This window comes from Electrophorus electricus, chromosome 9, assembly GCF_013358815.1.
Source record: "Electrophorus electricus isolate fEleEle1 chromosome 9, fEleEle1.pri, whole genome shotgun sequence".
NCBI classification, from domain to species: Eukaryota; Metazoa; Chordata; class Actinopteri; order Gymnotiformes; family Gymnotidae; genus Electrophorus; species Electrophorus electricus.
The window spans coordinates 6,589,848-6,734,026 of record NC_049543.1 but is presented as its reverse complement, the minus strand read 5'-3'; the positions used below and the strand labels follow the sequence as shown (position 1 = coordinate 6,734,026).

At 42.0% G+C, this 144,179-nt stretch overlaps 5 protein-coding genes across 23 annotated transcripts; 4 read left to right on the top strand and 1 right to left on the bottom strand.

Moving 5' to 3' along the window:
* Window positions 1-5,280: 5,280 nt before the first annotated feature.
* Window positions 5,281-6,782, top strand: LOC113572950 (natterin-3-like). The gene is made up of 2 exons (XM_027002928.2): window positions 5,281-5,392; window positions 5,692-6,782. The coding sequence occupies exons 1-2, from the start codon at window positions 5,281-5,283 to the stop codon at window positions 6,780-6,782; spliced, it is 1,203 nt and encodes a 400-aa protein (XP_026858729.2).
* Window positions 6,783-9,136: 2,354 nt separating this feature from the next.
* Window positions 9,137-10,681, top strand: LOC113572946 (natterin-3-like). Its single transcript, XM_027002920.2, has 2 exons — window positions 9,137-9,230; window positions 9,508-10,681. The coding sequence occupies exons 1-2, from the start codon at window positions 9,137-9,139 to the stop codon at window positions 10,587-10,589; spliced, it is 1,176 nt and encodes a 391-aa protein (XP_026858721.2). The 3' UTR covers window positions 10,590-10,681.
* Window positions 10,682-34,849: 24,168 nt separating this feature from the next.
* Window positions 34,850-68,056, top strand: notch1b (notch receptor 1b). Its single transcript, XM_027002822.2, has 34 exons — window positions 34,850-35,103; window positions 36,135-36,207; window positions 44,470-44,732; window positions 44,848-45,186; window positions 46,905-47,027; window positions 47,329-47,562; window positions 47,797-47,952; window positions 48,122-48,307; window positions 48,599-48,712; window positions 50,331-50,444; window positions 50,714-50,947; window positions 51,145-51,255; window positions 52,059-52,251; window positions 52,513-52,658; window positions 52,744-52,857; window positions 53,613-53,732; window positions 53,985-54,137; window positions 54,245-54,473; window positions 55,005-55,206; window positions 55,614-55,767; window positions 55,854-56,038; window positions 56,500-56,632; window positions 57,027-57,284; window positions 57,496-57,608; window positions 57,939-58,510; window positions 58,971-59,351; window positions 59,466-59,614; window positions 60,792-61,005; window positions 61,326-61,413; window positions 61,852-62,008; window positions 63,331-63,629; window positions 64,093-64,240; window positions 64,361-64,458; window positions 65,023-68,056. Exons 1-34 carry the CDS (start codon window positions 35,046-35,048, stop codon window positions 66,364-66,366), a joined length of 7,455 nt encoding a protein of 2,484 aa, XP_026858623.2. The 5' UTR covers window positions 34,850-35,045; the 3' UTR covers window positions 66,367-68,056.
* Window positions 68,057-71,803: 3,747 nt separating this feature from the next.
* Window positions 71,804-90,465, top strand: camsap1b (calmodulin regulated spectrin-associated protein 1b). 9 transcript variants are annotated; one of them, XM_035529925.1, is made up of 19 exons: window positions 71,804-72,012; window positions 72,894-73,060; window positions 75,571-75,833; window positions 78,779-78,940; window positions 80,270-80,350; window positions 81,212-81,271; window positions 81,958-82,099; window positions 82,505-82,644; window positions 82,734-82,830; window positions 83,062-83,230; window positions 83,536-83,627; window positions 83,847-83,925; window positions 84,051-86,307; window positions 86,394-86,530; window positions 87,384-87,610; window positions 87,804-87,906; window positions 88,036-88,145; window positions 88,375-88,493; window positions 88,701-90,465. In XM_035529925.1, the coding sequence occupies exons 2-19, from the start codon at window positions 72,904-72,906 to the stop codon at window positions 88,995-88,997; spliced, it is 4,692 nt and encodes a 1,563-aa protein (XP_035385818.1). In that variant the 5' UTR covers window positions 71,804-72,012; window positions 72,894-72,903; the 3' UTR covers window positions 88,998-90,465. The 9 variants fall into 9 exon arrangements, with proteins under 9 accessions (XP_035385818.1, XP_026858666.2, XP_035385817.1 ...); XM_027002865.2 differs by lacking the exon at window positions 81,212-81,271 and adding an exon at window positions 80,723-80,755; XM_035529924.1 differs by having other exon boundaries at window positions 71,930-72,012; window positions 83,062-83,197; window positions 83,539-83,627.
* Window positions 90,466-94,881: 4,416 nt separating this feature from the next.
* Window positions 94,882-143,899, bottom strand: si:dkey-21e5.1 (potassium channel subfamily T member 1). Of its 11 annotated transcripts, XM_035530186.1 has the most exons (35): window positions 143,456-143,899; window positions 141,980-142,025; window positions 141,371-141,526; window positions 117,911-117,990; window positions 116,756-116,861; window positions 116,252-116,332; window positions 116,019-116,067; window positions 115,798-115,857; window positions 115,340-115,414; window positions 114,650-114,733; window positions 113,911-114,005; window positions 113,391-113,571; window positions 113,066-113,230; window positions 112,604-112,740; window positions 110,205-110,268; window positions 109,854-109,962; window positions 109,459-109,567; window positions 108,497-108,646; window positions 107,956-108,191; window positions 107,144-107,164; window positions 106,191-106,404; window positions 104,815-104,920; window positions 104,567-104,739; window positions 104,107-104,178; window positions 103,845-103,979; window positions 103,529-103,640; window positions 103,043-103,144; window positions 102,612-102,695; window positions 102,219-102,347; window positions 101,162-101,459; window positions 100,029-100,091; window positions 99,016-99,045; window positions 98,324-98,335; window positions 97,758-97,842; window positions 94,882-97,415 (listed from the first exon to the last, which is right to left on the bottom strand). In XM_035530186.1, the coding sequence occupies exons 1-35, from the start codon at window positions 143,484-143,486 to the stop codon at window positions 97,298-97,300; spliced, it is 3,768 nt and encodes a 1,255-aa protein (XP_035386079.1). In that variant the 5' UTR covers window positions 143,487-143,899; the 3' UTR covers window positions 94,882-97,297. The 11 variants fall into 11 exon arrangements, with proteins under 11 accessions (XP_035386079.1, XP_035386080.1, XP_026858708.2 ...); XM_035530187.1 differs by lacking the exon at window positions 99,016-99,045; XM_027002907.2 differs by lacking the exon at window positions 107,144-107,164.
* Window positions 143,900-144,179: the final 280 nt, after the last annotated feature.

Genomic DNA, 144,179 nt, shown 5'->3' with positions numbered 1-144,179 from the left:
TTTTACTACTTGAATTATTCAGCTCTAAAATTTTAAAGGAAGCTGTGATTCCAGTGTATTGCACAGACTCGGCCCTGAAATATTCATGCAAGGAGATGCAGTGTATGGTGTGGTTGTCTGCCCCGCACCATTTCCCCTTTCTTGTGCTGTCTAGCGCGGCTTTCCAAATCCGCAAGAACCGTTTCAATGTTTGCGGGTCTCAATGCTGAAATCAAGGCATGAATTCCTGGACTGACAGACATATGCTAATAGACGATAATGTTCTTCGAACATCCCTTGCATGCATTCTCATAAATCTATCCTGTGATATTGTTCCTTATTTACTATATTTGCTTACATGTGTAACTGAGGTCGTGTGTTTGATTGCCAGGAAGCACCAAAACTCATGTACGCAAGCTGCTTGGGATGAGAGCATCTGCCCAATGCTGTAAACATGTTTTCTACATATTATTTTTTTTTCAGTCCACTACTTGCTTATTTGCTTTATATCAGCATATTTCAGTTTTGATGTAAATTGATTCTCAGTTAATATAATTTAATTAACATCGTTTTTAAATAGTTTTCATATAAAGCATTATCCTGATTTATGGAACAATGAGTGGTTAAATATTTTAGATGCAGGGACTTTGTACAGTGAGAGACTGAGATGGCAGCATATGACCACTGTACTGCACATACAGTATTTGATCACAGCCCACTTTATAGGTGGCATTTTTCCCACTATATAGGTGCTTTTACTCATTTGTAAAAGTAAAGGTGTAGTGCAGAAAGATTTATTAAAAGGGCTTATTAATAATTACTAATTATTAGGCTATTTAGCTTAGTAAAATAGATTGTTCTGAGGTGCAGTCATCAATCTTTGAATTTTTATATCATGATTTATTTCAGATTATAAATGAGGAGACCAATGGTTGGTCAGTTGTACATTACATTCCAATTCCCATAACATGATTATTGCTAAAGATTGTAAGTTTTGTAAAACTCAGAACATCTATCTCTGAATATCTAAATGTTCTGCGGTTTTTTCTTATCACCAAAAAAGCCTTTAATTTGGCATGAGAACTGTCTCTTTTCATTTTTCAGACAAGTAAGCTCTTCTCTTGCCAACATAATTTAGCATCTTAACAAACCAGTGTGTAGCAGTGTTTTGAATCACATGACTGTGACAAACATGCATAGCATGTCACAAATTCAAAGCGACTTCTTCACGCTTTTAAGCTTCTGTATTACTCCTAAAGCACTGAGAGGGTACAAGGGTTTTGGCTTCAGCTTATTGTGCAGTGACTGTGGCATTTGTCACAATTTTGTCTAATTAAGCTTGGACAAATGAGCTGGAGACTGGCTACAGGCATGGCTGCTCCTGAAGGACTTGTACTGTAGTCACCAGAGAATGTGAACTGAGGCTGGATGTTGAAGATGTGTGGTTGTGAGTTTTTGCTTCTAATAGCATTACATGTGTATAAAGTGTATAAAGAGTAACTATACACTGCATCCTGGGTATAGTACATTTCCTTCTTTCTCTTATGAACCTCATTCAGAATAACCTTACCATTTATGGTTAGATCAGAACATTTCCTGAAATCACATGATTTTTTCCATGTTTTTTTTCCTAATATTGGATGTTATGTCTCACCCTGGCCTCACCCAGTTTCACGGTTTTAGAGGAGAGAGTGAGCTTCCATGGAATGAGCCTCCACCCACAGTGGAAGTAATGTGTACTGACCTCAGGGGGTTTTCTCAACATTCTCAAACTCTCATTCTCTATATCTCTGATTGTCTACAAGCACAGTGGCAGTCGTAGTCATCATCTCCATATCCCACATATGGGTTTAGCATATATGTGTTTTTTATCTTCTATTTCTGTAAACTATATAAGTGGCAATCAGAGAATAAAATAGAAAAGAAATTAGGAAATAATAATGTCAGGTAATGGTGTTAGAGTCTGTGCCTATTAGGACAGGCCTAGGACCTGTGTCTTTGGCCTCTGTTAGGATACTTCGATCAGCCACCTAACAAGCTCATTAAACCATATAAAAGACAGGACCTCGTCATACGAACTAGAATTCTAATTACTAGAGTGTCTCGGTGCTATTTAGATCTACTCTGTACACAAATTGATCCATTACATAGCTATGAATTACTTATAGTGAAGGAGCTTAAGTGATTTGTCAAAAGGAGTTTAAAGGATTATTCCTTTAACATGCTGTGTAAAGGTTGAAGAGAATGTGTGTGCATTGCTGAAACCAAAGTTTGTTAAATTTAGAGAGATCTACTGTTTGAAGGATGTTTCAAGGAATACATCAGCTAAATATAATACATAGGAAAAATGAGATTAAACTGCCATTGGCATTAGCATCCCAATTCAGAAATATTGGGTGCTCTGACCAGTTCCACAAACCCTATATATATTTGAAGGACTTACATTTCACACAAAGCTGCATGAATTCAGCTGAGCCCCAGCGTTGGTGCATTAGCCTAAACACTGATGACACTGAGGTATCTTGAGAATGGATTAGTAAGGCAGATACTCTGCGCACCTATTCCATTATTTCACATGAATGAAACTTTACTAGGGTATTTCATCTCAGGAAAAGGAGAGGACTAGGAGAGAAGGCCATCTTTTATTTATCACTTTAGTGGTTGTAGAAAGTCCAGAGTCCTTGTAGAGAAAACACAGTCCATTGCAGTCTGAAGATGCCCCCCCCCCCACCACACACACCACCCTACACATATCTCCTGACTTCGCTAAATCAAATATGAATACTTCTTTAACAGAGACACAAACAAACCACTGGGCAGTGGTAGCTCATTGGTTAAGTTACTTGACTTGTAATAGAATGGTAGCGGGTTCAAGCTTAACATCAAGTTGCTGCTGTTGGGCCCCTGGTCAAGAACCTTAATGCTCAAGTTGTACTCAGTCCTAAGTGTAAGTTGCTTTGGGTAAAAGTGTCAGATAAATGTAAGGCATGTGTCTGGTGGTCTCACTGAAGAATCTTTGGATATAAGGCTGATATATCATTTGCAGTGGGGTAAATTAGTGCACAGGAATGCTTTTTTTTTTTGTTCATTTGACTCTGTTGTCTGACCCGTTGGATTTGAAATGGAGCAATGGCTAAGTTGAAGGGCAAAAGCATACATTTTAATTGGAAAGTATTTACATGTGTTTTGGAGGAACCACATAAGAAACACATAGTCCCCCCATTTCAGGAAACAGGTTAGTTGTTAGGCAGCTGACTTACAGCTCCCTTGTTCTAATTCTCCCAGGCTGAAGCTAGCTGAGCATGCATGTCACTTGTTGAAGCCCACTCTGAAGAGGAAAACCCACAAAGTTCCAAGGAAGTGTAGTGGTAGCTTAGTGGTTAAGGTACTTTACTTCTAATTGGAAAGTTGTGGGTTCAAGCCCACCACTGCCAAGTTGCCCCTGAGCAAGGCCCTTAACCCTCAATTGCTCAAGTTGTAGTTAGTCATAGTTGTAAGTGGCTTTGGATGAAAGTGTCACCTAAATGCTGTAAATGAAGATGGCTACATTGTGAGGCTCAGCAGGGACCATAGTGTAACCTTAAGCAGAGAGCATATTGTACCATGCACCTGCTAATTCCCATCAAATACTAAATTTCAAATTTGTTCAATTACATTAAGTCCCATGAAATGAGGAGAATACAAAATGTAATGAATGTAAAAAGGTCTTGTGATTGTTCCATGGTATACCCAATACAGACGCAATTACTCTCAAATTCTCCACTTTAATTACAGCTGTGGTAATTCAGGTCAAATGTGCAGGAATACAGAGACGAAAGTGCAAGTGGCATAGTCTATGTACTGAAAGATTCACCGTAGGGATATTTATACCATCTAAGAAAGGTAATTAATCTTATTTTTTATTGTATGTTTGTTTAAATTTGGGAAATCAGTTATTTCATTAAACAAGTTTTTTTTTTTGTTGCCATTATACCATTCTATATGCAGATTATATTCACTGATCTCTAAATGACATCTATGCAAAGATTAACACAGTGATAATGAATGTTAATCAAATGCAGTCACTAAATGTCTGTACATTTGTATATTGTGATTCAACAAGACTAACTTTCATTTCAGTTATCTAGGCATGAGAACATATGAGCAACCTTTGCATGTTCAGCATCTGCATGTTGAAAAATACATTTGACTTCAGCTTTAGAGCAGTTTGTTATGACTTCATGACAGAAGCAACATATTGGCATAAGTGCCATTCTGTATCTCTCGATGCCCCCTGCTGTTGCAGAGCACACTTTTACATGTTGCTGGGTAAGTAAAGAACACAGCAGTCCTGAGGACTGCAATTATTTGACATTTACTACAAAGTGTTGCTGCCAGAACACAGAATTTGAAGACTCCTCAAACCCCACAAAACTTTGTCATCACTTTGTGATCAGTCCAATATGTTTCCTTTATTTAAGAGTTGGAAATTAATTTTCCCTGGTAACAGAAATGTTTTAATGTTACCTACATATTATTATTATTATTATTATTATTATTATTATTATTGTTATATGTAATCTTTCCTATATCAAAGGAAGATATCAGAGGTAAGAGATTAGTTCTGTAATGCCTTATCCAAATAATGTTTACAATCTTTAATCTTATCTTGACAGAAATAAAACAAACAGCCTGTCAGCAGTGTCCCCGCTGAACATAGAAAGCTGCTGCTAAATAACAGAGCATAGTCTAAAAGGCCATGAAGAAAGTGATTGCATTCCCCAGTCCCAGGTGCCACTGTTACCACCGTTTTTAACAAGAATGTTACAGAAGAACTTATATGATGATTGCTAATCTGGGTTCTTTTTAACAGTACATCTTTATAGAACAATGGTTTTATGGTATTGTATTTAACAAATTTGGTTTTCAACAACATTTCTAATGTGACAATCTATTTGGATATATATATATTAATTCTATAGAATTGTAATTATTAGCTCCGGTATGACCGTGAGTCCTGATAGGTGATAACATGAGAGTGAGGTTTGGGATTTATGGCTTGTGAGGCTATAAATGAGATATATAAGCCTGAGCAGACAGAAGGATCTGCACAGAGGGGTTGGACTACAAAGGTATGTGCACTCTTTCATTAAAAATCCTGAATGTGAAGTATAAACATAGGTACTTTAAAAAAAATAAAGTATTCCATATCAGCAATGTCAGCCGTAAAGACAAATTCTATCTCAAGCCTTTCCATATACAAGGCTGAATAATTTCAGTTTGCTGCTAATTCTACAAAATCATGAAACATGTCTTTTGCAGATGAAGTTGTCCGCTGTCATTGCCCTTCTTCAGCTGGGAGCTTTCTGTGCCCTGGCTACTGAGAAAATCCCAAGCAACCTCAAAGAGATAGTGGAACAAAGCTCAGGGAAATGTAAGGTATTTAATACTTAATTTATATCAATAATACATTTATTTTTGAAGTGATTGTTTATGCAATCACTGTAGTCTTCCCTGGGAAATTTAGAACTTTTTCTGTTATGTTCTTGTTGACATTTTGGGACAATTTTATTTATTTACAATTTTCTTGTGTCCGTCATTGTAAATTTTTAGCTATAATTTGCAACCAATGAGTATTGAGTTGATCAGCTACATCAAAACAGACTCAAGCCATTAGATTTCATTCTTACAGTATTTTATAAAGATGTTTTGCTATCCCTTTGTTTGATACAGCCTCGCTTCTGAACCCTCTCCTGGAAGATAAAGTCCCACCTCTCTCTGATAATGTGGCAGTCACTGGCCCACTAACACCTCCAGACCTTGAGGAATCAGTGAACTTTTCAAATTTGTTTGGTGACAACATCAATCTAAACTGGACCACATGGGAGGGATCTCTTCCCAATGGTGCAGTTGGTATCTACAATGGGTACACCAAGCGTTCAGATTACATCTGCAAGTACAACTGCGAAGCAGGTTTCTATACACCCAGCAAAGGTCCATATTGCAATTACCCTTATGGTAACAGTGAATACCATGCTCCTGAGTTTGAGGTCTTAGTCAATGTAGACAACTTTGAGTTTGTGGAATGGATAAGTGGGTCATATGGTTCAGTGCCCAGCCATGCTATTAGAACTTGTGCTGGTGTTGGGATCTTTGTAGGCAAGAACAAGTATGGGCTTGGTAAGGTTGTACCTCAGTTTGAAGCCTTCTTCCTGCCATGGGAGGGTGATGAATACTGGTACAAGAAGTATGAAGTATTGGCCATCAACCAGGATGCCTACACCCAGCACATCTCCCACGTGGAGTACGGAATCGATGAAGTCGAACTCTTCCACTACCCACCAGAGACCATGAGGATCTCCAGTGTCACCAACAATGACTGCCAGACTGTGACCAAGACAGTGACCATTTCCAAGACCACGGAGGTGGGGAGAACTTGGAACATCGGCCGCTCCACTATGCTCGGTGTTACAGGGGGCATCACGGCCAAGATCCCTATGATTGGCAGTGCTGGAGTGGAATTCACTTTAGAGAAGACCCTGCAGTTCAATCGTGGCACCACTGTAGTGGAGGCTCTCAGCCACGAGGTGTCAGTGCAGCTGACTGTGCCGCCCAACCACTCCTGCACTGCCCGCATGGAGGGCCGCAAGATCACCGCCGACATCCCCTTCAAGGCAAGGCTCAGCCGAACATATGCAAACGGAGAGACCCAGTGGACATCCATCAATGGCATCTATGATGGTGTGCAGATTGGAGAGGTCAGAGCAGTAGTGGACCGCTGTGAGCCTATTCCAGATGCCAAACCATGTCCATCAGTGGCATAGGCAGACACAAACAGAGTGAAGTCTATACCAAGTTATGCAAATAAGAAATGACCATCTTACACATAACCATCAATGTAACTGCAAGTAATTTCAATTATTACAAAATGTTATTTTGGAAAACCCTTCTAAAAAGGGAATTGCTGGCTATCTTTTTAAGTGTTCAAAAAATAAAGCATCGAGAAATATGAAACCTTGACCATGGACTCTTTATGCTGTACAATAAATGTTAGTATTTTAACAATAAAAGAATAATGAAAAAAACTCAGTGTGGACAAATTGAATACTTTGTATATAAACTCACTGGACACCATACTTTACTTTAATAGTTGTTTCTGTTGTTTATTTGAGCTAAGAGGAGTTAAAAGTAATTATCTGAACTTTATAGGTATACAAACACAGACTGTAGCCCAATTAATGGCACACACAATATATTAGCAACCCTCTAGCCCATTAATTATTGGTCATTTTCTCACCACTGGATCACTGTCAATTATGTTAGTGGTCTTTTCAACAAAGAAATAACACAGACATGATAGGGGTATGCATGGTGTTGTAGCTGCACATATCAGTGGCACTGCTGAGCCAAGAGTGTTGTGACAAAAATATCCAACCTACAGTGGTCCTGGGCTCATAAAGATGAACTAGAAAATGCAGCAAAACTGATGCATGGGCTCAGAGGTGCTACAGTCGTTTACTGTACATAAAGGATGTACCTACAAGTATTTCTAAGAAAGGCATTGCTGTTTGATTCCTAAATTATAATAGATGCATTCTTGTTCATCAAAAATCATAAGCAAATTACAAAATAACCATACACACAAAAGTGATTTTTCTAATATCTAGGACATGCAAACACAAAAATATTTATTATGACAATATCTGTTAGCAATTCTTCAATCTACATCTGAGTGCAATCATCTCTATTACCTGAGCAGAATCATATAGTTAAAAGAATGCTAAATTTCTTCACATATGACCCATATTATCACTACTGACCCTCCTATAAAGAACAGTATATCATCACATCTAAGTCATAAAAGGTCTGATAATTGCACTCCCAAGGGTACTCTTCAATAGTGTCTCTAATGACCTTGACCCTGAACACCCATCTATCGATTTTTATTAGAGATCCATCAGCTATTTTTCCTGATAAACAATCATTCCTGAGAAGGTCAAAAATCCAATAGCTTAACTTGTCACGCAAGCGTGTTCTAAAACATCAAGGAGATCCCGGTTATCTTGACAAAAGAAGATACTTTTGTCACTGAATTCAATGGCAAATAATGTAGCTTCAGTTCTCAAACCTTCAATCTTTTTACCTACTATATGGTAAGATTGAATTATAGATGATGAATTACAAATTAATTATTTATCAGATGCCTCTAATAGAAAAATTTGGTTTCTTTAACAACACAAAAAGAGTGATATTTGTAAAGCGTCCTTGAGTTTGAGAAAGGCACTATATAAATGCAACTAATAATAATAATAATAATAATAATAATAATAATAATAATAATAATAATAATAATAATAATATCTTCTTTATATCAATCTTTTACTTGGCCACTCTTTACAATAGCTTCATGTGGTATGTACATCTTTGGTGCTACTTTATGGAACACTTTCCTAAAACCAACTTCCACTGTTCTAATCCCAGTTTACTCCATTCCCAAACAAATTCTGAATAAAAACAAGTTTTATTCAGTGGCTGTGCACTGGCAGTGTGGGTATTGTTTTCACCTATGCTGAGGTCACCAGTGCTGGTTTATTGGGGGCAGTTATAAGAGCTTAAGAGCACTTTGGCACTCGCACTCATCAGCATTTGAAAAGACACCTGACAAGGTAAAAGACTCTAGTATTGCTCCAATACAGTAATGTTTTAGTCTAAAAATATTGTTTTATCTTAAATAGTGATAAAAATGTATTAATATTACTGCAAATAACATCTGGACCATGAAATAATTATAATTAATAATTTATTTCTGATCATGTAATGCTATATGAAATACATGTTAAATGCACAAACACATGTATTTAGAATATTATTATTATTAATATGAATTAATATTATTATTAATGTTAATATATTATTGTTCAAGCACATTTCCATCATAGCATTTTTTATTTGGATAGAAAAAACGTTTTCATTTTAAACAGAACATAATTTCATGATCAAAACATGATCAAAATGTAATTAAATGTTTTGCTCGTAATGACTAAACTAAACTAGAATACTGGTTGTATTTGTTAGCAGAGGTTTTATTTTAATAAAATATGATTTATTTAATGCCAGCAATTTAATAAAAATATAATAACTTTCCATTTCCATGGTCTACATTTTGCTTTCCCACCAGATGAGGGCAGCACTTCCCTTGGTGTTAGTGGTACTGCAACTGTGTTTGCCACCACTGTTTTCTGCCCCCACCAGAGACCTCAAGGCAGTGAACAGTGAGTTTCATTTCCATTCCCTTTATTTATGATTTGCATTACTTACATGATATTTGGAATCTCAGTGCATTCACCTGTGACTAACGTGGAACTAAGACTGAAAAACAACAAAATACAGAGGCAAACCCAGTTATCCAGTGTCAGACAATACACCACAGGTTACCTATTGTTAAATTACCAGCAGATAAAAACACTTACAATATACACCAGTTTCGTTACAAACACTGAATAATTAGACCATCTAAATAATTTGCCTACACTTATCTTGTTGATTTAGAGATCCAACTAAACCCTGCCCTGGAAGATATGGTCCCACCTCTTGATGCTTTGACCTTGGTGGCCCATTGTAGCACTCCTCCTGAGTTAACCTCTGAGAAGGAGGAGGAGTGGAGCATGTTTGAAGAGAATATCAGCCTCAAATGGGTTAGCTGGAATGACTCCCTCCCCAACGGCGCCCTAAGCATCTACAACGGTTACACAGGACGCACAGACTATGTGTGCAAAGTCAGCTGCGAGGCTGGATTCTACACCCCAAGCAAAGGCCCATATTGCTATTACCCTTATGCAAATGCTGAGTACTCTGCCCCTAAGTTTGAGGTCTTGGTCAATGAGGACCACTTTGAGTTTTTGGAGTGGAGATCAGGCTCCTATGGTTCTGTGCCGATGGATTCGGTGAAGACCTGCACAAAGCTGGACATCTACGTTGGAAAGAATAAATATGGATTAGGCAAGGTTGTTGTTCAGCATGAGGCCTTCTTCCTGCCTTGGGAGGGTGAGGAGTACTGGTACAAGAAGTATGATGTCCTGACCATTAACAGGGACAAGTACAGCCAGCACATCTCCCATGTGGAGTACGCCATTGACCAGATCGAGCTGTTCCATCACCCTCCTGAGACCATCCAAACGGCCAAGGCCACTAATTATGAGTGTTCCAGCATTGAAAAGACAGTCCTTTTGGAGAAGAGCAGCACTGTGGAAAATTTCTGGGACATTGGCAGAGTAACTCGCAATGGCTCCACCTCCATCATGACTGGGAAAATCCCAATCATCAACCCGGACAATGTGGACTTCACCAAGGAACTGACTGTGAGCTTCTCAGAGGGGACAAAGATGACTGAAACCATCACCCACTCCATGTCTGTGCAGGTCCTCGTCCCTCCAAACCACTCATGCTCAGTAAGGATGGACGCTAAAAGGACGACTGCTGATATTCCATTCACGGCACGCCTGAGTCGCACGTACAGCAACGGAGAAACCCACTGGACCACCATCACTGGGACATATGATGGTGTGAAGATTGGGGAGATCAACGCGGTGGTGGAGCGCTGCAAGCCCATCCCTGATGCACCTCCCTGTTGAATGATTGAATCCAGCTCCACACTACACGTTGGCCTTACTTATCATTCAAGATCACATGTACTCACTGGCATGGCAGTGAGTCACCTGTTTTAATGTTTTTTCACCATCAATAAACTGTCTGTGCAATTTAAGTTTACTTTTTTTTGTAACTTGATTACAAATATATATTTTAAATGAGTGTACTTTTATGAAACCAACTGATGCATCAAATATATACATCGCAGTAAATATATCTTATGGATTATTAACTGTGCGGTCAAAATGAGATCTTCAAACGTGCTAGAACAGTAGCGCAACGTTTAGATGCAGCGTTTACACGCCAGATGCAGTTACAAGTTTTCCGCACTAAGGATTTCCCTCAAAATGAGAAGGCCTATTCCAAGCTGAATACCAGGAAAAGAAATCTCTATCATTTAGGAAGAATTTGCGAATATTGCCTACACTCAAGCTATATATCTGCAGACTTCAAGTCACCTCAGGGGTAAAAAATGAATCTTCATTATTTAGTATTCACTATTATTTTTAGTCTGTACATAGACGAACAAATTTCGGACATGCGCAAAAAACACATTTCTTTCCACTTGTCCTATCACCCAAATACGCCCCTGGACAAACATCGTACGTCGAACTGCTGTGTGCCAATGGAAAATTAAAATCATTACTTCAGAATTTACAGCCTACATGGGCGAAATACATGAACCACAAATGCAAATCTTTAAAATTTGGTTTGAGACGCGCAGAATTCACTTTTTCTCGCTGACATTTACTGTCATCTTATTCCGTTTCTGACATTTAAACTGACTTTGTGAAAAGGAGACGCTACGCAGCCTACAGTAAACTCACGAGTACGAAGCACTATTCATGTTAACAACCAGGAGATGTAGATGATATGGTCATATTTGTGAACGCAGCTTACTGAACCGACACTGACAACAGAAACACTGAGTGATTGTTCCCTAGAAAAAGTCACGGTTACACGGTATTTTCATATACTTAATTACCTTCCGTGTTTATAGTATTCGTCTGATAAAGGCGCTAACAATGAATGGATATTTCATGGACATTTCCCAGTTTACCCATATTTTTTTCCCTTCAGGCAGCGTGTTAAAACGAGTTCCAGTTTGCACTATATTTTGCCAGGTGCTACAGCCGCCTGTCAGCTATAAGTTGAATTGTTTATATTTTCCAGTGACAGGTGCTGTGTTCAGTGAGATAGTCTTGTGCATAAGGGCCCATATTTATACTGTAAGGCACCAAGTGCATAGATCTATTTCTATCTAACAGTCAATCAGTTGCATAATCAGACAGCTCAACCCTGCATGCAAACCCATGCAAACTAGCACCAGACACCAACTGCCCAAAAACTGTCTATCAGAGTAAACACGTAATTCAACGTGACCAGCTTTTCCCTGGCAGCACAGGCAAGATCTTAGTCTCCAGTAAGAACCTGTATTATTCTGGAGACTCATTGGGTTGTGGTGTTTGAATCTCCAGGGTTTGTTTGGCCGTTTTGGGGTGTAAATATTGAAGGAATCAATGGCCTGTCTTGGACTTAGTTACCATGTCTCCTTCCCCCTGTTCTCAGTAGCTCAGTGTATTCATCGTCAGAATGGGCAGTCCCAAACAGCCATCGGTACATATAACTTCAGAGATGCATATTCATGGCATATCAACACAAAGACCAATGTAAATATGATCATAGTCCTATAGTCCAGCTAGTGGGTTAGAGAAAGACAAAGTCCTTCATTAAACTTTCCCATTATACAGCCTTTACTGTACTCTCTCTCTCTCTCTCTCTCTCTCTCTCTCTCTCTCTCTCTCACTTTCTCTCTGAGTGAGAGAATTGATCCACTGTTATAAGAAGAGGTCTAATGAGGATAAGGAACATCTTCATAAAGAATCCTAATCCCCCCTCTAATCCTTCATTACAGCCCGGGTTCCATTCACTACTCCTGCCTCCATCATAACAGCTCCCTCTCTATATCCCTCACCATTGTACTTCCACTTAAGTATGTCTCACTGCAGACCAGACTATTTCTGTCTCTGTCAAATGACACTCGTAGTTGATCTGCTCATTAGGCTTTGGGCCAAGATGGGGTTTTAGGATGAAATATATTTCTTTTATCTGCCACATGATATTAGATGGTTACAATAGAATATAAGACATATGTTTAATGAACCGAGGCCGACTTTGAGTGGACCATGTGATAGTGGGCGGAGAAGATATTTAGAAGCTGCCGGGGTGAGAGAACTGTGCTTTTGTTGCAAGGTAAGAGCAATGAGTGCTCCATCTAAGATGCTTACAGCATGCATCATCTATATAATTTATTTATTAGAACATAGAGTAATGGGCAAAAACTGATGATGGTTGTACCTCTGAGAGTTTTTACGTTTATGTCTAGGTGTTAACCCTGGTATTGATTTGGTTAATGTACATATACAGTAATGATACTTTAAACCTATTTTTAAACCTTTTAAAAATTTATGTGAGGTTCCAAATGTGTACATTTCTAAGTTATCTTTAGAAAGCGTTTCCACTTTATTTTTAAATATTTATTGTAAATGAATAATGCTAAAATTATTTCAAGTAAAAAATCTCCATTGCCATTTTTGAATAAACTACACAAGAACCATACTGAAACAATCTGCATTCATTAAACCTTGTTTTTAGCCACTAGTTCAACACTTCTGAAAGTGGAATAAACACACACACACACACACACACAACACACACACACACACACACCACACACACACGCACACACACACACACACACACACACACACACACACAAACATCAATACAGTCTAATGAGAGGTTAATGTTGGCTCGCATATATAAAGGGAAAACCATTTCCTGGAGATATGCCATGGAGTGAACAATGTGTGTAGAAGCTAATTAGGCTTGTGTAGGTGAATAGAGGTGATGTGGTAGATCTGAGCAGATAAAAATCTGCTTCATGTTATCTCTAAGCCCAAAACAAAAGGAGTAAAGGAAAGAGAAGGGGAAGAGAAGGGGAAAAGCCCTCCACCCACCGGAACCCCACTGGAACCCTACTAAAAGGAGACACCCCCCCACCCACCAAAGATAAGAATGATGGATACCGCAATGCTTTTTACTCTAGAAGAAGATTTCTCCAATGTGCATATCTAAACACATTCACTCTTACTACAGTGTACTGCTGTTAGACCAAATGTTAGGCTTTTTCCTGCTGACAAATGCAAATTAAATAGTTATACTACTTAGGTCATAGTTGAGGAGGATGTTGAGTCAATAGGGTCTCTTGATGAACATTGCTAACAATAAATACAGTAAGTGACTCTCTGTCTACAGTCCGTACTATTTAGATTTTTACATGCCTTGCTAAGTTCACACCCAAAGGATGGTGAAGTAGAGATAATAATTAAATCAGCTAGGCCTGTGTCTGAATCAGAAAGAAATCATCTGACAGCAATCTACTGGCATGTGCAAACAGCTCACTGGCTAATCCAGTATGAGTGTGCCATTGTCTCAGGAGAGGGGAGAGACCAAAAATATATATATATATATAAATAACACATAAAAATAATACAGTTCACAAGATCAAACCTCTTTAAGAAGAAAAAATAAAACATTCATGAGTAAATTTTAAATATTGTAGTATACAGTCAGACTACAATAATATTGCCAACACGCCACGACAGAAAAGGTCAGAGATAAAGGTTTAATCTGGAGACCTGGTGCCCTTAGTGTTAACACATTTAGCCAGGTGTGTCACCGTGGGGGGAAGTACCACCATGCGCTCTCCCCCGTGTCTCGCTTTGCAAATGTTTGCCCTGTGTAAAGAGAAGAGCAGGTGCGCACCATCCTCCTCTGGAGTTATTTGTGTAGAGTCTGGGAGGGGGGTGACGGGTAAGAGGCTTAACAGCAATCAGCTTCTGCGTGTGCCTGCAGTAGCCAGACTGCTCCCTAATCAAACACCCTGGCGCCTCGGACAGACAGCAGGTGGGCGTTAGCGCCCGGGGCAGAGTGCTCACGAAGAGCCATAGCTCAGTTCAGCAAACCCTTTTCCCCTGTCTGGAACAGGCCGGCAGGCGATCCTTAATAGTTGGCTGGTGAGGCTGACGGCCTTTGTAACTAATTTTGCAAATGCTTCAGAAAGTTACATCTGATTTAGCATTGTTGGATGTGGGGATTTATAAGGTGAGAGCCAAGTCAGTTAGTAGAGTCACCTGTTACCGGGGCACCTGTTACCAGAGGTGGTTAATGAGATGTTGATAAACGGTTATGCAATATAGTTCGTGGAGTTATTCTTTATTGTCGTGTATTCACATTCGGTTGAATCAATTCTCATGTTGATGAAGATATCATGGGGTAAAAAGGGGGCAGAGGTCAAATGACTTTAAAGCCTTTGGTGTAGAGAGTAGCATTTCATTTACTTCATTGTCAAGACTGTTGACACCAGTATCTCAAGGCGCTAACAAATATGAAGAATGATTATTAAAATAATGCAGCAGATATTAGTGAGATTTTAATGAAGTGTCAAATGTGATAATTTGTGCATGGTCTGAGCATGTAAGAAAGTCATACTAGGACCATACTGCAGTCAAGATGTGTTTTACTGCATTTGTGCATTTATTATAGATATATGGACAATATGTAGTTTATACAATATCAATTTAGTGTATGTATATAATTAAAGTTCATACTGTTTACATTTTTTTTTTCTGAGACGTGTATTCTTTATGGATACTTGTTCTGGTATTCTTTTTCATGCCTAGTGCTATGTGTGTGTGTGCGCGTGTATGTGTGCGCGCGCGCGTGTGTGTGTGTGTGTGTGTGTGTGTGTGTGTGTGTGTGTGTGTGTGTGTGTGTGTGTGTGTGTATTTTAATTATTTTAATCTAGGGTGACCTCCTGTGACCCTAATCCACGTGTCTTGCATGTGAGACCAGGTCTCTCAGGCAACCTAATAATCAGAGTCTCACAATGAGCTCCTGATGAGAAACAGTGGACTGTAGCTCACTCTCCCAGCAGGAAAATGCTTGATTAATAAAATTGCTTTGATCACAGGAGTAAGCCTTGGAACTGTCTGCTGGCTCGGAAATTTCAAGTGGATTTTACATCAAACTCATTTGCCTTGAACACCTTGCCTCACTTATTGGATGGCCCCCTCTTTTGTTTTATCTGTGTGGTTTTATCTATCTCCCAGCCACGTTCCGCCTCATTCTGGAAAAATCACTGAGTCAGAAAGACAAGCCCTTTAAGCATGGATAAGAGAGACACTCCAGAGAATAGCAACTTTGCCTAGGATTTCCTTTATCCTACGTGACTATGAGAGATAATTATGAGTGTGAAACACTCTGTGTGTATGTGTGTGTGTCTGCATGACTGCTTCTCCACTAGGGAGCAGTGTTGCAGTGACTGTTCCACCCCATAACTACGGCAGCTCTTCTCCACAGGAAACCACTGAGGTCTTCAAATCATCAGAAACCTGCTCATAACTCATCCTTTGTCGCTTAAGTGAGATCCACACAGACAATAGTGCAGACTGCATTGCAGAAGAGTGAACAAGAGCCTATTGCCTTTGGCCTGCCAGCAGGGCTGGGTTAAGGAAACCCAATATCAGGAGGGAACTGAAAGGAGGCAGGCATTCTAGAGAGTCTTTGTCCCTCACTTTCTGGGATCTGCCATCCAAAGCAATTATATACCTGACTTTTGTTTCTGGTGGTATTGATGTCTTGTTGTGCAGTCCAGAGTGATACCTGGAGATACTTCCTATTGTTATACTGGTGTTTCAGGAGTTGGTCTCCCTCTGGGACATGCAAAAATAGAGCTGTTGCCCACCCAGTAAACTACAAAGCTTTAGAACATTGCCCTAAACTTGATTTGTTTATACGGCCCATGCTTTTGGAAACAAAGACTTTGTCCTTTGAAGCTGTAATGTCATTCCTTTTGTTATGTAGCACAATGTTAATTTGTATAAAATTGAAATGCCAGTGGTATAACATGAAGAGGGGAAACTGCACCCAAAGGAAAATGATAAACCCCAAACTGCTTTAAGATGAGTTCTGGAAAAGAAGGACCACATTTTGTGTTACCATTGATTGCAGTGTATCCAGTATGATTCCAAATGTGAATGAAGGTGTTTTTTGGTTTATTAAGCCCATAAGGAAAAAAAAAAGATCCGACATAGTTATTCATTAGAGTGAATAACCTGCCCAAAATGTACATTGGTAAGTAGCAGAAACACATAATTTCACATGTAATCTCCCCTATAATGCAGCGTCGTTCGATGCCCATTGACAGCCACTCACAGATCGGCTCAGTGCAGGACCCCGTCGGGTGTGTCTGCCATCGCGCAGGCACGCCTCTTTCCAGGGCCTCTTTAAGAGTGTGTTTGAAGTTAAAGGCCTGTTCCGTACAGCTGCCACATGCTGACATCATCTTGGAAAATCCTGTCTCGTTCTGTCCCTCCCTCTTTCTCTTTCTTTGTAACTTCTAAGGAGTTGCAGTAATAATGTGTGAATTGCATTATCACTGTTTTGATTCTCCATCATCAATTGGACATGTTTGCATGCAACTTAAATTGTCTTCACCATTTTAAGAGAAGTTATTCTCTTATAGAAGTTCGTCACTGCTACAAGTCTCCTTCCCTTGTCTCTCTCTCTCTCTCTGTGTCTCTTGTTTTTCCTCTTCCTATATTTTCTTGCACTCTCTCTTTCCATGTGCCTGTAGCAACTATTTCTCATGTTTCTTTAAATCTAGATTTACATCTAGACATACAAATCTAGACATAAAAATAATTGTCATGTCTGGCAGTTATGTTCTGGTGTCTTTCGTGCAGAAATAAGCAAAACCTGCAGATCTAAACATGACCACAGTTGAGTTTATGTTCTGATGCTGTGTCAAGAACATCTCATATTTCTGAAAACAAGTAAAAAGTGCCTGAATTTCCACTTTTTTAGTGTAATTATCAAAAACTAGTGTGCTTAGTGTTGATGCTTTGGCTCCCAGGACTCAAAATGCCCAGAGGGGAAAAAAACTGAAAATGTTTCTCACAACAGCAGTGGTTTGTTGTCAAGAGGAAACTCTTGATACTTTTAACCTGAACTTTTGACCTTAGATTTGGTGGTCAAAATAGACCATGTTTATTCAATAAATTCCCGGAATTGTGTGGTCTTGTATACAAACCAAAGGCTCCTATTTTGCCCTGGTGGACGATCAGATGAGCTTTTTGCGAGCATGTAAATGTACCACTGCTCCCAGTTTCTTGGTCCTCTGCAACTTATGGATTAGAGTGTTTCCCTCTTGGTTCCCACATCGACTACCAGGATAGCGGCCCAGACGTCACATCTGCCACGGCTCCTCCCCAGAGGACTCTGGGGCATGGGAACCTGCCTCCTTCCTCAGGCCTGGGACACGGCCCTCTGCCAACGCTCACTTACAAGTTCTCTCGCTCTCACTCTTCCTACATTTCTATCATTCTCCTGCCACCCTCTCACTCATTTTTCACCTTCCCATGCTCTGTCTACCCTCACTCACTGTGTCACTCACTGTGACTCACAATATGCCCAGATCCTTTTCTCTCTGACTTTCTCATATTTGTCTTTCTTCTCATGCCACCCTTCCTTCCTAGCTCTCTCTCTCTCTCTCTCTCTCTCTCTCTCTCTCTCTCTCTCTCTCTCCCCCTCTCACTTCCATTTCTCTTTCCCACTGTCCCATAATAGCTGTTACATAAACATCTATTTGGCCTGTGAAGTTTTCATGGCTGTTGTGAACACAAGTGGGTTCCTTTCCATGAGTTTCCATTAAAAGATCCTCACTGTCAAAAGGACATTGATTTGCAGGTCATTCAACCTCCCATTGTTTAACCACACTGACATGACATCCAGACACATCTGATGTTTTGCCTGACCTCTGCAGGAAAACAAAGGGCTTCAACACTAGAACAGTGCCATCTGTGCTGCTTAGAAGGTGCTGAACTTAAAATAGCCTCCTCAATACTGACATTGCACTTAACTTTCACACCCTTTATGCAACAAGATTACAGCCTCCCTAAAACCGCTCCTGCAGGGGTGTGGCAAATTGCAACACCGAACATAGCATGCTGAAACATTGCAACCCCCAACAGCTCCATGAGAAGCCCAGACATAAGTTATGAGAATCCTTCTGTTGTGCTACGATGGTGAAAGTGAAGAAGAGGTTCACTCTAGAAGAGGTTCACTCTAGATTAAATATGTTGTAGCAATTGCAAATCACTGTTTAAGCTTCCAAACACTGCTTAGTCCAAATACATTTCACACTCATGCACAAGCACACGCACATGCACACGCACACACACACACACACACACACACACACACACACACACACACACACACACACATACACACACACATACACGCACATATATACACACATATACACACACATACACACGCTGGTAAAGCATTCTCTGTTACTCTGTTGCAACAGCCCTGACTAAGCTTGACCTTATCCTTCCCCAACAGCCTTCACAGTCACTTTATCATAACAACCTCCTTTTTTACTAATATGGTGGAATTGGGTTTTTTTCTGCAAACCAAGAGTCACTGTTGCAGCAGAGAAATCACTATACAATTACACACTGGGTATTGGATTTGACATTGAAAACTCCTGCTAATACTTAAATTGGTTAATTAACATTTGCCATTTGTCAAAATGGGACCAAAGGCATTCTGAATACTGAAACTCAGCAAATTCGCTGAAACTCAAAGGCCTCTGAAGAGCAGTAAATATTTATGAGATGGTCACCGGAGCATGATTCTGTTCTGAGGAGCGCACGAACAACAGCAAGGTCATCTCTGGAGCGTTCATATTCCACATTTTTATGAGTGAAAGGCGATTCCGCACAGCTGACACAGCAGACTGAAACAGTATAACATATGAGAAATTAACAGGGGACAGATGACGGACATTTGCCACAACTTGGGTTTCACAAACAAACGTGAAATGGGGGTGGTGGGATTGCAGTGCACTTTTGGAATATGGTTTTTTTTTTTGGAGGGGCTGCACATTGCTTTTACCATTTCCCTTGAGTCTGGGAGCACTGCAGTTTGTCTTGCACCACATGGCAGCCTCTTATCATATGATTCTACATGCCTGGTATTTTCTTTATTTGTGTGCCTGAAAGCGTGGGCAGATGTCTTTGGGAAAAGGAAAGTGTTTGTCATCTATTTATGCACTTGCTCTGTCTGTTCTCCTTTCGCTGAGTGAATGGGTCAAAGCACTGCCAAAGACCACGTGCTGACATCCTGTTGGAGAGGTGCGCTCAATTGATGGAAAACATCAGTCTTCGGTCTTCAATTCCGATGGAAATGTGCAAGCTTCCGGCTTATCACTAAGTGCCTGCATTTGGGGAACAGCAGAATACTGGGAAAGAGAGTCAGCAGAGAGAAAATTATTAATGCGTTAACAAAGGCAGATTTACAAAGGCGCACAGAGATTAGTCCCTTTACAGCAACAATACAAGACAGGGTATTGAATATCAGGGACCACAAACCTTTGAGGAACAATGACAAAATATCCCAAAGTGATATGATGTGAACAAATAACAGTAAACAAAGTGCATACTCACCTTCTGTACTGAGCACCTCACTGACAAAATAGATCAAGTCCCCTTTGGTGTTTAGACATTTCTTGTTTCTCCACATGCCTTCATAAGTCTGCAGCTGCCTTTCGTGTATGATCTGCTAATGACTGAACGCAAACTGCTGAGTACGTACAGCAGCACAGCATCTGACCTGATTGCTACTCAAACTTATTGTGGCAAATTAATCCAAGATTTCCTTCTAGCCTACCAACCATGAAACAAAACAAAACCTACAAAAGTAATTTCACCCACAGTGAAATATGTAAATTAATTTAAATATATAATTTATATAAGCCCACAGTGACCTGTAAACAATGCTGTGTATTAACGAATGTAAAAAAACATTTTTTAATGTAAATGTAAAAAATAATTACCTCGATCACTTTTTTTCTACTAAGTCTCTCATCTACACAGTTCTACACATCTAAAACATTGCTACAATGTTTGCATCATGGCCATCTTGCCATTGCAACATTTAAAACAGTTACTTATCACAGTGGTGGCACAACACTTGTTTGTTACACTTTGGGTCTTTCCAAAATGAGGAGGAAAAGTGATATGTCATACTTCTTCTAAAAAAGAAAGACAACTGTGCAGGAAATCAGATCAAGCCAGATCATTCAGGTTGGCGAAGAGCCGAGGAAAATGCATATGGAGAACGGTCAGTTGGAGAAACTGGTTCAGACAGTGAGAACAAAATAGAGACAGATGAAGATCCTGAGAGTGAGTCTGAGGCTATGGATGAAGGTGAGGTTGAGGGTGAGGATGAGGGTGAGGATGAGGGTGAGGTTGAAATCAACCCAAGTTGCAGAGAAAGTGGGTGCTTTTAAGTAATAAAATCAATCATCCATGCAATATTTTGATATGTATATAAGATTGAAGATTCATGCTAGGAGTTGTGGTTTACTTTGCTAGAGATTTTTGTGGTATTATCCAAATTGATTTTTAAATAATATTGTGGTTGTTGTACTCCAGATATAAGCAAATGATGATGACCCAGCACAGCCAATTTTGAATATGTATGCAAAACCTCTAATAGCAGACAGGAGGAGGGGTTTCCACCCCTGGTCTGAATATTAAGACATACATACATACATACATATGTGTGTGTGTGTGTGTGTGTGTGTGTGTGTGTGTGTGTGTGTGCACCTTTACTCTGTTATATTCGTCAACGTTCCTCCCGTTTTAAATAAAATAAATAAATAAATAAAATAATAACAATTATATATATATATATATATATATATATATATATATATATATATATATATATATATATATATATATATATATATATATATATGTACTTGTCGCCACAACCTGTCAAGTCTGGGAGGGTTGGTGAAATCCTTAAAGATGATCACTGAGTGTCACCGATTTACTCCTGTAAATTATTCAGATGGACAGTAGACAGACATAATGAACAGCGAACAGGCACATTTTCCGTTGAGGGACTCAAATGACATTTATGAAAAGTAGCCCGCAATATATAGTTTTCTTTAAGGCTCACATATCTGTGTGTAAATTCAGTGCTCTCTCATAGTGTGCATTATTAATCTGAAAGAATGATATTCTAAGAAAAAAAATGGCTAACTACCTACGTAGCTACAAGCAGCAGAAAAATAAATGAAGCAGCTCAGCTAAGCTCATGGCGTTCAGGAATGCATGACCCATACTGGGGCATATTTTCAAGATTCTAAAGGTTTCAAAGTTATAAAATTAAGATTTGTTATTGATTTTATATATTATTTGTTTGACCACATGCAGGCGCAGTTGTTAGCTAGGCAACCTAGGATATCCAACTAGCCAGCCGGTCTGACTTGTTACCTAATTGCAAGGTAAATATAATGAATAGTAAAATATGGAGTAAGTGACCTTAGGCAAGAGCTCAGAATATTCCCACAAATTGTACTAACCACAAAGTGATCACCAAATCCAATGTGATGCTTGTGATTTATATGCAGAATATTTAGCTGATAAGAAAAACCTCATGTAGTTTATACATAACACATGAACTAAGTAGCACAGAGACCCAGAACAAAGGAAAAACTGCTGTTTATGAAGTATTTTTGCACACTGAATCCAAATATGTTTTCAGAATTACTTATTGTAAAATTCACTTAAAAATCATGCCCGAGAGAAGCATCTTTAAAACAGATTTGAATTCAGCATAAAAAGAACTATGAGGACCACATATTTTAGTTTGTGGAAAAACACACACACACACACACACACACACACACACACACACACACACACACACACACACACACACACACACACACACACAGATTGTTGCTTGGTGTTATTAAATGTGGTCCAGTGAAGTAACTCGTGACTTGAGTAATCTTTTTAACAGATACTTTCTTACATTTACTTAGGTAATAATTTAAATGACTACTTTTACTTCTACTTGAGTAATTATAATTTTTAAAGTACTTTTACTTGAATACAGTTCTTGACTACTCACCACTGTATATACATATATGTGTGTGAATGTGTGTGTATGTACAGTGATGGCTGCTGCTCTGTCCTGGCCTGAACCTGCTCCCCTTCCCTGCACCCAGTGCAGTCTCCACAGGGGGCTGTGGTTTCTGATAGAGAGTATTGTGTGTGCAAATGAACTGCCTTTCTCATCAGTATGTGAATGATTTGATTGTAAAAGCTGATTTCTTTCTGTAAAGCTGCCTTGGGTTGAGAATGGCGCTATATAAATGTGATTAAATAATAATAAAAATATTAATGATAATAATAGGAAGTTTTTAAAAAATTATGCAGCACTCTTAACTACCCTAAACATTGAACACACATGGTTTAAAGAAAATAAACCATACAGATTATACACGAAAGGCAGCTGCAGACTTATGAAGGCATGTGGAGAAACAAGAAATGTCTAAACACCAAAGGGGACTTGATCTATTTTGTCAGTGAGATACTCAAAACAGAAGGTGAGTATGTGCTTTGTTTACTGTTATTTGTTCAATCAAAACAATAAGTTCTACTACTTCCTGCTACACAGAAGGGACACAATGGGTGTACAAATTCAGATAATTCAAGGAACTTCATAGCAATTCTAAAAACAATTGCAAATCATGACAAAACAGGGAAGATTTGTGATTTCCATTCCATTGTTGACCTTAATGCAAAATAAATATGCAAAGTAATTCAGTATGAGGTTTTGAGTTGCTTAGCAGGCATGGTTAGAAGAAGTAAAAGAGAGTGAGCTCCTTAACATCATGGCCAATGAGAGCAAACATGTTAAGAAAGAACAGATATCTTCAGTACTCAGGTACTTTTTCAAGGAGCTGTCCATGAATATCTCCTCCATTTTGAAGCTGTGTAGATGCAGCAAAGCCTACTAGCATAATTATACACATTTTAGAAAGTGACGATCTTGAATACAAAGTCAGCCTAGTAGGCCAAGCTTATGACTGTCCTCAGACGTCTGGGCAAGCACAAGGTCTGCACCAATAGAGTTACAGATCATTGTTTATCCTACGACATTGTTTATCCTACGACAATTGGAGAAACAAAACTTCTGTTCGCTATGCTACAGTCTCTGAAACTTCTCCAAGGCTTTTGATTTAGTTGAAAACTTAGCAACAGACTTTCAATGACTACAGGCATGAGTCCTTTTTTGATAACCTATGGAATGATGTTTTCATTACTCCTAGCGATGTGGTGCTTCAGAACAAAAATAAAAGCTAAACTCAACTCAAGGGATGCTCTGTGCTCAGTACAGTAGGTCAGAAAATGTTAGAACTAGATTAACATAATTTTCCTACAGCCTTTTTCTACCTTGTTTTAGATCAGATGTTCATTGATCTTAACAAGTGGATCTCCAACAGAAACTGTGACATAATGAATAGCATCCAAACTCGAAACCCCAAAAGTAATTCATTTCTCAAGGAAGATGCTCTGTTTTCATTTGCTGAAATGTAAAGTCAAATTGAGGGCTTAGGACATTAATTCCATCAGTTCAGGAAAATTTTACAAAGGTAATTACCGAATGGTATGCAAAGACCTTCTAGTGTTGCAGAGCTAGCAATCATTCATTGAGATTTATAAAGAAGTTTTTTTGAACTCTTTAAAGTGTTCATAGTAGCTGTTTCAATTCTAGTTAGTACTGCTACCTGTGAATTTTTCTGCATTAAAGCTGAGGTCCACTATGATACTAAACAATTTAGGTATAGTATTACATCAAGAACCGCAAAGTCCTTGAACTTGGCCAAATTTGTTCATCTGTTTGCAAGAAAGCATAAATAACACAGAATCTAGTTGATGTAACAGAAAGATGGACTAAATAAATAACACTGTCAAACAGAGCTGAGGCCTTGGGTAGTGATGATGGTGTTAATTTGTTTGCATTAAACATGAGAAAATGTAGAATACCAAATATAGTGAAAATGTAACTGAAAATCGCATAAACAAAATGCTGTATGATATCAAACATTGACATTTCCCTCTTAAAACCCCCACCCCCTTTCAGGAAAGCCTCGGGGAGGTTGAACAGTTTAATCCCAGCTAAGGCTCACAAACCCCCTACTATTGCATGTGCTTGCATTGCATGAGATTCTCAAGTGACAGGAGTCCATTTATACCACAAACAAGAGTTTTATGTGAGTCTGTTAAAAGTCTGTTGTGTTACGACGACAACAACAACCATTAACCAACGACCACAACAACCATTCAAATGAAGAGTATCCCAGGCTTTCTGTCTGTTTATAGTCAACAGACCTGGGAGGCTAGTTATCATTTTTCCACCTCAACGTCTTTGTTCCCAGGCGCACTGACAAATTGTGGCTGCTAAAGCAGCAGGAACGAACTGTGAATGGCGATATCTTGTTGGCTAAGCGCAGGGTTCACTGCCTCCAAGGGAGGAGGGTTTGCGGCGATGGGATGAGAGCAGGTGACAGGTGAACGGAAACCTGAGGACTTCTCACGATCATGCGCAGCACACACACAAACACACCTCACATGTACGCAGATCGTGCAGTCAGCACTTCATTCGGTGGGAAAAAGGTGAGGAGATCTCGCAAAAATACGGGCGGATTTCAGGCTGCAGGACCTGTGCTCAGCACATTCTTGTCTGTGTCCAACTGCTTTTTTGCATAACTGCTTTGTTTGTTTTTTAAGGCCAAGAGTGTCCCGGCACCCCACTGATAGAGTAGTGTCCCATGTCTTAGTGGAGTGAACATTTGGCTGTTTCCTGTAGCTTGTGTGTGTGTGTGTGTGTGTGTGTGTGTGTGTGTGTGTGTGTGTGTGTGTGTGAGCGGGGGGGTCAGGGGGGTGAGACATCACACATTGTCCTGTCTGAGGAATTGTGGTGTTTATGTATCACCAGGAGATGTCAAACTGGGAAGGCTTTTTTTAAAACTCTGCAGAGCACTGTGTTGATTTGTCACAAGGAAGTGCTGGATTATGAAGAGCACCTGGGTAATGTTTTTATTGTTTGGAATGAAAAGCTCAGGTGAAGATTTAAGCAATTATGATAGAGTAGGGAACATAAATAAGCTGTTTGTGTTTTTTCTCACTCTTTAACTCCCACCCACTTTCCCTATTGTCGATTTTTCCTTTGTGATCTCCTATCCAACTGTGATTTCCTCAGCCAAATATCACACTTCCCAGCAAAACATGAAAGGGTTTGAGCCAGGGTGACACCTAAAAATCGTCATTGTTTGGCCAGTGTCACCACAGACATTTGAGGAGCGTGTGAACATCATGCATTTGAGGCCTATGAGAAGCATATGAGAGGTACTAGCTCGCGTGCAGTGAAGTTATGTAAATTACATCGCAAAGATGTGATCAAATGGTTAAATGAACTCTGAAGTGTATGAGTGCGCTGTACACGTTGGCTTCACCCATACAATCAATCAGGAAGGAGGCAGTGCGAGCAGACCCTGCACTGCTGGCAATCATAGGACTGTGGCCATGGAAATAAACGCCATGGCTTCCTGTAGACTCAAAGTCTGCTGGTTGGACACCAAAAGCTCATGCAATGCCTTTATGCATTAGGGAAATAAGCTCTAATGCAGTACGGGTCCTAGTCTTTCACAGGCACTGATGGAACTTGGGTCTTCAAGGAGGTACTGAATCAATGTTCTACAAACAGGAGTATTGTTATATAAAAAATATCTAAAGCTTATTGCTGTTTATAGGGAGACAATTATTTTACTCATATGTTACATGTACAGAAGCATTGATATATGTGTAATTGACAAAAATACATGCAGACACACACACACAGAACACAAACACACACACACACACACAGAAACACACACACACACACACACACACACACACAGCAGTGAAGATAATGATGAAAACAGAAGCCCAAGTTGGTAAGAGGGATAGGCTGGATGGCAATTTTGTGTGTGTGTATATATATATATATATATATATATATATATATATATATATATATATATATATATATATATATATATATATATATATATGCATCTTTTACCCAGAATTCCACAGACCTTGGAGCCATGCTGTCCTTGCCATGATCAATGATCCTTAGCCTCCCTCACAGGAAAGCATCAACAAGATGTATAGTTAATTTAAAAAGAAAGCACAATTAGGTTATCCTTGTAGGCACAATCAATGAATCACTAAATGAAGCAGTAAATGGCTAACCGATTCACCAATCTAAAGGATGCCATAGGATACTACGGGTTGTGCTGTATCTGCAGTTTTAGAATTAACAAAAGTTATTATTTTTATTTTATTGATGCATTTATTTTAATTGGTATATTTATTTTAGACTGAGATGACCACAAGAATCAAACTTTGACAAAGGTCCACTGTTCCCCTGAATGAACTGACTTCCCGTTCAAAAACGTAGCCATTACAACTCTTTTGCTGATGCACACAGGGAGCGCTGGTTTTTGCACAACTGAACGGGTTAAAGAACTTTCACTCACTGTCTTCTCTTTGGCATTTTCCCATACAGGTTATATGAGCACTGGATTCGCTGCTCAGCTAAAGCTGGGAAGGCAGAGCCATGAACAGACCTCTCTATCCATAAACTAGAGTAACTTAAAGCAGAGATAAATGGGGGCACTAGTGCGGCTGCTGCTGTGGGATGGAGCAGGGCAACATGGTTTCCGAACACTCTGGACATGATGGGCTTTTTCCTTTTTCCTGATATCAAAGCCTTCTGCTTTGATATCCGTGATTTCACCTTAGCTGACGCGTTTGGTCTGTCACAACTGACATTCTTGAGAGAGTTCAAGAGTTGCTGAAGAAAAGTGTAAATCGATCTAGTTTATGGATAGTCTGAGGTGAAACCACCCATGTTAGAGTAAGGCTTCTTTGCTCTTAATGCTCACTTGTAATGTACTGCAAACTCTGGGAATAGATGCTTACATTCTCTTTTGGTAAACATGAAGCCCACAGCTGGTCTGAAGTGAATCACTAAGTGTCCACAGCTCAGAACAATTAATGGCTGATCCACCATGTGTTCTTTTAAATTATGTTAATGCCACTAAAAGATCTATGCTGATATGTAACAATTTTATAGTTTATAGTTACAACTTGAATTGTAACTTGAATTTGAAGCTGAAAAATAGAGATGAGAAAGCATTTACCATGATTCCAAAACTTCAGCCTTGTTGTAGTGATGAACTGGCAAGTGTACATTTTCCCGATATACTGAAACTTTGAACTCATATTCAGCATTTAAAGTCTGAAAATGATCTGTACTATTAGAATTCTCATTTATAACTAATTTACTGAACCAAAGTTGCAACCTATCTGGGAGGCCCTGAGCTGATATCAGACAGGTCAGGAAGGTGACAGTGAGCTCATACAGTCCCAGTGGGTGTGCTCAGAGACAGGGTGGGCATTAGGAGAAGCCGGGCGCCCCGGGGTCTACACCATGAAGCCTTCACACAGATTTCCATAAACAAAAGGGGGAAGTTTCCCTGTGTGACTGGCTCGAAGCGACTTCCTGTTTGTGACTGCACGGCCAAAAACAGAGTCAGATACCATGCACTGCTGTAGTTCTCGTAACAGTGGGCGTGCGCACACTCGCTGGGTGTCTTTCTACACATCGCGCCTCCATAGGTGGGGTGTCACAATGATGGGAAGCAGCTGGGCTTCACCGTAAAAGAGACAAGCACGTGTTTTTGTCTGCAATCAGTGGCAGGTCACAAACAAGCACTCTGTGGAGGCGGCTCGTGCGATAGCCTGACGTGTCATATTTGGTGTGAGGCTTGAGTCACTCTCTCACTCTTTTGCTCTCTCAAACTCTCAGGACCACATTTTAACTGCACTAGCGCTTGAATCATAGTGCATTGTAAGGCATCAGGGGTGGGCGGGGGTGGGGGGCAGTCAGGTGGTAGTTGGGGGGGGTTGTAATGGGGGAAGTGGGGTGGTGGTCGGGGGGGCGAGGGCAGGATGCATAAATCAATTGTTGATTCAATGGGGAAGCTATAATGTTACAATAGAACAACAATGGGACATTGTACCAATTTCAGGTGGGCTGATGTATTTGACATTCTGCTCACAAATGACCTTGATGTAAAACCAGAGTTGATTTTACCAATGAACGGTGCAAGACACTTGTGTCACTTGTGGTACTGACTTCAGTACTCAAATTATCAAGGATGCTGACAACTCAAACTTTTTACTGAAACTGCTTTCCTGTAGATACTAGGGATGTGTCATCATTACACACAGGTATTAGGTGTTTTCATCAGTTTTTAAATATACAATTGATTATTTTCTCTTAATTATGACACTGTGTGATAATGTTTCTTTCATGCTAATTCTGAGCAAAATGCATTACAATTAAATATTGTATGACTCTTTAAATATAACAACATATTGCCCAATTCAGACTTTATTATTCTACAAATCATGGTCTTTACAATAATCAAAAATAATCAATCATAATCAAACTTACTCCCTGTAAATTCAACTTTGGCCCAAGAAACTGCCTTTAAAAGTTTACATGTTTACAAGTACCAAAAGCTGTCGTGGAAAGCACACCAACTGATGCTGTGTGAAAGTAATTAGGGAAGGTGATCAGCAGAACACTTACATGAGCCATATAATCATTACAGCATGCATTTCACTTCATCATCCACAACAACAATCTGTAGTGTCGAGTGAATACCCTCAGCATTCATTTACGTCCAGCAGGAGACAAGTGAGGGGTTCATTCAGCACTGTGAATCATGCTGTGCAGGTAAATCATTTACATGTATATAAATGACGCTCTCAGAGAACAGGAGAGGTATTATTTTCCTCAGCATCTCTACATTATCTTGTATGTACTTGTATGTACTTCCAACATCCCCACCAGCATGTCATGTTACTGAAACCCTTTGTGTACTCTAAAACTTTCACCTCTGACCCAAAGTCTCTTACATGTGAGGTGATTAGTTGCCACCATAGTGTGAACACAGGATGACTCCATATGACCCAACATTCATATATTCCCTTATGGAAAATAGTTTTAAAAACAGGAAAAACAAAACTACACACACACACACACACACACACACACACACACACACACACACACACACACACACACACACACACTAATCTTCATAAAACAATATAACTGAGTTCATCACTGAGTATGTATTATGGGATTAGAAGGTAACCAAAGCCCTGGCCTTTCTGTGCTTTCTTTTCTTCAGTTTTATTGAAGCTGCTTTTTAGCATGCTTAGTTATGCCAAACTTTGAACTCGTACAGACCTGTGTAAACAATGCATAAATAACAAGGTGAAGTGAAGTGTGAGTGGGCTCTCTTTCCCATAGCCTTATTACAGTGTTTGCACAGTGGAAGCCTCAGATTAAATCTGCAACCAACCGAGGTCCTAATTTCTTGCATTTGCATTCACAGATGTAATGCTCTGGTCGTCTTCATCTTGCAACACAAGGGTATTATTTTTACACCAGAATAACTGAAATACAAAACATCTGCCTGTTGCCTATTGCCCAGCAGAGACATGGAATATATCCTAGCTACTACAGATATAATTGAAATAATTGAAAGATCCAGCACTACAGATATATTTGAAATGCTATGTGGAAGCCTACAGGAAGATCACTTTCCAGCACTTCCATCTAGTACTGGGATGCGGCCAACAAGCCCCACCCCAGGGCTAATGTATGTGTTAATAGTAAAGCAGTGTTGCTAATGGATGGGGACTGGTTGCAGACGAGTCCCTGCATGTCTTTGGGCATCATCTGATGGTGCCTTCTGTAATACCCCTCCCAAAGCATTTGTAGTGATAAAAGCAAGGTTTTATTGTATCCAGCACAGATGTTCTTTTCCCAAACCAGGTGCATACCTTGTGGATTTAAGTGTAGTCCACTTAATCTGTTTTAGAATAAACAGACAGGCCACATTCATAATTCACACAGGGCCTTAAAGACTATAAAAGTCAGAATGCAGCAGGATATCTTAAATATTAATTATAATTTTGGGGGAACAGGGTGTGGATTTTGTATGCTAAAAAAAGACAATGGTCCTCAATCATAATATATCACTTTTGTATACAAATACAACCAAATATATCAAATATAAGTGATTAAACAGCATTTTAGCCTCACTATCACAACCCAAACTAACAACGATTGCTTAATTATCTCACCATATATAACATTGAGGAATGGATAACATTCTCAGGGATCTTTTTTTTTTTCAGGAATTTCAGAGAATAGCCATTTACAAACAAAAAGTACACTGATCTCAGATCGGCACTCACACACGTATGATGGATATAGGCCCAGGACTATCTACCATGAGAAGTCAGTGATATGCCAAGCTAAACTAATTTGTGGTTTGTGGGTTTTACAGAGATAGGCCAGTGTGACTATGACTTGTTGAGCAGTGTCCTTTTTAAATGCTCCTGATATTGGTGTTTCATAGCTATTAGTTGTTTCCATTTTCAGAAAGAACTGAGAAATAAATCCTTTTTATTTACCTTTAAATATGGTATAGAAATGCATTTCCAATAACTACTACTGGTATAGAGGAAATGACGAATAATATAACTATTTTTGCCACCACTCTTTCTGTTTCTCAAAAAGAAAGTGGTTGTTGTTAATTTCAGTGGTAAGAATTTTGTTTATTTGGAGGTCACAGGGTCATGGAATAAGAATGTTTTTCCTTGCAGTGCGGCATGATATATCATCTGCTGAAAAATGACATTTGTACTGTAAACATGATAAGAAGTCTTGTAGAGCCTTTCCCTTGCCTGCAAAGGTTATCAAGGATGCTGTGTGGGGATCCTGTGGCTGATGGGAGGAAAACAAAGTAGACTTAGATTTAATAGGATCATTAAAGGTACAATCAGTGGACACTGATGTTTTGATTGAAAATCTGGCCCGCTCCTCTGGTTTGAAAGTGAATGCACTACATTAAAAGCTAATTAGACATTGACACCGGACAAGATAAGAAGTCCTTGGTAAAGCTGTGGTAGCTTACACATTTTAAAATGAAAGACATGGGAACACCATTATTAAATATATAAAAATTCCCCACTTGCCCTCCTCCTTTCCCCTTCAAGCTCAGGTCCTCTACCAGAGGCTTGGGAGCTTGAGGCTCCTGCGTAGTATCTAGCTGTTTCCAAGACTGCACACCTCTGGATGGAGAGCTCAATTGTTGTTCTGTGGATCTACTGGATCCATTCTCCAGAGGTCACAGCCCTTGGTATTTCTTGCATTTTCTTGTTCCTTGTTCCTGATGCTGCTATCACTTGGGAGAGAGAGAGATAAATATAGATACACACACACACACACACGCACACGAAAGTGTTTGCCCCCTTCCTGATATTTATTTTTTTGTGTCTTATGTTTGTCACACTTAAATGTTTCAGATCAAACAAATTTAAATATTAGACAAAGAACACAAATAAATACAAAATGCAGTTTTTAAAGGAAGGTTTTAATTTTTAAGGGAAATAAAAAATCCAAACCTACATGGCCCTGTGTAAAAAAGTGATTGCCCCCCAAACCTAATAACTGGTTGGGCCACCCTTAGCATCAACAACTGCAATCAAGCATTTGCGATAACTGGCAACAAGTCTTTTGCAGCACTGTGGAGGAATTTTGGCCCACACATCTTTGCATAATTCTTGTAATTCGGCCACATTGGAGGGTTTTCGAGTATGAACCGCCTTTTTAATAGGTCATGCCACAGCATCTCAATCGGATTCACGTCAGGACATTGACTAGGCCATTCCAAAGTCTTCATTTTGTTTTTCTTAAGCCATTCAGAGGTGGACTTGCTGGTGTGTTTTGGATCATTGTCCTTCTGCAGAACCCAAGTGCACTTCAGCTTCAGGTCATGAACAGATGGCCAGACATTCCCCTTCAGGATTTCTTGGTAGATAGCAGAATTCATGGTTCCATTTACCACAGCAAGTCTTCCAGGTCCTGAAGCAGCAAAACAGCCCCAAACCGTCACACTACCACCAACATATTTTACTGTTGCTATGATGTTCCTTTTCTGAAATGCTGCATTACTTTTACACCCGATGTAATGGAACATACACCTTCCAAAAAGTTCAACTTTTGTCTTGTCAATCCACAGAGTATTTTCCCCAAAGTCTTGGGGATCATCAAAATGTCTTCTGGCAAAACTGAGACAAGCCTTTATGTTCTTTTTGCTCAGCAGTGGTTTTCATCTTGGAACTCTGCCGGACAGGGCATTTTTGCCCAGTCTCTTTCTTATGGTGGAGTCATGAACACTGACCATATCTGAGGCAAGTGAGGCCTGCAGTTCTTTGGATGTTGCTGTCGGGTCTTTTGTGACCTCTTGGATGAGTCATTGCTGCGCTCTTGGGGTAATTTTGGTCGGCCAGCCACTGCTAGGAAGGTTCACCACTGTTCCATGTTTTCACCATTTGTGGATAATGTCTCTCACTGTGGTTCACTGGAGTCCCAAAGCTTTAGAAATGGCTTTATAACCTTTTCCAGACTGATAGATATCAATTAATTTGTATCTTATTTGTTCCTGAATTTCTTTGGCTCACAGCATGCTGTCTAGTTTTTGAGGATCTTTTGGTATACTTCATTTTGTCAGGCAGGTCCTATTTAAGTGATTTCTTGGTTGAGAACAGGTGTGGAAGTAATCAGGCCTGGATGTGTCTAGAGAAATTGATCTCAGCTTTCGAAAGATGTGATAAACCACAGTTAATTTATGTTTTAACAGGGGGGACAATCACTTTTTCACACAGGGCAAGGTAGGCTTGGATTTTTCCCTTAATAATAAAAACCTTCATTTAAAAACTGCATTTTGTGTTTATTTGTGTTATCTTTGTCTAATATTTAAATTAGTTTGATGATCTGAAACATTAAGTGTGACAAACATACAAAAAAAAATAAGATATCAGGAAGGAGGCAAACACTTTTTCACACCATTGTATATATATATATATATATATATATATATATATATATATATATATATGCAAATCCTTCACCCTAGAGTTTGTTGGTGTACAAATTCAGTGGCCTTGTATATACTTCTGTGGACACAGATGATACATGAATGTGATGAAACTCAATACACAGCTCAAACCTTATGCATAAAAGGCAGCACGAGCCGCAAACACAGAAGCAAGCAACGAGAGACCATGGTTCCAGACAGGATGACAGTTCTCACACTTCTGATAGTGGTGTGAAAGGCGAGAGGTGCTCCTGCATGTCTGTACACAGTTCTAATTAACTCCCCATCACAAGCACCGCCTCCACAATGAAGCTCCTTTCCCCAGCCTTCAGGTCACCCCATCCCCAGAGACGTTTCCCACACTCTCTGTCTCTGTTACCTGCAGCTTTTTTGGCACACACAAGTGAATGGTGCCAATTAGAAATACTGAATAGACTAACAAGGAAAACTGCTGCCTTCGGGTCCTGAAACGGCTTGCCACACCTTGCGCTTACAGAGAGTACAAAAAAAGTACCTAATCTTTTCCACTACTGTAAGAGGGAGAGGTTAAGCAAGGTTTTCTTTACTGGTACAGTAGACTACTTCATAGCCGGTTAAGTGGGCTATTACATTTTAGGTGCCATTGATTTAACAGTTAATTTGAATAGTTGTGCTAGAGCAAATATAAGTGGGACAGAGATTTATTTTATTTATGGCTGGTCCTTGTGGTATAGTTTATTGCCAACAGCCTTACACATGAAAATGAAAATATGTCTGCTTGCAAGTTAGAGAATTTTGATGATGTAATTTAAATTTACAAAATGTGTAATGTAAATATGTCAAATGTAAATACGTCATTATTTGTCCCATATGCTGCTGATAAATCACTCTGAAAGTCAGTGGGTTTTTTTCTCATATAAATTGTGTTTTTATGCATTGCTTCATCGTAGTGTTAAGATTTTAAATATTTATGGTTTTAATTTTTAGGTTTCTTATCAATAGTCTTTCATTTTAGGTCAGTTAACGAATAATGTGTTCAAACTCCACTTGAAAAAACTGGGCTGTTGTAACTTTGCCCACAGACAATTTTCCCGCTTACATGTTTTGAACTCTTTAGATGCGCTTCAAGAGGGCGTGTTTTTCCCACTGGTGCTTCAGAAAAGTTTGTGAAGTGGATGAATAGTCCTCGTAAAGTACTGACGCGGAAGAAGCACGCCCCTAGAAGCGGACGGGAGAATGGAGGTATGAATACATTATCTCATTCACGCTGTGGAGATTGTAGTGACAAGATCGGACGCTGGGAGATTTTGGGGAGAGTGAAAGTGTCATTTCTGGATTCTTGATCGTGCTGTTGATTTCGGGGTTTTTTGATCAAAACAAATGTTGGATCTATGTTAACGCTTTGGGGAATCACCAAGTTAATTTAGGTCCATAAGAAGGAATGCATCTTTTCCTCGTGAAACTAATTTCTCTGATACCGCTGATTGCGCTGACGAAAGGTAAGAAACATCACAGCAACAGGCTAATTGAGCATATTTACATAACAACACATCAATATACGAAACTTTAAGAAGCAGACTAAGGTGCCGTGATTACAAAATTTGTGCGCAAATGAAACAGATATCGTCAAGAGAAACACACTTGTTGCACGTAGGCTAAAAGTTACGGTTTAACCAAAAATATGATTTAAAAAATATTATTTAGAATTTAATTAATATATTAGGCTGAGGCTGTGTTAATATTGAAATTAATATTGTTTCATAGACGTTTTTTTATTTATTGAATGTTAAGTGCTAACTAACCATCACATTTTAGTGGTTCTCGTAGCTAACGGTTCCCATGCTCTTGAACCAGTGGCTCGTACAAAGTTGACAGATTTTGATATGCATTATACATTTTCCCAATCGCATAGTGATTTGCATAATTAGTAAGGTAGAATTACACGGTACAGTTGGTATTGGATGTTAAAAAGTTATTGCAGTATTAAAATATTATTTCAAATTTTGAACTCTCTATTCGTTAGACGCAGCCACATTTCTGTGATAGCCCAACAGTCGAATTCATTTCTGTTCTCTTGATTCATATATTCATATATAGACAGATATTCATTCATACATAGCCTGAGTAAATAATTTAATTGTTGAGCGATATATAAAGTGCAGCTAGGTCAAGATTGAGGCGAATGGGTTTATAGGTGTTAACATCCAAATATAGGACATTTTTCGAGCAGCTGCAAAAGGAAGAAATGCACATAAGAGTGTTTTCAGATCTTGCTGCCCACAGACATCTCTTTAAGATACTACTAGTCACACTTCTGCCTCATGCACTCACTGCGGGCCTAAAAGTATGGCATTTTGGTTTCTGTCCAGCAAAAACTCTTTGTGCAAATTCAACAAGTTGTAAATAGGAGACACACAACTTCTTCTGAGTCCTTTCTACACTTCTTGGTTGATTGGTTTCAAAAGTTGATCATGCTTGAAATATTGCACAGTTCAGACAGGAGACCTTACTGACATTCCTGTACTTGCAGGTCTGAGATGTACTGAGAAATGCCAGAACGGAGGTATGTGTGTACAGACTCAAGATGGAAGAATGGAATGCAAGTGAGTATGATTCAAAACAAGTGTTTATTGATTAACATTTTACAATTTATTGTTTCATGGTCGAATAATTGTATTACATTCGTTTGATTGCTTTACTCTTCATTGCACCGTAATACATAAAAACAGCAAATCAATAAATATGTTTGACAGTCACAAAAGTGTTCAGTCCCAAAACTTGAGCTCCTACTGGCCAAAGAAAAACTGTGTGTGTTTAGTGTACTGCTTCATGCAAATGTGCATTCTTGAAGAGAAAACATGACCCAAGCTGGCCAATCATTGGATCATGATGACTGTGTTGGGGAGGAGCATGAAGGCCTCTGTCTCTGTGTGCATGTCTCTCACCCCGCTGTTTGTGAACATGGGCCACTTCTTCAGCAGGACTCTCAAAGACGCTTCGAGCCCTAAATCTTGTTTCTCTTTTCTTCTATGAAGCGACAGCTGGGGTTTGCCAGAAGCTCTGAGGCCATTGTTCTCTGGTCTAGATTAATTCTGTGTGACTAATCTGTATGAGGCTTCCCAGAATGCCTGGGCCCCCCCCCCCCATGCCCCCCTGCCCTGCTCTGCTGTTTTGTCCTGTTTTGAATGACCATTCTCTCTCTGTGATTTACATTAGAAGGACAGATGGCAGTAGAGTGTAATTGGACTGGATGTTTTCATAATTGCCAGCAGTGCTCCAGAAGTATATAAAAAGAAGTCAGGGCACATAGCTTCACTCTACTGACATAAATGAGGCTAGATAGCCCACTGAAAAGTCCACTAACTGATACTATGTCGCTTTCTCTGTGTTGTAACTTCTAATTGTTCAGTGAACTTTTCTTACCTGCGCTTTGTGGAGATGCAGCAGTGGGGTTGAGTTTCAGGAGTTTGGCTGAAGCTGCAGTGTCTTCTTTCTTGTTTTGGGCAGTCAACTGTGTCAGGGCTGCCCAGAGACGAGAGTCCGCGGTGCTGTTTGTGGGCTCCCTTAGAGGGCCACTGGCTCACGGGGCCGCGCTGGCTCGGGGCCACGTCTTAATTCTGTCTGGCAGCCTCCCTGCCACAGTCGTCCCACAGAGCTGCCATTGTGCCCCATTGCCCTCAGACTTCTCTAATTAAACATGGAGATCCGACGGGAGCCTCTCCGCCCGCCCAGGGCTGGTCGGTCGCTGCGCCGACTGCCTTTTATGTGTTGGTGGGACGTGGCGAGTGGACAGTTTTGACCACCCCACACAGCATCAAATGGATCCATTGTGCATGCCCTGAAAATGATTTTGGGACAGCCATGTGTTCTTAGGCCCAGGGCTTTGGAAGAGTTGTTTTTTGGGTTTGTGGACAAATGGATGTTTGTTAGCATCTATCTCCACAGACCATTTGCCTTTGAAGAAGTGAATGTGGGTTTGGGAATAGCGAAATGAATGCTAGTGGGTTGCACTTAGTGAGATGCAAATGAGATCGTTTTGTCAAATTTTTGGCATGTAGGTAACCACATAATTCCTCATAAGTTCTTAAAATTCTTAATCATGTGACTTGTTTATTTACCCTTGAGTACTGGTGTGATATGTGTGACAAATTGTTTTGACACTTCCTTGGGGGGGTCTCTGTAGTTATTTGCACTTTCATGAATAGACTTGAAAAAAGCCCAAAGATAACGTTTTGCTAATGGTTGTCTCATGATCTTAAGTCATAAAAAATGTTGTCCTTAAAAAATCTTAATTGCTGCTTCTTTAATTTTACTAACCATATCTGTGTAAAACTATGGCCATAAATTATTCATGTTTGAAATCATTTGCCAGCATCTTATGTTTGTGAAACAGTGGACAGTGAAATGTATTAATTGCATAACAACTTGCTTTTAGTGTATACAGATGTATATCTGTTCTCTATGGAAGGTGGCATTCTTTGAGGTTGGAAAGTGTTTTCAGGTCAGATGTCTTTCAATCAGTCCTATGCAGCACTGTAGATGGCATGGACCTTTATGTCTGGCACTCTGAGGGACACAAAGTAATAATGAGTGAGTGAGTGAGTGAGTGAGATAATTTCACACTTATTATCTCACACTGGTTATCTCTGACTAGTTATCCCACAGTGGTTATCTCACAGTAGTTATCTCACACTGGTTATCCAACAGTGGTTATCTCAGACTGGTTATCTCACAGTAGTTATCCCAGACTGGTTATCTCACAGTAGTTATCTCAGACTGGTTATACCACAGTGGTTATCTCAGAGGCCTGGGCTAGGCTAATGCATGGCAGATGGTACTATATCCATGGCAGCTACTACATCCAGATTCCAACAGGCAAGCATCAGTCATGGCAGAGATAGATGGAGCAAAGGGGCTCCGAGGGAATTGAAAAATGCAAATTAGCAAGTGACATCACTTCCCTAACCTGGTTAGGCTGCTGCTACATAGAACCATGAGCTTCTTCAGTTTGGACATGGTCAAGATCCTGTGAAGCGAAGTGCCTAAAACACCATTACCTGTGATAAAATCGATGTAACACACAGCATCAATAGGATTATTGCATTTATAAAAGGCAACATAAACAATATGATAGAATACACAAGTCCTCTATAAATATTTAAATTTATTATTAACAGTATTCATAATAAATACTACTTCCACCAGGCAAGCAACAAAACTGCAAAGATTAGACACCTCAGTTGAGGTTTGTTTTAATACAGAATCCAGTCATTGGGGGATGATGGTCATAGGTGTCCGCATATTGAGGTTTCTGACACAGCTCAGCAAATCAGTTTTAGGATCGGGACTATCCATTTTCTAAATTGCCATTTTAGAGCTCTGTTCTTTCACTGGAAGTGGTAAAGGAAGCTCTGACACCAGATTTGGCTGTCCATTCTTACCTTGAGGCACAGTCTACAGTGAAATAAGAGCACCTCCAGAAACCAAAATTTGTCATTGCATGTTGCCAGGATCAGCCTGGGTGCGTAAGCCATCAAACGTGGTCTGTATTTTGGTCCTTGGGCATGTGTCATGTGCGCTATATGAAAGCAACCTCTTGTCTTTGAACAGACGCTTGAATACAAGCTTTGTTTACAGGGTCAAGGCTGAGTTACTCTGAGCTTCCCTCTGCATCAAAATACGGGAAGTGCACATCAGGAGCCAGGGAAAGAGAGGGCTGAGTCTACTATCTTATCTCTGGAGAAGGCTGTTGCTGTGGCATAGACCTGATGTGGCAGCTCTGCACATTGATCCTCATTGGCTACTTTCCTGATGCAGAAACCTTATCCTGCTGCTCGTGTTCATATTCTTTTAGGAATTCGGCAGAACTTTTGATCACACATTCTGGAACAGCAGAGTGTGGTGGATTGTGTTTTGTGTGCACAGCTGGGCAAGCAAAAAAAAAAAGAAGAAAAAAGTCAGCCATGTTGTTTTTTATTTGATGCTTTTGACCTGGGCCATCTGTGTGTGGAACACTGCATTATTATTATTATTAAATGATTACTATCAAGGTAAAGTATTCATATAGTACAATGGCTGCTAGTTAGCACACAATGAACACATAGTGTCTGTGGTTTAGGCCATTCAGCTTCTGCAGTGGCAGCTGCCTTAAGGAATACCACACACAGCTTCCGAATGCTGTGCGGCTGTGTGAAAATGAAGTGTTACGTTCTGGAAATAATCCCTCCATGCCGAGTGTCTGAGGCTATTATGTCTGACACGCAAACTCATTCAATGTCCTGAAAGACTGGAAAACCCTGGAAAACACTGCCTTTTAAGCTAACTTGCATGAAAACACAGACTTCAGAAGCAGCATTTATTAGCACAGTACTGAGCCCCTAATGCTTACCCCTTTCTCTTTCCAAGGGGTTAGCCTGTTGCCCTTTTCCATGGGGTCCTTCAGTAACAAAGACAAATAAGCATGCTTTTAATGAACACTAACAGATGTGACCATGGAAGATCAGGGCTCCCCTAGTGATTAGAGGCAAGCAAAGGAGCCCGGAGCCATCTTTACATAAAGATAAGTCAGGATTTGGTGTTAGTCACCTGACTGGAGGAAATGAAGGTTTGTAAGCTGGTAGGCTACCGAAGTGTTGTTCTACCACTGCTTGGGGGATGAAAGTTCCAGGTAAGTGTTAAAAGCACCACTGTAACGAAAGGTTTGCATACCAGAGCTGCCAGTAGCAACTGTCCAAATGTGCAATTGGAGCTTTGTGTTCAAGGTGTCAGCTGACATTAATTTTTTTTTTTAACAGAATAGTCCCTAATGATAAATATGTATTCTTTATCAAATATGTGCAGTATATATCAGACCCAGGACAACAGACTGAGCTGAGAGAGGTTCCATTAGGCACTCGTTCTCCCCCGCCCACCCGCCCTTTGAAAGGAGGAGTCCAGCCTTGAAAAGATATCTGAGTTAGAGTTTAACTTTGTGTGTGAGAGACAGCCTCCTCTACTGTTTGACCTCTCAATGGCAGATGGAAGATTGGGCTGTGCTGGGGGAGGAAACCCCCCTGTGTTTTATCTGGCTAAGGGTCAGGTGTCAGCAAAACATCTGCTCTGGCCTGGGTGGGCACTGGAGCACTGGCAGAGACCTGTTGTCATGGGCTACTGGTGGCCACAGAGAAAAGGAATCCGATCACTGCCCAGAGGACAAAGGGATTTCTATCTAGTGCATTATAAAGGTGTAATAACAGCTTCACTTTAACAAAAGGGTCACTGTCTGGCCCAAAAAAATTACAGCTGTTTACACAATGTCTGATTGTACAAATTTCTTTTGTCTGAATTCATGAGATGTGTTTTGTAAATAATGAAGTTTACCCACCGCTATGGTTTGAGGGTTGGCTTTTGTTTAACCGCAGCTATTTTCCATCCCGCTGAAAGTCAAATAACCCATTAGAATACATTCTGAATGCCGTTGGTCTCTAAACCCATAACATATTCTCTCCAAGCATATTTCACTGTCTTTGAAAGATACATTTTATGCTGACAAATTATTTCACAAGCTTTTACCAAGTTAAAGAGCAAACCGACAATGTTCTCAGCTGGACTCCTGTACTTCCCCCTGCCCCCATCGCATCCCCCTTATGTGTGCTTTGCTAGCACAAGCCACGAGGGGCTGACTGTGTGCTATATGTATTTGTCTTTTGTATCCCTACGAGAAGTGGGGCTGTTTGCTGGGCCAGGAGCCCAGTTAGAACAGAGCTTTCAAAGCCAGTGTGACTTTTCGCTGGCCACCGTGAAGTGCGGCTGCCAGCGGACTCCACTGAGGAGTGCTGTCAAGGATAGGGACGTAGGGTGAGCCGAGTTTTCAGTGCAAACGGCTACATTCCTCACGGAGAGGGCGCTCCTCCTGTCAGACTATCCACAGAACTCTTAACCCAGACTTCAGAACCTTGATTCCAGGCAGCCTCCGAGCAATCGTCTTGTGGAATGTAGAGGCCTCTTTCCTAATGCCCTTCTCATAAAAACTTATGACAAATGATCTGAATAATCTGATGATCTGAGCATGACACTGACAAAAACAGCAGAATCCCAGATGGAGGGTTTTGGCAGAGTAAAGCACTTCAGACATGTGGTAATGCCATTCAGACTTATTTTGGTCATTCTTCACATCCAGAGTACCCGGGTTTATTAGCTACTTACTGACTCTTCAGACTTGTGGAGGTTGATCAGCTTGTTAATATTATACAGGCGATTGGTGAAGTTTCTGGCTTTGGCCTCAGAGTGGAATGTGGAACAGGAAAATGAGTAAGAATTAGGCAAAGGCCAGTGAGATCAATGTTGTGTTGAGTGATTCAGGTCTGGCCTCATATTGCTTATTGACCATTAAAGGCAACTAATCTGACTGAAAAAAGAAGAGAATCTAGGGAGGCAAAGGGACGTCAAACACGGAGGAGTGCACCGGGGATTTCGCACGAGCCAAGATGGAAGGAAGTGAACGAGGCGGAAGGAGTCTAAAAAGGAAGGCCAAGGTTCCAAATATGAGAGAGAATGAGAGCAGGAAAAGACAGGCAGGGGAGGGAGTAGAGAGGAGGAGGAGGAGGAGGAGGAGGAGGAGGTGGAATGATCACTCGGCTGGGACGGAGGCGCCCAGGCCGCGGTTGGCCTGGCTCTTGAATGCCGGCAGAAACAATGGACCTTCTCATGGAGTCTTCCTGCTCTGCTCTACAGCAGGGCAGCCATTCAGCAGCCTGCTGCCTCAGCCGCCATGTTCTCCAGAGCGGAGGGGTTCCAGGAGGGGCGGGGGGTGGTGAGTGCTCCAGGAGAGGCAGCTGCCTGTGCCTCATTAATACGCGCACCTGCTCCACAAGGCTGCTTTAGGAGGCCAGCACGCACCCCCCCCACCACAGACCGCCACTAGCCCTTCAGTGACGCTCCGAGCAAGCTGAGTTTTTCCTCTGTAGCTGAAATCACGTTAAAGTCTGAGTGACTGGCTCCCCCTGGCTTTCTCTTCTCTCTGCACCCATTGAAGGGGTGTTATAACAGGAACTGCTTAGCAGGGCTGGGGAGGTATTCTAACACTGTTCTATACTCACTTCCAGATAAGTGTGTGTGGGGGTGGGCGGGATGGCAATGGGACAATGAAAGGAAAGGTAGCATAGCCGACATGGGTGCAATTCCCACCGTGCTCTTAATGGTTTTAGCGTGCTTGGCTTCTTTCTCCCCTGTGTTTACTTTTCCTGGTTTAGATTATTGGCCATCTTTATCCTGGGAAAGACAGTAAAAACACCCCCCACCCCACCCCACACCCCCCTCAGGGGCCCTGTTGTGATCAGACAGCAAACTCCTGGGTATATTTAAAGGACATCCGGTCTTCCCTTAAGGCTTAAAGCCTAAAGACTCTGCTTAGGTCTTCTGCATCCTCTGTGTGGCATCAGAAAAAGGTCATTTCGATATTGTCGTACATGGGGGGTGGGGGGTGGGTGGGGCATCCTCTTTGTATTGGCCAATAACAGCCAAGCCTTGTTATGAAGTCTGTATAGATCCTTGTGCAAATTTTTTTTCTTTCTGCCGTGCAGTCCCTTTATCCCCCCAGGTCCTGATTGATGTAAGGATGGGCTTCTACTCTAGAAGAATACGAGCCATTGAGGTGGTGGAACGGAGCTTTGAAGTCCTGGTGATTTTAGCCCTGGGTTCAAAGACCCGTGCATAGGCAGAGCCTTGTGCTTCGAGTGAATGAGCAGTGGAGAAAGGCTGAGGCGTGCAGAAATTTCCCTCTAAAAGCTGATGATGGGTGGCTGCTTTTCATGCGACTGTTTGAAACAGGATTAGGACAGCGAGTCAGAATCTACAGTGAGCCTCACTGAAATCCCAGGACATTACCCTAATAAAAAAAGGAAAGAAAAAAACAAAAGAAAGAAAAACTGTCATATTAATTGTCATATTAATTTCTGTGTGGAAGGTTTTTTTTAAATCATTCTGTGAAGTTCACGTCTTTAAACTATGTGTATTGTAATTAGGTGACACTGAGAGAAAAATTAAAAGCTCAATTCAGATTTTGGGTTCAACTTCAAGGTACATTAAGGATATGATATTATTTGCTGAAATGACAATGATGTATGAGTGTGATAGAAATTGGAACTGAAAAGGACACTGGAATACAATAGCTAGTTTTTGTATATGCAGAATCTTTCTCTGTACATCATTACACATGCATTAAGTAGATGGTTGTGTGCTATGGTGTGTATGTGTGTGTACATGTGTGTGTGTGTGTGTGTGTGTCTGTCTGTCTCTATGTCTGTCTATTTGTCTGCGTGCAATTGGGTTGCAACCTCAATGACCATGTAACACTTGTGTTATAACCTGAGTAACCAAGTAATGACTTTCTCTTTTTGTGGCTGTGATGGTTTTGATGGGTTAGGCCCTTCTGAGTCTTCTCTAGCCTTTGGAGCAGTTTGGAGTTACCATTAGTGATGCACTGAGATGACTCCTCAAAATTGTTTTGCCCACAATCTCAAGGCACGGCTCCAGCAGTTGGATAGGTAGTTTGTTATAGACAGATTACAAAAGGTAATGCATGCAAAAGAACATGGATAACTAAAAATTCCTTGTTGCTGGCTTACTTCACAGGAAACTTCTCAGTTTGTTTGAAAAGGGTTTGAAAGACAGTTTGAAAGGCTTTCACTTTCATCGAGTTATACTGCCTCTTCACTGTCTACAGTACTTCAGTTAAACTGGGTCAGGCAAAGTGCCAGCCATATTAAGTATTGTACAAGACAAACATCCTGTGGGAAAGACAGTCATGTTCAAATGTTCTTCAGCTCTGGTTTGTGTCTTTTGCAGTTCTCTGTAAAGCACTGCTTGTCTCACTCGATTTATTTTAGGTGTCCTGAGGACTTTGTGGGTCCATTGTGCCAGTTCTCCAACCCTTGCCTCAAGAATCCATGCTGGAATGGTGGCGTGTGCCAGACGGTTATTCGTGACAACAAAGTGGACTATGTCTGCCGCTGTCACTTGGGCTTCATGGACCCACGGTGCCTCACTCCCACCGACAATGCGTGCCGCAGCTCGCCATGTGCAAACGGAGGGACGTGTGAGCTCACCAGTGTCCACACATTCAAGTGCAAATGTCCACCTGGCTGGACGGGTAAGAACTTCGCACCCCCCAATCCACCCACCAGGATCAATACCTAATCTCTATATCAGACTGTCGAGGGTACAGAAAATCTGTTGATTCTTGAACATTCTTTTGGCGTTTCCAGGTAAGAATTGCCAGCAGGCTGATCCTTGTGCCTCAAATCCTTGTGCCAATGGAGGTCAGTGCAGGCCATTTGATTCCCACTACATCTGCACCTGCTTGCCCGCCTTCTCAGGCGAGACCTGCAAACAGGATGTTAACGAGTGTGCCCAGACCCCGTCTCCCTGCAAGAACGGTGGCGTGTGCATAAATGAGGTAGGCGCCTACCGCTGCAACTGCCCAGCTGAATACACAGGCAAGCACTGCGAGACACTCTACCAGCCCTGTAGTCCCTCGCCATGCCACCACGGAGGGACCTGCGTCCAGAAAGGGGACACCAACTACGAGTGCTCCTGTCTGCCCGGTAGGCAAGCCTGATAAGTTAATGTGTTCATTTATCATTAGCACGATTGTTGGTATTACATCTGAAGAATATTGGGGATTAGGGTTAGGGTTATGGATACACTATGGCATTTTATGTTTTGGTTATAAAAATTGTCTTAATTTAAAGAAAAAAAACCAGAATGGCTGCATCTAGTGAAGGCTGCACAATATTACCAAAAATACTTTCTTGAGACAATAGAGCTACATATTGAAATTGCAGTATACACTATGTTGAAATATTTAAAAAGACACTGGCATCTCTGGATGTGCCCTGGTTAAAGACTGGCCTTCATTAATTCTATGGTAATTATTCATGTTTGTGGGATCATATGAATGCTGTGATTCATCAAAACACCACAGAAAATCTGTGGTACGTCTGAGATTGGTCAGGATGCCCCCTGCACATTGGTCAGGATGCCCCCTGGGATTTGTTAGAGGGCTTATATGCATACTCCATCCTTCCGCAGTATCAGCACTGAAAAGGCCAGGATCACAATAATCTGAAATACTTGTGTCTAGTTGGTTCGTTAGCTAGACAGGCTTTTAAATCTTTTTTATTGTTGACCCAGTCAGTAGCCTGACTGGATATAATTATGCAAGCCAGCACAATTCATTCTTTTATGGATATTGTCATCTTTTTGTTCCTGTGGGTCTTCCACTATGATTCTGTATCTTTGCTAGAGTACGTATCTTTTGCTAATGGGTAAAGACAAAACATAGCATAGCAGCTTGGTGTCACTGTCAGAGATTTATAAGAGCTGACAGAGTTTTACAATAACATTGTAGTGTTAGTGTTTCCCACCACTGTGGGACTTTGGTTGTACTATCCGTCCTAACATGTTCTCTTGTCAGCAGGATGAAAGCCCAGCCTTGGTCTAGTCTTTGCAGTTAACTCCCATTGTAGCCTTGCCTCTGTGTGAACTGGTCAGCAGGAAAGCATTAGAGCTTATCGTGAGGAAGTGTCTGAACGACAACATCCTCACGGTGCTGTCTTTGGGTTAGAAGTAGAACATGGAGCTTATACACACACACACACACACACACGGTTTCCCTTATGTCACCACATCTATAGTGGACCCCATATAGAACCATGCAGAACTCACTCAGACCTAAGATTATCTGGATCATGCTCAAGCTTTATCAGTCTTTTTATTTTCATTGACAATCCCCAGAACTGGTATTTCTTATGTCTTTTTAGTGTACCAGTGAATATCTGGCTATTTATCATTCATAGTAAAAAACAGCAGGAACCATTTCATGCCTGCTAGTTTTGTAAAAAATCAAAGGAAACTGTGGTTAGTGTCAGTTGGATTCGTTGTCATCGGTGGCTCTGATATGAGACTGGCGCTGCTATTCTCTCCAGAAAAGGAAGACAGCTCACCGCAAGAACACTAACGACTATTATAGTTCATAACTGTTTCACAAGCACTGCATCCCTTTGTTTAGATTATGAAACAATAGATTGTATGTGTGATTTTACTAATCTTTTGTCCAGTATTTTATAAAGCTAATATAAACATTTGAAAGTTGATAGAAACTTGGGAGAAATTTTAACAAAAAAAGTAGACTGTCCTTACATTGTCAAGTTGTGCCGCATCTAAGAACTTGTATATGAGGTGTTTGTTTTATTTCGTTACTAAATTAAATAGGGATTTTTGAGAGTTGAGTGGTTAAGCAACATATAGCCCTTCTCCATAGGTTTCATTGGTCAAAACTGTGAGGAGAACATTGATGACTGTGAAGACCATCGCTGCCTTAATGGAGGAACTTGCGTAGATGGAGTGAACACTTACAATTGCCAGTGCAAACCAGAGTGGACAGGTATGACATTCACCCATTTATTTACTGCTTTGTTTGTATAGTTATAATGCCATACTCCCATTCTACAACAAACACAAAAACCGATAATGCTGAACTTCACTATATTCCAAATATAATTAACAGCCAAAGTTATTATTATGAACAAACAAAATTGGTTTATGGTTACCCACAATCAAAAAAATGTTTCATTATGCCAGTATACAGTCACATAAGACCTTAGATGACTGTCAGCTCAGTGTTTGGATTTTGCACATTTGTTTAGCACACGTGTCATGGGTATTATAGCACTGCTCTCTGATAGGTCAGTTCTGCACTGAAGATGTCAACGAGTGCGATCTGATGCCCAACTCCTGTCAGAATGGAGGCACATGCCTCAACACCCAGGGTGGATACAACTGCGTGTGTGTGAATGGCTGGTCAGGTGATGACTGCAGCAAGAACATCGACGACTGCGCCAATGCTGCCTGCCACAAGGGATCCACTTGTCATGATCGAGTAGCCTCCTTCTTCTGTGAATGTCCTCCTGGCCGAACAGGTTTGGATATGCTGATACATGTGGTCCGTTTTATATTTGTGAACCTTCATAAGATTATTTTGTACATCCATCTGTTCTGTTCTCTGTAATTGTTAAGGTTCTAGGAAGTTGTTTTTTTTTCCACCAAGGAAACCAACTGCCCTGTGTAGAACTCTATTTGAAAATAATAATGTAAATAAATAATTTTGTATTCTTTGCACTGACTTTATGTTTACCATTTTGCACGCACTCCAGGTTTGCTGTGTCACTTGGATGACGCTTGTATCAGTAACCCCTGTCAGAAAGGCTCCAACTGTGACACCAACCCAGTCAATGGCAAAGCTATCTGCACCTGCCCTCTGGGTTACTTCGGTTCCGCATGTGACCAAGATATTGATGAATGCTCTCTGGGTGAGAACTGTACCGCCTTGACTTTTTTCAGAGAGAAAGAGAGAGATAAAAAATGCCCCCAAAATGTTCAGTTTCAATAACCTTCATATGTTCGATAGTGTATAAGCTCACTGCTGTGGAATGTGGTTTCATGTTTGAAAGGGTTTGTTGTTACCGGGTTTTCCCATAGGTGCGAACCCCTGTGAACACGGGGGCAAGTGTCTCAACACGAAAGGCTCGTTCCAGTGTAGGTGCCAACAGGGCTATGTTGGGGCTCGTTGTGAACTAGACATCAATGAGTGCATGTCCAATCCATGCCAGAATGACGCTACCTGCCTGGACCAAATTGGAGGGTTCCATTGCATCTGTATGGCAGGTAAACAAACTCTTGTTTGTTTGTCAGCCACGTTAAGGCATTCAGCAACATGTATGCAGTAGCTCAGGGTATCTTATAGTGTATCTTCTCTGAAATTATACACAATGATGTTTGTAAATTGCAGTCAATCTTTGATTTGTCTAGGTAAAGTAAAAAGGCTGACAATTGTTGGGCCTGCGCAAAGAGAGCTTGTGCGTGCTCTATTTATTACACAAAAAGATACAGCAAACACTAAGCCCTGATGAATTCTCTCGCTAGCATTGAAGCTTATCTGCCCATGCTAATTGGTAGGGTACGAAGGAGTCTTCTGCCAGATCAATACCGATGAGTGCGCCAGCATGCCCTGCCTCAACAATGGGAAGTGCATCGACAAGATCAACAACTACCAGTGCGAGTGCCCCACAGGTGAGCACGAGGGGGTCGATTACTCCCCTTTTGGGCAGTGCTGGAAATGGGGAAAATAATCCCTGCCCGCAGGCAGGCTTTGCCAGGCCCAGAAAAAAATGCTAAGAAAATCCATATGAGCACTTCTGAAAAGTTAGAATTGTGGCTTTACAGGTTTACAGTCATATCGTGCAAAGAGAATTTTCCCTGTGTGGAGCAGGTTATATTCCAGATTTACCTAGATGTTAATTATCAGTAGACTATGATTGATATGAGGAATCAGCCTAATGAGACTAATGAGTAAGTTTGAGTGAAAGTCTGTTTATATACCAGAGTTAGTATTCTGTTGGTATTCTTTTACGAAAACCTGGCATTCCATTGAGATCACATAATCAGATATAAAATTTAGTGGCATACTATTGTGAGAACCCATGAATAATATACTTTCCCTCCAAAAGTGTTCCAGTGAAGAAGTAACAGGCATCCAATAAAAGCAGATAAAAGGTTTAATTTTAGAGAAAGACAATCACATCTTGTAGTGAAAAGTGCATTTGAGATGCAGTGGAATTCATGCATGAATGAGGGGGGGAAGCAGGTTACAATGCTAGGCCAGGCGAAATTGTGTAAGGAGGTGAGGAGAGGCCTACAGAGCCTCTAAACCCTCTGAGTGTTTAGGAGCTGTGATGGTGTGGGGTGCTGGGGAATGGAGTTTAGGCCTCTCCATTCTGTCTTCAGATGCAAATCAGAGCTCCGTTAGGGATGTGGGGCCAGGCTCCTTTTGAATGGCATCCATGGCAACCACAATGGAGCTTTTTGAAACGTGCCATTTCACAAGCTTGAATGAAATCCCTGTTGGTTTTGCAAGGTACAGCGCGAACGCACCAGATTTTGGGGGAAAGGAATTTTCATTGGGATAAGTGCTGGAATGTTAGGGGTTAGTTATCTAAACTGCAGATGGCCACCTCTAGATGCGAACTCTAGAACAACAACTCAGGTTTCTTTTTCAAAATATAAACAGATCCTCAGAATTCCTTGCTGATAGAGCTGTGCTTCTTAATGTGATCAGACTGTACAAACAAGCAGGAGACGTTGTTAGTGCAAGATTAAGAATAACTGGGAGAAAAAGTGCTCCTGCTGGGTGATCCTGAATGATGAGGCAGTTGAATAGAGAGAGGTTGCAGGTCATGGACGGCTGTTTTGGAGCGACAGGCCCCAGAGAGGGGAGAAGAGCAGGATGGGAGAATGCGTATTGTGATGGAAAGGTTCTCTGGGACAAAAGCAGCAACCGGCGAGGCTTTGCATTTCATTGAATAGACAGTTCCCCTTTGTCTGGTGCCCCTGGTCAGGAGGCCTTGGAAGGCTCTCTACCCCACTTTTTACATTTTTTACAACTCCTCTCTCCCCCTATGAGGATTTGTTGAAAAAAGGCTTAAAAAGAGGGGGTAATGGAGAGAAGGGGGAAAGAGAGAGTGGGAAGGATTCTGAGCGGGTGGGCTGTGAGGCGAGGTGTTAATGAAGGCCTGTTGAGGATTGCGTGGATGAGTGTGGTGGAATGAAGTGAGTGTGGTCTGGAGAGATCATCCAAATAACTCCTCCACCCACTCTCCTCCCTAACCCTTCCCTCTGCATCTCTTCCCAGGTTTCTCTGGGAACCAGTGCCAGGTCGACATTGACGAGTGTGCCAGCACGCCCTGCAAAAATGGGGCCAAATGTGTTGACGGACCTAATGTGTACACCTGCCAGTGCACTGAGGGTAGGACCATACTTGCTGTTAAAAGACATTCCTTTTAAATTGAAATTATTGCCTAAGGACCACTGCCCAACAGTTCCACCACTATTTCAAAGCACTCCAGTTACAGCACAGTCATTGAATTTGTTTGTCTGAACACTCAACCAGCACCTGCCGGCACCAGCATTGAGAACATGACATGAGAACATGAACTTATTTTTAGACAAGAACTAATGCAGTCAAACAGAATTAGTAAAACGAATGGAATCTTTATTCTCTAACCTTTATTCCAGGTTACACAGGACAGCACTGTGAAACAGATGTGGATGAGTGCCTGTCCAACCCCTGCCACTATGGAAGTTGTAAGGATGGCCTGGCTGCTTTCACCTGCCAGTGCCATGCAGGATACACTGGCCGACTGTGCGAGGCCAACGTCAACGAGTGTCTGAGCCAGCCATGCCAGAACGGAGGCACCTGTCAGGACCGCGAGAACAATTACCTGTGCATCTGCCCTCGAGGAACCTCAGGTGAAAAAAAACACTTTCAATGTTGCCATTGTTTCTGTGAGCAATACATTTGATTATTGATGGATTATTTTTTGACTGGTTGGTTTATAGATTCAGGCATGTGGAGTTCTCCTTTAACAACTTCACTTTGCCATCTAAGTGTGTCTTGAAATAATCCTTGCTGTACAGGCTGATTGAAATGAGATTTGGCTTCACAGGTGTTAACTGTGAGATCAATCTGGATGACTGTAAAAGCAATCCGTGTGATTATGGAAAGTGCATTGACAAAATCAACGGCTATGAGTGCACCTGCAAACCTGGATACACAGGTGGGTGGGCTTGAGAATACACACGTTTTATGGCTCAACAGATTCCAACATGAAGAGATATATAAAGAACTGTTCAAAAATGGTCACTCAGTACCTAAAACCATAAGTTGAAATAATAATTGAATGTCAGAGGTGAGATTGTCCTGTGGTGTTATCAACTGTAACAGCAACAATTAGTTGTTGGCGTTGAGGGCAGTTCTCCATTAGATTGGGAGAAGGGAGTCGACAAAAGATTCCCCAGGTGAACTGGGCATAAAGCAGGGCGTGGAGAGACAGCTGGCCAGCGGGTGCACACTTTGCCCTGGCTACGGTGTTGCCTTACAGTCCCTCCCAGTCTCTTGCCTGGCGTTCCGACATGCAAGCTGCCCCACTCCCCCATTCAGGCTAAAGATCTCCTGGGGACTGGTGGAGGGGGTGGAGATGGGTGGGTGGTTAAAAGCAGAAAAGATCTGTGTAAGTCGATCTCTTAAAAGCGGGAAGCTGGCGGGTGCTTTAAAAACGAAGGACAAACGAAGCTGTTCTTTTTCTGCTGTGCGTTGTGTCAGCTGCCTGGTGGCGCTGCTTCAGGTGGAGGCTAAAGGCTGGCCTCAGGCTTCGGCCCACTGGACAAAGACAAGCAACCAGAGAATCAGCTTATTCAGTGGGCTATCTAGAGTAGCTCCAGGTCAATTTGAATTAAAGACAATCTATCGTATTTATTATACAATGTTACATTATGTTACATTATCTGATTTGGGTGGTTAGGGTTTGACATTCACCTTGTCGTTCACACCTCATTCATAAATCTTTGTTATTTGACACAGGAAAAATGTGTAACATCAACATCGACGAGTGTGCCATCAACCCCTGTCACAATGGTGGAACATGCATCGATGGCGTCAATGGCTTCACCTGCCAGTGCCGAGAGGGCTATCACGACCCCACCTGTCAGTCCCAGCTCAACGAGTGCCTGAGTAACCCCTGCATTCACGGACACTGTGAAGACAGAGTCAATGGGTAGCGATCAACCTCACCACTCTACAAACACTACAGACTGTTAAGCAACAAAGTCTCGACAAATAAAACCATGCTAGCCATGTTAGCCATGCTGAAAGCCAAATTCTTCATTACTGCCCTGAAAGTGCCTCAGGCCTAATAGTGACTTTTTATGTATGTGTTATAAACAGCATGTGCTCGGTTAAAAAAAGAAATATAATAATATAACAATTTATAATAATCCAACATTGATTAATCTGGGGGACTCCTCTTTGCCTATAGTTACAACTGTATCTGTGACTCTGGCTGGAGTGGCAGCAACTGTGACATCAACAACAATGAGTGTGAGTCCAACCCGTGCATGAATGGAGGCACCTGTAAGGACATGACTAGTGGCTACGTCTGCACCTGCCGAGCTGGCTTCAGTGGTGAGTAGCACTTCGGTTGCTAGCATTCAACCCCATGGTCTCTTCGCTTGTCCCATCTCACACCAGTCGCCCATTCCCATCGCAGGGCCCAACTGTCAGACAAACATCAACGAGTGTGCCTCCAACCCATGCTTGAACCAGGGCACCTGCATCGATGACGTGGCTGGGTACAAGTGCAACTGTTTGCTGCCTTACACAGGTACGAGGCTCCCGCCACCACCCCCCACCCCTCCTTTGTTTTTTGACAGTGTGCCTTGAAGTTAACACGTTAGGACTGGGCTTTTTTTCTCGCAAATTCGGCATTTTATTAGCTTGTGCTGCAATCTTCTCCCTCTGAGACATCGGTATGCTGGAAAACGTGCTCCGGAGGCCATGCTTAGGTTCAGCAGCGTTCACGCATCCTCTTTCCTCTTCTTTCCACTCAGTTATCTCTGTGTTGACACTGGCCTGTTCAGTGTGCCTTACCAATGTTGCTGATAACAAGAGAGGAAAAATTTGCAGAAGATTTTTTTTTTTTTTTTTTGGCGGAAAAATCCACGCAAGATGGAGGTGGAATAACAAGGGGAGGTCTGGCGCTGGTTGGGTGGGAACAGTAGTAGACACATTTCCTGTTTGCCTGCTTCCTCTCTCACAGAAAAGCAAATGGCAGGACAATGGCCGGAAGCCTTGCCGGCTTCCTGTAGGGGCCTGGTGTTGTGGAAACGGAGATGGGCTGCGAAAGCTCCTCTTGCTGGCACTGATATCTCAGAGAGGGAGCAGATCTTTAAAGGCACCAGTTGTGAATCCAGTGTCATTGGCTAATTATAGCGCTGCTAAGATCTGCTAAGAACGTGATGGAATCTTCCTCTGAGCTGGAGATGGCTAAAGTGCGAATAGAAATGGTAGTGATCACTGTAAACAGGAATTAAAACAGGAATTAAGACAGGAATTAAGGTGATGCGTTGTGTTTTGCAGGTGAGAACTGTGAAACTCTGTTAGATCCTTGCAGTCCCAAGCCGTGCAAGAACAGCGGGGTATGTAAAGAGTCAGAGGACTATGAGAGCTTCTCCTGCGTGTGCCGTGAAGGATGGCAAGGTTAGGCAGCACACACACACACACACAAACACACACACACACATACACACAAAATATCCCCCCTTACCTAGTACTGAAATATCTACTTACCTAGTACCAAAATATCCCATTCACAACATTGTTCCACTATTAAGAACACTGAGTGCTGTGCACTCACTCCACAGATGTTTTTAAAGGAAGTCAGTATGTTTGGTGCATGTGGAGGTCACACCTGCCCCTTGAGGCATCTGAGCACGCCTCCCTCATTTGCAGGCCAGACATGTGAGATAGACATCAACGAGTGCGTGAAGAACCCCTGCCGCAATGGCGCCACCTGCCAGAACTCCATCGGCAGCTACCGGTGCGCTTGTACAGCCGGCTACACAGGCCAAAACTGCGAAACCGACGTCGACGATTGCAAGCCCAGTAAGCCCCGTCCCCTTTCATCCTCTCTTTCCTCCTTTCCTACCCCTATATTCTCCGGTGCCGTGTAACCCGGTTCCCCCACCCCTGGGCTCCACTTTCTCGCCCAGATCCCTGCAGCAATGGCGGCTTCTGCAAAGATGCCGTGGACGGCTTCGCGTGCACATGCCTGCCAGGCTTCCGCGGTGCCAAGTGCAAGGAAGACATCAATGAGTGTGACAGCAACCCATGCAAGAACGGGGCCAACTGCACCGATTGCGTGAACAGCTACACGTGCACATGCCCACCCGGTTTCAGCGGGATCCACTGTGAGAACAACACACCCGACTGCACTGAGAGGTGAGTTCCGTTCTCCACTCGGCTTCTCCACTCTGGTCCACTCGGGGACACTCAGTTCGGCTTCCCGTGTGTAAATCGCAACCTTGACTTGCTCACAGGTCTTCACTGTTTTGCCCACAATGGTCAATTGTTTTTGACATTTGTTTTTGACATTTGATTTAAGATCAGGCAAAAAAACTGATTAAAAAAAAAATCTGATTTAAGATCAGTTCAGGTACCACAACCATCCCCTTATGCCCTACCTCCCATTTTGAGGCACACAAGAGAGCTGGCAGACTATCACATGGTCTGGTACCAGCAAACTGTAATAGGAATGTTACTGCCCTGCCTGAGCTTGTGTTGTCCATTGGCACCCCCGGTGGTGGACAAACGACTAGGCAGTGCAGCACAGAAATGAACAGAAAAGTACTGCTTTTTACAATAATGGTAATAATACCCAAACAACAAGAACACCCACCTGATATTACAAAAGCCACCCTGCACTCATTTTCATATTTGTTTATTTTGTTTGTTTTCATTTTTTCTGAACAGCTCTTGCTTTAACGGCGGCACCTGCGTAGACGGCATCAACACATTCAGCTGCCTGTGCCTGGTTGGTTTTACAGGCGCCTACTGCCAGTACGACATCAACGAGTGCGACTCCAAGCCCTGCATGCATGGGGGCACCTGCCAAGACAGCTATGGAACCTACAAATGCACCTGCCCACACGGCTACCATGGCTTCAACTGCCAGGTGCTACACTAAAATTTTAATTTGGAATATTAAAACAAACAATTAAAAAAAATAAATAAAAAAAATAAAATATATATATATATATATATATATATATATATATATATATATATATATATATATATATATATATATATATATGTATATATATATATATATATATATATATATATATATATATATATATATATATATAAAAAATCCCCTCTCACAAATCTAAATGCCATTAATGTAAAATGAGATTATTAGAATAGTGGGAGTAGTGACAGAGCAAATAATGCTTTTTGTTTCTAATAGAATGGCTGTCTGACATGCACCTCATTGAAAAAAAAGTAATGAATGAACGAACAAAAGAATGGCGGAACGGATGAATGAATTGAACGTTGCGTGTGTCCCATGCTGTTCAGGACCTGGTGAACTGGTGCACGCCATCCCCCTGCAAGAACGGCGGCACCTGCCGGCAGAGCGGCACCACCTACTCGTGCCAGTGTCGGACAGGCTGGACGGGCCTCTACTGCGACGTGCCCAGCGTCTCCTGCGAGGTGGCCGCCAAGCAGCGAGGTAGGGTCACCAGGAGACATGCCCGTGTTTGTGCCCGCCCACCCGTGAGCGTGCCCTGATTCAGCTCACCTCTGTCCTGCCCACAGGGGTAGAGGTTGCCAGCCTGTGCAGCAACTCCGGCCAGTGCCTGGACGCAGGGAACACACACTACTGCCAGTGTCAGGCAGGTTACACGGGGAGCTACTGTGAGGAGCAGGTGGACGAGTGCATCCCCAACCCGTGCCAGAACGGGGCCACTTGCACCGATTACCTGGGAGGCTATTCTTGCGAGGTGAGTCTGCATGCAGGGAAATCTGCTGCCCTTGTGGTTATTTGCTTGTGGTAAGCATGCTGAGCTAGGATCAGTTTTGATGACTAAATTTGACTACATTTGATTATGTATAAACAGGGAGGTTGATCCTATATCAGTGGTCTTGACACATGGGCCTGAATTCTGTTCCTGATATGCCCAATATTTCTGTCAGCACGCTGGATACGTTTTCCTTTTGGTTTCATTAATTTCCTACAGTATGAAAGGGGGATGAATAGACAAGGTCACTGTTGACTTAACAGAAGGTGCATATTAATATCAATCTCCGTTCCATTATAAAGGAACCAATTGTCTGGCAAGACAGTGGAACAAAGCCAGATAAACAAAAATGGTGTTCTTTCATGTTTGGCACTGATCTCTTTTATCTCTCTCTCTTCCTCTTTTTCTCTGTCTCTCACTCTCTCTCGCTCTCTCTCCTGCAGTGTGTGCCAGGTTATCATGGAGTGAACTGCTCCAACGAGATCAATGAGTGCCTCTCTCAGCCCTGCCAGAATGGGGGCACCTGCATCGACCTCGTCAATACCTACAAATGCTCCTGTCCCCGGGGGACACAAGGTCAGCTGTCACCCCCCCCACACCCCCCACTTCTCTCCTCTCACCTGTCTACCCATTTCCCATTTCATGCTTCTTTAAAATTAGGACTTTGACAGTAGCCAGCTTACTTAAACTTTCCTTTCTGATTGATTATTTATTATTATTATTTATATGTAAATATGTATTATTATTATTTATATGTAAAAAGGTATATTCAATCACATTCTGTAGGTAAGATGTCTGTTACATAGAGATACATAAAATGCATAATTTACGTAATTACATAATGATTTACATAATTTACATAATATGACTTGACATATTTATGCTAAATGAGCTAGAGGCTCTCTTATTGGTCTCGTTGTCTTGGTGGGTGATCTCTACTGTAACGCCCTCCTCCCTCGTCCCGTTCCAGGCGTCCACTGTGAGATCAACATCGATGACTGCATCCCCTTCACCGACCCTGTGACCCACGAGCCCAAGTGCTTCAACAAGGGGCGCTGCGTGGACCGCGTGGGAGGCTACCACTGCGAGTGCCCGCTGGGCTACGTAGGCGAGCGCTGCGAGGGCGACGTCAATGAGTGCCTGTCCAACCCATGCGATCCGCGTGGCACGCAGAGCTGCGTGCAGCTCACCAACAACTACCGCTGCGAGTGCCGCACCGGCTACACAGGTGCTTCATGTACATTGTAGTGATCGCCGCCGCTGTTTACCGCACAACCGTACGCGTTCACGCCCATGCTGGATTGGAGCGAGTTTAACGCCGGTTGTTGGAGTGTGGTCTTGTTTTGCTTCTTAGCAGTTACAGAGATTGTAGTTACTGTTTGTTGTAAGATGTAAACTCTGGGAGGCTGATGTGTCCCTGCGTGTGTGTGGTTGTTCAGGCCAACGCTGCGACACCGTGTTCGACGGCTGTAAGGGGAAGCCATGCCGGAATGGAGGAACGTGCGCAGTGGCCAGTAACACTCCTCATGGATTCATTTGTAAATGTCCCCCTGTAAGTGTCCCATCTTCCATAAATTCCACCTGAATTGATATTTGTTAATTAAGTCAACTAATTAATTAAATTAGTCCATTTATAATTTTATCAGTTAAGTAATTGTGTGATTAAAAGCTTCGCCTTAAACCTAAGCTTTTTAAGGTATGCAGAAGTTATAGACTTGTGGATTTTTTGTGTTTTTGTGATAGTCACCTTCAGTGGCACTGTATTCGCTTGTGTTCCTTATGCCAGCTGAGGTAACATCAAATGTACTACGATACTCGCTGTGCTTCCTGTTCCTTTCCGTTTACGAGGTGCGTTCTAAATCCTTCCGCCTCCCTCTGTCAGGGCTTTACCGGCTCCACCTGTGAGTACAACGCGCAGGCCTGCGGTAGCCTCCTTTGCCGTAATGGTGGCACCTGTGTCTCCGGCCCCAGAAGCCCGCGGTGCCTGTGTGTGCCAGGCTTCGGCGGAGCCGAGTGCCAGGAGGCGTCAGCGGGCGCGTGCGCCTCCGAGCCCTGCTACAACGGTGGCACGTGCGAGCCCAGCAGCGAGGCGCCCTTCTTCCGCTGCGTCTGCCCCACCGACTTCAATGGCCTGCTGTGCCACGTGCTGGACTATGGCTTCGCTGGGGGCCCTGGCCGTGACGTCACGCCAGCGCCCGAGGTGGTGTCGCACTGCGACGTGGCCGAGTGCCAGGCCAGGAAGGGCAACCAGGTGTGCGATGGCGCATGCAACAGTCACGCATGTGACTGGGACGGTGGTGACTGCTCGCTCAACTTCCGTGACCCCTGGCAGAACTGCAGCGCCGCCCTGCAATGCTGGAGGTACTTCAATGACGGCAAGTGCGACGAGCAGTGTCACAGCGCAGGCTGCCTCTACGACGGCTTCGACTGCCAGGGCAGTGGCGGCGAGTGCAAGTGAGTGTGTCAGGGTGTGTGTGTGTTTGTATGAGTGTTGGACTTGTGGTTGCAATACCAATCGTGCCTTGTCATTTTCTTTTACATTTTTAGTCACTTTCTTCAGTAATGAATTACCACTGACATTTAGTCCAGGACCTAATCAATGTACAGCAAAGAGGCTCAAATATTACACAGTGAAATTATCTGTTACACAAGCTCGTAGGGCCAGTTTGGCTAGACTCGATCCATGATTTGGAAACTAACCGTTACTGTTCTTGTTCAAGACCAGTTTAATTAAGGGGCAAAATGAATCCAGATTAATTTTCTAGACCCAGGTCAAACCTAAGGGTTCCTTTACTTCTGCTGTCACTGTGGGCCTCCATTGAAGGCCTCCACTGCAATTCAGCATTCTTCCGGGCCCGTGCGGCTGGGCCCTGGCAGGACAACATCCTAACCCTCTGTGCCCCGTCCCCACCAGCCCGCTGTATGACCAGTACTGCAAGGACCACTATGCAGACGGCCACTGCGACCAGGGCTGCAACAATGGCGAGTGTGAGTGGGATGGGCTGGACTGCGCCGACCACGTACCCGAGCGCCGGGCAGCGGGCCACCTGGTGCTGGTGGTGCATGTGCCGCCCGAGCAGCTGCGGAACAACTCGTCGGCCTTCCTGCGTGAGCTGAGCCATGTGCTCCGCACCCACGTTGCGTTCCGGCAGGACGTACGCGGTGAGCTCATGATCTACCCCTACTATGGCAGTCCACACGAGCTCAGCAAGCACAACGTCAAGCGCTCGCTCGACATCTGGCCAGACACCTCGGGCTCAGCTGGCCACGACCAGGACCACGCACAGATCAAAGGGTGAGAGAGTGGAGGAGGCAAGGTGGGGCGGTGGTGTCGCGAGGTGGGAGGCAGGGTGTTAAACGGAGCAAATGGGAGCGTGTTTCATTACAGGTTTTTGTTTTCTTGGGCCAGCTCGGTGGTGTACTTGGAGATTGACAACCGCCAGTGCTACCAGCAGTCAGCCGAGTGCTTCCAGAGTGCAACTGATGTGGCAGCCTTCTTGGGGGCCCTCGCCTCCAGTGGGAACCTCAACATGCCATACGTCATCGAGGCTGTCACCAGTGAGTAACAAACAGACACACACAAAAGCCTGACACACTATGGCAGGCTTTGAGTTCTCGTGTGCCTGGCATTCATATGTAATGCTGTTAATCGAGACTTGGCTCTCTGCTCTATGTGTGTTCCAACAGCATACACCCTGGCCTGACCATTAACACACACCCACCCACCTCACCCCGTTCACACACACACATGCACACGCATGTTCACACACTTACACACACTGCACACCTTCCTTGCAGGGATTATGTGGATAACTTTGAAGTTTCTGGGGGTTTTTTGTACTCAAACTGTAGAGCAAATGTAATTACTCATCAGATGAACTAAACAATCAATCCCTCAGTCCGTAGGCAAATATACTGACTGCAGGCACCAAAATGGTTAATTGCTATAAATCAGATCCCAACACCTCCCCACCACCAATGCAGCTCTCTGAAAATCTTTCTCTCTCTCACTCTCAAACACACGCATGCATGCACACACACACACGCGCACACACACGCACACACACACACACACTTCAACATGGCCTTGGTGCTGCAGTGGAGACGACTGTTGCAACCTTCACCTCTCTGAATGTAACACCAGGTCTTAGTGCATCTCCAAGGGTTTAGGTGAGGAGAGTTTATCATTTCAAAATCGTTAGCAGAGACAGAGAGAGGGGCAGGAGGGGTAAAAAAAAGAGAAACGCAGGAGAATTGATCGGGAGTGTGCTAGAAGTTGGGAGTCTTTGTTATCTTGAAAATCCTAATAAATCCTTCGTCTTTACAGCTTAAAGCGTGCGCAGTAATTTGAAGTTCATTAATCCCTCCTTTTTTTCCCCCTTAAAGAAGAAGTGGTAAAGTTGTCTCCTGGTACCTTTGGCTGAGAAGCCGTGAGAGGAGGTGTTCCTTCTCTCTTATTTTTTTCCTCTCTCGCCTTCCTATTTGCCAGCACATTTTTTTTTTTTTTTTGATGAATTAGTACTTAGCAATTCCGATGATTACCGAATGGCACGCGTGTGGTTCAGAGACGGGCGCCTCAGACCCCGCTCGTCCGTCCGCGCCAGACCGCAGGGGCGAGCACCCGCGAACCACCTCTGTGCGGACCATTTTTTCCCTGCACGAGGCTCGGCGCATGTCTCCGACCTTTGCGTGGGCTTGGGGGCTGTTAGCTCTGACATGTCGTCCCCCCTTCCAGGCAAGAGCGACACGCAAACTACCTCTGAGCTCTACCCGCTCTACGTGGTACTGGCCGGCCTGGTGCTTCTGGCCTTCGTGGCCGTGGGCATGGTGGCCTCCCGCAAGCGCCGTCGCGAGCACGGCCAGCTCTGGTTCCCTGAGGGCTTCAAAACCAGCGAGCCCAGCAAGAAGAAGAGGAGGGAACCCGTCGGCGAGGACTCAGTCGGCTTGAAGTGAGTGCGGGGTTTTGGGGTTTTTTGTTTTTTTTTCCCTTCTGAACGCCTTTCTCCGTGCCACCACCCAGCACCTACATAAGTGTACCAAACGAAAATGGACCGTAAAGCTTATGGGCAACTCAGGGTGTGTCGGAGTTGAGAAGAGGGGCTACTTAAATGATCTACTGTAATGACAAGGAAGGTAGTTGAATTACTTGGCTTGTTTGAAGAGATGGGGGCTGTTTTACCAAGGGAGGGGTTTTGGTGATGGTGGATGCTTTGGGCTCAAGGAAGGAGGTCCCACCTGCTGTTCTGAAGGAATGTATCTGTAATTACAGACCACTGAAGAACTCTGATATTTCACTGATGGACGACAATCAGAACGAATGGGGTGAGGAAGAGCAGACGGATACCAAGCGCTTCAGGGTAAGCCGAAGTGCGATTCTTCTGAAATTTTTTATTCATGAAAGAAAAAAGGTGTCAGTGAATGACAACTTGTCTTAATTACATAAAATACATAAAATTACATGAAAAAAGTTTGAGAAAATAAATATTATTTGATGCAGTCCATTGTTTAACAGTATGTGTTTTGTGTACGTGTATGTGTATACACACACACACTCACACACACACACACACACACGTATGCATGCACACCTATGTGTGTACGTATCACTCTTTCTTTGTTCATATTTAAATATAAGGCTTAATTTGGGCAACCTAAAATGACTGAGACGACATATTTTAGACAAAAAATATAATGAGTTGATAATGTTTATAGAAATAATTGCTTTTTTAGTTTCCGGTAGTTTGATTCCTGTGTGTGTGTGTGTGTGTGTGCGTGCGCATGCGTGTTTGTGACAGGAGCAAGCAATGTTAAGTCTGGATGACCAGCAGGACCATCGGCAGTGGACTCAGCAGCACCTAGACGCAGCTGACCTGCGCATCCCGTCCGTAGCCCCTACACCCCCTCAGGGCGAGATCGAGAATGACTGCATGGACGTCAACGTCCGAGGACCAGGTGGGATGCTGCTGGGCTCTAGGAAGTGTCCGTCTGTTTGATGTTAAGTGTAAAATGACTTTAAGGTCAAGGGGACTTTAACTGGATATAATAAAGCATCAGTCAAATAGGGGTTTGTTATTTTTCTTTAATTTTTTTGTCAGTAAGTCTAAAATTGGGGGAAAAAATGTTAAAGAAAAATATCAGAATACTATTTTAGCCTTTAGTGAGGCTGCAGTCAGATACAGTATAAATTATCACTTCAGTACCACTTATATCATTATCACTTCCATTAGATATAAAATGATAACAAATAATATTACCAATCTAAATATAAAGTTGTGAGACTACAACCTTGTGTTTTTGTGTGTGTGTGTGTGTGCGCGCGCGTGTCTGTGTGCGTGTGTATCAGTGAGGGACTGAATTGAGCTCTGGTTAGGAGTTAATGCACAGGGCCAAGTGGGAAATGGGATCCACTTCAAAGAATCCTACTGAAAGCAGTGAACCCGGGGGAATATGCCCATTTTCTCCAAGCTTAACGATCTGTCCTGTGATATCTAAGTTCTATTTACACGTGATATAATTAATATCAAACATATAAGTTCTCTCTCAATAATCATCAAAGCTACTGAAGAATGCTGAAAAAAACAAAAGCATAGTGCTTTTGCAAGCGTTTTGCCTTCTTTCTCTTTATTTCCCCACCTTTTGGATCGATGTGCTGGAATCGACCAAATCAGGTTGGATCTGAGAATAGCTGTTCTTTTGAAGAAGAGAAACCCCTGTCGAAAGCGCCGTGGCGAGCTGCTTCTTAGGGATAATAATGCTCACTTTTACCAGCCGCGGTGGTTTTCAAAAGCCTGGCCCACCTCCCTAAGCTGCCCGGCGAAGAGGAAAAAAGAAGGAAAATAAAACACAGCGCTTGATCAGAATCCGTTATCGAAGAGATCTGGGGTGATTCGTGGAGGCAAACACATCCAATCCATTTTCGATTTGTTTGTTGCTTTGGTGAAATCTTTCCGACTCTTTGAAGGATGATGGGAGCAAGTTGGGTTGCTCCTGCCCTTAGCCTGCCTCTTACAGGCTGGGGGTATGGGCTCTGCACTTTGGGAAATAGGGGAGAGCTTTGGAAATGTTTCTCTTGCTGAGTATAGTTCAGAGGTTTGATAATAGTATTTGTGAAAATATCCTGTCAATATTCAGACCAGCTTTGGACACTGACTCAGCGTTGGTGCATTATCTCTGTCTTAGATGTGTGATACTGATGTAGTGTTTATCTCTCTCCCCACCTGCTCTCTCTCTCTCGCTGTGTCTCTCTCTGTGTCTCTCTCTCGGTTCTCCTCTAGATGGTTTCACGCCGTTGATGATTGCTTCATGTAGCGGCGGTGGCCTGGAAACCGGCAACAGTGAGGAAGAGGAGGATGCTTCGGCCAACGTCATCAACGACTTCATCTATCAGGGTGCCAACTTGCACAACCAGACAGACCGTACAGGCGAGACTGCCTTACACCTGGCTGCCCGTTACGCCCGCTCGGATGCTGCCAAGCGACTCTTGGAGGCCAGTGCTGATGCCAACATCCAGGACAACATGGGGAGGACGCCCCTCCATGCTGCAGTAGCAGCCGATGCGCAGGGGGTCTTCCAGGTGGGTAAACATTGAGTGTGTACAGTACACACCTTGGGTCACACTGAAGTGAACCCCACATCAAACTGAAAAGTGAGAGGTTTTTCAGTGTAATAGCTCTTTGCAGGCCAGTTTCCTGCACATGAATAATCTTACCCATATCCAAAAGGTCTGGAGAAAATATGCCATTAACTTCATCATGAAAATTGTAGGCATGGCATTTTTTATTATATTAAAAATATATATAGTATTATTTGTCATTTCAGTTCTTATTTAATATAACTTGATTTGTCAAAAGGTTGTGTGAAAGTTCATAAACAATATATTTTTATATGTTAAGGTCTGTATGGAAACCTAGAAAGATAACACAGGTTAAAATCACCACATGACAAGGTTTTTTTTAAAGTAGATAAGGCAACATTGCTTCTCTAAGATCCTCTCAGAGCTCTCAAATCTGGTCTCTTCAATTAAATCCCTGCTCTAGATTTTGATACGAAACCGGGCCACGGACCTGGATGCGCGCATGCATGACGGCACCACCCCTTTGATCCTGGCGGCCCGACTGGCTGTGGAGGGCATGGTAGAGGAGCTCATCAACTGCCACGCTGACGTCAACGCCATCGACGACTTTGGTAAGACACACTGGAGAGAGACAGCTGCTCTGCTCAGTTCTTGAGACAGTTCGGTGTTGTTGCCGGAACGTTCCATGCATTCATGCAGGGGTAAATGGGATGCTTGTGTTTGCACGGCAGGCAAATCTGCTCTGCACTGGGCCGCGGCCGTCAATAACGTGGACGCCACTGTGGTGCTGCTGAAGAATGGAGCCAACAAGGACATGCAGAACAACAAGGTATAGTAGTGCTGGTCCCCACCCAGAGCCTCCACCTGAGGACAAGGAGACAGGAACTCAAAGTAGTGACATGAAAGTGTGGCATCTAAAAGTCAACGCAGCAAAACTAAACATGAAAGAACTCCTAGACTTATACATTTAAAGTGACTTTAATGTGAAAAATGTGTAATAGTGGTGATTGTCTCTTATTTCATTCCCACTTAAAATGTACCTTAAAATAATGAACTCACAAAAGTAGTGGGTTCAGAAGTAGGTTATCTCTCTTATAATTTTAGTCCCCAAAAATTCTACATATAATTTTAGTCCAGTTATGTACAAATACTAAAAATACTGCTCTGTTACTCTCCTTCATTGATGATTACCATAATGTACAAATTACAAATGCTCTAGATGAAAAAACCTATTGGCAGAATTCACTAAATGAAGCTATATTGACTATACTGACTTTTCATAATATTTCTAATACGCATGGTATATTAGCAAGGGGTATAAAAACTGCAAGTGAAAAATGTTCAAGGGAAAAAGGGAACTTCTTACTTACAGCAGGAGTCTGTTGTATTTCAGGAGGAGACGCCTCTGTTTCTAGCAGCCAGGGAAGGCAGTTACGAGACAGCCAAGGTCCTACTTGACCACTTCGCCAACCGTGAGATCACTGACCACATGGACCGTCTGCCACGGGACATCGCCCAGGAGCGCATGCACCATGACATTGTGCGCCTCATGGATGAGTACAATCTGGTGCGCAGTCCCCCCATGCACAGCGCACCACTCAGCACCACCCTCTCTCCACCTCTCTGCTCCCCTAATGCCTACCTGGGCAACATGAAGGCTTCTGCTCAGAGCAAGAAGCCCCGAAAGCCTAGCGCCAAGGGCATCATCTGCAAGGATGGCAAGGACCTGAAGGCCAAGAAGAAGAAAACCCATGATGGGAAAGGGAGCTTGCTGGAAAGCTCAGCCGTGCTCTCACCCGTCGACTCCCTCGAGTCGCCCCATGGGTACATCTCAGACGTTGCCTCGCCACCCCTGATGACCTCGCCCTTTCAGCAGTCACCATCAATGCCTCTCACTCACCTGCAGGCCATGCCGGAAGCCCACATGAGCGTCAGCCACCTGGGCATGGCCAGTAAGCAGCAGGAGCTGGCCCGTCTGCAGTTCGACCCCTTGCCCCCGCGTCTCACCCATCTGCCCGTGGCCAGCTCGAATGGCTCAGGGGCCATGAATGGCCAGTGCGAGTGGCTGAGCAGAATGCATGGTGGCATGGGCCAGCAGGGCCAGTTCGGGGCCATGAGGAACGGCCAGGGCCAGGGCAGCCTGCACCAGCCCAGCCACCATGGAATGATGTTGCATAGCGGTGTCACCACCAGCACCCTTCCCCAGATGATGAGCTACCAGGGCTTGGCTAGCACGCACCTCAGCGCGCAGCCGCATGCCTTGCAGCCGCAGCCCATGCAGCCCAGCCTGCAGCAGAGGCAGCAGTCGCAGCCCAGCATCCAGCTGCAGCACCAGAACTCCAGCGCGCCAAGCGGAGGCCAGGCATTCGTCGGCACCGAGCTAGGCGTCAGCGCGGGCGAGTTGCAGCAGGGCACGGGGAGCGCTATACCCATCCACACCATCCTCCCGCAGGAGACGCAGCTGTTGAGCGCCCAGGCCCTGGCATCCAGCATGGCCAGCACGCAATTCCTCACGCCCCCCTCCCAGCACAGCTACTCTGCAGCCATGGACAACAACACCCCCAGCCACCAGCTCCAGGGGCCCGACCATCCTTTCCTCACACCTTCCCCCGGTTCGCCCGACCAGTGGTCCAGCTCCTCACCTCACTCTAACGTGTCCGACTGGTCAGAGGGCATCTCTAGTCCACCCACCAGCATGCAATCCCAAATCAGCCACATTCCTGAGCAGTTTAAGTAGCAGAGTCTGGTTGAGAGAGGACTCATTTTTTGTACATATACTAAGAGCACTCTTTGAAAAGTAAACCTGTTTGAATGAAAGGTCTACTCTGTCTTTTGTACTAACCACAGATTTTTTTTGGGGGAGGGGGGGCGGTTTTTTTCTTTTTTTATTTATTAATGTCTTGTTATTTATACTTTTTCCACCTGCTTGAGAATATTTGGAATACTTCATATTAAATCATTGGTCAATAAGGAGAGTGTCAAGAGTAAAAGTACCGTTTTGTTCTTTGTAAGATTTTAGATTATCATTTAAACTTTCTGTGGTTTCTGGCATACACACTGGGTATTTATTGGTCTTGAAATTTGCCGTTTATTTTATAGTCATTCGCCTTCACTTGTTTTCTACATTATTTTGCGTAAGGGCCTTCACTTCTTTTCTACATAATTTTGCGTAAGGGCATTTTATACAGCACATTTTATAATAAAGTTTTCAGTATTACAGATCTTAAGTAGATGGTGATTTATTTTAACAACCAAAGGAGCTGCTTATTCATTGTTACCAGATCAAGAATAATAGACCAATGAGGTTTTTCAGGTGATAATTTGGGTCCAGTTCTATGTACACAGATGACTGCTTGTCTTGGACTAAATTACACTATCAATGGGGATTGACCAATGAAAGCTTTTTAGTTTAAGACAGGACCTAGTCTGTGTATCTGAAACCAGTTAATTAACATTTTATCTTGCTCTTTACCTGGCCAAGTTCCTATGTTTCTGTTTTGTTGAAAGTAGATGTTACTTTTTGAGTAGTCATAATGTCTGATATTCATTAACATATGAGCATTTGTACAGTTCCTTTAAGAGATTTATGTTCCATGCTTGTTTATAAAGTACCTGTGAAAAGCAGGCTTCTAAAGCTTCCACTCTGATGGTGGGATGAAAACAAGGATATGGAGTCCTTTATTCTGTGTTACCATGTCTAAGGGTGTTTTCACACCTATAGTTCCTTAGTTCCTTTGCCAGAACCTGAGTCTGATGTAACTGGACTAAAAAGTATGGGTGTGAAAATGCCCTAAAACAGCTTACCGTTTAAAGCAGTCTCTATCCTTCCCTTTCCATTTTACTAATCTGGTCAAGTGGCCAAAATATATGGGGTCATCTGGAGGGGCTTCCCACTGAACCTCTCTTTCCTGTATTATATGATTTGTTGGAGCCTATGGCTAATGTAAATAGACTGAATGGACTTGTTTTATACAAACAGGATTTTGTTTCAGAAATCTTACGTTTTAAGGGTGTCATCAAAATTGGAGATTTTGTCAATCAGTAGTTCTTTTTCTGTCACAGACAGAGAACATATTTTGCTCAGTATCACTGAGTTAGAGGTGATATAAGATGTATACAAATAATTAGAGGCTACTTTACATCCCATATAGATTAAGAATAACATAATTAGATGCTGTAAAATCTTCTATTTATTGACAATTAGTTTGATATTAACTTTAAATAACTGGTTATGTTGAAAAAGGGTTATTGTGGACTTATACTATATATATATACTTTTTGATCCCTCCAAAAAAGTAAAACGTCTGTATGCAAATCTGTAAAGGTGACCAATCAGCAAACTTGTAGTTTACATAAAGTATATTTTCTGTCTGTTTTACTGTCAATCTGTAAATGTTCTTGAAATAATAAAAGATACAAATATCACATTTCAGAGTCTTTGATGTTGTCCATATGAATGCATGGGTATGTACTATTTTGCTAAAATTTCTCTTATTTCCTGTTCTTGTTTCCATTCCCTCATATCATTTTAGGCCTGGTAGACAAATTCCAGATAGGTCTGGGACAGAAATGTCAGAAATAGATTAAGACTTAATCTTAAATTACACTGTCAGTGACAATTCTCCATTGGACATCTGTTTGAAACATTGATGCCTCTTTAGGCTAATTCTACGATTGGTTTTAATCTGAGCTCTGGTTTTAACTCGCACTAAATACACACACAAAAACATATGGGTTTCTTCTCCTAGAAATACAGAAGCACCTTCCTCGCACAACTGATAGAGGACCTCTGTTTGAAATGTCCCGTTCTTTAGAAATTTTTACTACCTCACTCTATTCTCTTAAGACTGTCAGAACTTGTGTTAACTATGACCCGCTTCGCCTTTGACTCCAAGTACTATTCACAAAAGAGGAGTTAGTATGGGAACTTAAATGGGATCATCTTATGCAAATCTCTTTGTTGTATTCATTGAGAAACATTTTTGAGCAATTTACTGGACCTGTACCCTTACAGTATATGAGACACATTAATGAATTTTTGGTATTGCTACATGCACATTAAAAGACCTCCGACTGTTCATTTCTTCATTCTCCAAGTTCCACCCAGCTGTTGAATATACATGGAGTAGAGCACATCTGGCATGAGGATAATCTTTTTGGATGTTTCAGAGAAGTCTGAAAATTCTTGTTTAAATACAGCCATCTATTATGAACCTACAGACTCTCATTCCTATTTGTGGCACATATCCCAATGCCTGTAAAAACTCCATCCCTTACTCATAGCTACTTAGACAAATGTATTTGCAGTAAGAATGAATACTTCCTCCAGAAATGCATGGAAATGTGTGAATGACTTCAAAACTGTAGGTTTCTTAAGGAAGCCATAGATGATGCCTTGTTTTACCAGTTCAGAGAGTAAATGCACTGACCTATAAACAATCTGTTGTTAATTCTACAAAAATTCCCTTGGTGCTGACATATCATTCTCTAAATAAAACAGTAGCTGATATTATACTTAAACACTTCAGAATCCTCCAGGACAAAGCATCCCTTTTTAAGGATCCTCCACTAATCTTCTACAGACGAGACAAAAAACTTAATTTGCATGCTTGTCAAGAGTGATATAAATGACCATTCAAACACTGGCTGTGGTACTGTAGCCTGCAACCACTCTAGATGTGCTACATGTAAATATATTAACCCAGTCACTAAAATAACTGGTACAAAAGGTTCACTTGTAATCACCCATTCCTCCTCATGCAGGAGTTGTATATTGTATTACTTGTAAAAATGTAATCAGCTTTATATTGGAGAAACCAAGGGAAGGCTTGTTGGCCAGTTTGTTGAACACCTCTGGACCATCAGAATTAAAGATTTGTCATTTCCAGTGGCAAGGCATTTTAATACATATGGACCATGCATTAATGACATGTCTGTATGTATTGCCAGATGTTGCTAAGGCAGCAGTGAAATTAGGAAACTTAAAGAAAAATAACTCATCTACACTCTTTGAGCTTTAGAACCCCATGGAATGAATGTTGATTTAAACATCTACTTTTTGATATATAAACAGGCTCCTCCTACCACTAATTCAGAAGCATTGAAAACTCACAATGCCTAGTGCTTTCTACCTAAAATCCAACATCTGGAGGCTGTACACAAGCCAGAGGGAGGGTAAAAGCGACTACAAAGTGTAAAATCCACTGCCTAGGATGAGATATGAAATATCTGTGACCATGAAGAAAGAGGAAGTAAGCCCCTCCATAAAAAGTACCACTGACAGATAGCAGAGGTGGCTGACATAAGACTACCAATCACTGTAAAATACAGGTATGAAGGACAGCACAGAGGCACTAATCATGGCAACACAAGAATAAGCACTAGATCGATCGAAGCAAGGGTGTATCACAACTGACAAGACACATGGTGCAGATTGTGCAAAGGAGCCCCTAAGACAATCAGGCACCTAGGAGCAGGATTCCAAATGCTGGTGGGAACAGCATACACAGAGACACATCCAAGTGGCAGGGATCACATACAGAAACTTGCAAAGTATATGTGCTAAACACCCCTTGCTCCACATGAGAGGAGCCACAGAGAGTAGTAGAAAGCAACCCTGCTCAACATCAAGATCTAAACACACAAGCAAATAATGATGAAGCAAACAGTGATCATGGATAAGTTACAAAAAACAGAAGCGGCAATAGATGTGACAAGCTTACATAATACAAACATCAATGAAGAAATACCAGGGATTGAAAGAGGGAATATAGTGAATTTGGAAGGCTAAGGTTTGTCCCAGTGGTGATAAGGGCACAAGAGACTGTGACCCCAAAGCTGGGGGGGCGGGGGGGGGGGGGTAGTTCTAACAGACCCCAGCAATGACAATGGGAACGTGATCACAACAAATTTCCTTCTGAATTATATATTGGAGAGTTTAGAAAAACAAAATGGTGATGACACTTGATTCACAATATTATTTATCATTTTGGTGTTTACCTGGGATCAAATGCAGAAGATTTCTACCCTACAGAAAGCCTATTACTCTGCCACTGGGAATGCACATGCCATAGGCTATGAAAATGTGGTGGTGTGACTGGTTCACTGTGACATGACAAGGTTATTACCCATTAAATCCAATGTCATTATGTTGTGGTGAAAAGTTTGAATGGGACAGGAATCTGTCACAAATACAAGCATAAGGTAAGTTCCCGGCCCAGCATGAAAAAATGATGTAATTGAAATAGAACAAGAAGTATTTGCCAGCGGCAGCATAATACATTCATAAAGCGCCATCTTCTGGGAAGACTACAGCGTCGTTTTAGCACAGCTGTACTTGGAAAAAATGCAGCAACACAATCCAGATGCGCAAATACCTAAAATAAAACTTTGTTTAAACCAATAGCCGCAAACACTAAGATCCACTTTGAATCAAACTGTAGTTAGCTAGCGTTACATAACTGTAATGATGTCCAGACCAGTGTGCATAGTTTTACTATAGTTTAGACAACAAACACATGGCCTATTCAAAATAATTAAATGTCCAATTCTTATTCAACCTATCAAATCAATAAATCACATCAATATTTAGGATACATGTAGCTTACAGCGTTTAATATATGCCATTATATTAGGTCGGAGTCTAAAATAAAATGGAACACTGCCAGAGAAAATACACACATGAAAATACACACAACTAAAACTTGCAATACACACAATATGAGATAGACAACTAACCTAGCTATATTAGTAATTAATCAAGTGTCATCGTCATTTCAAACGTTATATTCTATATTATACTCTAATATTCTAAACTATATTCTAAACTACCTATCAATAGAGCATATCAAATGTAATATCCATCGCCGTTGTAATTTATTGTAAATCGAATTACCTGTTAGCGTTAACAAGTTTAAATTAGCTATCCTAGCGTCACGGAGATTTAGCGTTAAAATATTCAGTTTACTGAAACTTCTACTTTTGCTTCTATTAGATAACATTTTCCAAATTAATCTATAACTGCTCATTTTCATTCATATTTGAATTAATTTGAATACTCACATCATGTATTTGATATGTGGTTTCCATTTTCAGTTATTTAAAATGTAGTTTAATTATTAGTTAATTTTAGTTATTGGTCAGCTAGATTTTGAATCTCGACAGCCTCTCGAGCGCGGTTGTTAGGACGGGGCACAGGTTTGTTACTGCTAGCGTTAGCTACCATAGAATTGTTGGGAGGAGACGTTCACCAGTTACACTGCGAGCTCTATCTGTTCGGACCAGCGGGCCCCTATGAGTTCCACTGGTGTGATTTTTCCCATGTTATTTTCGTGTACCTACGGATTTGTCTAATTGGATTGTTGATACAACATACATTAAAAAGGTATGGGAACGTAATGGTGTTTTAACGAGAACAAGGAGCTCTTTTCGGCATAATGTTATTGTCTGTTTTAGCTAGCTAGCTAGTATTGTTAGCAAGCTAGGTTTTATCCACTGGCAAATCAGTACTATAGTCAGCCAACTAGCTAATGATGGCTAAGGTGGTTGACTTAACAAAACTAAGGAGTGTGCTTCCGTAGCTAAGATACCAAATTACTAGTGGTATCTAGTACTCTAGGGCTTCGCTAGTATGTTTCTATATTTTTTAAATATCTAAGACACTAAGCCATTATACACTAGCTAATCAGTGTTTTAATAACTAGCTTGTACCATGGAGGCATACTTGCTAGCTAACTGGCTAACAAAATAACGAGGCTACGCTAGAACCTTTGAACCAATATCTAACTGTAGGGTTAGTTTACCTAGCTAAGATAGATAACCAAGATACACCCTTTTACCTATTTAGATTGAACGTCACTACCTACTAGCTAACTAGTTGGCTAATGATAATCATAGCTAAAAGTAACAATTTTGCAAGTTGGCTAACAAAGTGGCTAGCTAACTAATTAGCTAGCGAGCTAACAGAATAGTTGCTAGCCTACCTGCACGAAGACAATAACGTTCATTGTTGACTTAGCTATAGCTATATGTCCACTGTAGTTTCGTCTTGTAGTTGAAGATATTGCGAGCCATGAAAATTCACAATTTCATAATTTTAAGATATCTTACTAGCTACTTGTCATGGCCTAACGTTACCTGCATAGCTATCTTAGGTAACTAGCTACGTTACAGTGCATCAAAGAAGTCAGGTGTACCAGCGAGTTGTTTTCGAACAATAAAAAGAGGCTGGTCAATGTTCTAATGTTTTGTTTTTGTTGTGGGCAGGGGTCTCAGGATGGACGTGGACTTGGGTGCTGGAGCGGACAGCACCCTAAGAAAGATGGAAGCCACGGTCGAACCAATGGAGATTATACCGCTGGAAATGTATGATTCAGCGAGGGCTAAAATTGCGGCTAACCTAAGATGGCTATTTGCAAAAGCTTACGGAATCGGTAAAGTAATCTGATATATTATTTTAAACGTGGTGTTACCTGGTTAGCTAAGATATGACGAGCAATTAATCTAATACTAATGAATCACATTAAGTATATAAGATTTTTAGTATCCTGATAAATTACGAGATCTGCCTCGTCCTTAAACGTGCTCTTGAGATGAACTGAGTAACAGAATTGCAGTATTCTTTTCCCATCAGAATACCTTCCATGCACTTCAACGTAGACTTACTCCAGATCAAATTTTTACTTAATAGATGAAGTAACCCAAACATTAAACACTAAAATGTTGCAGACATTGTGGAAAAATTGGAACTACTGTCACAAACCTTATATTAGATTCATTTGCAAAAGTGTGATATTGAACAAAATGTCTCATTAATGGGTTTACATTTCAGTTGGAAATGCAGGCAAAGGTCAGAATAATAGTTCCACAGTAGACCGATTTTTCCTAATGCAGGATTTAACAAGTCTTACTATCAGAATGTGGAATGCTGAGCACCAAATAATAAAAGGCACTTTTAATCAAACTGTAGCTATATAACTGTAAGGATGTCAGACAATACGAAGCCAGTGTGCATAAAGTTTTTTATTATAGTTTAGAAAAGAAGACATGGCTTATTCAAAACAATGTCCAATCCAAACACCCTTGTGCAAACCTATCAAATCAATATACCACATTGATGTTTAGGATACATTTACAGCATTTGATGTATGCCATTATATTAGGACCAGTTGCTTTATATCAAAATTAGAAGGGACGTCAGTCTTTGTTGACAATATTGTTTGTTACAGTTCCCCCACTGTAGTAAATGTTATAGGTTTTTATGATTTTTAAAGCTTCCTAAATGATTCTATGAAGTGGAAACTAGCATAAATTAGTGGCCTTAAACAGTGAAGTAAATGAATGCTGAGGGGTCTTTTTTCTTATTTCAGTCTTGGTGCTTGACTTTTACAAGTAGTTAAAAGGAGGGGAGGAGCAAACCTATCAACACGGATTTAATTTCAGTATGGGTGGCTTTCCAAATCCTGTTCTTCCTCCTTCCTGGGTGCAGCTGCTGTCTAAAACCTTGAACATCCTAGTATTGTTTTTCTATTTAGAGCCATGTCTGTTATTACTCAGTAGGTTTTTTTAATTTTTGTTTTTTAATATGAAACTCATTGGCATTATGTTAGCTCAGTGTGGTTGTTGGGCGTTTTGAAACATTTTTTCATTTCCTTAAACTTGATTTCAATTTGACCAAGTATGCTGCCCTTTCTGTAGCCCCTCTCTGTACTAACAAAGCAAGGTTTGACTCCTCTGTACTAACAGTGGACTACACTATGAAAAAAAGTACTAACCAGGAGAACTATTGCACAGAATATATTTATAGGCTTTTTTTCCTGGCACTGAGCACCACGGGTCTGTTTCACATAGGCCATGCGACATGAGGGGTGGGGGAGGAGGGTCGATGTCAGTGTCAGTCAAATTACACATTTTTTTGTGATTTGCATCACGTAAACTTCTTGATATTGTTATTCACTTCTTTAACAGTATTTTTTGTAGTTGTTTTGAATGGTCGTTGTTGCATAGTCTGTTGAAGACAATACCTTGTGAGCCTGTGGCATGTTCAACTGTGGGTTATAGAAAGATGATCTCGTTGGCTAGTGTGCTCAATTTTTGGATGTTGTACTGTACAGGGGACTTGTCTGTTTTCACTGACTGGTAAGCCATGTGCAAGTTGCCTGTCTTAATTCCACTCAGGATCTGGCTGCCCTCAAACCATGTTGCAAGACCCAGCTGGCAAAAAGCAATGAAAACAGTTGGGTACCTCTCACCCTTGGCTTATTTAGATCCATTCTTAAATACCTGCCTTTTATATATCCCATGTATGAGGCACACAGTCAGACGGGAAAACAAGGCAAGCTACATTGCAGATCATAGGAGTTTATTATATATGTACTTACACTTGAGCAATAATTAGACATGGTGCGCTCTGACATTCAGCAGAATGGTACGTGTGGACTAGTTTAGTGATGCTGTGTTTCTGGTAAAGAGGGAGATTGTGCTCTATCTTGCAGATAAAGTACAGCTCAAGCCTTTGTCTTCAGTTCAGTATTTCAGGTCAGTGTTTGCAGCAGGGCACCTAATGCCACAGCTCATCAGCATCAACATAGAAACTTTAAAGCCATGAAACCTGGTGGAGTGGTTTTGTTTTCACCTACTCAGTCTCTTCTGTATTCATATTCTCCCAGTCAACAAATGCATGACTTGGTCACAAGTGTAATGTGCTGTACCCATTGGTTTTCAGTTCATCCTCACCTGTACAGAGCTCTTATTTATGTGCCTTCGTCTTATTTATGGATCCACACCTACACCATGTGAGGTCTTTATTGAATTAACTTATAGCCTAAATGTGGACTGATTTTGAAAACATGCTAGTAGTTTTTAGCTGCTTACCTTGGATAACCCTTTTAATTCTTCCAGGCTTGCCGCTGCTCCTAATGCTTTCTCTGTTTCCCCTTCTCAGATCACATTCCAGAGGACTTGCGGGACCCTTTCTATACAGACCAGTATGAACAGGAGCACATCAAACCTCCCGTAATCCGGCTGCTGTTGTCCTGTGAGCTCTACTGTCGCGTGTGTAGCCTCATCCTCAAGGGGGACCAGGTGGCCTCCCTCCAGTCTCACCAGTCAGTCATCCAGGCCCTGTCTCGCAAAGGCATCTATGTCATGGAGGGTGACGATACACCGGTTACCGAGGCCGATCTCACTTGCCAGCCCATCAAAATGGTGAGCATTGATGGAGCTGAGTCCAATCGTGCTATTGTTTCCAAAATTGTGACCAAATTGCTTGAGTACTAATGCTGTGATTGGACACGTCTGTGTGGGTTCACATTTGCACTGACTTTCGGCATTTGCTGGGATGAAAAATAACTGGTCATTGACATTAAGGTGCAAAATAGCTCTCATTGTGAATTAGAAGACTTGAGCCCGAGTGACAGCACAAATGCACTGAAAAGAAGGAAATATGCTGTTGTGTTGCCTGGCACACACACTAGTGTGGAGCTCTTCCTGGTGTAGATGCCTTATCACCACACTGACAATGCTGTTAAGAAAACTCTTGCTTTGTTTTCATGTATATATTTGCAAATGTCTTTTGCCCTGATGCTAGCACATGAGGCTAGTGCAGTGTTGCATATACCTTTGTGCAAATATTAAAGGTTGACTAGAATAGGAGTGGATTACATTGATTTCCATCACTGCCTAAGCCAGCGGTAATCAACTGCTCTGGTGAATGGAAATGGATTGGTGGTGATTCATAACTGTCCACCCACTTGTGGTTTTATGCTGTAGATGCAAATGTTTCTCACTGAGCCAACACCCTGCACAAGCCTTTGTTGAGAGTAATCTACATTAACCTGTTTTTTAAAAACCTAATTGTTCGAAGTGGTGTGTGTGTGTAAAAGTTTTTGTTTGTTTGGTCTGAACAAAAGTGACGCAGGTCATGACTGGCAAAGAACCAACAAAGTTATCAGCAAGCTGTCAACTTAAAATTCACTCAACTTTACTTGGGTTGTTTCATGATGGTAGACAGCCTCTTGTATGCTTTTCAAATGGGGATTGGCTTTACACAAGCATTTCAGCAATGGCTTGCATACACCCTCTCATACAGAAAAGGTGTAGGTGTTGCTTTAGAGGTGTGGTAACTTTTCTCCTATCAGGTCAAACAAATGCTGTTTCTGTGTAGTTATTGACAGTTTTTGTTTGAAAGGATGGAGTCACATGTCTGGTGTTGCATACATGCACAGAATACCATGTCCTATCAGTACTGTGCTGTACTCATTGATAAATGTGAAGCAGCAATACATGTACATTTACGGCATTTGTCAGACGCTCTTCTCCAGAGCAACTTACAATACACTACAATAAGTACTAGAGTTTCATCTGTTCAACATAGGTGCAGGATCAGTGGTCATTTAAATATTACACAAATAGATGGGTTTTCAGTCTGTGTTTGAAGATTGCAAGGTACTCTGCTGTTCAGACAGCCAGCTGAAGTTCGTTTCACCATCTGGGAGCCAGAACGGAGAATAGTCTCTGCTTGTCTTCCATGATAATTGAAGCATGGTGTTTCAAGCCGGGCCATACTTGAGGTTCGAAGTCAATGATGTACGGATCAGGCTTTGACCACTGAGTTTATTTACATGGCTGTTATACTGGCGTAATCAGTGTGGCAACCATGCAGGGCCAGGATAGATTAGCATCCTTTTGTCACCCCACTAAATCTGGGTCATTTATCCCCCATTGGATTCATTTTAGGATTGACCTATTGATCAGCTATTGACTTGCAGCTAGTCTGCTCAGGTAATGTTGAAGCATAATGCAATTTTGAAACAGCCCATCAGTTTCCTTTAACTTAATTTTCTGTTTTCTTTTTTTAGCCTGACTGCTGATTTCTTTGATTGTTAAAACAATGCTCTCTGTAATATATCATAACATAACATTTTTGTCCATATTTTGCAGTCCTGCTTTACTTTTTACATATTTACTTTTTAAATATTGCAATATTTATTGTGAAACATTTAAAAATCAATATCGCATTGTACAAATATTATTTTGCATGATTGGCCAGTACTCTTTCAGAAATATAAATGAGCCAATACTGTCATCTGAAGCAGAGGGCCTATCCAGCTAGCTCATACTGATATGCCCCTTAGCCAAGAAAGAAAGAAGCCAGTGGAAGACCCTGTGAAGAGTTGCCATGGTAACCTGAAGAGCTTAGTGGTGAAGCTAAGTCCTGCAGACAATCTGGCTCTGAGAGCAAGATAATGGTCAGCTGGGACTCCTACACACACCCTGAAAGAAAGTTTAAAAAGTTGGTCACTGGTGGCAGAGGAGTGGGTTTTGGGGGGTGATTTGGTTGATTTCTGAAACAAAAGCTAATGACCATCCATACACAAGTTCAGATTTGTAATGGCTGTTTGTCTTTCATATTTTAGATATTAATATGCTGCATAGTTACTTATACGAAATGACGTGAGTGGCTGTGGGCATGAGGTCAGCTGCACCTCTTTGGCTTCCTATGTTAAGTTTTATTTTTATTTTTTTGTTACTGAGAATAGGTCCTTAGCTTCCATAGATAGGATGACCCAAGCTGGCCAAAATGTTTACTATTTAAATTGGACTGTCTGAGGTTGTTATTTACGTTTTGAATCTAGATGAGTGCTGGGTTTTTGTTCAGGAGTTCGCTGTTCAGATGCTTTGCTGTTTGGTCGGTTAAGTTTTTTTTGTGTGTGTGTGTATCAGTGTGTGTTGTTGTTGTTGTTGTTTTATGTTTTATGTCTTCATGATGAAACTGACTGTGTGTTTTGTATGAGTTCATGGTGGATTGTGATCTCATGTCTCAATATTAGGGAACTAAATTAAAGGTTCTGACTTCATGTTTTGGGCTTCATCATTAACAGAGTAGGGATATTGCTTGTTGAGTTTTCTTTTTTGTGCAGTGGAGTGTATGAGCTCAGTGTATATGAGATCAGATGCACTGCATCCGTATGAATGGTGATATTATTCCATTTATCCAAGGAATTCAATTTGTTACTGCCTCTCTGCTCACACTGATTAAGCATCTCAGAATGGTCTCTTTTTGGGGGGGATATTTCATACAACTTATGTTGTTGTTGTTGTTATTTTAATGTTCTCGCCATGCTGACTGTTGACCCTGAACTGTCTGGTAGAGCTCCCACATGCCCATGATTGATGCATTGATGATGGCCTACACTGTGGAGATGATCAGCATTGAGAAGGTAGTGACCTGTGTCAAGCGCTTCTCCACCTTCAGTGCATCCAAGGAGCTTCCTTTTGACTTGGAGGATGCAATGATCTTCTGGATTAACAAGGTTGGTGTGCATGAGAGAGAGTTTTCTGAGACCATCGACTAAGCTTTGTCAAAAGTTTGTCCAACTGCATCAGTCTTCACTGTACAGTGAGTGCTGTTCAGCTGTTCAGTACTCCTTGGCATCGTAACACTGTTTGTACAACTGTATTGCAATGCAACAAAGCAGCGGGAAATCATTTGTTTTGAGAGTTGGTGACTTACTGAGACAGAAGGTGTAGTGGTCACCTGTGACACGGTGTGGGTGGGTCTAGTGATGCAGAGTCTATCTAAATAAATCACAATACCAACAGGAGTGGGTATGTTGCTAAATTTCTTTTACTGAAAAACTGGTTTTTGTTGTATGTTCCTAAAGATAGAGGGGAAATTGCTGTATCTTTTTTTCCCATAAAAATTTGTAGGCATGCCAGATTGAGTTTGATAAGTGAGTGGAGTTTCTCTTTAAAGTATTAGTTCTTTACATTTTCTTTCCAATATTATTTTCTGACCAATTGGGTGGTTTTGTGTTTGTGTGTTACAGATATGTAAGCTTTTTGGCTAACTTTGTTCACTAGCTAGGTGATACCAGGACAACCATGACAACCAGCAGTACACTTGAGTCAGTAACTTAATATAAGATAATTTCCTCCATATTATAAATTGGGCCCATACCAGTCTGCGGTTAATTCTCCACTCTGTACTCTGTGTGATTTAGAGCTGCCTAGGAAACAACAACTTTAATTTATAGAAAACCTTTCCCAAGCTCAAGGTCACATTACAATCAATAAAAGAGCATGTAAATGAGGAAATTGCACATTAGAACACAGATATTAGAAAAGACAATAGACTGTAGAACACACAAAATACATAACTAAAAAAAGTAAACAAGCTATAACAGGTACAATAGAAGGGCACAGTTATGCAACATATTTATGCTGTATGTTGGTGGTGAATACAACATTTAGGTTAAAAGAAGTATATATTACCATGAATGCTCACAGCAGTTGGTAATCAGTTATAGAGGATGGGGGTGATTATGGACACAGTGCCTGAATATTTTGATTTACTACAATCTAGCATTGGTTTTGGAAGGCAGTGAAAAGGTCAGTGGGCAAGAGGGTTTCTACAGCATTCTTACTGAGTAAGAGATGGAGGCACACAGTGTTCAGTATGTAGAAAAAAGTCTTTACAGGAGAGCTAATGTTGGCTCCAAAGATGAGTAACTCAATTTTTCTCTCTTCTACTAGGTCCACTCAGACTAAGGTCAGGGAAACTGCTACTTTTAAATAGGATGTTAAGGGTCTCGGAGAGGCAAATAGTGTTTATCTGATGTTGATATTTTTCTGTTCTTTAGGTAAACCTGAAAATGAGAGAGATCACCGAAAAGGAACACAAAGTAAAGCAGCATCTGCTAGACTCCCCTAGCCACCAGAAGGTATCACTCTTATTCATTTTCTGTATTGAACTTTCTGTTACTTCTAAGAAGGTGCTATGATAACTTTGAACTGGAGTATCACTGTTTTGATTCTCTCTTGTCTCTTGGACTGTGTTGGTGTACAACTTAAATCCTCTTCACTTTATCATTAAAAATCCCTCACTGAAGTTCTCCAGTACTACCAGTCTCCTTCCCCTTGTCTTTCTCTCTCTCTCTCTCTCTCTCTCTCTCTCTCTCTCTCTCTCTCTCTCCCCCTCTCCCCAAGTCTGCTCGCGGTGTCAGTTCTGTTTCTTCTCTGCTCTGACCATACATTCCTGTCTGCCTTCCCTCCCGTCTCTTTCCCTCTAACCTCCTCCCTTGCTCCTCGGATAGTCTCCCTCAAAGTGGTATTGGAAGCTAGTACCTGTAAGTTGGCTGCCAGTACAATCATCACCACAACTGCACGCATTAGTATCTGTTGATGTGTGCACATACCCCCCCCCCCCCCCCCCCCCCGACCATCCAGGCCACGCTTCCTTCGGCTTTGCAGCAACAGTTAATTGCATTTACTCAAATGCCCATTTGCTCCCACTATCCAACAACTGAAGACCAGTAGCTTCCTTTCACTTCCCTGAGCCCACACAGCATATACTAACACATTTTTGTGTGTGTGTGTGTGTGAGAGAGAGAGAGAGAGAGAGAGAGAGAGAGAGAATTAAAAAAGCTGTGAAAAGCTGTGTCATCCAAGCTTTGGCCTTTTTTCCTTTCTTTTCATGCTGGAACATGCATAGCAGCAGTCTCTTCTCTGTTCATCCCTTTTCAGCCTGTATCTGTCTTTCATCACACACTCACTCTGTTTCTCTGCTGTATCTGGCCCTCCAGCCTGACTTCATGCTTGTGCTGGACCATTGCATGTTGGAGCCTGTGGAGTATCCACTTTTGGTATGGTGCTCCTCCATTTCCACCATTCTGTAACTAACTCCTCATTCACCAAGTTCTGTATTGTAGCTCTCACTGGTGTATGTAGCTAGACCTAGTGTATGTGTGTTGTAGAAAACTGTTTTTGGCTATCTCTGGGATGACCGTTCCTGATCCTGCTGTCTGCTAGGTCTGTGATGTAATTGGCCTTTTTTTTTCTTTCTCAAATTTCTGAAATCATTGTTAACTCAAGTAACCTATGTTACCTGATTGCCATGGAACGGACAACCTTGAATGAGTGTGTTTTTTGTTTTTCTTCTCTAAAGTCAGATACTGTGTCTATGTTGCGTGTACTTTCCATGTAGTCTTCTCAGTTTGCATTCTGGGTGTTTACACAAACTTTGAAAAATGCTTTCATTATGCTAATGTAGCATACAGCAAACATCTCTGCCTTTGGCGAGTACATTTATGTTAACTTATGTTCTAACTCATGAAAGTAGTTTGTTTATTAGTTCATTATATTGGAGATATGGGTTTAAATGAGTTTCTCATATAAGCCTCTTAATGATTTTCAGGATGCAGTGTTTGGTGTCCTATATTGTGTACATTTAACTATGTCATATCTAGAATGTGAGACATCGATAATTTTACTTCTGCTGAAAAACGTCAGTCAAGCTGATGTGCACTACTGCCTCCTGTCGCATATTCAGGTGCGCTACCGGCGAGAGCATGCCTCGGGCCGCCAACTGCCCCACTTCTCCCTGCTGGAGGACCTCATGAGGGACGTGTGCGATGGCGCTGCCCTGCTGACTGTGGTCCATTACTACTGCCCTGACCTCATGAAACTTGATGGTAAACATTCTATACAGAGTTATTGAGATCTGGTTTACTGCAGTGCAGTGTCTGTTCTGTGGAGCTGATCATGTCTCTTCGCTTGATGTCACAGTACTTTTCTACTCCCCTGATAGCTACAAGCTTAATATGTGATCACACTAAAGTAAGCATGTCAAGCGAGTAGATGAGCACGGCATCAGATTAATTTACTGTAGCCTTTTTATGCTATTGATTCTGTGTCTACCTTGGTGCTTTTTCCAAGAAGGCATTTTTAGTTATTAGAATTATAAAGGTTTTTGTTTTTTAGTTTTAGAATTATAGCTTTTTGGAATTTTTGTTCCTAATGCTTTAATCTTTACACAAATATTGACTACACATTCAAATTCTTGCCTGTGTGTGTTTAATCTTTCTTTTCCTGTGTAGATATTTGCTTGAAGGAGGTCACCTCGATAGCAGACAGCCTGTATAATATCCAGCTTCTGAAGGAGTTTGCCAACGAGTACCTTAATAAAGGCTTCTACTTAACACTAGAAGACATGCTGTATGCACCTCTTGTGCTCAAGGTATGACGTTTAGCACAGTTGCTCCCACCATGGTCAAATTTGGTTATGTTTTTACAGTAATTAATTTTCTTTCTTAATTATTCCTTCAGCACAATGTCATGGTATTCATCGCTGAGCTCTTTTGGTGGTTTGAGGTTGTAAAACCTGAGTTTGTCCAGCCAAGGGATATCCAGGAATTCAAGGATGGTAAGAGATTTTGTAGTGGTATTCAAAAGTGTTTGAAATATGAGCAATAAAAAGACTTTGGGACACACTCAACTTTTTCTTCATCCAGTTTCATCCAATGGTACCCTTTAACTGTTGATACTATGTAATATGCATCAGATTTAATATATGCCAATTTGATACCATTTAACCTGGTCTAAGTAGTTGTGTTTTCTCTGTCTCTTGGTTTAATAAATGACTGCTTCTTCATAGCAAGAGCTGTGACTCACTCCAAGAGTTCCCGACCCTGTGTGCCCATCTCTAATGCTACCAAGAGGAGCTTCCTGGTCACACCTGGCCTTGCTGATTTGACTCATCCTGTCACAAACAACCCAGAAGTGTGTAACAGGTACTTCCTGCATCCTGAAGAGTCTGATCCTCTGTAAGTTTTAAAAGCCTTCCTCTCATTCATGCATAAACTTTTCATTTGAACAGCTTTTGTGAAGTGTCAGAGATGATATTTTGATCTGATATTTGTGAGGTGATCACCATATTTTGACAGCATTTTTGGTTGAGAGGTTTATTGACCAATCTAGTGTTAATTGGGCAGTCCGGACACTGGTTGTCTATTTGTCCAGCCACATTTAAGTGTTTCAAATTAAGATAAGATTTTGGATTGAAAAACATTTTGCCCTAATTTTGTACTTTGGATCTATGCCAGCAATGCTTATCTGCTTTCTGTTTCAGCAGTAAGGGGAGTTCCAGCATTAGTCCTGCCCATCCACTCCTACCACTGAGACAGAGGCAACAGAAAGCTCAGCAGGGAGATGATGTATCAGGTAGGACACTAGGCTTGTACTGCTATCTAGGAGAGAGAAACATCCTGTGAATACTGATATGAAATTATTTTGTATGATCAGAATAACTTTTATTAAGTCTTTCCTTATCAGTGTCTTCTCAAATAAACACCATCAAGCTATGATGTGTGTGCTAAGCAATTTATATTTGAAAAAGAGAGCTATTGGTTGATTGGGTTCTCTTTTATGCTTTCCTAACAGCCTGTAGGAACCGTTCTAATTCTCTGACACAAGAAAGTCGTACTCGAGGGTCTATGGCTTGGTCAGACAAAAGACAGAGGTAAAATGGGGAAAAAATTGTTTTCTGTACTAATAATTGCCCTACAATAAAACATTTGTTAATTCTATGACCGCTTATTGGTATCTAGTTCACCCAAATTTGGACTCCTTTTTTATTTTAACCAGGCCACTGTCCCAGCTGAATCGCTATGTTCTCCACTGTGCCACGGACAGTGATGCAGACTTGGCCTCAGGCGACAGTGCTAGTTTGACATGCTCCATCAGTGAGGACAGCCTGGCCTCTACTGTCACACCCAAGCACCAGAGCCATCAAAGCCAGGGTGCTCCTCGGAGACTCAATGGCCATGGATTGCTGGGTAATGTTAACATGGATGAAGAAGAAGATATGGTAACTGTTATCAGAGCAGAGTCGTCTAAGACTGATGTTACACTGACAGACAATGGGGATGTGGAGCGTCAGTCTGCTTCCCCTGGTGCTAAAACAAACTCTTGTGGAAAGCAAGAAGAGGCAGCAGCTGATTCCAGAACTGCCAGTTTCTACTTGGAACCACTGATGCCTGCAGTTCTTAAACCAGCAAAAGAAAAGTCTATATGCTTGAATAAAGAAGAAGAGTGTGGAGAGGGGCGACAGCGTGGGTCAGCACGGAGGGTTGTTGCTGGAGATGGACCCAGCTCTTCAGCTAAACGAAGACCTCTACATAACCTTAACCGAACCTTCAATGCCAGTTCCAGTTCTGAGTTTGAAAGAACTTCTGATCCCAAATCTGAGTCTGTGCATCCACCTCCTGGGCAGACAGAAACTTTCAGACCTCTGGTCACAAGCAGTGTCGAGCCACCAACGGAATTGACTCCTGGGTTCTACCTGCATTCCTCGTCACCTGAGGACAAGAGGCCCATCCAAGCTTGGGGCATACTGACTGATGCAGATACAGAGACTGTGGAGACCATTGAAGAGCAGGATGCAGAACTTAGCAAGGAGCTGCATCCACAAAAACGACAGTTCTATAAAGAGGATGAAGAGTCTGCAAAACTTCAAGAGGACATGAATGTGAAGGAGCATGCAGACAAGGATGAAGGAAGCAGGTGCTCTAGCCCTGGTGTCAGTGTTCAGTCACAGGTCAGCAGCGTGGCCAGTGGAAGTGTCCGAATGACCAGCTTTGCTGAGCGGAAGATGCTGAAGTTTGGCAGCAACCAAGACATCCGCTCAAGCACCAGCAGCTCACAGAGGACCACGCCAGATGGCTCAGAGAGCTGCCCTCTTCCTCTCACCTCTTGGAAGATGAAGAGGGACCAAAGCCCCACTCAACAGGGCAAGGACAATGCTAACATGCTTGCTTCAGAGCTTGTGCAGCTGCACATGCAGCTTGAAGAGAAGCGACGCGCCATTGAGACCCAGAAGAAAAAAATGGAGGTACTGTGTGCTAGACAAAGGCTCAAGCTTGGAAAAGCTGCCTTCCTGCACATAGTGAAGAAAGGAAAAAGTGACACCCTTCCTCAGCCGCTGAAATCAGACCACTTGAAAGGCCAAAAGTTAAATGAGGAGACAGAGAAGTCAACAAAAGATGACTCGTGTCTTGATGCCATGAGGGATGGGGGAAAAGGCACTGAAGAGACAGAGAAGGCGTCCCTTGAATGGGATAGTGCCACTGCCTTGCCCCCTAGTGCCTTAGATGGAGATGAGGAAATCGACCTCAATGAGTGTAACCACTCGATAGAAATGCTTAATGAGGCCATCAGCAGCATTCAGCAGCAGATGATGCAGCTGTCTCTCCAGCAGGACCTACTCATGAAGCAAAACCTTCAGTCCCCATCAGCTGCTACCCTATCTCCTAATGGTGACCGAGGGAATTTGTCCGAACCAAAGGCACGATCTGCTGTCCATTTCGTGGAGCCAAGTGGCAGCCCTGTAGTCAGGAAGCCTCCTAAACTGAGCTCAGCACGGTCTCGCTCTAAGCCTTCTGAGCTGAAGCTGTCCAAGGAATACAACAAAGGGCAGAAAATACCTACCCCCACTCCCATTGAAAGTCCTACTCCTAGACCCAGCCCAGGGGGCAGGACCCCCAAAGCAGATCCAGAGACAATCAACCAAATTGAGGGGCAGCTGAAGAACACTGCATTCCATCTTCATGACAAGGCCAACTTGCGTACAGTCTCAAGAGAGCCAAGCTCTGCAAGCCTAGGAGTGACTATTGATGAAGGTGTTCCTAGTACTCTAAGGGACTCTGAAACAACATTTGATAATGGTGCTGGTTTTGTGATGGTCTTAACTGAAGATAGCTCAAAGAGCAAGGCGAATCTAATTGAAGTGGACTTATCAGACTTGGCAACCCAGTCAGATGATGGCAGTTCTAGTGCGTTAGATGTTACCACAGATGTCGTCGTTGATGGAGAAAAGAAAAGTGGCATGGGCTTCTTTTTCAAGGTACTGGGTTGTTCCATTCCACTCTACCTAAAGTGAAGAGACATTAACAGTGTTTTAACTCGCTTTTTGAATGTTTTGTACTGCAGGACGAGCAGAAAGCGGAAGACGAAATGGCCAAAAAGCGGGCAGCATTCCTCCTGAAACAACAGAAGAAAGCAGAAGAGGCACGACTTCGCAAGCAGCACCTAGAGGCAGAGAGTGAGCTTAAAAGAGATGAAGCTAGGTACTATCAACTCCCATAGTGGTTTAAGCACTAGATGCATTTATCAACATTTCACATAACTTGCTGAAGGTGCACAGAGATGGAGTTTATTTGGATAGCTTTCAGAATTATCATCGATCTACACAATGACAGGGAAAAGGTTTTTCGGGAATTTTTGTAAACTTATTAAAATTTGTAATATTAAAATTAAGAAACTGAAAGTTCCCTTAATATAAGAATTCAGATCCTACCAGCTTGCCTTTCTGTTGAAAGTTTCTCCCATTCTTCTTGGTGGAATCATTTAAGCTCAGTCAGGTTGGACGGGGAGCATTGGGGCATAGCCGTTTTCATGTCTCCAGGGATGCTCTACTGAGTTCAGGTCCGGACTCTGGCTGGGCCACTTCACCGTTTTCACAGACTCTTCTTGAAGACACTCCTTTGTTTTCTTGGTGGAATGCTTCAGGATATTGTCTTATTGAAATGTCAGCCTTTGCCCCATCCTGAGCTCTTTGGCACTCTGCAAAAGGTTTTCTCCCAGGAATGTTTTTCTGTATTCATCTTTCCCTTTATCCTGACTAGTTTCCCAGTCTTTCTGCGACAGGGACTAGGAGATTAGTCAGGATAGTGGGGAAACAATGATTATATAACTATACTTGTGTACATAGTGTGTACAAGAATGAGTTGAATCCATTTTAAGATTTGTCTGAAACATGAAAATTTGGAAAACTAAGGTCTAAAAACCTTCCATGTGCACTCTAAATTACAATATTACATCAGTTATTCGGGAAAAAGTACACTGCATAGATGGATGGACTGGGATGTCTACAACAATACTTCTGATTACTTGGTGTCCATTTGAAAAAAAAAAATTCAGGCGGAAAGCGGAAGAAGACAGGGTTAGAAAAGAGGAAGAGAAGACCAGGCGGGAGTTGATAAAGCAAGAATACCTGCGAAAAAAACAGCAAGAAATGTTTGAGGAGCAGGAGCAGCCCAAGCCTAAACCCAAACCCAAACCCAAACCCAAGACCAAGAAGCAGAGGCCAAAGTCTGTGCTAAAAGAAGAGCCTTCCATTGAAACACTCCCAAAATGCCCCCCTGCCAGTAAGAAGTCTCTTTTTGTTACAAGATAAGTAAAAACCTATTCTTGTAGGTCTCCTAATAGACCAGGCATTTAACAGATTCCAAAAGGATGCAGTTCTGTAGTGTCTTTATGGGTAAAATCTTAAATCTATGGATCTTAAAACTGATCATTAAATTTCAGTTATCCTAAAATACTTAAAAATGTATTTCCCAGATGAGAATCTTGTTAGTGCTCGGTCTGGCTCTAATCTCTCGCTGGCTTCTGTGGCCACTACTGAGGCAGACAGCATCAACTCTGGAGGTGCAGGATCTCAACGGTAAGCTTGGTGCATGTGTGTGCATGCGTACAGGGCTTTAATTGATGGCCATTTCCAAATCGGTTCCATAATTTAGACAGCGACCTTCAAATATTGCTAAACACCATTGCTCGTATTCTCCATGAGTAGAGGGGATTCAGTGGAGTCATTTTCGGGCCTCAGTAGGGCTACAGAGCGGGACTGGGACAACGGCTCCACTGCGTCTTCCATCACATCAACATCCATGGCAGAATACACAGGTAAGGTTGTTGTTGTTTTTTTGTTATTGTTGTTGGGGGGGAGGGTGGTTTTGTTTTGTTTTGTTTTGGTTTTTTTTTGTTAAAAGTTAAAAAGAACATGTAAGTGAAATATGTTCTGTGATCAGCAGTATGCTCTTTACCATTTCAGAACCCGAGAGTATGTCCTCTTTATTTCTGATGCTTTACTAATTTAGTCTCGTTTTACTTGGCGTTTGGTTGTTTCCTGCAGGGCCTAAACTTTTCAAGGAGCCAAGTGCAAAATCTAATAAGCCAATTATCCACAATGCCATCTCTCACTGCTGTTTGGCAGGGAAAGTAAATGAACCACAGAAGAACTCCATTCTTGAGGTTTGTAACTGTCAATGTTAAAAGCCATTGCCTAAAGTAGTGGTTTAATAGGGTGTTTTTAGCTAAATCAATTTATAAAATATTATGGATAAAATAGAAGTGTTTTTTCCAGGTATAGTCCACCTGTCCTGTAATACATTTAATGAAATAAGCTCTTAATCTTGAATGACTTGATCTTAAATAATTAGCTTGTGTATTTGTCTGCAGGAGCTTGAGAAATGTGAGTCGAACCACTTTATGATCCTCTTTCGTGATGGTGGTTGTCAGTTCCGGGCCCTTTACTCCTACTTCCCTGACACAGAGGAGATCCACAAGCTCACTGGCACGGGGCCCAAAAGCATCACCAAGAAGATGATAGACAAACTCTATAAGTACAGCTCAGACCGCAAACAGTTCACAGTTATACCTGCCAAGACTGTGTCTGTCAGCGTGGATGCCCTCACCATCCACAATCACCTCTGGCAGGCCAAGAGGCCCATGGTGCCAAAGAAGACCCGGAAGTGAAGTCAAGCAGGGCTTTTGTACCTGACGTCCAATGATTCTCATGTGCTTTCAGTACCTGTGGAAAGACTGTCAAGATGTTCACAATCAATTTCACCACTTGTGTCATGATGGGACGAGGGTGGCTGTGTGTGAGCGGATGTCTGGACAGACATGCAGTGTGCTGTTCATTTAATCTGTTCAGGGTTGTAGTTTGTCCTGTACAGCAGCCCTCCCCCTTTTTTGATTGAGTTCTTGTTACTTGAAGTATTTTTCAGTTTGGCAAGCTCCCTTGCAGCAGAGCTTTCCTTTCTGATAAGCGAAGGTTTTGTCTTTTTAAAACACAGACGGAGACACTACTGCTAAACAGCATCTGCTGCATCTGAAGAAGACTCTAATCCAAATTCATGTAGAAAAGGAATTGCCGACTTGCCTGTTTTTTTGTTTGTTTGTTTTTTTGTTGTTGTTCCTTCCCCAAAACATGCTGCTCTGAACTGTGTGTCACTGGGACCGTCCCAGTCATACATGTTGTTGGCCTTCACACATTGTGGTACTGTCGTATATTTATTCAACGCTTCGAAAGCGAATTGGCTGTAGCACTGCTGTATAGAACTACGACGGATCTTTTAAATAGGGAATGAACTAGGCTTTGGTACATGTCTCCGATGCTCTTTTGTTTTGCTACTATCCCAATGTTAGAGGTAGTTATTTCTCCACTGGACAGCGGTGTCCTGTAAAATGGTGCACTCACGATCATGTTTTAGTGCTTCTATCATGCAATGTAACCATGAGTGATGTCGGCCCCAGAGCTTCGTTTCTCATGCAGAAGAGCAGCATGCTCTGTTATGAAGAGTGTCGCTGTAAACCGTTTGAATGACAGTATTTAATATATTCATAATCGGTTACTTTCTTGCAGTTGCTGTCTAATTATTTACCCGTGGTTAAAACATTCCTTTGATACAGGGAAAAGAAGAACTGTCAGCACTGTCACCTCCTAATTTTAAATGTTTGAAAACTCACCGAAGGCTTGACTTTGGTGTCCAGATCAAAGTAGTGTTGCACATGCACTTTACATCTTCTAATACAGGTGGTTAGGTAGGACTAGAATTTTCAATTAAGTTTAGGCTGTTGAACTCCTAGGCAAAGACGCTAAAGGTTTATGGTTTAAAAATCGATCTGCTTACTACACACAATAACATTTTAAACAATACTAAGATTTAACACTTATAAGCAAACTAATGGCCTCTTGAAGGCACTTAACTACCTTTTGGAGAACAGTAGTTTATTACACCTGGCTAAAACAAGTGATGGTATTTGTTTACTTTTTAAAGTGCAGGTTTGTTTATAAAGTAAAGATTGTACTGATGTTGGTCACCATTCTTTTAAAACACTGTACTTTTTCATCTTTGGTCATTTTACTTTCTATACCACACCATTATTTATTTTTAAAAAAGGCACTGAAAATTTAATAAATATTTGAATAAACACATTATCATTTTGGTTTGCCATGGTTTTATTTTGATGTCATTTCCTTTTATTTATTTTTCCATTACTTTAATAGAAGCCAATTCATCAGCACTATCAACCAAATCCCACAGAAAGGGTGGTGGTTTTTTTTTTTTTTTTGGTTTTTTTTTATATATATATATACTTTTTTTTTTTTTTGTATTCATCATTGACATTTGTCCAATGACTGACCTGTCTAAAGATGTGTCCTGTGGTCTGGCAGCGTTTGTGCCAGCTTTACCCAACTGGAACACCTCAGGACATGCCTCAGAAGGAGCTGCTGTATCCTTGACAATCCTCTGAAGACACACATGTACCATGGCAACTGTCAGTTTAATCTCAGCAGGTGGCTAATAACATCAAGCATTTTTTGCTTGGATGGTCACTGAAGGAACCTTTTAGAGTTTGAGGAGCATATTAAATCTTTACAACATGCAAGGTAAGTTCAGGACCGTTTCCCATGTTTTAATTTCAGTTTTGCGTTAAAAGAATGAGGACAAACTGGAAGAACATATGAATTGTGGTTTTTACTCTCTGAATAGCTTTTCTCCTGGTTTGGGGCATTTTACAAAGTTTGGACCTGGCATGGTGTAGCAGCTGTGTGCAGGCACAAGACTATGTTTGTAAGGAAATACCAACACGTAAGTTTTTTTTTTTACCTAAAACAGGAATTTTACTCCTATATTTTGGATAATTATAGTTGAAACTTCTAGACTAATATAACTATAATTGATATATTAGGGGGAGGGGGATGAATGTAATAAGTTCTCCAAAATCACTTGTATGAGTGATTTGAAATCTTTTTTTCTTGCATGGAGCACAGTGTGTTTGCCATTAATACCCAGCTTTGACATAGTATCCTAATGAGTCAAGTTCTGATGTGTGTCATCCTCCTAGGCTATCCTCCTGGCCTGAGCTCTGTTGTATTATTTGTGAACAGTGTGGGAGAGATCAACGCAACTGTATTCAATGATATTAATCTGGCCTCTGTCACCAGTCTAACAATGACCAAAACTGGAATTACAACTATTACACCAGGGGCATTTGACAAATTCCACAATCTCAGGGCTCTCAATTTGCATGATAATTATATTTCCCAAGTCACTTCAGCCTGGTTCTCCCACAAAGAGGTGCTAGAAGACCTTGTATTGTCCAACAACAGCATCGAGGTCTTGAACGACGATTCCTTTCGTGACCTATTGGGACTTTTAAGACTGAACCTGTCACAGAACCAGATAAGCAATATTACAGTAGGAAGCTTTCGCTCCCTGGGTAAGCTGAGACATCTGGACCTATCCAACAATAGACTAAGGCATCTGAGTGTAGAAACCCTTCTTCCAGTCAACAGCACCATGCTCCGTTTGGATGGAAACCTCTGGGATTGCTCCTGTGCAGTGTATGAGTTTGCCATCTACCTAAGAGGTACAAAAAAATGCGTGCGCATATATATATATATATATAAAATAGCACAGGGGTCTTTTACAAGGGGTTTGGATTTAAAAAGATGATGTGAGGAACTGGGGAATTTTACTTTGTAAATGCTCAACTAGAAATATGTAACCACTCAGCTCCCTATCTCATACAGTACCAAATGCCAGTAACTGAGCAGCAAATGGTGTAATATAGTGACCTACATAGTCAAGGTATGCTTCTGTTGTTTAAAAGTGCTGATGTTTGTCCACTGTATACAGAGCTGCAAAGGGCCTCTCTGCTGGAGAATCAGATGGAGGTGCTCTGTGATCACCCAGTTTATCAGAGAGGAGTGCCTGTATGGAATGTGTCCAAATGTGAGACCACCACTGCAGTTTTAGGACACACAGTTGCAAACAGTCACACACTACAACCAGCATTAACTGAAGAAGGAACTATTGATCGGTCCACTCTTATCAGTTTAATAGGTAAGTTCTGATATAATTTATACATAAATTAAGTGTACATGTGTCCCTAGTACACGTACTACATTAGATTCAGAATAACTGTTATTTGCCACATTAGTTTGTTTTGGTATGATGGAAACTAATCAAAACAGAACACAGACACTGAAATGGGCTACAGATCAGTTAGTGATCTCAAGGGTGCACAAATGACTAAGTACTGACAACATGGTCAGTAAGCTGTAAATTTCATTTGTTTTTTGCTGAAAATTGATTGCATATAAATCTATATAGATGTCCTTTAAACTAATGATTATCTTCTGCCAGTGGTACTTTGTGCCCTGGTTCTTGTCATCTGTGTTTTGTCAGTTTTGTACCATAGAAAACAAGCGCGGAAACATCTACTGGTTATCCGACCTTCTCCAGAGACACTAGAAAGGGCAAAACAAGCACAAACAGACTGCAGAGAAGTACTGGAAAATTCAAAGAATGTAGAGTCAGCCATTGCCAAACTGAAAAAGAACCAGCAAAAATGTAGCAGAACTGTAGCTTTACTGAACCAGAGAGTACTTGAGCCTGAGAAAGTGTCACAAATTTACCAGATTTACAGCACAGGAATATGCCAAACGAGGGAGACAAGTAAACGTGCCAAGTCAGCAGGCCCTGTGCTCTCCAGAGCGTGTCCTGAGGTCTTGAGTAGGCGGCCAGACCTGGAAGACCAGGATGGTGAACTGGAAGACCAGGATGGTGCAGGAGTGAGTAGGATGCAGCACCATTGTGAACTGCACACCAGTTGGGCTGAAACAGAGAAGGAACAGATGGAGAGTGGAGGAGATCTTTACAAGGACCTACGCTGTGAGATGGCTATGTCAACAGATGAGGAACGGGAGTGGAAAAGGGATGAAGGAAAGGAACTGGCAAAAACATCCGAAGTGGAAAATCAGCATCCACAGCTTGATGGAGTAGATAATGATGACGATGATGACGATGAGCTCGATGCTTTGAAAACAGGAGTGAAATATAAAGTAAATCTGATAATAGGAGAAGGAATAATGGAGGGAAATATCTTGATGGAAAATACCAAAGACCAGGAATTTCTGCACAGTGGTGATGAAGTCAATATGTGCAGTGAGCAAGAACTTGAAGATATCCTGACCTCCAGGTCAGCAAGACACCAACCTCATCAGGAGGGAAGTGATGATTTTCTCCAGCCTTTAGAAGATGCTGAGAACATGCCATATCTCACCATTGGAACTGATCCAAGAACAAAGAGCCCAAACCAAGAGCAGATGCCTTCAGAGACTTCCCCCGAGCAGACGCCCTGCAGGCCCTTCAGACCCATCAGACGAGTCTTGACCTGGCCTCCTACTGCAGCACAGTGGAAAAAGCAGTGGGCCCAAAATCAACAAATCCTAGACATCTTCCCCAAGCTCACTTTCATCACTGAACGCACACATCAAAACAGCTTGATTACAGCCAACCCAGAAAATATCCCACAAGGCACTGGAGCTGGCCGCTTGCCAGTACATAAACCAGCAAGGGAGGAAGCCACGGTGGAAATGGTGGAACACCCTAAGGGCATTAGTGAGTCAATCATTCAGTCTTACATTCAAAACTTATCCATCTCGTCTGAAGATAATGTTGGAATTAATGAAGCGCAGATTGATGTCAGTAGTCGTCTTGCGCTAAATAATGAGGTACGTTCTGAATTGGTCAGCAGTAATCCACTATATAAAGAAATGCACTCAAAAGCTGATGGTGAGAAATCTGTAAATTCAACAGAGAACTCACAGACCACAAAGATTGTGGGGGAAATGACATATCAAACTCACATATTAAAGAATGAACAGAGCAGATGCAAATCAAAGAGACATCTCAGAAGAACTGAGGGAGAAGGAAGGAATCTGGTGAAAAAGGGACAGAATGATCATGTCCAATCTAGCTGTGGCTCAGCAGAACCCCCTGCTGGAGGTTCTCTGAGTGAGGACAACTTGCTGGTGGATAATGAATATGCCTTCATAGATCTTCTACACGAGGTGGTGGAGAACCATGGCCGCTGGACCCGAGAGCGGTGGAGGCAAACCCATATAAACAAGCAAAAACATAAGCGATTTGGAAAGAGTTATTAAACATGTTCCCAGGAACAGTAAAGGCTCTAACAACAGAAAATGGAAAAGGAACTGAAAGAAGAATGGGTATCCTCAGAGCAGATTAATAATCAATATTAAAACTAAAGAAGCTTGTTTAAGACAAGAAAAAGGCAGCAAATAATGTGAAATAATATGAAAATGTCTTTGAAAATTTGTGGTACTGAAAATGAAAATTTTATAGTAATATAAATATAGGATATGCTATACTATTATTCTAATTTTATTATTACATTAATGCATCTTTATTGTCACTGTTTTAGTGTAAGTACAGAATTAATCTAGAGCTCAATGAAACATGTACAACTCTCATTTGCACAGTGTGCCTAAAACCCATCCATGAATATTAATAAAAACAATTCAAATGTAAAAAAACCTATATTATTTCTGGCTGCATGCAGCATTTATTGAATCATTCATACATATTAGAAGTACGCAGACTTCATATAAGAAATTGTACAAAAAAAAATGAATCAGTTCTTTTTTACATTGTATTGTTCTGCACAAAAACAGGAGCCAGCAAATGTAAACAGGTCTCTCAAAGATCTGGGAATATAAGGAAGGACATGCACAGTCCATTTGTCTCCTACTTCTACTGAAGTACTCATATAACTCTAAACCACTTAGAACCAAGTAAAGTACCACTTTGTTGGCTGTTGTCAGAGGTTTGGCAATGAAACAGATGGAATTTTTGAGCAGGAAATCAGTAGGCTAGGTTAACATGCACTATATGCATAATCCTTTACAAATGGTAGTAGAACAAAAGATACTGTATCAAATAAACAATCTACCTAATTTCCTTTGACTCAGTTTAAGGTAGTCAACATGAGCAAGACGACTGAGGTAACCGGTGGGCAAGAAGCGTTAACCGTCCACTGGCTGCATCGCCTTGAACTCGGATGAGGGAGTGTGTAAACACAGGGTCACAGGAGTGGGCTCGGCTTCCTCCCCTGCACCCTAGAAAATGACGCTTTAAGTGACACTGAGTGGTTGCTTTGAAACAGGACACAAACACAAGTGGTCAAGAATTATGGCTGAGTTCTAATCTGTTGTGAATCATCAGCTGCTCATCTGGCCTTTCCTCAAACTCCTTCTTTGTCTTGGTGACCTGAGATGGGCAGGTCAATATGATATCCGTTTGTGTTGGCCAGTAGCCTTTACTGTGTGTTCAGTACAAGAACTACAGTACCCAGAGGGGAGAGCGTTGCAGAGCCAGCAGTCATTATGCACCTCCATGTTCATTAATAAATTGCTGCTAGGTGTCTGATAAATTAGATAAATATATTAATTATAAATACACCCTTTCATGAAGTGCCTAATAAAAACAACAACAACAACAACAAAAAGTAATTCTGATATTGGTTATCAAAAATTCCCCTGAAAAGTCATGAAACTATCCTAAACTGATTTTAATCAACTTAGCTTTAATACTGAATGTCATGTAAGGAACAAACCATGCAGTAAAGAAATTATTTGAAAAACTTGCAATTCTTGCAAAAAAAAAAAAGAATTTGTTAAATGTAATATTTTTTACACTACTGCCTCCTCTCTGGGTAGTTTGGTGTTAAAGGGTCATGCTATACTAAGCTACTCTGAAATCAACAGAGTTTAGTGCAAAAGAATGTGGCAGATCCTTGTCATTTTTAGAATGAAAAAAGTGTAACCTAAAATAATGCATAAGCAGAAAACAAATATATATGATAAAAGCATAAACATCATTTAGTTTATGCAACTGGCACTATATAGTAGAGAAAGTAAGAGAAAAAAAATACTGCCTTGATAGCCTCTAGGCCAAAAGGCATCAAAAAGTAACAGTGACCTATAGTCTGAAAGTGTTTACAAATCTCTACTGGTTCCCTGTTCCAGGCAGGGACCAAATTGAGAGTTCATGTGCACAAATCTTCATTAAGTGAGAAATACTGGTTTCTATGCTGTCTATAGCAGCACTAGTATTTATGATGACTCTCAATCATAATCGATCATTCATAATCATCTTAAGGTGACAGGGACTGTGTACTGATAGGAAGGTTTGAAATATAAGGTTCTACAAGCATGAGACTTTTTGCAGTGGGTTAGCAATGTGTTGTTCCAGAACTCAAACTGGATCGGTTATCTTCAGTGTGACTTTTCATACCAAAACTTAAAACTTGATATCAATTCACTTCAGAAATAATCTTATTGTTGTTGATAATAGTTAATGACTTGGATTTTACTTTTGGATAGTTCTAAAGTAAAAGGTTTGTGCTTCAAGTACAAAACAATACTACATACTGTAGAATGCTATGGATCCAGTGAGCATGTGAAAGTATAAAGGATGTGTACCAATGTGTATTTACAAAATGAATCATTAATATATATCATCATTGTTTAATGTCTTCTTGAAATTTCCTGTTTGCACCATAGTGCTCATGCCTCTGACTTGCAGGCACGATCCGTTCCTGTCGTTCTTCTTCACCTCCTCAGCTGAATACTGCGTTCCGGTTTTCCTATCTTTCTTTTTTAAACACTGCTCGGTAAAAGAACTGGATGTGGGCCGTGCGTTTGGTCCCGAACCACTCCATACGTTAAAGCCCTCCTCTAATCCTTCGAACTTCAAAAAGTGCAACGACCACATCCAGAGGTCCCACGGCATCACCACAACAGATTCCACATCCAGGTCCTTGGGGGGGGGGAGGTCATCCAAAGGATGGGAAGTCTGGCACCCATGGCTTTGAGAGGCAGCATGTTTGTCTGGCATGTGGTCTCGGGAGGTGGGGGGCTCATGTGGGTCAGGGGCTGGTCAGCAGTACCCCAGCCCTCAGAGGTGAGTCTCTCCTCGCGTCTCTGTGCTGTAGTCTTGCCTCAGCCGGGCCCCTGCCTGGCCCCCCGGGACCTCCTCGGGCATGTGGGCCAGAGGGTCAGAGCGGATGATGTACCTGGAGGACAGGACGGACTTAAGGTACTTTATTATTGAAATGATTATTACATTTAATATTAAATCAAATTCAGTTTAAATTCTTGTTCAATTATAACATTATTTAAAGGGTGATGAATGTCAAACCATATAAAGTCATGCTTAATGACAGTAACTGCCAAGTGTTTTCCAATCCTGGTGCTGGAATAACCCTATGTTGCATATTTTTCCATACTCACAAGACATGCAGCACAGCTAAACTGACGGGCGCTTCATGAATTGTAAATGGTTGTGTTAGCGCAGGGGACAGACGAAGCGTTTGATTTTATCCGCTTTTAAAACACAGGTCCAGGCTGATGCTTACACGATATCATTGAGCTCGAGGATAGTGTCTGGAGGAGGATTGATCAGCACGTAGGATAGTGTGTTCTGATGGTCATTCATTTCATCTGCAGAGGAGAGAGAGCAGCTCTGTTAAAGACAGCAATTGTGACACATTTCTGGCATACAGTAATTAATGACCACTATGAAAAGCTCTAAGCAATTATCGGTATCATTAACCTTTGTCTTCACCACATGTTATCGGTCAAGCTTCAATAAGTGACAAACTAATGGAAGTCAAGTCATCTGACTCTGAAAAGAAACTAATATTTAAACAAATGTGCTCAGTAAAGGGAAAATGGGTGGCATCTCCTTTGAGTGTGTCAGGGCTGGTTTTCTAGACACAAGGATTTGTTTAGTCCATTACTAGTGTTTCCGTGTTTGGAAAACCAGTCCTGAGACTGGTACTGTTTGGGTCAGCTGGATTTCAGGGTTGGCGCTGTGTGTTTTTACCTGTGTGTGAGTGACTGGGCAGTGTGATTCTGTGGTGGGAGAGGGAGGGGGAACTCAAAGTCGGGGGCCAAAGTGCCTCCGTTCGTCCAAACCCACCTGTCTGAGCCACTTACAAGGCGGGGCCGGGTGAAAGAGAGAAAAGGGCTGACCGTTACTGACCGGGGCACGGCTGCATTTTTACGGATGCCCATGCAGCTGCAAGCGCTTCCCATGCGCCCCCACGCATGCAGACGGTTTTCCACGGTCACCCATCCACCTAATCCACCCATCCGTCCACCCATCCGTCCACCCATCCATCCACCCATCCGTCCGCATCACTGGCATTCCAAGAGACCACCTCACGCATGTCGCCAGGTTGCCATGCCAACACGCAGCCTCCAAGTCAACATACAGGAAGACTGACACACAGACAGAGGCATGCTCAGAGCATCTGTCAGACCCACCAAGGCCAGAGTCGACCAATCAGAGTGAAGCAAAATACATTGGTAGTGTGGGATTGGACAGAGTCTAAGAACAAACCTCAAATTCTTGCATGGAAAAAAAAAAATGCTGTCTAACAAGTCCCCCAGTAGACTTTCTAAAATATCTTCTAATGCAGGTTAAACATTAGCTCAAAACAAGTGTGTTTGTGTAAGTAAATGTTGCTGCTCAGACATGACCCTCCCAACACACGCAAAATGCTTTCTACTCCACTCTGCCCAAAACATCCTGGAATTAAAGTCCTTCGACGTCATATCATCATCACCATCATCATCCTCATCATCGGGTGCCTATAACTTGGTGTGTACCTGTCGTACCCTCTGTCATGTAGGTACCCTCTTCAGGTATTACCATACAGAGGGAAAAAAAGACAACTACATCACTAGTTTTCAGAGGGAATTGAACGGCATAACAAACAGATATTTCAAGTTTTTCTGGCAAAACGGACTGTGTCATTAGCATTACTGTGAGCAGTCAGTTGGCTGGCTGGCCAATTCAATATGTCTGAAACCAGCAACACGATGTCTAGTTATGGAATATGTGCATTCATGTGTTGTAAGAAACATTTACAACACAGTGCGACCGAATGACTTCTTTAAGTCAACCAACAGCACACACAACTACCTTTCATACTGCAAAAGGAAACGCGTTAACGTGTTAAGCTCTCAGGGATGTTAAGATCATAGTGATATGCTCAAGAATCACCATACAGCAGCATAAGTGAACAAACTGCTCTCACTGATGAAAAACAGTGCTAAGCTGCTTGGGTAGAGATGATGTCATAACTTAGACAACCATTGGAAAGAATTATAGGCTGTATAATGCTCATTATGAATGTTTGCTTCTGTTTGTTTTCATATGCTGTCTGTGCGGGTCATGAAAATTGAATGGCATTCATTCCACCATTTTTCAATATCACATTTTTAATGTCCAGCATCATACTGAGTTCAGAAGGTGGAGAATAGTGGTATTTTCCCAGAGCCTGGGGTTCATTACATAAAGATGGTCCTGATGACTCATCATGCTGTCAGCAGGACCAATAAAAAAGATTTGAGAGAGGGACATTGTAGTTTTGAAAATTCCCCCTATGAACAGCCTCTTGCACTGGAAATATTAAACTCTATATATTGAAATGTGGTGGAGTATAATTCTAATATACACACTTTAATATGCATAGACCTCTTTTTATACAAGAACAGGCTGCTTCTAAGTGAACTAACATATTTTACTTAACCAGATAATTAACTAAACTAATGTAACCATTTACTGTAGTGGAATAAAGTAACCAATCAACAGATACAGTGGCATTTTTCTGTATTACCTTGCAGATATCCTAGATTTACCCGGTTCATCACATCACTTGCAGTTAAATTAGCTACGTCCTCTACAGCACAGGGGTCAAAGAAGCAAAGTGGTAAGAGAAAAAGAAAGCAGGGGTCAAGCAAGGTCAGGCAAGCAGTAAAAGGTCATGCACAAGAAATCAAGAGATTAAATCACAATTTACAAGTTTTTCTGACAAATCTTCACAATATTCCATTCTAGCAAAAGGCCTTTGCAATTTGGCAGTTTATTCTGAAGTATGACAGTATGGTATTCTCAACATTTTAACTGTAAAAGATTTGTTTTTCTTTAAACTGAATGGATGAGGTTGTTAGAAACCGGACATCGCTCGCAGGAGAAAATAAGGAAACAAAATATAGATGGGAGCAAGGGAAGATATCACAGGGACAGTCAGTGAAGGGCAGGACGGTGAGAATGGAGGGATGGACAAAGACCACCATGTACAGCAACGAGATATGAGCTTGAGTGACTACTGTTAAGTGTACCTCCATACATGCAGTCTCCTGTCACGGGTGTAGAACATGCAGGAAAAGAAAGGAAGCAAATGTGAGTTTAATGAAAAGAAAGAGAATGAAATAGAACATAAACGTGCACTAACTGGAACAAAAGAATGCCAGTGTAATGCCACTGACAGACGATGGTCATGGAAACAAAAAGATCTTATAAAAAGGCACACCATAATATAACAACCCGATGGTGATGTGGTGAATGGGGCACAACACACACAACCTCAGGGAGGCGTGGCAGGGAGCAGGGAGGTTGGGGTTGGGGGGTTAGGTGGCACTGTCACATCTCCATGTGCAACCCTAGGAGATTATTTCTCCTTGTGGCTCATACATCCTTTTCTCCGTGAGTTAGTGTAATAATGGCCCTGGGGGGGTGGGGGGGCACAATGAAGTGAAATGGTGACAGATGACATACTACATCATAATATCTTATAACACATACACACTGAGAGGCTGGTTTATTAGAGGCTCCTATTCTATAGCTGTACCTAACAGGCTTCAATCCCTTGTACAGCTAATGGTAATACTGTAAAAGATATGGCAGGGTGCCTTTTACCTCCAGCTATGGAGCAAGTAAACCTCTGTGACAGGGGTCCCAGCTACTCACCGTAGCCGACGGTGGGCAGGCCGAGGTGCTTCATGCGGTTCTTCACCAGCTCGGAGAGCTCCTGGCGCTCGGAGCGGCGGTAGAGGTTGAGGCGCTGCTGGCTGATGCGCTCGGCACGACTGGGGGCCTTCCCGCTCCTGCGGCTCAGACGCCGTGCCCACTGCATGCTCTTCTTGCGCAGGAGCGGGTGCTCCGACTGGTCACTGCCTGTGGAGTAGCGGTGGGCCGTCTTTTCCTTCCACGACTCCCGCCGGTCCCGCGCCTCCTCACACTCCTCCACTTCCACGGACACCTGAGACTGTGGGGCGGGGGGGTGGTGGTGGTGGTGGTGGTGAAAACATTTGTAGCTCATTAGTTATGTAGCTCATTAGCATGGGGTTCTTTGAATGCATGGAGCAGCAGGACAAGTCATTTTGGTTTTGGTTCAGAAATGGATAAATAGGTAGATAGATCAGCTCTATTAAACGGTGCATAAGCTTTCATAAATTCATAAGCCCTAGTCAAGACCTACCAAAAAGGAATCACTGCTGTTCACAGACAACGCCTGAGCTGAGTACGGGAAAATAGCTGTTTTTGGTGAGGTTTGTTTTTTTTGCGATGATGCTGATATTATTGTAGCTGGCCTTGTTATGCTGCTAATGCACTCTGCTGTCTAACTCTGTTGTCACAGTATCCCACACAGGCCTGTCAGCTGCTCCAGGACCTCACTAGGGTGGTAATGTGAAACACGTTGGCAGACTAGTGGCACAAGTATGACAATGAGACATTTTTCATTGGTGAAAATGATATTTTCTTACCTGTTTGCAAATCTCCTTTAACTGAGATGGGCAAAATGGACAAACATTGGACAGTATGAATGACTAAAATGGCTGGAAGGAGACAGTGTCATACAAAATCAGCAGGCAAGCCATGAGACAGCATGCAGAAAGCAGTCTGGGTAACAGTCAAATGAGAATGTACTCAGAAATGACAAGGCAGAAACTGGTCAGCCCTAAAGTGAACTTATGTGAGTGAGTGAAGACGAGGACCATATGGATGTTAGCCATTTCAGCTCTACCTCTGACGATGAGAACATGTGGGATTCTGTGCGGTACAAGCCGATTGGGATCTCTGCGCTGGAGGAACAGAGCTTCTGGAAAAGCCTGCCATATGTCCGGATCCACAGGTCCTCCTCTGTCACTTTTATCTGTGCCAAAACAGATGGCTTGATATGTATGTGCAGGTGAGGAACACCTGAGCAATACCTACTTTTCTTTCTGTATTTCCCAAGCACTTTATTGATGATACACATGTCTGCAAGTTTAATCTTTATGTGTTATTTCACCCCCTCCACAAACATGTAATTATGAATTATGAATGGTTGAAGAGAAAAATTGCCATATTTTATAACTTGTAATAACCTGGGTGTGCATGTGTGTGTGTGTGTGTGTGTGTGTGTGTGTAGACTTACTACACAGAGATAGCCAGACCCTGGGGTGGTGTCTAGGCCAAGCAGGAGCCTTGCAATAAGAATCATGTAGTCCTTCACAAAAGACTAAAGGACATAGAGACACAGAGGGCTGCTCAAAAAGGCCACAGAATCCATCCTCAAACCACACAAAATCAGTACCGGTCCTCTGAATGATTCCTCTAGACACGCTCAAACCAAAGCCCTGGAAACCCTGTTGCCACATAAGTCTGGAATAATTATGTACAAATCAACATGCTAAAAGACCAGGGTTACAAAACTCTTCCTGCTCACACCACAAACTGGACACGAACTAGGATTTAAGGCAGCTGTACAGATGTTACCAGCCGCTGTATACTTTCCTAAAGACCTGAGCTCTGCCAAAGCGTGTGGTGGTGGGGGGGGGGGGGGTACGTGCTGGGGGGATAGCTCACCTGGTAGAGGAGCGTGTCCAGCATGCTGATGCTGAAGACCCTTCCTGCAGCGAACGGGAGGCGGAACATGAAGGCCAGATTGGAGCCCTTATCTCTCTCAATCTGAAAAAGAAAAACCACCAAAGACAACGAGGATGCATTGCATTTCACAGGACCACCTCATCTCACGCTTGGACACGAAGCGTCTGCACGTGGCAGGTCAGTCCCCTCCCTCCTCCCCTGTTGTCCTCACCTCCCTACTTATTATCCTCTTTTCTTCCCACTGTGTCAGTGTACTCTGTATAACTGTGTACATGACAAATAATATCTAGCATTGGGTCCTGGCAGAGAAACCGCGGCACGCATTGCATCCTTACAGACAGCCTGAGCCGAGGGCGACTGCACCTGCATGGACTATGTTTTGCTTTCCTGCAAAAGGATGTCGGAAATTGCAACGGTTACTTCTGTTGGTGCATAAAGCCATATTTGCTGGTGTAGAGGTTTCACCTTCTCTAGTTTGGAGAGAGCCAGGGAGTAGCAGTCTTTGGCTCGAAATTGCATGAATCTCATATTAGAGGGATGAGTGAGCTCAGTGATGATGCTGAGACTGGGGAACAGCCTAGAGAAAGACACAGAAGCAGAGTGAGTGGGGGGTGTAGTGGCGGCACTCACAATGTATTTAAGTAAAGCACCTGCACCCAAAAAAATGAGTGATTACTTTCCACATGTTCTGTTGTTACACTGTTTGCAGACTGACATCAGTGTGGAAGGCTTTTGTTTACCTGAACATGGTCTGCACGTTAACGATGGTTTTTTTGTTTACCTGAACATGGTCTGCACGTTAACGATGGTTTTAGCGTCTGCCATGTAGTCCTCCTCTGCACTCATCGTGCTCTCCTTGTCCACCACCACCAGGTTATCCGCGTAGATAATCCCGCACTGCAGCAAATTATCCAAACTACAACAAAAAAGTGAAATAAAGGTTATCAGTATTGTTGTGCATGTGTGTGTTTGCGCAGGTATGTGTATGAGAGTGTTATCACCAAGTGGCAGACTGAAATAATTGGCAAACCAAAAACTCGTACTTGTCTATGGTGCCGGCCATGTAGTACACCATCGGGAAACAGCAGATGGCCTCTAAAAAATGATTATCTGGCCTGCAGGAGGAGAGAAAGAGCAGCTTGAACAATGTAATCCGCTGGTGCTCTGCAGCAGCGAGCGTGACCTCTGGCCTTGTCAGAACTGAGCAGAAAAGACCCCAGGGCTTCCCATTGGTGCTGTGCCGCCAGACAAGCGTGTGAAAGACACAAGCACACAGCGCGAGCCCTCTTGAGGTACTGGCTGTTTGTCACATCTATCGCTTCGCTGGGAGAAAATTGACGGACTGTCCAGCCACGTCCCGAGGCGCGTACGCGTGGATGAAGTTAATGTTATTTAGCAGCCATAGTCAAATGAAAAGAAATGAGGTCCAGCGCTATGGTAGGTCTTCGGTGCTCCTCGAGTACTGCTCTACAGAGTGAAATTTCGAAGAGAAAGTTTACTTACGGATTATCCAGCAGCAGCACAATTGGGTTTAGCTCCTTCCTGGGCCGGTAGTAGGCACGGAGCGGAACGATGAAGTTGTACAAGCCGTTGCCAGCCATCTCGGCCGACACGATGATGAGCTTGTTCTTGAAGCCATACGCCTTGGCGTCCTCGAAGCTATTGTGGCGACAGCCCTGCATGGAAATGTAGCGGGAGGTGGAACCCCGGCCCAGAGGGACAGCACGGGTTTGTGACGACAGAGTACTCACCTTGTCCAGTCGCAGACAGCAAAAGGGAGCCTTCTCTTGCAGGAGGTGGCAGAGAGTTGGTGAACTCCCGATGTAAGGAGAGTTCGGGGGATATCCCTTCACATAGCTGAGGGACAGGAAACAGGAAAATTTGTGCATATCCTACGTTAGACTGTCCAACCTAGTCCTGAAGATATTAGTTCTAACCCAGCTAATCCCTTTCATCAGGGAGTCTGTATATTAGTGCCAGGTGTGTTTTGTTACAGTTGGAACTAAATTCCCCAACAGGATATGTTGTCCAGGTGCAGGACTGGCCCTCGCCTACACAATTTTAACCACATTCAAGCCTTTGCCACCAGAGAGCACTGCTGCCACATTAAACAGAGTCTCCAACACAGCGAGCAAAAGCTCGTAGAATCTAGCGTTTATATCAGAGAGCAGGGAAATAATGAGACAGCTGATTACAGCGTCAAACAGTTGCCCAGGGCGAGATGAACTTGACGGGGTTCCTTGCATGGAACACTCTTATCAACAACGTAGTCCGTGTGTGTGTGCATGTGCACTGACTCTGACAGTACTGTGCAGAGTGATGCAGTAATGGTTTCTGTTATGAAACTATCATTCACTGCAGAGTTTGGCTCTTCCATGCAAAGACGTCATATTATGACTCAGGGTCCCGAAGTGAACTGGCACAATCGTAACTGTCCCCTCTCGCCCTGGACGCCACGTCTTCCAGCCACTTCCCTCGGGTAGACGATTCGGGGCCATTAAGGCCAGCCCAAACAGCCTTTCCCCAGAGCTGTAGCACTCATTAACCACAGTGAACACTCTGCACTTAAACAAAACCTCATTACCTCACTTAATGGCACCAAATCGCCATGTAACACAACATATTTTTGCACAACAACAAAATGTCCACATAACTCTGCAATATACTGAAAATAATTATATTTCCTCAGATTATGTTCATAATCACACATTCAAGTATTTAACACAATTAACTTCTTTATATTCAATCTTTTAATTTGTCTTTATTTATTTATATATACAAGGCAAATTCCTTGTATGTATAACATACTCGATGAAATAAAGTGATTCTGATTTTGATTAACTACAAATAAAACTAAGTTTGGATTTGACTTTAGCAGAAAATGGAAGCGTAAAGTTCAATTTACAGCAAAACAGAAGACCTGAATAATATCGAATAGCTAAGAGATGGCCTCATTTTGTCTATACTGATACAACAAAGAGATTTTTAGGTCCATCATTTAACCCAACCACATTGTCATTCACTTAGCTTTCCTCCCAGAGCAAACACGCTCCAGTCTGCAGGCAGAACACTGAATGACGCTCCGCTCACACACACACCCCCCACCCCCCCGTCCTCCTGCACTCACTCCGGTGCCGGCACGCCCTCCTCGTCCGACTGGTTGGTCTCGTCCTCGGAGGGGTCAGCAAGGAGGTCGCAGGGCAGGATGGAGGACGAGTCAGCCAGCTCCAGCACGGGGGCGATGCTCGGCCGCCGGCTGCCCGCTCCATTCTCCGTGGGCAGGGCCAGCTTGCCGCTGTCGGCTGGCGGCTCCGTGTTCTGCAGGTCGATGGCCACCGTGCCTGCGGTGGGACACGACCCAGGGACGGGTGAGAGGCCAGCGTTACGGGCAGGCACATATGGGGGGCGATGAGGTGGGGAACAGGGCGAAGCTGGGGACAAACGCGGATGTCCTCTTCTGCAATTCTGGGCATGGGATTCTGGTTTCTTTGCTAAATATTGTGGGAGTCACTCTTTTTCAGGGGCTTTGGAAATAAAGGCTGCACGTGGAGAAGCGAAATGTCTTGGATCATTATTAAAGAAAATTAACTACAGAAAGAAATGTTGTAAGCAGATGCATGAAATTGCATGGTTTACATTTTAAACATGCAAGTAGAAAAGCTATTATCATAATCTCTACCATGTAAATAAAATCAACTGGATACGTATTTAAACTGGTGAAAGTCCACTCCCAGTGGCTAGACCCATGTACTTTCGAGCAGAAAGATGTATGCTGTCAGCATAACAAGCATCTTAAAAATGAAATAAGCTCAAAACAAAAACAAAGTGGTTTGTGTAAATGCAAACATTTACACAGACATCGGAGACCAGTGGCTCTCAGTGCTTGTTCTGGAAACCGCCCCACCCTGTGGTATCTTGGTGCGTTCTCTAACCTCAAACAATTAACCATCGAGCCCTTCATGAGTCAGATGAGGTATGCTACAGCAGGGGAAACCGTGTGCACCTGGGAACCGCTGTGATGGACCAATGTCTGATGATTTCACCTCGTCTCTAATGGGAAAGCCGCATGCACAGACTTACCATACGAAGTGGACTGATCGACTTTAACAAGTCAAAGCAAAAAGTAAACAATGAGAAAAAAAAACAAAACACAACACGTCAGTAAAAACGCAACACAGGCCCACGCATCAGACCCTGCGTGCAAATCCAAAATAAATAAATAAACAAAGCACCAAGATAAAAGGTTTTGTTTTGTTTTTTAACACAGATGTTCCACCAGTCTTTTTCAATAATTATGCCACAAATCTAAGCAGTTTAGCCTAGAGGGTATCTGGATTTGTTCCTTCATGGGTACAGGTGCTGCAGAATTCGTTATGCCTGTGGGCTGACTGCACTGATGGTTCCAGCTCTGCTAGCTAAAGATGATTTTGAAATCAATGTGCATGCATGATAAACTCTGCCTTGCTCTTCTCGCTGGTATAAACACATCTGTGTAATGATCCTAATTAGCCAATATTTCAGTGTCAGGACCGAAATATGGCGCGCCATAGATGGATAACCGGAACGCTGTGGCTAAGCACAAACTTAGCATGTCTGTTGGCAAATTAGAACTTTTGGAGTCAACAAAGCTGCAGCAGCAACCAAATCGATTCCTTTCACTTCTAGGCACTGCGTTCTGGCCAGATGAAATTGACAATATCAGCAGTTATCTGCTTCGACCCCACACAATTAATGCGGTCTTGCTTTAAAGCACATGGCTGGCTGCACCTGGTCTTGAAGTCGTTAAAGGCGTCCCCTTTCCTCCCCCTGCTTCCCGATCATGGTACGCTCCATTTAAGGAGAGACAATGTGACTGGGTTCGCATATTTGCATGCCACAAGCTCGCCACTCACCCATGCTGGCTATGATACTCTGCACAGGGAGACGAGAGGGGGCGTCGTACAAGCCTGTGACAGGCAGGCCTTTGTTATGTTTCTCTTCCTGTTTAAAGATGAAGGCGGAGTTCTCTTCCTTGGTAATGTTGATGTAGTAGCAGGTGTCTGTGGCGGCCATGATGTGGCGGGGGCCGGGGTTGAGAAGGATGCTCTTGTTGTCCTCTCTCTTTATGCCAATGAGGCACACTCCATATCTAAGACAGAGGGGGACCCACAGACGCAGTCAGCGTTGCATTACAGCACTGCATCCGTGGTAAAATGCAGGCTGACCCATTTGGTTTTGATAAAGTTGTGCTAGGGGCAGTAAATAACGTGGTACCAGCACCATCAAGACTGTGTTTCATTAAGGAATCAAATACAGCTTAGCACCTGGCACACACGGACATCTTTGCATCTTTACGTTTTGAAGTGTGAGTGTGTGTTCGTGCTGCGTTACCATTATATTGACAAAATAATTTAAACAGAAATGAAACTCTGCATTCCATACAAGCTCACTCACTTCTTATGTGCGTGGAATGAGGCGTAGGTAAAGCTCTTCCCATCATACTCCCCGAAGAACTTGCTGTCCACCAGGCGGATATGGTAGACTTCGTTTCCTGAGCAACGGCCGTACGTTCTCTGCCACTGTTCTGGTGACATCTGGCCCTCCCTGCAATAGCAAACTCACAAGGTCTTAGACACAGAAGCTGAATCGTGTAGTTAGTTAACACTCCCTGTAGTGGCAGGGAAGTAGGAAATTTTCCTCCTGTTGCAGATTGATAAGCTACTGGGGAGCAGTTAGCATTTCACCAGTGGCATTCTTGGCTGAAGTTGGGCCAAATGACATTTTCCCCTGTTGAATAGCTTGCTCGGATGCTTCTGGTGAGTGACAGGTTCATCCGGTTTTGACAAACAACTGTCAGAACCATTTGCAGGACTCTTCTGTTTGCCCTGCAAATCTCCTCACCATAATTGCTGTCTCGTTGGAGACCTGGAGAGCTAAACGCATCTCAAGAGTAGGCACAAAGGATCATTACTCTTAATCAGAGGCTTTTAAATTGCCTAACAACTTTGCAGGAAGTAACTTACTTTTCCAGCAGTCATGACAGTGGAGGTGGCAAAAAATCTATATATAATCCGCACTTTAAGAATTGTTTTGTATGACTATGTAACGGAGGGTGACGTTTATCGTTCTGTGGTGTTAAAAGACATATTGGGCAGCAGTAGTTTGATTGGCTGGCAGGTGAACTGAAATGAACAATTTCCACTAATGTTTTTGTCACACAGTAATGCACATAAAAAAGTTTCAATCTCTGTTGTACATTAGTGAAATGGAGGAACTTTTCATTAAAATGTTTTGAGTGTCTGTGTGTCTTCCCTTTTATCGAAAAGGTAAAGGACCAAAATGAGCATGATGAAAAAGAACTAGCACTTTCAGACCCAAGCAAATGAGAGAAATGGAATCACTGCAGATCTACTCACTGGCCGCGGGAAGTGTGTACCAGCAGTGTGACCAGCGTGGATGTGGCGGGGCACACACAGTTCAGAGCCAGCATGGCGTACTTGAACTCCTCTTCACACACCACATGGTCTAACGAGGAAACCGCACACATAACACTCAGACCCTCCCCACCCTCCTACTGAAGACTATAATGTTAGTGTGACTACACCCTGGCACCCTTTACCAAGTCTAAGGATTAGTCTAATAATATCAATTGAACACAGTTGAATTGGGAGAGGGGCACCACGATCAATAGCTTTCAGGTGATTCATGATCAGTAATTATTAATAAATCCTTTTCTGATAAATTATGCAATGGAAGAAGAAACCTGCTAATAAAGCTGTAAATAATGAAGTTAACGGGCAAAATGACTCACCAGCAAACTTGACATGGAATTTGTTCTCAGGTTTGAGGATTTGGACATAGAGAGGACAGTTTGGAGCAAAGTCTTTCACTGCCCAGGCTCTAAGGATGGTCTGATGGTCCTAGAAGACCAAAAAAAGACAGTGCTATGTCAAGATCTTAATGAGAGAACAGACTGAGAGATAGAACTTAAAAACACAGTCTAAGAAAAATGATTCATGTTGATCATGAGCACATGTATAATCAGTTTCATCATTACAATAACAGTGACTATGTGGCAATTACTACTGACTCCTTACTGTAGCATACAAAACTAGTTTATCAATGTGTGTGTGTGTGTAAATATGATCGTAAATGTGATTACAGCTGCAGTGCGGTCCACTTCGTTTCTGCTGCTGAGGATGAAACAGGCCTCTGCATCATCCATCCTACAGAAGACACAGAAATCAGACCTTATTATTCACTATCCATCAGCCTGACCAGACCTTATTCACTATCCATCTGCGTTATCAGACCTTATTCACTATACATCAGCCTGACCAGACCTTATTCACTATCCATCTGCGTTATCAGACCTTATTCACTATACATCAGCCTGATCCACTATCAATCAAGGTGAACATTTCTGTTCTTCTTTGCCTTTATTACTTATGCACCGTGACCAGTTCTGTGTCTTTGATTTCTTTTAATCACAGTGAATTTATTTTTAAATCTCTGATTATCCTTTAACTTATAATAATTTATACTGTATATATATATATCTGAAGAAGATTCTAGGTGAGTAACTGCAGTGTACTGTAGTAAGAGATGTAGAGATATATATTAAAATTGTAGTACACAGTTTCCAGAGAAACACTTTGCTTGCACATTTGATGAAAAACCTCTGTCCGAAACGTTCTGTTTCTCTAGAAACTCTGTGTACTCTACTATAATTTTAAATATCTCTCTCTCTCTCTCTCTCTCTCTCTCTCTCTCTCTATATATATATATATATATATATATATAAATATATATATATATATATATATATATATATATTTTTTATTTTTTTTTTTTACACTTATACTTTTACTATTTAAATCCGTATGCTGTATTCTTACTTATGTAAAGCACTCTGAATTACTGTTGTGTTTGAAATGCACTACACTACATGTTCCTTGTTTTGTCTTCATCAGACCTTGTTCAGTACTGACTTGATAAGACCTTATATATACATCAGCTGTCATCTTAACTCTCATTCAAAATCAACATCAATATCAACATCAACATTAATATCAACCACCATCTTATCAGACTGTCACTTGCAGAAAATGATACTCAGAAAATGTATTGTCACCATAATGCTGGAAACTTCAGTAGTGTTGCACATGTGTAATGTAGGCACCCACTAAACCCTGCCGCCACCACATGCCTAATGCATCAACCATCACAAACAGATGAATCACCAAGATTGATGGAGATTTAAACATACTGGCAGAACTGTGGGAGACATATTTCTCTTCTCCTCTAAACCCAAACCAGCCCTGTGCTGTAGTTGTAGGAAAATAAACTCGGATGTAAAGTTGTGTTGCATTTACAGAGCATGTTCTTACTTTCTGAAACGTACCAAACCCTTGTCAGAGGGAATATTGCATGTGGAACACTGGGCCATTTTTAATGTTTAGGAGCATGAAATAACTTTTACTTTAAATAAGAAGAAATGTGCTTTTTTCGCTCAAACTGCACTGGACTGACAGAACTGCAATTGCCTCATGAATTCATTTTAATTTAAGCTTCCAATCCCACAAGCAGAATCCCCAATTATGCAATCAGCACAGAATGACTGGGGTGACTGGGATGATGAGGATTAAACAGGGAAAAAAAATCGCTTATGAGGAAAACATATCAGGCCAGATGCACTGTATGCTTCAGTAGTGAGATAGAGTGCTTTACCTAATGCTGCCGCCTGGCAAGCAGCAACGTTATGCCTCAGAATGACCTTTTTGAAAGCAACGGCCTATTAAACCTGAAAGGAGCTAGCAGGGTCAAGACTACTGCGCTTCCTGTTCTGGCCTCCTTGTGGCAGATATAATAGCCTCTACAGATTGTTTAAACACCAGACATATTCTGCATGTAGCCTGTATATATGTTTAAAAGGTAGAAATGTGGAGCTTCCTAATTGAGTTGACTGCCTTTTCAGTCCTTTATCAAGTCCTGTCACAGACAATGAATACAGTGTCTCTCTATTTACCTTAACAAAAAGACCAAATGATCAGGACTCAGGCCTCTCTGTGAGGTTGATATCGAAGCACGTTTGACAAGTGGCTGGGCACATTACGGCACATCGCACTGAACTACATTTAGCGACCTTTATGTAAAGTGATTCACTGGCTAGATCGGTTTGTCAAACAGTAGCCCTAGGGGGCTGTTCCTGTCAGCCAATTCAACATCTACATATCAGAACCTACAGGCAAAATCTGATGAGAAGAACTGAGCACAATACAAAGTGACCTAACTTCAGTTCCAGAACCAGAACAGAAATGACAAAATGTACTCTATTGCGATGAAGCGTTTGTCTTAGTCTTTCGGGGAATGCATGTTTACTCTGTTTATCTTAAACGGTCCCTTTTCCTCCCGAAACCCAGATTATGTTGTTGTGTGCATTTTAAATTAGGCCTTTCTATCTGTAAATGAGAAGCATAACTATGGAATTAGTTTGTGAAAAAAAAAACCATATGAGGACAGTAGCTAATATTTCCAATGAAGAGAAGCAGAGAGACTCACTTGGCCCTCATGAGGTCCTGGTCCTTCAGTGCTGAGCCCTGCAGATAGATGACCCTCTGAGACCAGAGAGGTATCTGCAGAACCCGCCGCACTTGGATGTCCATCTCCGTGGGACAGAGGATGACCACGTAGTAATCCTGCCCAAAAGACACACACATGCCCACTGGGTCTTAGTGGACAAACCTGCCAGTAAGACATCTGGTTGATGTCTACAGGGAAGCAACAAGTGACTTGTCTGGTTTATTGGCTATTAGAAATACTGTTTCTTCCCCAAAGGTTGATGGTGTTAAGTGCACGTTTTCTAGTATCAGTAGAGAAAACATATGTATGGGAATAGTATTTAAAAGTATAGCTGAAAAAAATTCCTTCAATGAGCTTTTTAAGTTGCCATCATTGCTGATATTAATTCTGTAGCTATTGCATGAAGCAAAACCACCTGATGATGTCATTGCACGCGTCTACCTGTAGCCTGGGATGAGCGTAAAACTCATTGAGGAAGTCCATGAGCAGGTCGATCTTGAGGGAGCTGACACAGAGCACCACGTGTTTCTCGGTCTGAGCACGGTGTCTGCTGTAGTTACCGCCTGACTTCTGCCTTTCCATCCACAAATACGCCAGCTCCTCAAACTAGTACGACACCATACAGGGAGAATGCACAGTGTACTCGGGTGACTCTTAAAGCATGACCACCTCCCACAGCACAGTACATAACTGACATTCTAAGACATGAAGAGGGTGTTGGCTTTTACTGTAACACCGTGCGAGAGAATCAGTATAGTTGAAATACCTGTAATGGCAGTACCACAAGTGCCACGCATATCATGATGACCACCAGTAGCTGAGAGGGCCAGATTCTCGGGGTGACGTCTCCATAACCCACGGTGGAGAACGTGACGATGCAGAAATACAGTGAGTCAAACAGGGAGAGGTTTTTCCCTGCCCGCTCTAGATGTTGAATCCCACAAGCTCTAGATTAGAATTTTTTTTAATGAAATGAGAAAAAAAACATCTTTAACTAAAAATCGCCTTATCTTTGAAGTTCTTGAGGTGCAGCTTGATGGCCTGACAACTCTGATTTCACTCTGATGTAATAAAAGCAAAATGTGGACTACACCACAAACTGAACATACTTTGCAATGAGAACATGTTACCCCGCTGACTAAACTGCCATTTCTTTGTCACAAACAACATTGCTCTGTCACTACTGAACCAAATTAGCATTAACGATTTCCACGGCCGTCTCGGACGACTCCCGACAAGGCACGAGCCACTGGGAGAGCAGAGGAGAGCGCAGAGGGAAGGCTCACCCGGTGAAGACCAGGCAGAGCAGGGTGCAGATGAGGATGAGGACCTGGTTGAACATGGCAGAGTGAGTACGCTGGATGGCACGGTGAAGATCATTCTGAAGGAGGAGGAAACAGAACTGGCCTGGGTCACGGTGTTCCTCACTCACTTTCTCAATTTAAAATAACAAATCCTTTTTATAGTGCAACAGCATTAAAAAGTAAGCCCCATTGAAGGAATGATGGGTTTTGCAATTTGCTCTTTCCAAACACTTTCCATGTTGCTCTGCAGCTACACACCGTAGTCCATATGTCCCAAGAGCCTGCTCTTCTATTTTATCTGTGCCCACATTTAAAAATACAATAAATATAGCAATAATAACAAAGAGGTTCACTCTACACCATTGACCGAACTCAAATGCTATTAAAATAAATTTGTCTGCTTGATATCTGGTCTTGTAGTTCACCCTTCTCCACAGCTCTGGAATTCAGGAAGGGAAAAGCTCCCCGCCAGAGACTCCTTGTCCATTTGACCTAACCATCTGCCCCGTGACAGGGAGTATGGGCACCTTCTCAAATTACGGTCACTGGTAACTCACTCTTATTTTTCTCTTGCATTGAAAAAAGATGCTAAGTGCCATCTATGCTTCCTCAACTATTCAAACCGGAGATGGAATCATTACAAGATTGTTTTTGCACCAGACAGTCTCTCCTGAACATTTTGCTATTAGTTAGTTAAACCTAGAGGCTGTCGGTTACTTACAATCATGTTCTCCAGTGCGGACTTGGCAAGCCAGCAGTTAAGGAACACTGGAACAAATATGTTCCTCCATGGGGGGTAAAAGATCTGTAAGAGGTGGAAAGATATTTAACAAAACAACATCACATTTTATTCATTTTAGAAGTGCATTTAAGAAAGAAAGAAAGAAAGAAAGAAAGAAAGAAAGAAAGAAAGAAAGAAAGAAAGAAAGAAAAAGAAAGAAAGAAAGAGCAAACATAAGTTCTTGAAGAACAGGCTGCGTGTCTTCCAGGTGCAGGAGTGGAACATAATACGTGCTCCTTTCACTCAATACTCTGCTGCACTCTTGGACTTAATCCCCACATTGAATAATACAGCTGAAAGGATCCCAGTTGAGTTTTAGTGGAGTATCCATTTCTTGACAAGTTTGTAGGAACAAACTGAAGAAACTCAAAATGGCTTTACCTGGAACTTTTAATTAGAACTTTTCAAACAATACAGGGAGACATATTTTAAAAATGGAAAATGATGCCCAATTTTGCTTATCACAATCACTGCCTTCAAGGAGTTTGTAATCATACATTTGATTGCATCATTTACATAGTAATTTATATTTATGACTGGCTGTAAGGTATCGCAAAGTGATGAGGGACACTGTGCAACAACAGTAATCCCTTATGTAATATATTTGAATTTCAGCAGCTGAACACTTACTGTAATAATGAATGGCACTGTATTGATCATCTCAAGGATGAAGGAGACTTGGAAAATCTGCTCCCAAATATTCCCCTGAAACACAGATTACCATAACATTCAAATATTATATTAAACGAGACCAGGATGGTCTGTTCTGAACTAATGAGGAATTTTCAATTAGTAGAAACCATTAACAAATCCCATAACAATTACATTACATTGTTATGGTGAAGCATAAGATCTTAATGTCTGGTTGATTAGAAACATGCTTACATGTGTACTGGTGTTTAATAGAAATGTAAATAATGAAATAATCAGTAATGGGGACATTTATTTTAAGGCTGTGAAAAGGAAGCAAGGACACGCTACTGGAGTCCAGGAGCATCTGCTGTAGTTAACCAAATGTCAGAGCGCATATGGACTTCATTGATACTGAGCAGTTACATGGAGGACAATGAGTGAGGCAGAGTTCTTACTTTATAGCTGAGATATGTCAAGAGCATTGCTTCCAGGAAGCTAATTAAGGCCACAGTCACCTAAGCCATAATGAAACAGAGATACACAGATAGACAGTGCATTTTAAAAGTCTGGCACTGTAAGACCATGAATTTTGAACAGCAAGCGAGTTATGAGGTAATTGAGGATTTTTGCTGCAATTATGTGAAAAGAGAGTACAGCGATTTAGAGAACTGCATACCTGTATTGCCCATACAGGAGTCTTTCTGTTCACCCAGAATATCAACTCCCTTAAAATAAGAAAAGAAATGCACAATGCAGTTTCAAACAAGAGCCAGCAGCTCACTACTGAATCCACAAGTAGTGTCATTTGATTAAATCATTGCTTTTAAATCGTGAAATTCTGCTCAGAACCGTGGTGCGAGAAGTTTGCAACGCTAGCAGAGGAGGAACCGGAGTTCTTTCGCTGCTCACCAGTTGATGTGAGAGGGGTCCGCTGTTTGATTGGCACATATTTTACTGCATAGAGCATCCGTGACATTTAAGCAGTGTTTCCTGCAAGCATGACAGTAGGGACAGAAACTTAAGTTCACCTGTTTATGTGCACAGGAACCTGACCATGCAACAGATTTCTGGTTTCTATGGCAACATGACAGTGCCTCCATGAGACTTGTTAGCAGTGTGTGCATTTTTTCCCATCGCTACAATCCTTCACACCCCCTCTCTTTCTATCACTCTCTCTCTCACACACCCACCCACTCACACTTACACACACACACTTAAAAACACACAAACAGAGTGCTGCACTAACCCTGCAAAATTCACTGTCTGCTATTAAAAGAAAAAAGAGAGGAAGGAGCTGTTATATCTGAAGGAGGTTCATACACTGGTCAGACCTAATATTAGCCTTTTGGTACTTTCACACTGCTGTTTGTCTAGCATGGTCTGCCTAGCACAGAATCCACTGCACTCCCTTACCGCGCACATGTCACTTGGGTGGTGGGGTCATCTAGTGACACTCGGAGGATGTACAGGAGACATGTTAATAGCTTCAAGGAGAGGTTGAAAAGGCGTATTCTGAGACCTACAAAACATAAAACCTGGTGTAGTACCTGCTGGAATACCGGGTATAATATCTTGTGTAATACCTAATGTAATCTGCTATCCAGCCTTCCAGATATCATCGAATGAAAAGCATCTCATCCAGAAAAAGCTGACATCCAGCTTGGTGACATATTGTAAGAATATATTTGTAAATATATATGTTTCTGTTTGATCAAGGTTATATCCAACTTTAAACACACGCAGTATAGTACATTTCCAAACTTGTTATGCCTTGCCCTAAAGTTTGAGATGATGTAGCACTTTTTAGAGGAATGGCCTGTATGTTTTCCCTTTCTGCCAGTGTGCGAAATCCTTTGGAATGTGAAGGTACAGAGGGGCCAATTTAATCTGCCCTCAATAGCTCTAAATCTCTAAATCCCTTTAACTCTCTTATGGGCAGTGCCACTGTAGCTCCTGTCCATCAAATCAGAGCAGGAATGTGCTTTCCTACGTTATTATTCTTGAATTTATGAATGACACCAGTTTATGACACTCACAGGGAAAGCTTCATGATGAGATTGGTTGGTGGCACAGCTAATACAACACTGCGCTACATTCTGTTGAATATTCTGTTCTCTTCAGCACATACAGAAGTTCCCGGAAGATTCCACACAAACAGTAACTATTGAACACAAGTTTGCAGGCATAACAATTGTCAGCAGAGTCTCAGCACAGCCATGAGGGACTGATATTTGAATGGGGTACTAGAGAATAAAATGTAAATAACAATAATAAATAATACATAATAAACTGACTTCTATATTAATCACAAGGGTAGAAGAACCCTACAGAGCAATTATTCTGACCAGAGAAATGCCTGCATACCCATTTCTGTGATTTAAGATGCCAAAATGTATAAGTCAAAAAATAAAATAAAAAAACAGATATGCAGCTTTCCACTGGGGTTCCTAAGTTTTATCAGGATAAAGTTAGCAACATTAGCAACAACCGTTCATTGACTGGCTGCAGCAGGGCTGGGATGTTGGATGTTCAGATTTCAGTAAAAATGACGTAGTAGGTTTGACTTACTTGACCTTTGGTTTTTGATGAAGAAGAGCTTGAGTCTCTCTTTAAAGGTGTTCTCATTCACATAGAACTCCACCTGTACCCTGCAAGCAAACCAAACACGGATGAAACCTTTTCCCTCAACAGGTGTATACTACTAGATGATAAGTATATCAAACCCCCCCCCCCCCCCCCCCCACACACACACACACCCACTTAAGACATAAAACCACGGTAGGTCTTCAATCCATCAAATATCAGTGTATAGTGAAATCATACAGTTAATTGCAGGCCATATAAGCAGTGCATCACAACATGATAAAGAAGAAAGAGAAAACAATGACTCTTTGTACAGCTGACTGTTTTATCCATCTGACCCTTACTGCTTTGCATGGCCTCAAAGTTTGAAATTTACACCGAGGACTCATGCAGTCTTTGTTTTTATATCAATGCAATATGCACAGACATTTAGCAGTAAACAAGGACCTACCTAAGAGGAACTAAACCCAAAGCAATTTATTTGTAAGTCTGCTAAAGCCCAGAACGAGACGAATACGCTGTGTGCTGGACAATCCTGAACTGATGCTGTCTTCCTTTAATTACAACCAATCAGGGGAAAATAGTTTGAAATTTATCAGCACATGAAGCCTTGGCACTGTCCAAGAAGAGGATGTTCTCCACTGAGATTTAAACCCCCTCAGGGTGTGTCAGCAAGAAGTTAGATCCAATCGTGTTTCTTAGGAGCACAGGGCTTCTGCCTCCTCCTGCAGTGTATGAATATTTCAACTAAAATCTTGTCTTTGGTCTATGCTGTACAGCTAGTCCTCTGCTTTCCGTTTATTATTTACAGGTGCTATATTTTTCTGGTATAAGAAATGTATCGCTAACATATATAAAGCGAAGCAGGTGTTAGCCAGAGATAAGGGCCAGCCTACCAGTTCTGTACTCCAACGTACTCTATAAAATACATTGTGGTGACATGTGTATTCTGCCGTTTTGTAAAACAAGATGTGGTGCATCAGTATTAGTTAACTAAGACATATGGGCAGTAAATTCAACATTATTACAGTTAAATGCTCTCTGGAAAAATGTGAGAAAATAAAATCTGTTCATTTTATACATCCATGAACCCATAATGAAAAATAGAATTGTGCACAATATATGAAAATGAATAATAGATGTGACTGTCATTACCATACTCACGTTGTCTTTAAGTGCTATAGGCCTGGTAGGAATGAGCCATTCATTCCTAGATTGTGTGCATGCTATTTGTGGATGTACATGCATTATTAGTCTGCCTAAGAGAGAAATCCCACCCATCACAGTTATCCTGCTTTAAGTCTGCCTAGTGCTAGACATGATGAGTATAGGATCAAAGGGTGTAATTCCAAGTGTTGTAGACAGCACAAAGTGAGAGACGGGGAGGCGCGAGAAAGGGAAGGAACAGGAGAGGAAGAGGGAGTGAGGGAGAGATGGAAAGACTGGGAGAGTGACAGTAGGAGAGAGGGAGAGAGAGAAATCCCAGATCTATTATTTTCTGCTTCCTTACTCTTCCGTCGCTATGGTGATGGCATTAAAAACAGCCAGTAGTGGGACATGCAGACATGACTAAGCAGAGGTATAGTTCCAGATAGTTCCAAAATCTATCGGCACTTGCTTTAAGAATGCACATGATCACACGCAGAATCACCATGAACATGTCAACACTCAGAACCTCGGGCTCTGTTCATCTCACATCTAGCTGTCACGGCATCAGGAACGGCAAAATACATTGTGGGGAAACCGGCAGGGAAGCATTGCTGCCAATATGACCCGAGATGCGATCCCATCAGAAACGGGCCCGGCTGAATGTGAGGGCCAATGAAACCATTTGGTCTCCTACTATTAGGCCTGAGGAACACGTGCCGGGTTTAGCCGTCTCTCCCTAAAAAACTCCGTGGTCCAGATGATAGCGGCTCCTTGTTATGCCTTCATGCCACCCACGCTTGACTGTGAAACCTCGGGCAGACACACCACCAGGGCTATTCATAGGCGAGGGCCGTGATTCTGAGAGCTTTGAAGCGCTCTCCTGTCACGGCGCCCCATGCCAACCTTGCCAACCATGCCATGGCAGGGGAACAGCAGTCAGCAGGATTACCGCAGCAGGATTGCCACTTTTCCGCTAATGGGTCGTGCTCTGCGAGCCTACCTTCTCCTGGAAGAAGAGGACAATGTGCTGTACTTCCAGCTACCCGCAGTGCCTTCTCCTGCTGTTCCAGTCTATAATTACGGAGTATGAACCTCCACCGGAGTGGCCATGGTAATGACACTCCCGGCTGCAAATAGCTCTCCTGGCTCTGCCCACTCAGGCAGTACTGGTCCCCTGTGCGTCTCCTTGTGATCATGTCAATATTTCATACTTAACTTCCTCCGTGCCTATATTAATCCTTTACACATTCATATATACAGCAACTAGATGCACACTAGATGCACTGTCTCTCATTTTCTGACCTATCATGCTGACTCATAATCTGTGAATCTGAATAAGGTGCATATACAAGGCACACATATTAATGTCATAATTTCATGATCCCCCCACGCAAGCTGTTGACTCTACTTACTCTGCTTGTGTAAATGGCACAAAGATTCACTGCATTTGTTCCAATACTAAATGTCTCTATGAAATGAAAGGAGGCACAAGAGGTATCTTTGCTAAATGCGGGGAAACACAAGAAATATGTCTTATAACGTGCAAGTCAGTCTCATTATTCTGAATGCAAAGAGATCAACATAATGTCATATGCTAATATAAGCAATGAAGAAAGACAGTGGCGATATATATAGTGCAGCCCACAAGCAATTATACAGGCATGGTTTGAATTTGGTTCTGTACTCCATCACATTGAATTTAAAATACAACAGAATATCTTCTTTATTCACATCAATACTGGGTGAATCATATTGTTGAATCAGTTGTTTTTACACAGGGCCCATAGGTAATTGGACAAATAGTATATTATTAAATAAAATTCTCATGTTTAATGAATTTGGGTTTTTTTTCTAGTCCTTTCAGAGGCTGTTTGAAGCCTGTAACCCACACCATCAGAACACTGGGTAGCTGTCCCGGTGAGGCTGTGCTGCCTTGTAAATGAATCCATTTAGACAGTCAAGATTGATAGATATAACTTTATTGATCCTAGGGGGAAGCACTACAGCAGTGGAATAGTGGGAGGTGGGATGCTGAATGCTGAGTACTGTTAGATTCAGGAACTTTTTCCCATCAGTCATGCTTTCAAGAAGGGAGTTATGAGCTGGACGGTGCTCACGTGAGGTGATTTAATGGGCCAACTGAGGATGCTCTACTGATTAGGCCCTTCAGCAAAGTGAAGTGACGTCTACTGAGTTTTGAAGGCATCTGATTGTGTCTGAGCAGTTTACGGGGCTTCTGGACACCTCACAATTCATGCAAACACTGTTGCATCATCAAGCAAGCGAGGCAGTTTTCGTCTGACAGCCAATCACGATCTCTATGCCAAACAGGGACTTTTATCATCCCACGTTCCTCACTGTGTTACTCTTGCTCCATTCAGTCACCGTTCCAGACTCTCTGTGTCCTTCTCCGCAAACCGTAGTGGAACTCCTAATGGATTGGCTCTTGTGGTAAACCCTCTGAGGTCAAGCTGGGGTATTGTTTTCTTTGTTAACACATCTATGTGTACATCCAGATGATAAAAAAGTCAATTCAAACGCACTCCATCTCAGCATATATTCTGCACTTTAATCTCAGTCATGTTTATAATTAATGTTTCAAGTCACTGTTTTATTTCAAATCCAAAGGGGTGAAATACAGAACCAAAGTCACACACAAATAATTGTTGCAGTCCAAGACCTTATATGCTTCTTGGGAGAAATACTTACATTCCACTTTGTACAGAAAGCATGTCGCAAGCTAGAGTAACAATGTTCTTGATTGACAGCAAAAGCAGAGAAGCCCACAGATACCTGGTGTGGCAGCAAATCCTGCCATCAGCAATGCACGTGTCACTTAAGCAGCCATACTGGAGGACATACCATTTTCTTAAGTCCAGTACAATCTCTTATAAACAGTAGTTATTCCACTACACACACTCCAATATGCACACATGTACACACATGCACACGCACACGCACACACACACACACACACACACACATCTACTATAAGCATACTCTGTGCAGAGGAGTGCTCCATTTCAGTTGGTCTGATTAGGCACAAACAAAACACTCCAGTGTAGCTCAGAAGTAGCAGACATCAAGCAATTATAGATCAATTGGTACAAAACCACTCAGGGCCAGTAGATTCCATAGGGATTTATTTTTTGAGCAACATGGCCTCATTACAGAGCCATTACACTCCAGACCATTGCCCCATGGACATGGTATAGCTGCATGCTTACTGAACTTACTGTGCGTTAGTGGAATCCATGCTGTACTCTTCTGAATACCTGAGAAGAGCACACACACACACACACACACACACACGCATGCAGACACACACACACACACAAACACACAGCAAAGGGTTGACAGAGGTTACAGTCTCGGATCTGTGAAGAGACTGGCAATGAGCAGGACAAGGCGTGTGGATCAAGTCGGGCCAACACTTGTACTCCAACGCGTTACACCTAAACATTCGACTGCTTTGTAACATTTCAGTGTACTGTTCTTGGTAGCAACATGCAGGCCTTGGGTTAAGAACCACAGTAAAATGGAACAGGACTGTTGGTGCACGCGTGAGCAGGACACTTTCAGCCTTGAGCCTTACAGATGCATGTACAGACACTCATGGATGTGTAAAAATGGTGGATGGCTCCTCGGCATAGACCTGGAGACGTCATGCTGGATGTTCGAGTGGAGGTGGTTCATGACAGCTGAAGCCTCATCAGAGGTTGACACACCATGCCAGCACTCGGCCGAGAGGCCAAGAAAACCAGCAGGTTGCTATCTATGGGTGCTGTACGCCGTGACTTCTTCCCTCCTTCCCTCTCTCATTCCCTTCACTTCTGCTTGACGCAGGTATAAGCGTGGAGCAAACACCCCCCCACCCCCGGGTCCCAAGCAGCTGCCCTGTAAACAGCAGCGCCTAATAACCCACCACGATTAAAAACTCCCTGGACGTGACCGCATGAATATTCCTTCTGTGAGCTGCAGTATGCACTAATGATTCCCTCCGGAGTCTCTGTGAGTGGGCTTGGTCGAGTGTTCTCCTCATGTGGAGAGAGTAAATATCCCCACTGATCTGCACCGGGCATGCAAGGAGTTAATTATACCAAACCCACAACATGGTGGATCAAAGCAGTTTCATGGATGTTACAAAACTGTTCCTGCTAAGATTACTTAAGAGGATCTGTGGCACCTAAACTTATTCGATAAGTACACAGATAGAGCCCATTCAACTTAAAAGTACAAGCTACATACATTAATTTCAGACGTGAAATAAAAGCTGAAACTGACATCCTGCACCTAAGTAATGTCTTTAGCCATTGCCCAAAAAACTGTCCTGTTTTCCTTTGATTTGACCATGTATTACTGACTCACTGTAATATTGTTAAGCAACTGAAGCTCGGTGCTGCAGCTCCACACCAGTATGTGTGGAGAGTCACCAGCAGTGGTGGATGGAGAGTGATCGCTGTCACCTCTGTCAGTACTGCTCTTCCTGTGGATCTGGTCTGAGGATATTCACAGCACAGTGGTAAGGAAACAATAACTGGTCAATCACAAACAATCAAGATAATGAAGGATTGGCACCATTCTCTTCATGATTTTAACTACCGAGCAGGAACTTCATAGGAAAGCAATGACTTCGGTCATGACCTCAGTAGAAAACAATCTGGAGGAAATATTTAATAGGCATCCGGTAGTGTTTATGAAGGATTAAAGTGATTTACTAATACTGTTTAGCGGAAAAAGTAGTCCTTATGTCATTATCCTGGGCAATCCGCAACAGGGTCAAATAACAGAGCCCATACTTTCATCGCCAATCCACTGCTTGGCAATCTGTGGTGTCAGAGGTGAAAACTCACCCCTTGAAATGAGCAGAAGAGATGTAACCCCTCTGATCTCATGCAGCTATGCTTCAGAACAATACAGTTTTGCTTCTGGAGCAAGTCATTCCATGCCTGGCAAACAGCTTATTTATCAGACCATTACAACAACTTCACTGCATGTAATTTAAAGATCTTCGAAGATGTAAAGATTTGAAGACATGAGTTTTCTTCACCACTTTGCTTCAGTAATGGCTGCAATTAAAGAACTGTTGGGCTGGAAAATAAACTTGACAATGTGAGGTTCACTTTTTTTGCTTTTGTTTGAAATTAGAAACTCCGTGATATTATTTTTAAATTCTCCTACAGAACTACACATTGAATGATATTTCAGGGTTAAACAATGTTTACTTTATCTCCTCTAGCTGAGTTCATCACTATTTAACTATGGGAAGTGCTCCAAAAATACTTCTTCAAAAACACGTCTTCTGTGCAGATACTTAGCTATATAGGCTAGGGTCTCCAAAGAACACTGCCAGTTACAGGACACTGCCAATTACTCTTTCTTCTTAATTATTCATATTGCAGAGAAAAAGACACTGATATGAAATGCAGTGGCATGCTTGAATTATCCCTCTCAGGGGCATAATGTCTAACCATCACCCAAATATATATTTGATGAAACTTCCCCCAGGTATCTTAAATCCATCATCATCTTAAATCCATCATCTCCCCCAGCTGTAAATGTCAGAGAGCAGAGTGGACACCACGGCAAGGTTCTGATTTTACATTTTGTTCAATGCCAATGGCAGAGTTCAGATTTGATGTTTACAGGGAAACATGACGGCTTTGCAAAACATGAAGTCCCACAGAACCCAAGACTGGCAGAACCATTCCCTGTTTATAATTATCTACGTTCCGAAAACAGATCCTAGGTCAGTGGTCCCCACTCCCAGACCGGAGGGACACCCAAGCTGCAGCTTTTTTTTTTTTGGTGTTTGTTTTCGCTGCTCTAACACATCTGATTCAACACACAGAGGGCACGCTGATTATCCAGTGTGTTGAATCAGGTGTGTTCGGGAAGGCAAAATATGATTCTCCGCAGCATAGGGGTCCAGGACTTGGAACGAGAGCACCTCCTAGATGAGCAGCCTTGAGATGCTTCCAGAATACCAGTCCAGGCCTCAGACATATCTACCTACTTCTCTTGTTCACCGTGTTGTGATATGGACCTGGGAGTGGGTGGATATGGATAATAGGCACAGTTAACTAACTGACCCATTGCCCCTTAAAGACTGATGCTCACAGAATTCTTTAAATATTACTGCTATGGAATCGTGGGTCCTAAAAACTGTAGTTGAATCATGTACCATCACAAACTCTTTAAGAATGCCTTAAAAGTGCCACAAAACCATTATACATGGGAAGTGTGTTGTTCATGATATTACTGAGGAACTCAGTAACAAAGTGGTGGTGCAGGAGCCCATATACAGCACTCGCACATATTTTCATAATCGTGTGGTTGGACCACCTCTAATTAGGCTAAAAGCTACTTACAAGCTATACAGCCAAGAAAGTGACAGAGACCAACTATGAAACAAGCTCCTAAATCTATATGTTCTGACCACAAAAAGCACGATCATCCAATCAGGTTCAAGAGGTTCTATAGTAGAGAACATGATGGCCGGATACAGACAAAACATGCCTGTATGTATGTCTGTGTGTGTGTGTGTGTGTGTGTGTGTGTGTGTGTGTGTGTGTGTGTGTGTGCGCGCACGTGTATGTGCGTGTCATTGTGTTGTGGGCAGGAAGTCAAAATGTGCATGCAAGGCTGAGCACATTTATGGAAAATAAATCTCAAGTCACACAGCGCTCTATTGTGATGTCATTGAGTGCTTTTTCTATTTTCCTCCATCACTCTCTCAGTTTTACAGATACTTTTCTAAATGAAGTGGCAGCAAGGCCTCCTTTTCAGAAACCCAACTGATGTTTATAATGTTTTCTCCCAACTTAGTGTGAGTCACACATTGCTTGCTGCATCCACACACTGGTGATGCCTTCGAGTCTTCCATGTGACCATGGAGGTACTCAACTCACACATCTCATAACAGCTTGTTCTAGATGAACCCCTGACTGCCACACAGCCCCCTCCCCCACCCCCTCCCCCGATGGGACCTGCATGACCTGCGGCACTCTTAGGGATATCCAGCCCTGAACTGCATGTGACACAGATGGGAGCCAAACACGTTTCCTAAGAAACGTGTTGTTCGGGTGCACTGTTAATGTCTACCTTCCTGTTGCTCTTCGGGAAACCTCAGTGCCTTTTAAAAACAATGTACTGTATTTCCAGTAATGCAGCTTCAAATTGGAGACATATCCGGAGAGAATGAATGGAAACATACACTTATTACTGAAAGTTACAATCAACAAAGCACAATTCAGTATAAACACTGATTTGCTTGTAAAGTCTTACGTGATCTAGTTTGGCATTCAAGCCAAGTGAACATAGAAATCTTGAGTATAGTTTGAATTCTCAGTAGGAAAAGGTTAACGGCCATATTACATTTTACATGGGTGTTGAAGGGATAAGCCTAGGGTTCTACAATTACAAAAAGAAGGTCAAGTTTTCTTTAAAACTAAATAATGAGTGCTATTTTCAACGTTTCACATCAAATGTCACTACGCTGCAAAGCCATAAGGTCCTGGGTGAAAGGCATCCTCTGTTTTCAGGCAGCCATGACATCCACAGATATGCCTCCAAATTGGTGACTAAGTTATAGCATAAATGTGTGAGTTTTCTAACGGTTTGTAATCATGCTCATCTGCTGTCATAACTGTGTTGGTTGACCATGTTATTCCACAGCCTGCTCTTCTTTTGCACCAAACACCTTTCACCGTTATGAAAACATCAGATTGTGCTGGGTTTTACACAGACGTGGTCCTCAGATCCCTCCTTCCCTTTCATAATGCAAAATGCGCATGAATGTACCAAAAAGCACTTCACACATGAAAATATCAATATGTCCCAATGTTAGGCTTAAAGCATAGCGACCCACATATGAAAATAGTCAAATGGGGGTCCAGAACAAGTTCTAAAGTTCTCCTCACTTTTGATCTGGCCTAACTGCTCCACAGTGAATCCATCTGTGGTGTCTTATTAGATGTAGTTCTGGATCTCTTGTGTGGAGCTCTGGAGCTCTTAGTGGTTTTGTTGCCCTCTGCCTTAACACAGCCCCACGCATCTCATCCATTGACTCCCCCACTGACACTCCTCACTGTCCCTCACCACTGACCCACCATTAACCCTTGCACTGACCCCCCAAAGACCCATCCCTCTGACTCTTATCACTGACCCCTCAATGACCCTCCCCACTGACCCTCCCCACAGATCCCCACTAATCCCTGCACTAACCCCTGTAATGACACCTCCTCACTGACCCTCAGCACAGACACCCCAATGACCCTCCTCAGTGATCCTCTCCACTGACCCCCCAAAGACCCTCCTCACTGACCATCCTCACTGACCATCCACACTGATCCTCCCCACTATCAGAGGCATTAATGACACACTCCACCAGAGTAGCACTCTAGCCCGTTCAAATAAATCTGAAGGACATAGCAGAAGGTATGCCAAACACAGAGCTGATAGTGATGCTCTGAGCGTTGCACTCATTTTTTATTTATTTATGTTTGCGATGTTTCGTCTATGACCATGTGACAAAATAATTTGGCATAAATCAGTTTCCTTACGCTCATGCCCCACCACCTACACGCCAGTTTAATGATTTTTTTTAGGATGTGAAGTGACCAGAGTTTGTGTGGAAATCTTTATTAGACTAGATTCCCACATGTGGATTGTATATCTGCCTTGTAAAAATGGCATTTTCATATCTAAAACAGAGTGATCTTTAGGAAAGTATACTGGGGTATATCAGAACTATTGAAAAGTGTCTAAAGTTTTTAATAAATGCATTTTTTAAAAGTGGTTATGTATATGTGTCCTAGCTGCCCCCCATCCCAATCTGGCCCTCTTTTTTGAAAAACAAAACATGGGCACCCTAGTTCAGATCATCCTAAATGAGAGAGACAGTATTCTGTGTAATACTCGTATTACCATTTAAAGATGACCTCTGTGTTTTGCTGGTTTTCGGAAACCCAATCCAGTTCTGTTTAGGGGGCATTTCACGTTTCAGTGTTTCTCATAGTACACTGGACACAGTACACTTTTCTTGTTGTGTTTTTGTTTGCTTTCCTACTAAGCCTGGTTTATTTATCTATTAAGAAAAAAAGGGCAGATTTACATGTAACAGTTCTTAGAAGCCTCCTGACTGGTGCTTTTCCCAGCAGCCTCAGTAGTATGGCTTCCTGTTGTTCTTCACTGTGGTCTGTGATTAGGGGAGCTGATAGCATGCACTGAGGCATTAAGCGGTATGAAGCCCTGGTAGAGCTCCTGCAGGCAAGTCACTTTAGACCAATCAGCTAGAAGTGGCCTGAGCTAGGAAGAGGCTAGGAATCTGGAGCTCTACAGACAACAGAAGCTTTAAACAGCATTCTAGAGGATTCGCAGGACAGGGAGACCTCACAATCTTACAATGCCACACTGCAATTAAATAATTCCTCGACTGTCTTGGATTAAACATAGCCTAAAGCTCCTGAATAATGACAGTTAAGCACAGATAAATGCTTTCAGTCTAAAAGAACCTACTAAAGCATCTGAGTAGTTGCACAGAGTGCATGGAGAAAAGCCCTTGTGGCAGGTGAAACTATTGACAGCTAGTGTTATATTCAAAAAATGCAGAAGCAAGGTACCTGCCAACAATGTGCAAGCGAGTCTGTCCCTAGCAGACCGAGTGGAGGATACTATGGCAGAACATTCACCACTCACATAAATTGGGCTCCATACAGTAAATGTAGAGTACGTCGCTTTTAATAATCTGTGGCCATACAGTTCAGTGTACATACTAAGACACAAAGTATATCAGATCATCCTGAGAGTAAACTTGATTTCAGAGGCTAGGAATCTGGATGTGTCTAGATATAAGTGCATTTTCCTCACTCCTCCAGGGGTCCTACCATCTTGCTGTTAGGGACTACCAGTAAAATCCAAAACTGGGTTCTACACTGAATGTTAATGAGGTGTCAGGTACATCTTATTACAGCAAACAACAACCCTCCCCCTTCCGTACCTCTGTGCCAAACCCCAAAGACATACCTAAATACTGTCACAGTCCTAACAAGCTGCCTAAGACCTCTTTTACTCACTCATTCACCTTGTAAATAAGACATTCACTTTAGACTCTTACTTGTATTTCAGCCCTTCCAAGAGAATATGTCTCATTTAGAAACTCCTGCTGAGTACATAACTCCAAACAGTATCATTAATTTTGCATTGGAAATACAGCCAAAAGTGAGATAGATAGTTGAATGAATCATCTTGTGCATCCTAGGACCTAACAAATGATTATATGCTCTTTGGATTTCTCCCCCACTGAAGGTGAGTGCCACTGAAATCCTGTGAACTACTGCCCCATCTGCAGTGTTGCTGGAGGGTCCAGGCGAATAGGATTGTTCAGTACTTTGCTGTGAGGAATGTGACCGAGTATAAGGAAAAGTGTGTGTGTGTGTGTGTGTGTGTGTGTGTGTGTGTGTGTGTGTGTGTGTATGTATGTGTATGTATGTGTGTGTGTGTGTGTGTGTGTGTGTGTATATATATATATATATATATATATATATATATATATATATAGAGAGAGAGAGAGAGAGAGAGAGAGAGAGAGAGAGAGAGAGAGAGAGAGAGAGAGAGAGTTTATATGAAAAAGTAGAACGTTAAATCAACGTCCATTGCATGGGGTTCTAAAGTTCCAAGAATGTAGATGAGTTCTTTAACTTTCCTAATTTCATTGCTACCATAGTAACATCTGGCAATACAAACAGATATGTCATTAATGCATGGTCCATATGTATTAAAATGCCTTGCCACTGAAAAAGACAAATCCTTAATTCTGATGGTCCAAAGGTGTTCAACAAACCAACGAGCAAGCCTTCCCTTGGTTTCTCCAATATAAAGCTGATTACATTTTTACAAGTAATACAGTATACAACTCCTGCATGAGGAGGAATCGGTGATTACAAGTGAACCTTTTGTACCAGTTATTTTAGTGACTGGGTTAATATATTTACATGTAGCACATCTAGAGTGGTTGCAGGCTACAGTACCACAGCCAATGTTTGAATGGTCATTTATATCTTGATGAGCATGTCTTTTAAGTTTTTCTCTCATCTGTAGGAGATTAGTGGAGGATCCTTAAAAAGGGCTGCATCATCTTGGAGCATTCTGAAGTGTTTAAGTATAATATCAGCTACTGTTTTATTTATAGAATGATAAGTCAGCATCAAGGGAACTCTTGTAGTATTAACAGCAGATTGTTTATAGGTCAGTGCATCTACTCTCTGAACAGGTAAAACACGAGCATCTACGACTTCCTCAGGAAACCTCCAGTTTCAGTTTTCAGTTTTGGGTTTTCCAGTAAACTATCGAAGCAAACACCCACATGCCACAGCAATTTGTCATGTTTTCAAATATCACTTCAGGTGTCTTAAGACAGGCTATAAGCAGGCAAGATAAAGAAGCACACAGAGGTGAAAGTACTGCTGTATGAATCCAGCACAGCGAGAGTGAGAAGCCAAGAATGATCAGCTGGGGCAGTAATGGTTATCAAGCTTATCAAATGTTACATTGCATAGCCAATTAACATATTATGTACAGCATGTAAAAGAATATATAAAATTACTCTTCTGATAGAGTAGTTCAAAAAATAGGACATATGATTGCCCCCTGGTGACTTTGGGTAGAGATGCTTTCAGAGATTACAAAACCATGACCAAATAGTGCAATAACTGCGAATGAAATGTGATATGCAATGGGAAATTAAGTTGATAAAATTAGTTATTTATCAATCACAAAGTGATTATTGATGGTGAGTTCTGTGACAGGCAAAGACTAAAGTGTCCTTTCTCTCTAGGGAAACAATTTAATAGTCTGCAAGCATCTTATTTGACTGCCAAATAAGAAATCAGACCCGAAGAGCTTTTTTTTTTTTACATATACGTCATAACTTTAAAGCTACATTATTACATTATTCATTAGGTTTTCTCCTGTAATGTAAACGGGGGATACTTGAGAAAAGAAATATAGACTTTTCCAATCAAATTCGAAACTGGTGCAGTGCACTTGTATTGAAAATGCCGCAGCACCTTTTTTGGAATAATACGTTCAACGTTCGTCTTTGAAACACAGAATTTAACCATTGTTGACTGCTGTCAAAATATTTCAGTAGACATGATATTCCGATACACCTTTGTTTTCGCCCTTAGATTATCTTGCAGAATATAGTCAAAAATGCACACCACAAACGCATCGATAAAATCATAAAAAGTCGTTCTAGTCACGGCAACGTATTTAATTAAATCGATTTACTGACAGCTTGTGCATGCGCTTTGTATATGCGATAAAATTTTAATAACGAACGCGAAAGGCTGATTTTAGTGATGTTAAATTAATAAACGAAACCCTCGAGTATGGACTTAAGGCAAGGCTATACAATCAGGTGCATGTCGTGAGCTGAGGGAGCCTGGCGCGCATTGGAGGATGCTGCAGCTAGTCCTCCAACACATGCTGGTTGAAACGGGACTGCGGTACCTTTGGCCAGCATCGCTCCCAATTGAACCCATCGCTTGGACTGGCATCGCCGAATTAAGCCAAGTCTGGTCTGTGGATTTCCTCGTCTCTGTCTTCACGTCAGGGTCGATTTCGGACGGTGATTCTGTCCGCTTGGCACCTGCCATTCCCCCGGTGTCCAAGTTGTCGCCAGCTGAGAAATAGCGGGGTTGCAATCCAACCTGTCAACGCGCACGCATGGTACACTTGCTACCATGAGCAACACATAAGGAGTGAACACATTTGCGGCAAGAGCAATGCTTATTTCTCGCTCCTTTATTGAGTCATGAAGCCCAGCGCGACTGGGGGAGGTGAAAAGACCATGGGTTGATACTGAAGCGGTTGTTGTGTTAGCGCTCCATTTGGTCTGTGCAAGGCGCTTACTGCGCAAGACCCGATCCTGAGGGAAGCTTCAGAACCATTTGTTCTGAATTTTTAATTAATTCAATTTTAAAATTTGGCTTGTCCTCTTCTTTTGTCATGCGTAATAAATTAGAACATTATATTCATCAATACACGCAGCAAAGTCTGTATTAGAATGTCATTTTACAAACTGCACTATAAAGGTGTCGTGAGCAAAGCCAACTTTTATTACATTAATTTTAATCTCTAACTCTGATATCCTGCATCTTTGGGCAAATGGTTAAGGGTCTGCGACAACTCCCAACAACCTGACAAGTTCTTATCTTGTAAAACAGACACCTGGGTGAGCATTTGTTTGCACCAGTGGCGTATTCACTAAAAGCAGTTACAAAATTAAGAGCTGTTTTTTTTTCCAGCCAATTAAATTATGAGCAAACAATACTGTTTTGTCTTAGACACTACATCTGCAGAAAAAGTACACAATAATAATACACTACCAATGAAGGAAAATACATAGAATGTATTTTAAAGTGTACTTTATCTGCAGGTGTATATGCTTGATATTAATACTTAAAAAGTATTGGCTATGTTTAAAACATGATAAATGCATCGGGGGATGATCATTTATAGTACTGTTCACATTAGACATCAGTTAATTAGCTCAGCCAGTACATGAGACAGTGGCTCCGAGATCAAACTCAGAGTAGCTAGCTGAGGGCTTCATGTGAGTCAGCACAAGAAACTGATCGTGTTACTGCAACAATTACTTATACTTCTTGTATACAAGAATTAAGCCTCAAACATATTTCTCATGTGGTTTAATAGTATTGTAGCACAGTACATGCTAAGCCTAAAGGCTCTCCACCTCAGGTGTGAAATCCATTTTGTGTAACTGTAATCATATTATGGGTTAAGAAGCGGCGGAAAGGTCTTTTCTCCAAAGATGAAACAAAACCTGGGATTATGGAGTGGCCTCCTGATTAGTGATTGGGGCAACAGTCCGGACTGGGTGTCTGCTGCACCCCCACAAACACAGGTCACATAGGATACTAGCAGCCCACATTTTGCTATCGATCTCTGTTAGGCTAATCAAAGGGTGATAATGAGAGTCCATGTCCTAGCAATTCATCATACAAGTTTTAAGCATTATATATTATTATAATATAGTCAGTGGGGATTCTCATTCAATCTAAGATGAAGATTTAAACTAAGTAGGTCTAAATAATTTTTACGAACATCACAGAACGATAAAGAAGTCTTCTACTGTGAAATGTGGGGTTTATTTATTTATTTTATACGATTATGATGTTTATTTAGTTATTTTATATGTTAACAGAAAAAAAATACTTGCACCAACAAACCTATATAAAGAATACAGGTCACTGGAGAATAAACCAGTTGTAATTTGTTGTACAGTTAAGATATGCTTGAAAATCATTCAAAAGATGTGCATCTTCAAATGTTTCTGTAGCCTACTTGAGAGTAAGCAAGGATGTAAACAGTATCAATGATACAGTCAATATCTCCTGTGAATGTAGTTGTTACGTAACCGACAACGTGAACAGACCTCTGATCCAGTAGAAAGACTACACAGTGACCCCTAGTGGCAGATACGATATTTACGCCTAAGGATAAAACCCGCTTGCAAAGCCCCCTTATGATATCCGTCAAAAAGAACATTTGTATTTTTGCTGTGATTAGAAAACAATGGTCTAAGGAAAGACATCTGTGCTCCTTGTAATCCGTAGTCAGTATGAAAATGACATCAGCATTAATGACTGTATGAAATAATATAAGGCAAAATAAAAATAATTACAATGAACAATTTAGGAAGAATTTGCAGTGTGCATATAATCATAACATTTGCAAATAGCATCTATCTATCTATCTATCTATCTATCTATCTATCTATCTATCTATCTATCTATCTATCTATCTATATTAAAAATACTTTGATTATACATATATATATATATATATATATATATATATATATATATATATATATATATATATATATATATATATATATATATATATAAAACTAATCTAAGCATTTCTAATGTCACATGAACCTGAATAAGCTTAACTCCAACCGTGCGCTGCATGCTATACTAATAAAGTCTATATCAGCACCACACCAGAAACCTAAAGAGAAGGGCAGAAACACCCCAAGCTCAGCATCTCTCACATCTGCTCGTAAGTGGACAGGCTCGTAGGAAAGCGTGAGAACGCCCTTGCCTCGTTCAGGAGTCACGCTTCACTTCTCCACTGAAAACGGCAGATGGAAGTGGAGAGCCGCGGAAGCGCGCTGCTGTCGCTCCGCATTAGAACAGTCTCGCGGCACCGAGCGCAGCCAGCCGCATCGCCGGCCGCCACTGCCTTTTGAGGCACGCGCTGCTGAGGCCGGCAGCAAAGGCTCCGGTGAGACGCGACGATTCGCCTGTCATGCGCTCGCGCGCCATTCTTTCGTGGCCGTCTCAGGCTGTGCGCAAACCTTCAGTGTAAAGAGCTTTGCTGCTTCCGAATGTAAGCGAGCACTGCGTCTGATTTGAAATTCCCAGTGGGGGTTAAGTCAATTTGGGACCACTGGGTCCAGTTTTCCAAACTCATCATCATCGTATTAAGATCGTCTTGAGAGAGAGGGAGAGCGAGAGAGAGTGTGTGTGTTCAGTGTAATGCTTCCTCTACCACCAAGATGACCTTTGTTTTACAAAGCCTTTGGAAAACCCTTCCCTGATCTTTTCTGATTTGCATTCTACTCTGGGAGTACCCAAGCAACTTCTAAAACTGGAGTCCATAATAACCTACCTATCCTACTACCTACCTACCTTACATAAGCACCTGCCCTTGAGATTAAGCCTTAAAACTGCTACAGAAATCACCATGCATTATTATTCATGATTAGTATGCAAATGAAAAGTCAAGGAAACAGTGTATCCTTTTATTGGGACTACAGGGAATGCATGTAATGCATACGGCACTTGACACTCAAGTAAAGAGTGATTTAAATATTTAACAGGCTGATGCCAGAACCCTTGTCAGAACCTTTCAAGCCTTAGATATAATGCCTAAATAAATCTCACTCTTTACAGCATGCCTAGCAACACCGAAACCCTTACAAAACATCAAACAGCAGGGGACAGCACCGTCACTGAGTGGGTCTATGGCCCAACTGCCCACGCATGCTAAGAGTCACTGCAAACACTGGCTACTTGATTAGGGTAAAATAACCGGATGCAATTTTTTTTGCTTAACCTAATATGCAGGATGGCTATAAAGCAAGAAGACTGGCCAACACAAACTACAAACATTTATTTTTTTTCCCTTATGGGGGGGGGGGGGGGGGGGGGTGGTCAATGTTACAATTTACTTAAAAGAAGCAAATTGGTGCAATTATCACCTAGTAAAAATCATCTGTGCCAATGGCTTGGTCACTTATTCGTTGACAGAAATCTTCCCTCACTGCAACCAAAGTCACAGCAAAGATTTGATCAGGCCCCCAAAACAAAGTCACTGATCCAGGTTGTTTTTTAAAGAAACTATGATGCACACGCTGAAGCAGAGCAAAAAAACAGTGGTGTGATTGCAGCTAATTATTTTGCATGGAATCGCTTGGCTCGGAATTGTCAAGCAATTATCATGAGGGCCCTAAAATTTCCGCATGATGTTTCCGCTAAAAGAAGTTTTTGTTTTCCATGGTTATGAGGCGAGGGATTGGGGAGTGGATCTGTATGCTGATGATCTGGACTGTCCCTTGTGCATAAATGGATCTGAAATTCGATTATTTAAAAAGGAATTATAATTCTCTGTTTTTAGCATTCTCATGATGATGTACAGTACACAAGTTCTCAACTTTGGTGGGGGCTTTGCTGTAATTTTATACATTCTGCACCTTCTGATTAACCTGTTGTAGTGCTTTAAGAGAATTACACCTGAAATAAACTGCTTATATACAGACTGATACGGTATTAAATGTGGGTGTTCAAAAGAAAATCATGTAAATGCAGTTCCACAAAAAATCTAGGCAAATGTAAATTATATGTAAATGCTTTTGGACCAAACACATCAGCCAATTACTTCTAATAGCCCCTGATGCATTCAGCCACAAACACTTACAAGTATTACAAACACCATTTAGGGCAAAGTGGGAGAGTCTTCATAAGATTTCCTTTGATACTGTTCAGTCTAATTAGAGAACTGAATCGCCACCTGCACTCCTCTGCTCTCTCCCATCTAACCCCGAGACACCATTTTTTCACACTGTGCCGAGCACTGTGACGCATTTACACACACACACACACACACACACACACACACACACACACACACACACACACACACACACACACACACAATATCTCTCTCTGCCTTCATTAAGCAGCTTATTACACCCGACAGCAGGGACTTCAACAATGTCAGCTAATTTAATTGTCAAGGCAGGGCTTGATTCACAATGCTCAAAGGCTGATTTGCAAAGAAATTTCTTGTGGAGTAAGTTGTCAAGTCATACATGTCATCAAAAGTATAACATTAAAAGGCACCATTCAAATAAACTTAACCCTATTGCACAAAACCCAAAACATGCTGCTGAAGGTTTTAAAGGGGTAAGATTACATTCTTTACATTCCATTTCATTACAGCAAGTTAAAGTGAGACAGTTCTAAGCCAGCTGTGGTGAAAAGGGCATATCCAAGCATATCCAAACCTTGGTCAGTTTTAAAATCTTCCGACACTGCCCAAAGATAATTAAGACTGGTCTGAGGTAAGACAGCCTGGGATGGATCCTGGGAAGAGCTGGGATCAGCACCGATGGATTCATTTAAATCCATGTTACACAATCTTGCCATAGCCAGTGCGTCTGCAGCAGATGGATTTTCTTTCATTTTTCCTTTTTTTTGCTCTGACAGCAGGCATCTCCACTCACCCACTCACTGTACAGTACATCAGTGACTAATCTGGCCTTTAGTCTAGACTGCAGTGGATGACGAGCGGCCGAAAGTGCCCCAGCACAGTGAACAGACCACTCAGCCCCCATCAGCAATCACATGCATTCAGACAGGCTCATTAAACACCTCCCGGCTCAGGCAGGCAAGAGAGGAGATCTAAATGCCTCCCGGTTCACGCAAGCAGGAGATGAGATCTAAATGCCTCCCGGTTCACGGAGGCAGGAGATGAGATCGAAACACCTCTCAACTCACGCATGCAGGAGATGAGACCTAAACAGCTCTCAGCTCATGCATGTAGGAGATGAGACCTAAACACCTCTCAGCTCATGCATGCAGGAGATGAGATCGAAACACCTCTCAGTTCACGCGTGCAGGAGATCTAAACACCTCATGACATGCGTACATTTGTATAACAGGAGCGAACAAATATGGCCATGATTAAGAATGTGACTTTCACCGGTCATAACTCTGAAAAAGGTTCACTGCTTTCAGGGACAAGTGACTCTAGACAAATGCAAGCACAGATAACGAGAACAAACACCAGGAGCGAGCCTTAAAAATGACAAGACTGACATGATTATCCAATTGATTTTTCTGCTTCTTTGAGGCTATGGCATGGTTCAAGCACACAGAGCACAGTCCTGCTGCTCGCAGTATTCTATTAGGGTCATGTTCGAATGTGCAGGAGAATGTGCAGGAGGGCTGGGTGCAGCAATCTATCTAGTGTCTCCACACAATCACATATGTTCTCCACCACCATCAGCCATTAATTCACATAGTTGGCGCTTCTGCAGCTTCTGGGTTCAGTTATTGGATTCTTTATATTTTCAGTTTCTCCAAAGTATAAAATTTTAATATGCCATATTTGAGCTATTTTATTATTAAAATTGTTTTACAATTTCCTATAAGTATTTCATAAGTGTGACACGCACAAAACACACTCCTTTGATAAGTAAACTAATTATTTCAGTCTGGTAACTCTAACCTTACTGTAAACTGTAACTCATAACCGTTAACGTTAACCTTATTAAGACAGAATGGCCCAAATACAAACAAAATCCATTTAGCTTTTGTCTTTGCCATGGAATTTCTGCCATAAGTCTGGTGGGTTTCAAATCTTGTGCACAGGTTAAATATGAATACTTTTATGGTAAAAAGAGATTTACAGGATTTGGTGGAATAATGTCCCACTGACTTTTAAATAATGTATAAACCTCAAAAAGCTACTCATGTAATGGATTGTGTTTCATGAGCAATTTCCCCTTTCCACTCATCAGCTGTGTGGCTCTCCAACTCCCACACACAAACACACACACACACACACACACACACACACACATAAACACACATACCTACACATACGTTCACATGCAGACACACACACACACACACACACAGAGCACAGAGCACAGAGGCACACACAAACACACACACACACACACACACACACACACACACACACACATAAACACACATACCTACACATACGTTCACATGCAGACACACACACACACACACAGAGCACAGAGCACAGAGGCACACACAAACACACAAACCTTATATAAATGGAGTGAGAACAAGAGAGAGCAAGATATCGCAAGAGAGACAGAAAGACCTCGAACTTCATGTCCTTGGAGATAATCACAGTGCACAAACTGCACTGACACCACAGCCCCCCCCCCCCCCCCCGTGAATACATAAAGTCAGGCATCTCTCACCTCTTTAACTCTCACACATACACACACACACACACACACACACACACACAAACACACCCTTTGGCATAATGGCAGTAACATTTGGAGATTCCCTCTCTGTACACCCACTCAAAGCAGAGAAAGATGGAGCCTCTAAACTCTGCACTCCAAAAACTTTAAAAAATGACTCATGTGATCTTCATAAAATAGATCGAATGAGAATAAAAGAACTATTAAGTATCAGCCTAGTTCAAACGTCCATTCAAATTATATTCAGCTCATATCTAATTTAGTTTCCACTTTTGTGTGATTATGGGTATTAGTGCAAAATAAGCACACATATCATCACATGAATATTTCTGATGTTAGGAACCTGACTGAGGAAGGTCTTAGTCAAATATTACCATTACAATCGTTAAATATCTCTTCATAAACTAAGAAAATAATGACCAACCTTAATCACACCACCTAATGAACTATTGATGTCTGCATACACACAACTAGTCCTTTCCTGACTGGTAGTCTGTTCAACTCCACCCCAGTACTTCCCCCTTGATATCATATGTGTGTTGTTACCTATGTCGTCACAACCTATGTCGCATCTGGTCTTTGTCATTGCCTGTCTTGCTTGTGGTTTATTAGAAATACCTAGTTATGTTCCTGATTCCTTGATTTTCCCCATTCAGTGTTCCTGATTATGCCTGATGAGACCTCACCAACCCATTTTCTGTTTTAGTGTATGTATCTGCATACTATAACTTTGCATTTGTCCAACCTGTTTGTTTTGACCCTGTTTCTTGGTAAAGCAAGTCCACCCTTACATCCAGCCTCCTCTTGCTTACACACACACACACACACACACACACACACACACACACACACACACACAGGCATTTATGCATCATTATACAAACATAATTTTGTTCACTCTGACTCCACATTCCTCAAGGCGATTACTCTAAAAATGTTCTTGCATGTCATATTCCAGTGAATTTGCAACATGAGTGTACAGCAATTTTACATTTAATTTGAGATCTCCCTTCGCCTCTCTCAGATAGATTCCTGCCTGTGCACAGATTTAAAGTGGCCCATATCTCTAGAGAGAAAACCTAACCTTCACTTTCTAGGCCATATCAGCCAGACTAAGACAGAGCACCTTATTTATGCGCCATAGCGGATATAACCATAGGTTCCATTTAAAATCTGCTAACTGAAACATCCTCTTCTTGAATGCGGCCACGTGACATACACAGTAGTGGAGGATCCGTGCTATTTCTACCCACCTTCAACCACACTGATTTAGTGGTAAGGAGAAGGACTCATAAATACCTTAACAACGTACACTCTATATAAGCCCATATTTGACAGTGAAGCATATATTGTGGGTAACTGTGGCACTGGTTGATTATGGAGGCACCGACATAAGCTTCTGTGTTTGAATGTTTTGTCCTTACCAGCATGAAATCTCAAGTAGTTTAATATTTGTTCTCAGTTCACATAGTTGTTTAGTATGAAGGCAAATACCCAACTAACAGAGCGACTTGGTGTGGATGTTAAAATTCGATCTAAAGCAGGAATATTCTGATATTGTAAATTTTTATAAAATTGTAGTTTTATATTGTAAGAAGGATAATAACAGCGGTACTGAAACAGAAAAAAGGAACATCATTATATGTTACAATAGTCAAAGATTCCCCAGCTTATATTTCCAAGGGATTTCAAAGCTATGTGACAGCAACCATCTAAATTTACATTAACGAAGGCATTTGTAATCCAATTTAAAGTTTATGAAAGTCGAGAGGTGACAGAGCTTTCAGAGCAAAACACAGCAAATCCCTTTCATAGCAAGCCCCAAATGTTAGTTGGAATTCATTGTTTTTCGAAGTAATCCTATGCAACAGCTATGAGGCATTTAACTAAAAAAGAAAAGGAGGCTTTAGTTCCTCCAGCACTGACAGAATGCTATGGCCTTGAATCCAGCACAAAGAATTGAGTCATTTAGGAAAGTCACTAGCGGTACATATGAATGCTATTCTATTCAGCTTTACTGCCTTTCAACCTCTTCCGCCTGCACCCTCCCTCTCTAACACAAACACACATTTCAGTACCAGGGCAGGAGACAGCTCCCTCAGTCTGCACGATGGTCATGTCACACACTGTGGGAAGCATTGCCGCTATTAGGAATGCAGGCACTAAAATCGCATTAAAAGACAGATTCCATTTAACTTCATAAGACCCCAAGTTCTCGTATGAGGACACTGGAATCTGGAAATATATAGTGGAAATATATAGTGAAAATAAACCACTATATGTGTGTAAGGACATTGCTTTTGGCACAAACTACTTCCTGTTTGGAGAAGTTCCTTTATTTCGTTAGTAATCAGATCCACAAGAGCCCATTTTCCAGATCTTCAGAGAACATTGCTTTTGTTGTAAACAGTGGCTTAAGTACCCCCTCAATTTTGATACCTTTTTTCATGTCCTATGATGAAAACTTTAAGGGAGCCTTTTGTGATTCTTGTACTCAGCATGTTTGGATGAGTGGCACCACCAACAAGTTTGACAAAGCCAAAAAATATAACAAAAAGCTTACAAGTGTGTCACAAGTAGTGTCATCCTAAAGAGAAGTAGTGTTATGTGCAGAAGACATCTGTCAGCTATGTGACAGTATGAAGTTTTCTAGGCATGCTTGAACCATGAAACGCTGACTTCAGCAAAATCCCCGAGCAGAACAGGAAAGCCTTACACCTCTTTACCTGTCATCATTCTGGAACGACTGATCTCCCAGCAGTAGGTCTCGGAAGCGGTAGCGCGGGGGTAAGGGTGGCACCTCGGAGTCCACGTCAGCCATCCTCAGTGCTGAGCTGTCCAGTATAACCCCACTGTTCTTCTGGGCCGTCTCCACAGATAGCCTGAGGGGGTCAAACCGTGCGGAAAACAGACGAATATGCATGAGCACTCTTCGCAATTCTAGAGCCTCAGCTTTTGGGGCGCATTCACAGGCAGGAGAGACCAATCAGAAATTGTGCACAAACAGCATGAACATTGGGTCTCTGCGTTCCAGCTCAACAATGGGTAATGGCTGACAGTGACATATATGAGGCACGGCATTCACACCAAACCGGCTACTCATCCATGTTCCCTGCCATTGTGTTGTGTGACAGCTTCATTAAGGAAGGTATTGGAAAAGCGCACACTCAGAAATGCATTCACTAAAGCACAGATGTCGACATGGGATCTATAAACAGTTGGATGAAATAGCCATGCCTCTGCTTCCATGAACAATAGAACATGGAGAAAAACGGTCAGGATATGGAGGGAAAAAAAACATCACACCGGCGCAAGCATAAGATACTTGAGCGTACCTGTCACCAGGAGTGGAGGAGCGACGTGGTGGGATCATGCTCACCTCTGGGCCACAGTGGGAAGAAAGCAGAATGGTTAGCATTAGCATCAGCGTGCCTTTCTACGAAAATACAGTTCATGCAGGTTAACCGCTACGTTTGTGAATGAATAATGTCGTGTTTTGATGTAAGATTGGAGCAGCGATTCATCAAGGACCTGGCTTCTCATGTGGCTGCTCAAGGTATCAGGTCACAAGTCCATTTTCATCCCTCAAGTGGAACTGTGTTGGAAGAGCAGTGGGTGACATGTCCTAATCTCCTTATTCAAATAGAAACCTGGGTGTCTCCTGCAAGTACACCCATGTGGGATGTCTGGTTCTTTCTTGTACGGTGTTTCTTTAGAAACACTTTTAAGGACCACCTGTCTGTCTGATAATCATAGGTCTTTTCTTAAAGCCTGTTTAATCGGCCATTTACAGGAAACTAACCTAAACCATACTTTAAGCCCAAAAAGCTGAAATCTGGAAGCCAGACTGCCATGTTGCCATGTTATTTTGCCACGCCGTGACACTGTAGCTGACCTGTGTAATCTAAAATGTTCTCATCATGTTCTCTGATAAGTCTCCTCAGGTGTGTGAATGTGTATGAACTGCACAGAGCTATGAATCAGGGAGGAGTTAATGGCAAAGGAGTCGAAAAAGTGCAGTGTGTTGCTGAGAGCACTGCATGGATTGTTTTTGCTCTGAAGCTAGACACAGACAATGGCAAGAAAAAAAGGCATGTGAATGAAGAGTCATCCATAAAGGAAATCTGCGAACAACACCGACATGAAGGAGGAAACGTGAACATGTGCCATGAATGTAGAAAGTCTGACATAGCACATACATCACATAGCATGACATTTGCATGTCAACAAAATAAACATATTTTTGAACTTTAAACCAGTAATTATTTTGCAATGTCCCTTAGTAATTAAAAAGAATGGAGAAATTGTGAGGGAAATCTTTAGAATGAAATAAAAAAGTAGAGTTAAGTCCAAAATCATATAATCAAAATTAAATTCTGATCTCATAATCGTTTCCTGGAAATCCCTAATGCCCCCAGTGCTAAACAAATATGATCCAATATTCATAATGAGCTGACAGTCCATTCATAGACGATTTCGTCTTCTAAATCTATAACGTGCACAATCTGTTGTTATACACGGACACATAATGAAAATATTATACTTTTGTCTATTAACAAACCCTGATTAAATTTTTAAAATATTTTTACCATTGTATAGTCTATTAAACGAAAATTCAAAAGATACACTTGATAGATATATACTTAAATGAGCGTTATTTTACGCTGTTATGCTATGACTTTTAAATGGGCAAATACATTTAACTGTTTAACATTTCTAATATTTCTTTACAATTGACACGTTGTCTTGTTTACCGTAAAATAAATACTGCCCCTGCTACTCTACTGATGTGCAAGCATATGATGCCCTACCTGGCTGTGACTGAGTGCGCGGTCCCATCATTGTAAAGAAGCGTCCTGCTGGCGAACCAAGCGCCACTCATCTTTCACATACGCTCGCGGCCAAGCAGTCCGCCGAGGACTTTGGTGGTAACGTCCTCTTGGTAGCTCCGTATTCCATGAACAGTTGCATTAAAGGGCTGGGTTGCCCAGGCTGGAGACCCTAGAGAAGCCAACCGCTTGGTGTAATATGTTCAGCATCTTTTTTATTTTTCTCCAAGCTATGAGTGTACTGTGCATCCAGAATACGATTGCACGCCGCTATTAATTAAGAACATTAAAATATATGTTTTTGCTTAATTTTATTTAATCTGGAAGAAGTGCGCGTTTTGAAAATTATCACGAGCGTGTAATACCTCAAGTGTTGTCGAAGATATGTCATTCTTTAGAAAAAAACGCGCGTCTGTAACATAAAATGAAATGACTGTGACGGCGCAAAACAAGATGGTCTTTTAGCGTTGTCTCTGCGCTGTCACCTCTGTATGAGTGAGGTAGAGCCCAGTCCTCGTCCTCGAAGCCCGGAGCTCTCACTCAAACCCTAGAGCGCCATCTCCTGGATCACCTTAAGACGTTCAGTACCTTGCGCCTGACCTTACAGAAAGCGTGGGCTCAATGGTGCTCCAGAAATCCTATCAATAAGAAATCCTTAAAGGTTAGAATTTAATTTTAAAATTCTACTGTATCTCTGATGCATTTT

Coding starts and splice junctions, on each gene's coding strand:
- si:dkey-21e5.1 (XM_035530186.1), bottom strand. CDS start 143,486: ATGATGGGACCGCGCACTCAGTCACAGCCAG. Junction 142,026..143,455: donor GCGCACTCAGTCACAGCCAG/GTAGGGCATCAT, acceptor ACTGTGGCCCAG/AGGTGAGCATGATCCCACCA. Junction 116,333..116,755: donor ACCCAAGTGACATGTGCGCG/GTAAGGGAGTGC, acceptor TCATGCTTGCAG/GAAACACTGCTTAAATGTCA.
- LOC113572946 (XM_027002920.2), top strand. CDS start 9,137: ATGAGGGCAGCACTTCCCTTGGTGTTAGTGGTACTGCAACTGTGTTTG. Junction 9,231..9,507: donor AGACCTCAAGGCAGTGAACA/GTGAGTTTCATT, acceptor TTGTTGATTTAG/AGATCCAACTAAACCCTGCC.
- LOC113572950 (XM_027002928.2), top strand. CDS start 5,281: ATGAAGTTGTCCGCTGTCATTGCCCTTCTTCAGCTGGGAGCTTTCTGT. Junction 5,393..5,691: donor GGAACAAAGCTCAGGGAAAT/GTAAGGTATTTA, acceptor TGTTTGATACAG/CCTCGCTTCTGAACCCTCTC.
- notch1b (XM_027002822.2), top strand. CDS start 35,046: ATGCATCTTTTCCTCGTGAAACTAATTTCTCTGATACCGCTGATTGCG. Junction 44,733..44,847: donor ATGTCCACCTGGCTGGACGG/GTAAGAACTTCG, acceptor TGGCGTTTCCAG/GTAAGAATTGCCAGCAGGCT. Junction 56,039..56,499: donor TGGGAGGCTATTCTTGCGAG/GTGAGTCTGCAT, acceptor TCTCTCCTGCAG/TGTGTGCCAGGTTATCATGG.
- camsap1b (XM_035529925.1), top strand. CDS start 72,904: ATGGACGTGGACTTGGGTGCTGGAGCGGACAGCACCCTAAGAAAGATG. Junction 81,272..81,957: donor CTGTGGAGTATCCACTTTTG/GTATGGTGCTCC, acceptor TCGCATATTCAG/GTGCGCTACCGGCGAGAGCA. Junction 88,146..88,374: donor ATCCATGGCAGAATACACAG/GTAAGGTTGTTG, acceptor TGTTTCCTGCAG/GGCCTAAACTTTTCAAGGAG.